Source organism: Tachysurus fulvidraco, chromosome 14 (genome assembly GCF_022655615.1).
Source record: "Tachysurus fulvidraco isolate hzauxx_2018 chromosome 14, HZAU_PFXX_2.0, whole genome shotgun sequence".
NCBI classification, from domain to species: Eukaryota; Metazoa; Chordata; class Actinopteri; order Siluriformes; family Bagridae; genus Tachysurus; species Tachysurus fulvidraco.
Window position 1 is genome coordinate 14,150,869 of NC_062531.1, and position 121,896 is coordinate 14,272,764.

The 121,896-nt window shown below is 36.3% G+C and overlaps 1 protein-coding gene and 1 long non-coding RNA gene across 4 annotated transcripts; one reads left to right on the top strand and one right to left on the bottom strand.

Moving 5' to 3' along the window:
- Positions 1-36,031: 36,031 nt before the first annotated feature.
- Positions 36,032-116,236, bottom strand: efna5b (ephrin-A5b). Of its 2 annotated transcripts, XM_027167240.2 has the most exons (5): positions 115,270-116,235; positions 51,421-51,713; positions 43,073-43,138; positions 42,753-42,833; positions 36,032-39,174 (listed from the first exon to the last, which is right to left on the bottom strand). In XM_027167240.2, the coding sequence occupies exons 1-5, from the start codon at positions 115,392-115,394 to the stop codon at positions 39,047-39,049; spliced, it is 693 nt and encodes a 230-aa protein (XP_027023041.1). In that variant the 5' UTR covers positions 115,395-116,235; the 3' UTR covers positions 36,032-39,046. The 2 variants fall into 2 exon arrangements, with proteins under 2 accessions (XP_027023041.1, XP_027023042.1); XM_027167241.2 differs by lacking the exon at positions 42,753-42,833 and having other exon boundaries at positions 115,270-116,236.
- A 143-nt stretch (positions 116,237-116,379) lies between these two features.
- On the top strand, positions 116,380-120,408 carry LOC113656162. 2 transcript variants are annotated; one of them, XR_007137714.1, is made up of 4 exons: positions 116,380-116,622; positions 116,972-117,257; positions 117,746-117,888; positions 120,178-120,408. It is a non-coding gene; the product is annotated as an uncharacterized LOC113656162 (long non-coding RNA). The 2 variants fall into 2 exon arrangements; XR_003443869.2 differs by lacking the exon at positions 120,178-120,408 and having other exon boundaries at positions 116,411-116,622; positions 117,746-119,988.
- Positions 120,409-121,896: the final 1,488 nt, after the last annotated feature.

The window sequence follows — 121,896 nt, forward strand, 5'->3', positions numbered from 1 at the left end:
AATTATCTGGAGTGGAACAGCTGTCAGCCCTAGGAAGACTTGCAATGCTTAAAGACAAGTTGTCCAAATTAATGTCCTTGATTTTCCGGAATGATATAATACGTGAAGATTTTGATTTGAAGAGTGGAAGATCAACATTAAAGGACAGTAACAGATGATCAGTACATGGAAAAAAGTCTGCATTGAGGTTGCCTGGAGAGACACCTGAACAACAGATTAAATCCAAAGTATGTCCTTTAATATGCGTGGGAAAATTCACATGTTGCTGCAGATGCAAATATTACCAATACATCTACATTATTATTATACTATGAGCACAGTAGATTTCAAAAGTGTTTTCAAGGGAATAAAGATTCTAAAGGTATACTGTGTTACATATTGCAGTAGTTTATTATGTATTAGGACTTTTTAAGTGTCTGGATTCCATAATGTTTTTTGTGTTGCTTGTTCTCAGACTCTGAGGTTGATATCATTCGGAAATAATGGTAATAATTAAATTAATGTCTGCCAAGTTCTACAGCATCTACTACAGCATCACCATTAAACTATTTGTAAAATGTAAAATTTCATTCATGGGATACAAATTTAATGGCCAAGAGGTGTAAATGAACCCCCAGAAGATAAGCGCCATGACAGAGAGGCCTACTCCATCCAGTGTCAAGAAGTTACAAAGATTCCTTAGCTTTGCAAATTTTTGTGTGGAAAACCATGCAAATTGCAGTGATCAGAAACAGCACAAAAGGCCTTCGACAACCTCAAACACAGTTTCACCTCAACCCAACCAGAATGCCCACCTACACTGAAGTATGTGCCCGTGGGTCTCCAACAACGCAAAATGGAATGGGTTCACTCGCTCCTCAAGCTCAGGACATCCAGGCCATTGGTGGCTGACATAAAAAGATTCATCGCAACCTGCCCCATTTGCGCCCAAGCAGGCGTCCCCCACCAACTGCCTGCTGGTCTTCTTAAACCACTCCCAATACCCCAATGTCCCTACAACCACATCGTGGTGGACATTGTCATTGATCTCCCCAGCTCACAAGGATTTCCCATGATCCCAGAAGGCAATGACAGCATTCATAAAATCATTGATCATATGCTAGAAATGACCCTTGAAATACATTTATGGCAGTTTGTATATTTATGTCTTAATTATAATAGCATGTTAATTAAATGGTGAATATCACATCCTATATTATGGGCATTTGCCTATAATACTATGCACATGGGCATTATCACATTGGAACATGTTTGAGAGCCTTAATTAAGGGGAATTGTAATACTACTGTAATGAGTCTGTCTGTGTTTTGCTTTGTTTTGCTCTGTCTGCTGTCATTCCCTGCTGTTGGCCCCGCCCACTCATTTGTTACCATGGACATTAATTGCACTCAATCTCTTCCCCAGGTGTTTTGTCTTAGTCTTTGATTGTCTCTGCCTTGTGATCGGTTCTTGTTCACTATATCTACTCTGTTTGTTCACGTCCCTGATGTTAGTCGTTGTTGGTGTAGTATGTTGTCTGTTTATGTCTCTGTTCCTGTTCCTGTTCCCGTTCCCTTTTCTGCTCAGTATTCTGCCCTGTTTTTGCCTGCTTATCTGTTTCTTGTTTTGGTTTATTAAAAGTTCAAACTGCATTTGGATCCTCACTCGCCTTTGTCTCATCATGACAACTACAGCACACAAATATATTGTGTGCTTCCGACATTGTAGCAACAGGAAGACTCACATATAGTGGTATTAGGTGCCCACAAACCTTTGTCCATATAGTGCACATGACCTGTTCTGAAAAATTGGAGTTTAATCACTATAATTGACAAGTTGTCATGTTTATCCATTCCAGAGACAGAACTCTGTCTCTTTATGTGAAACTAAAAATAGCTAATGTAATGAGTCGTAACATATAAACTAAGCTTAATATAAATCTTGCTGCTGATATTAAACAGTTTTTTTTCCTGTCATGAATATTTATGCTTACTCACTTGAGCTGAGTCATTGGTAACATTAAATTGAAACATGCATTTATTTTACAAACGCAAGGCTTTTTAAAATATGGGTATGCAGATTATTTTTCCTGTTGTAAATTTGACATATGATCTTGCAATAAAACATCAGATTTTGAGTTGTTGAGTGATGTTTTATTATATTTACCTTTTGAAACTTTCCCGACATTCTTGTTGCTGGGAGCATGTTAAACATAAGCAGCCACAATACAATAAGTGCTAAGCTAATTATGAAACAAAATGCTGTGACAATCCACAAATCTATGAATGTTAGCCTGGTCCGTTGAACTTAATCAGCAATTTCAAAACTTTAATTTGGATGTACTGTACTTTCGATATAGTGATATAGAAATGGTATGTTGTACTCAGTAGGTTTAACGTTGAGCAAAAGCTAGCTTGAATAAGAGTATGGGATAAAAGTGTTTCAATTCCATTTGTGGATCAAAGCCAAACTGATCAAGTGAGAATTATTATGCAGCACTGCTATAATAAACAAAAGCTGTCTGTTGTGCCATATTAACGTTTCAGTGCACTCAAATTCTGCTTTTCCCCAATTAGATGTGTGGGTGTGCATGCTAAAATATTTGTGTTCTGCCTGAATTATTTCTTGACCATTAAATGTCTCCTGTTTTTTTTTTCTTTTTGGATATTAAGCTAACAATTTAGACCTTTGTACTGTTTTGTCTCCTTTGACAATTTGCTACAATGGTGTCCTTTGAATATGCTGCTCCTTAGTTATTATTATTATTGTGATTGCTGCATTGTAAATATTTCAACCTTGAAATACCATTTTTGGAACCCAAAGAGGCATATTGTCTACTTTCAATCATTTCAGTAATTCACTAAATCATTATAGATTTCACTGATTTAAAGCAATAACCAACAACTATACATTTGTTATATCCCTACACCCAAATTGTTTGATGTCATGTGTTCAGGTATCTAGAGGAAGGGTTTTCTTTACTTATGGGGTTTTGCTTGATGTTATCATCTGTGGGGGTTTTTTTTGTTGTTGTTAAAAATGGGAAAATAGTGGCTGGCTCTTGGAATGCACTGGTCCTTTGAAAGGATGCAGGGGCTAGTCATAATGCTCAATGTTTTAGTGGTCCTGTGATATCATATATGTGATGGGTAGATGCTGATTATGCCCCTGGATTATACAGCAACCCACTAAAAGAGCCAACCCACTCCCCTGTCTCCCACATGGTCAGTGACATTGCAAGCTATATATTATAAATGACTGGGAAAAATGTAATAGATTTCCACACTTTCTCCCTCTCTTCTCTCTCAGGTGTGACCACAAAAAAAATCTGTCTGGTTTGATTTGTTGTCTCTGCTGTACATTTCATTCTTTTCAGATGAATGCACGCATATAACATTATGTACTTTTGTAGTAGGGCTAAACACTGCACATAGGCCCTGTTTACTTGTGTCAGTTTAAAGAATAAAAGTGAGAAATAAAAAAAAAGTAAAATAATATAAAGAAAATCTTTTCTATAGAGTTGTAAAAACTTGCTGGAAGGACAACCATCTCAGAAATACTCCATCAAGCAGGCTTTATAGGAAGGTAACATTTGTAATCACAGCAAAGACACCGTACACAGTTGTATACTTTGTGGCAACATATGGATTTGATGGTCAGTTATCCAAATAATTGACACAGTATAATGTATGTGAGTCATCTCTCAAAGTTCATTTATAAGAGCTGGCTCAGACAGACTTATTGTGCAGATTTATGTTCTATTTAACCTTATAATAATGTAAATTTTTGAAGTAACACCTAAAAAGTTAGATTATAGCTGATATAGTAAGTTATGCATGATTCCTTTAACAAGTAAAGCATTTCATTACTGTTGTTCAGGTTGGGGATTGCGGGTGAAGGTGAGCGACAAGTCAGGTTGCAGGGTCAGTTTTATTGTATCCAACTTAAGATGGAAACAAGATAATGAGAATATTATGGATTCTATTACATTAAACAAAATTGTGCCTGGATGGGGCATAAAAGGGAAACTCAACAGGAATCTACATATAGTGCAGTCTGAAAAGAATTGGGCACTGTTACACTTATCACTTGTTGTGTACCCTGTACTTTAGCACACTGCAGGTGAGATTTTCTCTTAGTTGAAACTGTTTGTGTAAATTAATCATAGTGGCTTTGGAAAAAAAAGTAAACGTGGCATAATGAACTATTAGTGGTTTCCTAGTTTTATGCTTCTTTGTAGAGCCTTCACTAAATGCTTGTCATGGACTGCTTGAAAGAATGATTTGTTAAACCTGTTACGGGTTGCTCTAAACATTGATCAATGCAAGGAACAGATCAGTGGAAGGCAAACTGAAACATATTAATGATGGTCATCATGTGAAATAGCCAGGCTTTTATTTAAGAGATTTTGAAACATATACAATAGTGAATCTAACAGGATCAATGACCAAAATTACATGGATGCTGTAGGGCTGTAGTTTTTGAAGAAAATGTGACCTTTTGTGGTAGTTTTGCAGTTAGCATTATCACTATAACAATTCTCTTTATATTAAAATAGGACCTTAGAAATCTACATTTTTATATATTTACATTCCTTGTTTTTAATATTAGACATTTTAAAACCTATTTATTTTGTATTAAAAATCCCTGATTTTCAATGAGGTTTCAGACTTAGACCCCACTGTATGTTAGCTTTGGATAGCTTCAGGGTGACACTCTCTCCTCTCTTTTTTTATTTTTTTTGTAAAGTGTAACGAGATTTCTATGATAAGCCAGACCAAAATAATAAGCAACAATCTGAGATAATATAGGGCTGTGTGTGTATGTGTGTGTGTGTGTGTGTGTGTGTGTGTGTGTGTGTGTGTGTGTGTGTGTGTGTGTGTGTGTGTGTGTGTGTGTGTGTTTCAACCAAACCTCATTCCACTGAGACTGGTGTTTATATCACTATAGAAACCACTGCAAAACAGAGGAACCTTTGAAGCAACCAAAACTGGTTACTTCCCCACTCTCACTTGTATTGTGACAAATATGATATTTGTCTCTCCCTTGTCCACAACTGGCTTCATAAATGTCCAATTTCTTAACAATTTTAGCAAGAAGACGTACAGAGTTAGAAAAAAAGCGACTGTAGATTTATTAGTTTCAATCTTTAGGTTTATTAATGGATTGCTAGTCTATATTTAGACTTCTACTGCCACCTAGTGTACAAATGTCCCAAAACATTTCTAACAAAAAAGATACACGTAAAAATTTGTCATTGTTTTTTTTAAAGAAGAAGATTGGAAATAGAAGGAATAAAAAATTAAGAAAAAGACAGAATACAACAAGCATATAAGAATACAAATCCTCTCAAAGTATTTTACTCAATATTACTCAATTGAATTATTATTTATTCATAATTCAATAACACATATATATACATATATATTTTAATTCAATATTTTTTGATGTGCTTAAACTGTGGTATATTTAGTTTTATTATAAAATACTAAGAAGCAATGAAAAAGCAACAGTACATTTATTTTCCTAAAATGATTTCTCAACACAGCAAAATAACTGATGTCACTAGTGAGTTCCTCTCACTAAAAATAGTCTCTGAGGCTTAGATGATCAGTGTGTAAACAGTGTAATAGCATTTCATTTGTTATCTCATAGTTAAATTTAAGATAGTGACACCAAACTACAGTACCTACAGGTGATGATTTCAGTGGGTGAGTGAGAGCTTGTTTTCCACACGTAAGGCTGTTTAATCATCTGTGATGAAATTCAATCATTCGTTTTGATGTCTTAAGAGTTTGAATGAATTCGATGCAGACTGATTCATTTGCTTTTCCGTACATTCAATTTCTTATTCATTTTCTAAGTAACAATTATTAACTAATGGCCATTATGTTCAGAAAGGATTAATCAGTAATTATGTCACATATAGAACCGTGATCAAAATATTGGATATTGGACAAATATCTTTGTGTTTATTAGGAGGACTCTTTGTCACACTCTGTCCCTCTTACCCCCAATCCCCCTCCTCTCTCACACCCTTTCAGCAGGAAGAGGACAGGCCATAAATAAGAAACAAATTAAAGGGGCAAAAATCAATGGGAAGACATTAGCCCTTTAATTTGGTGTCTTAAAGGTGCACCTTTTCTCTAAATGCAGTAAGAAATTGGCAACAGAACTGAAGCAGAGTGCTACGACCCACTTTGAGGACATAGCCATAAAAACTAACCTTAAAGCAGTTAACCCTCACAGACCTACCCATAATTCTCAAATATTCTTGCATACTACCTTATTATGTGATGTAGATTGTAGGTCATAGATATTTGGCAACTGCATAGCATAACCAAAGCAACAGGAATATATTGCATAAATACAGGCTTTAGGAAGGGTCACCAGTAAAGTAATTGCAAAAACAGCTAGTGGCATGAACCAGACTCAAAATGGTACCATCCTCTTCTAGATGACATTGGATATTATTATTATTATTATTATTATTATTATTATTATTATTATTATTATTATTATTATTATTATTATTATTATTATTATAATAAATAGTTTCTCTTCTATACATGCATCAAAATGTGCTAACTTAAAATGTGGGAATTGTTAGAGGTTTAACTTTAGGTTTATCAGAGCAAACAGAAGTTTGGCTCTGGTCAGTGATGGAGAAAAGTGTAAACTTGAATGTAACTGATTTGAGTGTAAACTCAGCAACTGCGGCAATTGTGCAGCAATCTTGGGGCTGCCCTCATTTGACATGACTATTCAATAACAACGTCCAAAAAAATCAAACTGTACTATGAACAACAATCTAAATTTAAGCAATACATTTTACTGCAATTATGAGGTGGCACTTCTGCTATTTCTGAGAATCTAAATAGTGGCATTGATAAATTCTACTTTGATTTATGGTGTACAAAGTATATATTTTCCCAATCTAGAGTATTTCTTTAGCACTATATTTAACACGTATATAGGAAACCCAGATGGCAATTTTTTTCCCCATATAACTGGAAGGTCTGGTCCCCATAGAGATAAATTAAATCTAGAGAAAATATTTTTGTGAAAGCTATGAGAATATATAAAGGATCATATGCAGGACTGAAGACAGGCTGGTGATGTACGTTTTGTTTAATATTGTTTTATTTATTACTAGATTTGCAACTTCAGTTCTTTGCTGATGTTTTTGATATATCAGCAAGATTAGAGTTGCTTTAGATTTGTAGTGGATTTGGATTTACAATGGCTGATTTAATCTGTCAGGGAAGTATGTTTTTCACATAACCAGGTTTGTGGTGACATTACCTTTAGCTCATTTCTTTTCCTTCGCTGAAATATGGCATATATGTTATTTTAAAAGCCTGAAGACTGTTTCCTAGCTGTCAACACTTGTCTCTGCTCAAACCTCAAACTACACCACTACTTTACATTCTTATGTTCTTGGCTTGCAGGGAGTTGCAAATGTTGATACAAAGAAAGTGCACTAATAGAACATACTAAAAGAAAGTGTCATAATTTTGTTATTGTAAAATCTGCATTATTGGACATGTTGTGAGACAGCACCTCCTGAGACATTTTAACGTATGACCATTCAGAGTTCTATGACCATATTGGACAGTCACAAGAGATGCTGTTTATGATTTTATCTGTAGAAAGCACTGTTGGCTCAAGTATAACTAATTTCATATTATCATAATTGTATTATTTCATGGTCCTAACTTGGTCATGGATGTTTATATAAAATGTCATTGGGGAGATTTTCCAGACAAATTTAGATCAAATTGAATTCATTTCAATAGTTTCTTCAGCTTCTCTTCTTCTTCTTCTTCTTCTTCTTCTTCTTCTTCTTCTTCTTCTTCTTCTTCTTCTTCTTCTTCTTAGTGTTATTATAATTTGGTATTATTATTATTATTATTATTATTATTATTATTATTATTATTATTATTATTATTATTATTATTATTATTATAAAGAACACCACCACCACCACCACCAACAACAACAACAACAATAATAATAATAATAATAATAATAATAATAATAATAATAATAATAATAATAATAATAATAATAATAATAATTACAGTCTTATTATATTTTTGGATTTTTGTTTTGTAGCTCACAGTGGCAGAAGAATATCCTTCTTTAGAACAAAGCCTTTGCCACGTTTCCCAACAATATTGTATCCATCTGTTTCTGTTAAGTGTAAACACAATTATTCATAGTTGCTTTAACTCTGGATGTATTGGCCCTTGTCTGTGAGATGAAACAGAGTGGCTGGATCACTCAGGTGTGGTGTTGCTGTCATATATGTAGTGACTCAGCCAGTGAAAATTTGTCACATAGATCAGTTCTGCTCGGCTGATTGTTTTCAGGGACCAAAACTGGTCTGAATTTTTAAAGCATGCAGCACATACAATATAAAGCTTTCTCAATCTTATGGAACACTTTTCACTACCCAGTAACTACACCACACATTAATTATGCAATATTAACACATATATACGGATTACTCTATATAATTGTAAAACAAATAAGGTTTTGGATGATGTTTTGGATCATATACAGTACAGGTTCTTTCTTTTGTCACACTTTTTGGCCTTTACATCACTTTGGAAAATCTAATCTGAACCTCTAATCTTGTTTTCAGATTGCATGGCTTACCACTGTATTTCTTTACACCTTGTCGTCTGGCCCCTACATATTTGTCTTCTTTGATTGGTGGATTCTGATATCTTCACCATGCGCTGTGGAGGTAGTTACTGACTGTTGGTTTTTGGGCTTTGCATCACAGCTCTTCAACACCTCCTGTTGTTTTCCTTGGATGACCTGTTTTATGTCTTTTTCAGGACATTCTAAATTGTTATAATTTTATAATTGTTATAATTGGCTAGGCCCAATGCATGTGCAAAGACTTTTCTTTCATAGACAGTTCTCTGATCTTCATGCAGCTTTATCCTTTTTAATAACAAACCCAAAACGTAAACAAAGAACATATTTTCAGAGCTATTTATTCTTTCAATCAGTTTAACAGGGCGACAAGATACAAATGTCAGTCACAATTAAATATTTATTATCCAAAAAAAAGTGTGAATTCAAATGTAAATGAAAGCTGAATTTCTGATCTAATATTTTTATTTCTAGTCTTTTCATCTATTTAAATGCATTATGCAAAGCCATGAATTTTTCATACTTAAATTCTTCATGTAGCAAGAATCTATAATACTTAAGATATTATACCAAAAACATTGGAAGTTATTATATTTATATCAAATATTAAATTGCTTGTATTATAAAAATGACCATATCCATTGTAATGCCTAATGAACTATCCACATGTGGCAGTGGCTATGAAAACTCCCTGAGACAAAATAAGAAAAATGAGGAAAAACTCTTGAGAAAAATAAATAAATGAAAAATACATCAAATAAAACATTTCTATGTATATAATGTATCTACATGAGCTTAAAAGCCAATATATTTTATTGCTACAAAATGATATACCTGAAAAGCCACGAATAATTATAGACGCATTATTATAGAAATCTAAACAGAAAGTTTAGTCCCCTATTTTCTCCAACAGATTTATTAAAATTTATGAAATATGCTCTTAACCACATTTGTATACAAATTTAAAACTGTAGAGAACAAAGAAAAATGAAATAAATATGCTTTTATTACAGTTTATTATATTAGGGAGGACACTGTACATCCCTTCAACACTTTATTAACATTAAATTTATTAGATTAATAGGATTTAATTAGTATTTTATTATTGCTTTATTTTATTATTACTTATTTTCCATTATTGTAACAATGATATTGTCATTAACGCTGGATAAAAGGGACCCAAATGCAGGATGGCAAAAATAACAGGGTTTAATAACGAAAAAACATGACACATAACACAGACTGGACCCGACAAAGACAACAGTTGAAGGCAACATGGCACAGTTAAATACAAAAGACAATGAGACACGATTAGGAACAGGTGTGGAGACAGGGAGGGGCAGACGAAGGCGGGGAAGACACGTGACAAGGAACGTAAACAAAGGCACATGGCCAACAGTCCGGGCTGAGTCCTGACAGATATCAGTACATACATGAATTCTGTTCAAAATGAAACAATACAGTTATGATGTTAGTCACCCTGAAATGCCTAGAAAAGAAAGTCAGAGCTGTACAGAATTTGGTAGACTTTGGTATATTGCTGTGAAATCCTTAATCCTTAATACATACAGTATTTATAACTAAAATTGAATCATTATGATTGCACAAGCATTGCACTTTATGTATATTAAAAACATCTTACATGAGGATAATTAACTGCTTGCCAAATAATTGGGGATGTGGTAGCTTAGTGTCTAAGGCTTTGGCCTACTGACCAGAAGGTTCCCTTGAGTCCCAGGTCCACCAAGCTGCCACTGCTGGGCCACTGAACAAGGCCCCCAACCTCAGTTGCTCATTAGTATAAATGTATGTTGCTTTGGATAAGAGCATTTGCCAAATGCTGTAAATCTAAATAATTTTTAATAAATAAATGTAAACCACATTCATTAAGCTTAAATTTAGTTTGGATTTCATAAATTACATAACAAGTGTATAAATAAATAACATAACAAGTGTATGTTATGTAATTTATGAAATCCAAACTAAATTTAAGCTTAATGTATGTTTCTTAGTAATATTTTTAATATTTCTTTTTTAAAAAAGAAACATAATTAAAAAAGTATACCCACCATTTTAATGAATGTAACATACAGTGACCTCTCATAATTTAATTTTTAATCCTGTCTTAGTAGAAAGCAACTGAAATACAGAGATAGAGGACAAAAGATTTCTGATTACACTCAAGAAGCATAAAAGTGTCAAACAGTGAGTGAGTCTTCTCCGTCTACTGAATTCACATTTGAATCACTAAATGTAACAGTTAGCACCATGGGGCAGCCCAGATGTCTCCAGATATGACCCGTGCTTTCATTACTATGTAATTTCACAATGGAACAAAGAGTACTACTCTTTAATATTTCCACTCCTCTCAGCAGAATAGAGAGCATCCAAAAATGTCTCTGCACTGCTGTCTGAGATTTCAAATTTAGGCCACAATAAATTCAGCTTCTTCATTAGGCTATTTAATTAAGAGTGATTAGATTTACAGTGTAGGATAAAGCAACAAATACGTCCTAAATTTCTGCCAAGTTAGATTAGTTTTCTATCTGCTCTGTGCCAGTAATTGAAATGAGTCATGCTTATTAATAGATGCTATGTGCAGGGATCATGTCTGCTGGGGCACAAAAAGCATGTCCTATATTCTAGAGGGGAAGAGGAGTCGTTATGTTTTGTAATAATCATATCACATTATTTCATCACAAATACCAATTTTAGTAAAGTCAGTATGGAATCATAATTTTCAAAACTGTTTTAAATCAAAATATACTGTTCAAAAGCAAGATATTTTCTTTGCTCTGTCAGAAATAACCCATAGTTCATAAATTGAATTAATTAAACCCAACAAAATGACCATTAATACATTTATTTGAGTCAAATCTGGTCTTTATTTCAAGAGCCACTTTATTTGGATTTTAGGTGAAATATTTGAAACTAGGCTTAATCCTGTCATCCATTAACTGTATTAGGCCTTTATTGTTTGGTCTCCTGTGAGCTCATATGTGGCAGGAGACCTTGTGGGAATATCATGGGTTCCTCATTAAGATTCTCAAAGCCAGAGGTGTAACCTCTCCTAAACCTCCTTCTATTAATCATACAGCACCTCCAGCTGCACACAGCTGTCCTGCCTTAGTGAGACAATGAGCTCCCCGTCATTCGTCGTGTTTGTCTACAATGGACTAGAAAGCTTGGAGATCAGCTTACATACCCCAGAGCAACGATGATGGAGAACCAACCTGACAAACCCTTTATTCACTAATGAAAGTCTGTTGCGGTTAGTTGTGAGGTGGCCAATTCTGATATGCTTCTTTTTAGAATCAAAGATACAAACACTCCAAACAGCATTCTGCAGTTTCATAGCCAGGGCAGCATCTCATCATTTAAGATTCCATCTCCATATGGATTTTATCATTTGTATTCTCTCCATATGTACATTCATATCCGTTCCTCCTTTTATAATAGATCAACAGACAGACCTTTTTTTTTTGCTCACCAGTTTTAAAGACTTCCTCAGCTACTTTCCAACCTCAAAAAAATTGAACACATATTTTGTGGCTGGAAGGCCATTCTATTCGGTAGGTGTCATTAAATATGATATATTTACCATTCCAGAGCTGCAGTGCAATAGCTTATTAACCTGAATGTGCATGCCAGCAAGCATATTATATGCAACTATTGTTTCATATGTAAAGATGTAGATAATCTATTTGCCTTTTTATGCAATAAATCTTATTTTTTATTCTTGTTCTAATTACTTGCATAGTTAGTGCCTACTTGTCCCCTTAAAGGGAGGGTAACTACAAATTAATGCTGATTTATGAAGATTAACCACAATGATTTATGATGACAGTGTGAAAGAGCATAAATTTAAGTATTAACACTTAGTAAGACAATTTTTGCTGAAGAAACTGTCCTAACAATTCTGTAGATTTGGTACCTGTCGCAGCATATGGCTATAGCATGTGGTTCTTCACGTGAAATTAGCATAATGGCATAAAATTTGCATAATTATGCCCTGTTCAGTGATGCAATACTTTCAATACAGGTTTACAAGGTGAAATACATGTCAATCAGAGAACAGATACTTTGAAAGGCAGTAATACTAACTATTCAGTACAGACTTAGTGCTAAAATATCAACAGCACAAATTGAAATTGGTCTTATCGAACATCCTGTAACTCAAATATCGTAAGTTTATTGTAAGTTTATTAAGCATACATTTTCAAGATTCCCAAAAAGATTAATATAATTGTATTTGCACAAAATAAGTTATAGGAATGCTATGAACCATGGAAACTTTATTTTACACTGTCTATTCAAGCAGGCTGACTCATGTAAAAGGAAGGCCAGGGACTTGTCTATTCCCACTGTCCACCTTGCCAGGACCTCCATCCATCAGCAGGCTGAGGAACCTGACTAGTGAAGCATGCTCCAGGGTCACGCTCCCATATGGCAGCAGATGCAAACACCTGCTCCTTGTGCCAGCTCAAACTGCTTACAGCACACGCTCTACATCCAGAGACACGGCCAACACAACACAGAACAGTTTTACTTTGCAAACCTTAAAACCAGTTAATTAAACTAATTAAACATTTTATTTGTTTTCATTCTGTTAATATGGACCTGTATTATATTCTCTCTAATATTTTCAAGACTTTGGATCAATTGTTTTCCATATGCTCAGGAGCCAAATTTTGTGTCCTTGTCTTCACTGAAGAAAAAATAACATGCTGGCAAACTTGTTTTGACTTGTCTAGTGAAGTCAAAATATATTTAATTATTAAAAGCTCTTTCTTATCACTCTTGTATTTTTAAGTATTTGACTACTAAAAGCAGAAGAGTGTTTGGATTTAGTACTTTAGTCTATCGACTTCAGCCATCTGGTCCTCTATATACACTCATCAACCACTTTATTTTTTTAAGGGACAACTGAACACCTGCCCATTTATGTAATTATTCAAGCAGTCAATCATGCCGCAACAATGCAATGCACACAATTATACCAGTACAACAGTCGAAGCTTCAGTTAATGTTTGCAACAAACATGAGCGTGGAGAATATGTGGTATGGTATTGGTGCCATAGTGCTGGTTTGAGTTTTTCAGATACAGCTGATATCCTGTTATTTTCACACACTGCAGTGTCTACAGTTAACAAAGAATGGGGCAGAAAACATCCAGTGAGCAGAATGACCAGGTGATGTTTTGCCAATTTTGAACTGTCTCACATTGGTGAGGATTAGATTCCTGTTCTTGGCTGGCAGGAGTGGATGTGGTCTTCTGCTGTTGTCACCCATCCATGTCAAGTTTCAACATGTGCATTCAGAGATGCTTTACTGCTCACTATGATTGTAGAGTGGTTATTGATTTACTTTAGCTTTCCTGTCAGCTCTAATCAACTTGGCTATGGGAGTGTATGTGTAATATGTCTTACATAGTTGCCATTCATTTCAGCAAATCTAACTGGTAAAGTATTGCGGGAACGGTAATATAAATTTCAGAATCAGCCGGGAAATTATAATAAATGAATGCAATTAGCTATTATTTGAATATTTTTTAGGTTTCTGCTTTACTCAGAGAATATGTGAACTTGTGTTTTTCTCTGTGTGTGTTTGTGTGTGTGTGTGTGTGTTTGTGTTTGTGTGTGTGTGTGTGTGTGTGTGTGTGTGTGTGTGTGTGTGTGTGTGTGTGTGTGTGTGTGTGTGTGTGTGTGTGTCTGTTCACAGATAAATAGAACATAGATTATTATTATATTGACAATGAACACTCAAACACTTTAATCAATATTTATCTGAGTGACCTTAAACCTTACATTATATGTAAATTATTTCATATTTAAATTAAATTATTAAAAAGTATTTAATATTATTTGAAAACTATATTTAATATTTATAATAATCAAAGATAAATGAATAAGCTAGAACGCATTATGCTGGTAAGGGTCATGGTGAGAATACATCCTGGTCTTGTATAGTTCTATCTCTATCCACACTCTCCTTTATTATTATCCGTAGCAGGTACAATCAATCAAATCACTTTAATCTAAGTCCTGGGCACAAGTAAGATGAGGACATAAAAAACATGATACACATAAAGACTCTGCATAGCTGCGGATTCATTATTTGAGGCCTCTTTGTGAACAAGCCATAAGTTCATTTGAAGGTTGTTGTTTGTGCTGTATTCAGGGCTGATGATAACAGGCAGGCTAGCAGGAAGATAAGTGCGTTTTAAAAAATATTTGAATAGCTCTGTAACCAGTCAGTCATATCAGTTATATCATTTACTATCAAGTTAAACTGATGAATTATTTCCTGTTAACCAATGTCTCAAAGCAACACAATGTAGCTAAGCCAAATTTTTGTTTAAATTACAGTTCCTTAACAAAGTTCCTCAACAATATTATCATTATTATTATTATTATTATTATTATTATTATTATTATTATTATTATTATTATTATTATTATTATTATTATAGTTCCTAAACAAAGTTACTAAATAATTATTCTAATACATAATGTTAAATAAGAGAAACTAACTAAAATAATTCATATTCTGTGAAACTATAGAACAAAATACACGAGATGTATCATGGGGTATTTCTCCCTGACACAAATGCAGCACAAGACTGATGCAATAAACGTGTATGACACCCTTCCACTGGTCAAAATGATGTATGAAATCCGATCACAAGCAGTCTCTTGAGACACATTCAAAATGTCAGGTGTGAAAGGCGATTCATTTCAGCTGTCCACTTGTGACCGGCTCACCAGAGATGAATGCTAATACCAGGTATGACCAGGACCACAGTTCAGAAAGGCCAAGATCATTTCTGCAATAGAAATACTGAATCTTGAAAAAATAGAATATTTAACGTGTATAAACAGTAAAAGTAAAATGTAACTGCACAGCAGACTGACTGACTACTGTAATATATTTGCAAATATTTGACTCTGTTTCATTAGTAATCGCCTTTTGTCTTTTAAAGTGGCTGCAACTGCTGTTCATAATGTTATAATATATACAGTAACTAATGTTAGCTTAATTCTTAGCTTCAGTTTTTTTTTCAGTTCAATTTATTTGTATAGCACTTTTAACAATTCCCATTGTCTCAAAGCAGCTTTACAGAAGTACGGAAACAAAAAAGAGAAAACTCACTGAGATGATATGCGGAAGAAACCTTGAGAGGAACAGAAGGGAACCCATGCTCATTTGGGTGACACTCTACAGTAAATAATGTAAATGTAAATAATGTCCTTTCTACAACAGTTTATAATAGTGCAACTGATTGCTTATTAAGAACAGACCATACAGACCATAAGTCTATCTGAATTGCTGTGAATCTGTTTACAGTGTCAGTCCTGAAAGTTGTTGTGACAGTGTCCACTGTAAAAAGCACTCTATGAATTCACTTTATGAAGACTTCAGGAAGGAATTAGTGTTAAGTCTGTAATGAACTCAGAAATGACACTGACCTACAGTATTAGTTCCTAAGGAGCTCTTGGTTCATTAAATCTACTCAATTACAAACTTACATTATTTACTGTCCAGTGTCACTCAATAAAAGGATGGGATCCTTCTGAGTCTGGTTCCTCTCAAGGTTTCTTCCTCAGATCATCTCAGGGAATTTTTCATTGCTATTGTCACCTCTGGCTTGCTCAATAGGGATAAATTTTAGAGATAAACATTAATTTATTTTGAAACTTTACAATTTTTATTCTGTTTCTATGCTTCTGTAAAGCTGCTTTGAGACAATGTGATTGACATTAAAAGTTAAAAGCGCTATAGATAACAAATTTAATTGAAGAGAATTGAATTAGAATCACACTGGTGGTGTCCAAACATCTGTTGTCATGGGTTTCTTTTGAGTCCGAAGGGTTTTCCTTTTCACAATCATCTCTGCTATACTCATTAGGAATCTATTTATTATAAATATAACATTTGTAATATTGGTATGTTAAAAATTAATAATTTTAATAAATAAATATTTTCATAATTTGTATGCTGTATATGAGGATCATTTATATATTCCTTAAAAGCTGCTTTGTGACTATTAAAAAATGAGTCTTCAGTTAAAATAAAATTAAACTGAATTGATTTGTATAGAATGGTACAAAAAAATTATATTTTTTATTTCATCGGTGGTAAATTTTTTTAAGCTCTTAGCTCTTTTGTTATCTGTATATTATTTACAGAGATCGCACTGTTAGTAGATCATATCTAATTACTTTTGAGGTCTTGCACACAATATGTACCAGTTTCCTCTTGGTGTGAGAGTCAATGCTGTACTAGACGAGGTCATCATGATACTTTGTATGATTTCTAAGATGAATTTAAACAACATCTGCTTTTTTACTCTATAACTTAATTATCCTGAGGTAGGAGCGTCTCTGTCAGGCTTTATTGATGATGTAGATGAAATTTAGGTCCCACTTCAGAAGTGAGCTGTTTTAAAATGAATTTACCTGCCTGTGTTAAATCTGGTCATCTTAAAACTTATAGTTAGAAGAAACCCTTGCAGTATGTTCATTGATGCATGCAGGCTACATGCTAATTTTATATAAGCAAATTGCATGACGTAGGTTGAGACTAAGCAGAACATTTGTCAAGCCTTCTGTTTCAGAGGATGATTTTTCCCTTCTCTGTGATCAGTCACAGGTCATCTTGTTTGTAAAATTGTAGAATTCCCTGTTAAACTCAATATAACCATCAATATAAGCAATCTGAACATCATAACAGCACATTTTGAAAAATAAACTGTTTGTTGTGTTAAGGTCCAACAACTGTGGTGCATTAAGGAAACATGGTTAAAACTGGTTCTGTAAATAAGATTAAAGGGACAAATTGTTTTGGAGAATAAATATTTGCAGCACTCAATCTCAGATTATTCTTAATATTGCGTCTTCCTAACATAATGGGTGTCTGTTGCTAAGTGTTTGTTTTGGTATCCACTGTATATGACGGTTGAGCAAATCAACATCAACATCACCTATGGCTAATATCACTTGGTATTGATATTACAAAAAACATATTTTATATCAATGAAACTTTTGATTTAAAATATAAAAGCTCATCACTCGAAGATGGAAAGTAAGAAGGGAAACAAGTTTCTGTGTCAAGGGAAGCATCTTTTTCCAACAGGCTATAAAGTGAATGTGGCTTCATTGATTCTAGCTGTGCAGAAATAAACTAAACAATTGTCAATGCTGTGTTCAAAATGACAGTTTCTTTTTATTAATTTCTTTCTTACAGAACACCTTGTGTCTATGGCTGAGTCACAGCTGTGCTGATATTCAGTATAAATTTACTCTTGTTCCTGAGATGTTGCTTAAATATAATATGAAGTGAAAAAGTAAACCACGTTTTGAAGCAGAGTGCCAAGCTCTCTATACAAACTTCTGACACTGGTATCACACTGGACACTCGAGTTGACATCATTACATTTAGCATTAATAGCATTTATCAGACAGAGTGACTTACATTTCTTTATTTCAATTTATACAATTCAGCAATTGAGGGTTAAGGGCCTTGCACAGAGGGTACAGCAGTGGCAGCTGTGTGGACTTAGGATTCAAACTCATGCCCTTCCAATCAGTAGTCCAATACCTTAACCACTGAGCTACCACATCATGTTGACATTAGGGTTTCTGTTTCCAACACAGAACTTAAATAGGGTAACTAATTATGGGAACACAAAACAGATATACACATAATGTGAGGCAGACAACAATAGAAAAAATTTATAAAATGTGAGTTAGGGTGCCCTCTTGTGGGGTCAGAATTGTCCAAGGTTGAACGAGACAATTCAATTCAATTCAAGTTTATTTGTATAGCGCTTTTTACAATTGACACTATCAGAGACAAAAAGTGAGACAAGACAAGAAGTGTTACTTTGTGCAGCCAAGTTAACTTCTCATAGGACTTTAGAGGAAGGAAATAAAAATAGATTTGTCATCTCAGGAGTCCAGATAATAAATTTGTCTCTACTGTAGGCAGTTAGATACAAAACACATGGTTATTCTTTGTGGCTAATTTTTAACATTGATCGATTATTCCAAGTGTAAGGTAAATTGCAGGATATATACGGATACATTTATTCTAATAAAGATAATGAGTCTCTGTTTTAATCAATGTCAATAAGCTTGTTATTATTATTTTCTGTTTTTCAGAATGGGAAACTCTTTCGTAGGGATCTGCATAGTCCAACATGGACAGACCAAAGAGTACAATTTTACAGTTGTAGATGGAACCTTTTCCTAAGACTTAATTGTAAATAGTTGTGTAATATTAAATATTGTAAATATTCTGACACAATATTTCATTAATCTGCATGTCAGAGTGGTGTTGAGGGCCATGTGATCTCAGACTGAGGCTGCAGGTATGAGATTTGTGTGATTTGACTTAAAGCAAACTTCACACCTGGACACCTGGACATGCAGAAATGACACTGAAGCTAATTGCTTTGACACTCAGTGGGTAAAGAAACAGGCCAAATATAGAATTAATAACAAATTACACCTGAAATTTACTGGTCCCAGTATACTTGTATAATTTAAGGGACTACAGTCCACAAAAGCTTTAGCGATATGGTAAAGGAGGAGAAGTTACAGCCAAGGTGGAAGCTGAGAAATAGCAGCTTTTATATTAAAAAAGAAATAAATAAAGCTAACTAAAGTTTATTAAATTAAATTGGTGAGATTTAAAACAATAATAAAAGTGTATAATATGTATTAATAATAATATTTAACAATATTGATTAATTTATTAATTTATAAATAAATGTGGCCTAGCCACACAAAACAAAATCTCATAACACATTAAATCTTGGTGAGAAAAACGAATAAAAAGGATGGAAGTTATGCTCTTTTGGCAGCAATAAAAACAAGTACATTTTTTAAGTAAATCATACTATCACACACACACACACACACACACACACACACACACACACACACACACACACACACACACACACACACACACACACACACACACACACACACACACACACACACACACACACACACACACACACTGTAATATCACAAAATGCAATGTTTTATCATGTCACACACACCCACAGGGAAATGTTTAGCTAACAATCTTCCTTTCCTGTTCTCTTTCATACTCCATTCCCCTGCCTTGCTTGCAGCACACAACAGAACAACATGCTGACAGCTCCCTTTAGGAAAAGCGAGTACAGACAGAGAAGATGTTAGAAAATGCCATAATGACATCCATAGCACTAGTCAAATAAATTCCTCCCTTTTCTCATTAATTTTTTTCTAGAAATAACCACAAGGCTTACACAAATGGAGATTTGTTTAATATTCTTTCTGTCATTACCTATTACCAATTCCCCAATAGACTGATCTGTAGACTGAAATTATAGGGGGCAAAATAGTGCTTAGAATATGTTGGAGAGGACTATTACTATTATTTCTAGGACATATGATCTTATTTCCAGGATGTGTTAGAACCTTGAGATATCACCAACTTTTACAACCTTGGCAATATGCTACATATTTGAAAACAAAAGAGCACTTGAGAGAAAACTGTAGCCCTGTTTGAAGCTGAGGGAAATGATGAATAATGTCTGTTATTGTTGCTAGGTAACCTTGCATTGTGACCATACTGTGAGGCCTCTTGAGACTAATCAGGTTCAGAGCTCTGAATGACTTATTTTAATGTACGTCCTGGAACAGAAATGCTGTAAATGATTTTTGTTTGCCAGACTTTTTTCTTGTGGTGAGAGAAATAGAGAGATCTGCACATATTTCATCAAAGAAACATGCACAACATGAGCTTGTGCATCTACTGTTCAAAATGATTGTACTGTAACTGCTTTAAATATACTCCACATCACAGTAAATACTGATAATTCTTTAGTTTCATGGTTATTCATATCTTATTGCGCAAGTTTACTGTGTTTATCTTTGTGTAACAAGAACAAACATTTAAGCAATTTGAAATGAATAAAAACAATGAAATGCTTTGTGTTGATGTACGCGAGGAGCACTGAGATGTAAAGACACTGTACTGTATATTCTTTAAAATGTAAATGCGTTTTTTAACAATATTCATGAAGGACATTTTCACATATGAGCCTGCAAATCATTATGGCCCTAATGCTATATTTTACTGACAGCACTAATGCAGGCTCAGGGCTAAGGAAGCATGAAGCTCCTTTCAGAGAATGATTGGAGAAATCTTATTACCGCTCTAAGTAGCCACTAGTGCCATGCTGTGTAATCTTAAGGGCAATAAAGCAATTTTAAGGGGGCAACTATTCCTGTAAATTTATATTGATGTACATAAAGTTCTTTGGTTGCATTACATTCATTCCATTAATGATTCAAGTCTCAAATAATGAATAAACCAGCAGCTGGGTTCTGGGTATCTGACTGTCAGTGCTATTCAGTTCTAATTGCTTGAACCTTATATGTGTAGTATAACATATAGTTACTAAACTAACATATTATGTTGAAGTTTTTTCTCTGTTGAATTTATTAGTAGTAGTAGTACACAGAAAATCAGTATACCATAAAGCACAAAAAATTGACTCTGTAGTCTCGACAGTCTGAGATAAAGTTTAATTGCAGTTCAAACCAATCATTTGATCAGAATAGTAAATGCAACAGTATTGGAGCTCATTGTAACTATAACAATACACAGGCTTTGCATCCTCATTTACAACCATTAGCAATAATTGCATAAGCATGGCTTGACTCTAACTAAGCAGAAATAATCAGGATTAAAGATGTCAGGTCAGACAAAGCTGCTGTTAATATGCTTATTGCTTTAATGTAAAAAGTATTAATCATTTGTTTTTAATACTGATGCCAGCAGATTTTACTGTTTGCCATTAATCTTGTGAAGTTCAATTTAATGCTTAGTCGTTCATATAAGCTAGATTTTAACATCTCATTTAACATCTCATCTTTAAAAGATCAGAAAATTAGTAATAATAATGTGATAATGTAAAATAAAAAAATATAATGTTATTAAAGCTTTACAAATCATAAACAAACAAACAAACAAACAAACAAATAAATAAACATAAAGTGCCAGAAATTGGAGCAAAACTTTCTTTTCTTTTTTCTTCTTCTTTACATTCTACAAGAAAGAGGAGAATCTTCTTCCCACTCCTTTGTAAAAACAATTACATCTTATATTCAACTTCAAGTTTCTTTTATGAGCTTTTATAAGAGAACCCTCAATGATTACCATCTCCGTTTGTCCCCCGTTTCCTCATATGTGATGGAGAGAAAATATTTCAAAATTTATTCATTGCCTGTAATGAAGATTGCCAATGATGTAACAACAAGGTGCAAATCAGCTCTTCCATGCTTGCGTTTTGGTTTATGATGCATGGTTTATTTTTCCCAGGCTGTTGCTTAGTAGCAAGCAAAACAAATTTCAGTATTAAAGCAATGTGTTAGAGTTAACAGCTTACAAAAAATGCACTAAATACTATTTATGGCTATCCAGCAAATACCTTACTTGTCTGATATTATTCATAAACTTTCAGCATTTGGCTGCTGTGAAACATTTTTACTGGGTTAGGAAAAATTTTCAACAATTCTGGAAAATCTTAATAACCATTGGATAATGTCACAGATATTTGTCTTCTGCCAATAAGCAAAGAATTCTAAAATGTCTATATGGAAAAGCATCATATGGATTATCTGCACAAAGGAAAGAATTAGCCGTCTCAGACCTGCAGCACTGTCCTCTCCACATTTTAGATAAGAAAGGGAAAAGAAGTGACTGAACTGCATTTAAAGGAACAGTTCCGACTGCAGGCTGTAGCAAAGAATGTCAGTTTGATGCAAAATATCATTCTACTGAGTAATCCTCCAATTCCACTATCTGGTATCAGGGCATTGCCTCACATATTCACCATTTGGTTATTGAGAATGAATAGTGTGCAAACTGCCAGATGAACAGAACAAGCTTTAGTAGATGGTGCCATGGATACATTCAGCTTGCCAGTTTATTTTCACAAGCTTAGTGAGATGGCCGGATCAATGGTAATGTCTACTCTAATGATTATCAAGACAGTTTTCAAAAGTTGATTATTTCCAGTTCCACTTCCATATTTCCCAAGACTCCAAAGACTTAAAAAGCAATTTGTTTTGAATGTTCAAACAAACTCCTTCTTAATCTATCAGAATTAGTATCAGTTGACATTCAAATTTGTTTATTTAAACCATTATTTATAGCAAAAAAAAATATCTTTATATCCATATTAAACATAGAAGGTAAAGTTAAAGTAAACTTATTAAACATCTATGTCTGTTTTGACATTAATCTAACAAACCTTATTAATGGCTAACATTTTTGTGGATTTTAGATTTTTCAGCCAAAAATGATTTTTAAAAAGGATTGTATTAAAAGAAATTTTAAACAATGTGTATAACCTTCTGAGCCACGTACCAAAGTATGCATGCATTAGTACATAGAAAAAATATCAATGTTGCCTGCCAAAAATACAAACCAAAATGGCAGATGTGGAGTATTGTTGACTTGACTTGACTTGTAAAGAGCACTGATTTTATAATGTATGGTGTAAAAAATAATAAAAAAAGTCATCTTTGTAACATGTAAAATACCCGTACATGTAATCCGTACTGCCTTAACATACAATATTCAAATTTATTACATAATGCATTTACATTTGATTGAGCTCTTCTCATCTGACCCATGTCATAATCCATTAGAGGCAGAGTGTCTTTGGAGCTCTGCAGTGAACATTTCTAAAAATGAATAGAAGAATAGAGGATTTAGTGTCATTAATAGAAGGTGAAAATGTAAAAACCAGTCACTTGGCCTTCTGCTACAGTGCTCGGTATACTAATGAGTGTTAAAGCATAGTTTCAGAGTCTAAGACCTTTTGTCTGGGAGCAGGATCAGAGCTGACGCCTAAGTCTCTTGTCACATTTAATTAAAGCTTTGATTCGGCAAGCTGGTGGTTCTGGCAGTGTGTAAAGGCCTGATGTTAGAAGGGTTTGAAATATAGCAGCTGAGCATGGTCTGGGGTTTGAGACCAACTGTCTTCTTTGGCCTGCACATTGTCCATAATATTCAGCACATTTTATACACAGCTAATTTCAGCTGGACCAGTTATGGCGCCAAACAAAATACATTCGTTCTCTCTTGCCTATGCCACTGGAAACATGCCATACTTCCTTTTGCTATGTATGAAAAACAGAGTGGAAGATCCAAAAGAGAGATCTCATGTCTAAGTGTGACATTCATTTAAATACAGTGGAAAGTACACCATAAAGCTTTTTAGCCCAATAAATCATAGGACGGATGAGAGAAAATAACCATGTTTAAATATGTGGTGGGCTAAAATCATAGCTCTAGGATTGGCATACTTGGTATCAGTGTGTCTAATAGCTGAGTGGAAGCAGCTCAAAAGAAATATTACTGGGCAAAAGAATTCAATTCAACTGAATGAAATAAGCAATTATTTGTTCAAACGCTTCAAAAGATACCCTTACAGTAACATTTAATCCTGTTCTTTAATTTTCCCTTTTAGATTTTAATGATGTTGATACAGCTTTGTTTCATGTCTTGGAGAGATTCAGAACTTATAAATAGTGACTGAATGCACCTTTTTGATGCTTAATGATGTCTGACATATTTTGGGAATGTATTCTGTGTCATATTACTGTTGGTTCACATACAGTAAGCATATACATATGCTACTGATTTACTGGATTACAAATGAAAAATAATTTCTTTCAAAGTAAGTGTTACTGTGATATACTTTTGCTGAAACACAACACACACAATGTTAAATAGAGAATTTGTGAGACACTTCCCTAAAATTTCCCAATATCCAAAACCACATAATCCATCAGTGTTACTTTGGGTAACCTAATATTCATACAAATTCCACATATATTGGCCTCTGTACTGTACATTCATCATAACCAAAAATTGAAGTAACAGTTCTGAAAATTTATATTTCTCTAGAGAAGAGCAATGAAGAGCAATGGTTTTTATATTGCATTTATTTTAGTAGAAAAAAAAACATACCTAAGTTATGTATATGGAAATGGATTCAAAACCATCACACAATTCCTGCATGAAAGTGTGATGTCCTTTCATGGTGCAAATCCCAATTTCTACCACATCCCAAATATATTGGATTCAGATCCATTAACTGGGAAGGCAAGTGAAGAACAATGAACTTATTGTAATGTAAACCAACTTCAGATGAGTTTTGCTTTGCGACATGGTCTGTTATCATGTTGGAATCTAACATCATTCCATAGATCATTTCTATATATATTCACACACACACACACACACACACACACATACACACACACACACACACACACACACACACACACACACACACACACACACACACACACACACACACACACACACACACACACACACACACACACACACACACACACACACACACACACACACACATTTTAGTCCTATGAAAGACTCTGTGTAAGGCTCTTATGAATTTGAACCACAGGAGCCTCTCCCAAGCTACAGTACAGTGTGTTCCCTAAGTCTCTATGCACAGGGAAACGTTACTTTAACTTAATTAACAAAACATTCTCTACATAATTGCTTTCTCATTGTAAATGCACATGGAGTCATTTCTCCTGAACTTGTGTTAATATATCTGGTGTCATGCATGTAATTGTATTGCCACAGATTCCTGATCCAGCCATGAGAATAATTTCAACATCTCCATATATTTTCCACCCAATCCCTGTGGACACCTCCAGCAGCGTTTCATATATACCTGTGAGAAATTAAATATACATTGAGCAAAAAAGGCAGAAGTTTTTGTCTGGACAAAAGACATGTACATCACATGTACATCAAGAAAGTAGAGTTACAGATGTAGAGACTTTTGGATACTAAAGATTTTATATTCACATCAATCAAGACATCACTTCGCAGCTACAGTCTTCTGTCATTTTGGTTTGAAATGTCAACTATGACATTTCAGCAGGATATATCTCTAAATCTGCTTGAACCCACTGGTGGATCTTTGATTAGTATATACAGTATATGCAGTACTGTATATGCAAACAGTGCATGAACATGGGATATTTTACTGTTTATATTTAATTTTTCAGACTGTGACTGCTGTAAAGTTCCCTGAAATAAAATGAATTTGCAGCTTTGGCACTGCGGATGTTTGCTTTTACAAATGCAATCCAGGTGAAATCCTCTCTTGATTACACTTCTGCAGGTCCTCAACTGGTTTAGGCCAGCAAACTGTGAAATAGAATTTTTTTTTTGAATAGCAAACCCTCATGGTGTCACTGAGGAAGAACAGCAGAAGTATGCACATTGTAAAATTTAAGTCACCTCAAGTTTTGTTTTTTAAAACATATTTTACATAAACTACTGTAACTATAGATGATGCAATACAATACTCCAATCTATAAGAAAAAATAGACAACAGAGACTAACAAATTATAAATGATAGTTTTTCATGAATAGCAACAAAAGGATTCAAATCTAAGTAGATCTGGTGATAAATGGTTGATTCTTGCATCATGGGGCCATTGAAAAGATCATACAATACAGTCACATTTTAAAAGAATAGTTTTTAGAAAACAACTTAAACGTTCAAATGTTAATAGTTGAACGGAGCCAAAAGGTCAATTGAAGCTGTTCACAATATAATTGTAAGTAAACAAACCCAATCCCACATGCACATGCCCGTTCCTCAGTTATCTGTTTAATTGGGTTTTCTAACAGCTTCTTCAGTAACTAGGTTATAATGGTTTTCATGCCTATCCCTGAAACAATGAGCACAAGGGAAAAAAACACCCTGCACAGTGATGCCAAGGCAAAATATTCATACAGATTTGACAGGCTGCTGATTGTGTAACACTGCAACCCCCGTTAATCTCAAATAGCTCATTATTATTTGACATACTGTACATGGCTGTATTCAGAGTTGGCATTCACAGGGAACATTACCGGTATTCAGGCTCAGATAATGCAGCTGCTTAAAATGGATTTTCTACACATACATGTGATGTCACTAGAATACCCACAGTGCAATTCTCCTCAGTTAGATGAGCAGTATAATATGTCATATGTCTATGTTGTGGTAGTTTCTTGATTCCAATTATTTTAGAAGTCAGCGTGCAAGTGACATGCAAATGACGTAACCAAAATTAATTCTCATTAGTTAGTCAATTGTTATTGATGTCATATATCTATGTTGTGGTAGCTTAATGATTCCTTTTATTTTGGGTTTTAACATGCTCATGAACATTACTAAGTACCATAATACAGTTCTCCTTATTCACCCAAAGGTTTGTCACATGTCACATGTCTACGTTGTGTTGGTTTTGGGATTTTTTTGTGTGGGATAACGTGTCTGTAATGTACATGTGACATCACTAAAATGCCAATGTACCAGTATTTTTGTGGTTATGGCCAGTTTTGTGGAAATGCTGGAATGCATGTTGATACCATGTACAGTTCTGTTTAATGAGATAATCATGGCTGCAGTAGTTGATTGCACTCAGTTTATGGCCTTATTGGCCTTTTTATTAATGTTCTTCTCCTGCCCTTTTTTCCTCCGCTTTATTGGCTGTTTTGCTTTAGTTTCCTGATTGCTCTCACCTGCTTTCAGTTATCCTCGTAATTATTTTTTGTATTAAACCCTTATGCTTTGTGTGCAGTGTTTTGCTTCCTTAGCTGAGCGTGTTTTTTTGTATGTGTTGCTATATGATATGTATTGATCTTGTTCTGGTTTCTGGCTCTCTGTATTTTGGATTATCCTTCTACTGTTGTTTGATCGCCCGACCTCTGCCTGTTTTGTGTTTTGATTGTGAATCACGTTTCGGATTTGTCTGCTTGACCTTTAAATAAACATTTTTATTGCACCTGCATCCATTTCATCTCTCATCACTTGACAGTGAGAAAATGGCAAGTATTGACATAAACATATTGTTGTCATATCATTTGAGAGACATACAGTTTTCGTTGGAAAAAGTCTTTTCTCTAATAGCTATTTTCACAAGGGCTTCTCTGTCCACTAAATACAGTTTGATGTAAATGAACAAACAGCTATGATATTGCAGTATGATATTGAATTAATTTAATTGCTAAATATTGAATTTGACCAATTGAATTTGAATAAAATCGACACCCTAGTAAACATATTTGAGTTTTGCATTCTAATGAAATTATAGGGGAAAACTGGACTTCCTATTTAGTTTTCATAAACAACTGCTTGTGTAATAGGTCTATAGTATTTGAAAAAATTTAAAAACACGATAATTGGTTAACATCATGTCCATTCAGTTATAGCTAGTTTCCCGGAGTCTACTTATTATCAACTTCACCATTGACTAATTGTCTGCATCTCTTTCTCTCTCTGTCCCACCGAGATACAAGTGATCCTGACCCCTTCTGCTCTCCAGACCTGTCTGATCCATCCTGATGCTCCAGTTGGTATTCTCACTGCTGCTGAGGATGGCCCCATGAGGACAGCCCGGAGGTACTGTATACATGTGGACAAAAATGATGGTCAATGGTCAAAGAAAAAAACTTTAATCTGACAAAAGTAAAAATAAATAAAAAATTATATGAATGTTAACCAATGAAAGTCAGACATTGCTTTTCAACCATGCTTCAACGGAATTATCTAAAAAAAATAAAATCATGGAACAGGCCTAGACAAAAATGATGGTACCCCTAACTTAATATTTTGTTGTACAACCTTTTGAGGCAATCACTGCAATCAGATGATTCCTGTAACTGTCAATGAGACTTCTGCACCTCTCAGCAGGTATTTTGGCCCAGTCCACATTAGCAAACTGCTCCAGTTGTTTCCGGTTTGAAGGGTGTCTTTTCCAGACAAAATAGGATTGCTTTGAATGGTACTACTTAGAAACCATAGAGGTGGCTTTGGACTGTAATCGACACCAACAGTTTTGTACTCCATCAGTTCACTCCAACAGTTAATAACGTCAATGAGATCAACTTTATGTTAAAACTAGAATGAATATCCTGGTTATGCAGTTTGCACATTTGAACATACACAGTAGTACAGTTAAAGAAGGGAAATGTCACCCGGATCATTTTATGGTTTTCATTAAAGTAGTGTAGACAGAGATGTAGAAAATAGAGAGACTATCCTATTATCAATACAAATTACAAACCCAGTTATTAATACTGATCCGAAATGATGATCCATTGTGTATGTGCATATGTTTAAGTAAAAGTCCTAAAATGAATCACTCGGAATCACTGCATAATGGTGTGCAGTGGTGGCTTTCGGTGCTGAAAAAAGATTTTAACTCATTTTAACTCATTTTTGTTTAAAAATAAGAAATAGCATTTTTTTTTCATTTGCTTTTAAGGCAATTTGCTGACAAATTCTGCCAACTAGTACTTACCACCCACTGCATGTTTCACGGCAATTGGCAAAAGAAAGTTTAATTGCTGAAATATGTTGTTCATTAAGTGTAATAGCCCCCTCTGTCACCACAGACACAGCTTGGAGAAATAAGATGCCCTTACCTTGTGTGCCATTTGTTATATGGGTAACGCCTGGGGTTAGGCATAATAGTAACATGGTGTTAGTTATAGGAAACATCTCAAGTGAACAGTTTAAATATTTGAAACAGGAAACAAATTCTTCAGAAGTGACCTAAGAGAGGTTTTCCTGCTGTGCGTGTGGATATTTAAGTGTGAGAAGTGAGTTAGGGTTTAATCAAAATTTGTTCAAAAGTGAATGTCAAAGAGGTTTCTTTATTGGAAATGTACCATATTACACGCTCAGAAAAAGGTGCTAAATTGTACCTTAACTTGCTGATGGTGTGAAACCCACAAGGGTTTATCTTTTGTACTATGAATACAGTGTAAGTGTAACATTAAAAATGAAGATAAATAAAATTTAGGTGACCATATGGACTACTATAACACCTTTTAATTAGTTTTTAGAATAAGGATTTAAAATTCCAATATACTGTACAGTATATGTACTTTCCCAGCGAGTACGTTTCCCAGTAAAGCAGTAAGTGTTGTGCAGTTCAGCCAACTACAATCAAGTAACAAGTGCATTGTACACGTGCTTATTGTGATTTGTTTACATTTGTTTGATATAAATTTTTGCCACAAAAGTGGCACGGATCATTTATAATTAATGTCAACTTTGTTCACCTACAGTACACTGCTTCTTTGAAACAGCCTGATTATCTCCAGAGGAGGCCTTTAAAACTGACTGTAATGACATTTAATCCCATCTGTCTGTAAAGGCTGTCTGTAGGTTTAAACAAAAGTAAATCTAAAGAAAAGCTACACCATAACATACTGTATGTTGAATTTTACTTACTGTACGTCCGTGTTTATTAAATGTTTTATTCCTTGCTCCATTTTAAATACTATATTTCATGAGAAGAAAGCCTTTATTTATCAAGTATGCATTGAAGTAAATGTTTTTTGGGGTTTTTTTGCCTATCTCTGCTTGCTTTGATGTTTTAAGGTGAGATTATGGGGTGATGTTGTGTAAAGTATAATAGCATTATTATTTTAGCATATGAGATTGAATCACAGTGATAAATCTACTTGAAATGAACTTGAATAAAAGAACCACCGTTTTCCAGTTGGCAATACTGTACACAGTTACTGCTAATAGTAAGATACGATGATCCCTAGTACTAGACATGCAGTATTCCATGCTGTAACTTTGCCTTCAGAAATGAATTATGTGAAAATTGTGAGTTTCAAACTTTATTTTCCCCCATACCCCCACACCCATTAGTCATAGTACACATGAAGAATGTTTAGCCCAGTCGTTTCCAATTAAAGAGAAGGCAAACTAGTGTTACTTCCCCAAAATCTGGGAATATGGCTTATCCCAGTGGCATAACTATTTGCAATAGGGGAAAAGGAGAAATTTCTTTCTTCTTGTACTGCATGCTCTTTAAATTCTTTTTAGTAATTTTATGCTTGTGCTACCTCAAACATTTTTACTGATTCTAATTCAATCTGTCAGTTCACTTCAGTTGGGTATAATCAGGTCTGATATACTGATCTGTTAGATTGCTAAATTTAGAATAGTGTTTCCATGGGGCAAGTTCTGTTTTGATACACTGAAGCTAAGGACTCAATATGTTAAATCTTTCAAGCAATAGTTACAGCTTTCTCAAAATTTGTTTCTATTTTGTATGTTGCCCATAGCCTCCTAACCATATTAGGATTTCTGCCAAAACTGCATGCGAATAAAAATTCAATTTAGACTATTTTCCTAAACTTATGGCATTCAAGCACAACATCTGCATTGGCAAATCTGTGGAATTCAGTTATTTGAAATATATTATCTGAAATAATTTTGGAGAACAATGTTGAAGGGAAATTTAGCCATGTCTGTCTCAACCAACACTTGTTTAATTTTGCTTCTTCTCTGGCAAAACATATTAGAATTAGATTATTAAGAAACTAGAAAATACTACTGGAAACTTGCTTTGGCTAAATACCCCATAAAAACAAAAAACAAACAAAAAAAAAGAAAAAGAAAAACCAATAGTCTTGTTTCACTTTATGCTAATGAGTTTTTTTTTGCAAAAGAATTATATTGAATTGGATGGGCATTAAATAAAATAAATAAACCGTAATTAATTGGATTTCTTCGCTTCATCCATTCAAATATAGATAAACCCCTGTAAAATATTCAAGTCAAAATACACAAGTACATATTTCCAGCAAAAAGAAATATGATTGCTGCTACAGCAATGCGCTAAAGTAAAGCAATTGGTGAATTAGTGGCATTTAAAGTTTTGATTCAGATCAATACTCAAATGTCTTCAGGTGACAGTCTTATCCACCCAGAAAAGTACAATAAAACCTTTTTATCACAACATCATACAGTATGCCTCTTTTACAGTATGAAATATTGGTGTTTAGCGTTTAGAAAGTTTTCTGATAAATCTTTAGATCGTTTGTATCACTTAAGGTTCTTTAAATCTGAGATTTCATTCTGCTTTATTTATCCTGGCTTACTCTCATGATGAAGTACGTCCTTGTTTCTTAGTAGAATAGGAGTTGTTGTTGTTGCTTTAGAAAAAATGCCTTTCACGATTAATGTTCTTAATGTCAACCGCAGGTAGTAGCTGAAATGTAAACAGTTCTGAAGTATCCTGAATTAATCAATATTTAAATATCAGTGACAACAAAAATAAAAAATAATTATTAAGCATCACACAATTAGTGAGAAAACTCGACTGCTAATTTTTGCTCTGTTTATTGCAGCGTAAATACGCAGACAAATTAATCATTTAACATACATTCATATGCATTGTTAGGGAATTGGACAGCAAGCAAACAATGATATGCATATTTGACATTTGAGGATTTTTCTTTCTATTCACTAGTGCTGATTGCCCTAACATGTAAATCTGATCATGTGTAAATAGTTGCAGTGTTTCAGACTGTATGCGCTACTACGTAACTATTTGAACGTAAATGTATGTTTCTATTTTTTTAGGTAACAGTATTTACAGCATTTGTATTTAGCTTTGAATGGGATTTGTATATTTTGAAACTGTCAAATAATTGCTGACCTGCAAATGCTCAATCTGTACCCTGTGGCCACCACTAAATGGATGTAGGAAGCTAAATGTGTTCAATGCAGGTACATGCCATGAGGCACTTCACAACTCATTAATGAAGCACTCAAGAACTCAGCAGAGACATGGTGCTTGAGTGCATCTTAAGTGCTTCACATGATGGCATAATAAAAACAAGCGAAACGCAAGATTCAAAACAACTTTAAAAAAAAGAATAAGAATGTGTCTTTTTGACCAACGTTTGAATTTGATGTAGAAGGAAGAACATTCCATTCAAGTGCACACATTACTGCCATGACAACAGAAGAAGAAAAAAATTACATGGAAAGAAAAAACCTTTTACTGGCACTCAAGCAAGCAAAACAAAGCAGGACGGTCAGTCTTAGCCTTTTCATTTATCTAATGGAGGCCTTAGCTGAAAATGGGAAAGTGGGCGAGTGTTTCTAATTTCTTTTTTCCTTGCTTTTTCCCCATATCTGGTAAACTGAGATACCCTTTTAGGGCAGTCAGAATTACACTGCACTCTTCTTGTTTTTTGAATTGTGCTTTACGAGTCATATCAGCTGCCTTAAGATAAATCAAACTAAGATGATCATTAACAGAGCATTAACAGAGTTGTCACACTATAGATCTGGACATCATTTGTCGAAAACATATTTCAGTTATCTACTACTTTAGTTTTTTATTAGAGAAGAAACTATATTTTTAAGATTTTTCCAAATTATTCCAACAAATAAAAAACAAATAATCAAACAACAAAAATCATCATAAGAGCTATTTTACCATAAAAAAAATATTGTATTTTACAATATTTTACTTTTAATATTGTATCTGATCTTTGTAACTAAACTGTGTGTATGAAATAGGACCCAGTGACTGGATTTAGACACTAAGATGTGAAATTGGAAAACTAAAGGAAGCATAAAATGCACCTACCTCAACCACAGAAAAGCTGAAGCTGTACTTACTGTATCTGAGTCATTTTTCTGTATTCCTGTTTCCTCATTTGCTTTGTGCCATATAATATAGCAGTCCACCAGTTAATCACCACAGGAAGAATTTTGCTCAGGCGAAATTCTGTCAAACATCCAAAATTTTGTATTTCTGCTTATAAAATACTTCCAGTTATGAAGGTATAAATACATTCCACCAAAACAATATGGTTTTATTTTCTTTCCGATCCTGCCGAAGCAATCTGCCTGAAGAAATACATGATGGCTGGATAAGGAGCCAGTTTAACAAACATAGTTGCCAGTAAGCCCAAAGATTATAAATAACTAATACGGATATTATTGTTAAAATGGAATAACTGTATAATTGTTATGTTTGTAAAATGTATTTTATGTAAAAAAAACAAACAAAACAAAACAACAACAACAACAACAACAACAACAACAACAAAAAACATTTGGGGTAAATGCATTAGCAATTCTATTTAATCTAAAATCGTGAGTGTGGGTATTAAATCTTTATTATGCAACAGGTCGGAACTACCAGAAGCCAAGAAAGTGCTTAAAGCCACTTTTTAGCAAAATCCAAAACGTTTCTTTCTGGTTGTTTGCATTTTGTAATGGCACTTCTAAACTGTGTGTAATCCTTTGTGGATTAGAACACCGTGCTGTTTCTTATTAGACCCCACACAGCACATTCATCCACTTCCACTTGGAAACAGATGCTGAAACACTCACTCAGCTGAAATTTCCTATCATTAACCAAATGTCCATTGTGTGGTACCTTTTAGTCCTAATGAACCACAACATAAAGTCACAGCATGCCATTTATTGCTTGACTTGAAGTTTTGAGAAAGGAATTTATTCAGCAAATTCTGGGGTTTAAATAGTATGAGTAACAGATGGATGATTAAATAACTATTCATTTAATGTGCACATGTAAATCAACAATAAACGGTGGAGAGATATTTAAAGGAGGAATGAATGTTTAACTCACCATTGGCACCATTGCCTCTAGTTGGCTCAGTAGGGTTACATTTAAATTCTAAATTTACATTTAGATACATGTATAGCTGCTTTGTGACAATGTCCACTGATCAAAGTGCTGTGGAATTAAAAATCAATTGAAATTACACATTTAACTGTAAAAAATAGGAAAGGCCAAAGGGACGTTGCTTTTAAACAATGTTTGTTCACTTCTAATTGGTTAATTAAACATTACAACAACAACAACAACAACAACAACAACAACAACAACTAAGTTGTCTCACAGATGTTGATTAGACTGATACGAGGGATATACACAGATAGTTTACATGGATTCCACACAGCAGTGTGCCCTGAATGTCAGGAAGAAGCTCATTGTGGACATCACTGAATATTGAGGCATTCACATCATATTCCATTCACATCAATGGAGAGTTGTTCTGATGTGGTTTTCAAAAACTAGATGTATCATCAAAACTGGCATTTTCATCTGTTCAGAGGAAAGTTAAGTACATCTAAATGAATCCAAATATTTTATGTGATGTTTCTGCATTTGAACAGAATTTCTGGCTTTATGGAACAACATGAATGTAACTATACAGTATATTGACACCGTACCCTATGGCGCAGCATTATTAGTAGAGTGTGCTACATAGCTTTGTGTGGCTGATGTATATATTGAAGTGTACTGTATTACTCTACGGAAGTCTATTAGCAAAGCATTTAACTTGTACCAATGTAATTCTATTTATATATTTCAGTTGATTATTCTGTTACACCATGAGGTTTTCACTTATACAATTTGCACTTGATATTTATCTAAACCATTAACACATTATCCCATTGTCTGCTGGAAGTTAATTATTTATTGGTGTGCTTGTGATCCCACCCGTGTTTTTGCCTTTTTCAACAAACACCATGCTTTTTTGTAGTGTCCTACCTTATACCCTTTGAATGAATCAGGGTAGCAGGGCTGAGCCCTTCTTGTCATTTGAAACAAAAGTGTTTCATATTTGAAATCCATATCATTAACAAATGTCTTAAGGTGCATTTTTTTGTCTTAAGGTGGACTTTGATGGAATCACAGCACCACCATTGCTAATAGAAAATAACATGAGGCTGTGGCTGATTTCTTTCTAGACCCGACTGTAGATACCTGCTTGCTATCAGTGATAGTCATGTCAGTTTTCACAAAAAGAAATTACAAAAATATTTGATTTTCATTTTGGCTGATATTCAATAATCAAAAATGTGCATGTGAAATACAGTTGCTATACACTTGGTGTATGCTTGACTTGAAGTTACAATTCATCGGGCTAGACTTATGTCAACAGAAACAACGTTATGACCAATACCCAGAAGCTAGTAATTATTATATTTAGATCTACATATTGAACGCAGATCTAAGTATATACAAAACACAATTTCAAGATATGCTGGCCCAAAGTGTCCATATGAAAGGCTTTGAAAAGCCCATTTTAATTTTATTTTAAATCTCACTGAGAATAATGGTCAATTTTCATTTTTGTATATTTAGTAGACAACAATGTCCATGTTTTATATCAATATAAAGACTGAATTATTTTTTCCATTACAAAATAGCCTGTAGTTTAGTTTCAATTAATAACAATTTACGACCATTTTTTTTGATAACATACAACATTATAATTTGAAATAGATTTTACTTGTAGGCCAAAAACACAAGCTTGCTCTGTACAGTCTTGTTCTATCATTCCTTTGTAACATGTTCAAAATGAACACTAAAATGACAAGTTTTCCCAAATGAACAAATTGCTATGTTTCTACCAACAATTTGGTATAAATTAGCTGCCATTAAAAGCATGGAACAGAACAACAAAGCAATGTGTTTTTCCTTTAATCATTATTCATAGTTGCTCAGACACATGTATATACAAATACAGACCTTTTTTTTATTATTATTTGATTCAAAATTCTGTTCCTGTTTGTACAGTGGTGAAAGCTGATCAAACACAGCACCAAGAGATGCAACGAAAAAATGAGAATCACAAACAAATAAAACAAAACAAAAAACGGGAGCACGTGGGCTTTCTGATATACAGTTTATGTACATATGAGTTCCCCAGAATATGAGAAAAAGGGTAAGGATTGAATAAACATCAAACTAAAACAATAGCTAAAAATCAGAACAAAGGTGGCAATGACTGAATGGTACAAACACTAGACTTGGTATTTTAAATGATTTAAGGACTACGGCAGGAAAGGCCACCTCATTGACAACCAAAAGAGGCTGCATCTCACAAAGAGGGAAAAAAGAGCTAGTTATCATGTAGTAACACAATTTCCATGGTTTAAAATAAATTATTTATGGAGGGCAGACTCTCCTTATTAGAAAAAAGTAAAACATAACCTTGCTGTATCCCTGTAACCTTGCTGCCAGTCCATAACAGTGCTATATACAGTCATCCTCCATCTTGCTGGGTATTGTGGGTGAAACATCTCATCTACTCTTCTGTGCAACGCTCCTAATTTGATGGACCAAGCTTTGAGAGAAACACTTATTTTATGTCACCAACATACAGACAAAAAGGAGGGGAACAAGCAAAAACAATACTTTATCTAACATGTGTTTCATTGTCAAGTTCATGCGCATGCCACATAATGAAACTGACAAGTCTGTCGAGGAAAAAAAGAGCTGACAAAGAAATGCTTTCAGACAATGACAACCTCGAAATCACTGAATCCAGTTACGTACAATCCGCCACTGCGCTCTGACTGAATCTTCCAATGGATGCTGATGGTGGGAGGAGATCTGAAAATACAGGCGTGTGAAAGATGAAACGCTCCGGATGCCGGTTGGTTTCTCTTCACAGATCTACGTTTGTTATGTACTGGCTCCATTGGCTTCTGAAGATCATGTTCATGTGTATGCTCACTTCAAGTTCTTCAATCTTTTTTTCACTTTATTAGATTTTTATAAGAAAAGTTTTTAACCAAATGAATACCTCCATATCAAACACTATATACAACAGCTTTCACATATCAATAATAATAATAATAATAATAATAATAATAATAATAATAATAATAATAATAATAATAATAATAACTGTGGTCGCTGATGTTTTCTGTAGTTGTTTAATGACATCTTGACTACTTTAGGATACACAGTATCCATGTAATTGCGCCTTATTTCCTGGCTTAAAGTGTGTATAAAGTATGATAAGCTTTATAATCAAGAGTATAAATGGTAGGTATACAAATACTATTGAATTAGAGTTTCAAAGGCTTCCATAGTTTTGGATTTGGACCATGAAATTAAGCACATATGGTGGCATTTTTCCTCATCTAAATTAGTTTAACACCCCAAGTGGTCTTTCTGCACAAACCGTTACCACTCTAACAGGAATGCACTTCCTCTCCAGCACCCCAGAAAGGAAAAGTAGAGGGAAAAAACAGGCCTACTGAGACGTACTGAATTGAAAAAGCAGAAACAATTACACAATATCAGACCATTTCAAAAGTTCCCACCATTGTTTATTGTGCCATCTACTTAATTGCCCATGCCTTTACCACACTACCTCTAAGTCTGAGCTGTTGCTTGTGTACTCACCCCACACTGTGACCGCAAGGTTAAAAAAAAAATCCCAGCGAAATCTGAGTCACCTCAGCACTGTCCATGCAATTAACCTTCTAGTTTCAATAGCACAAATTCAGGCAGCATAGGCTCTGCATGCCAGCCAAATTGAAACCTTATTAAAGTGTCACTTAAACTGGAGATGTAACTGGGCACGGTCTGGTCTTACACAAGCCTGAGCCTTCTTTTCACAGGTCTGGCGAAAGCACGTTTCATATCTAAGGCTGTCATGCAAAAGGCAAACAGCAGGCTGACAAAGAAATTTGGTGTCAAAGTTAATGGTAATGTTACATAAGAATATGTGGGCACTTTACAAGAGTTAATGGCCATTTCAGTGCAGCTGATATTACAATGCTTTTCAGTTTCTAACTACATTTTTCCCTAGTTCTCTGGAGCTTATTTGCAAAGCTGACTCCAAGAGACGCTGATATTTCCATCCAGAAAATTAGGATGAAATAATGTGCAGTCTCTTGTGGTGCCGTATATACAGAGCTGCACACTCAGTCATTATCACCAGGAGTTTTTATGATTTGTTAATGTTGCTATTTTATATCAATAGATAAAAGCCAACAGGAAAAATAGAGTTATTTATGCTGCAGTAGGTTTATCCTACAGAATACAAAAGCATTGTTTTAATGTTGTGGTTGTACTAAGTTAAGTCCCTTGTTTGCAGAGAATAAATGTTTCACCTCCTGCTTATTTCCAATTTAACATTATGTCAATTAACAAACATACACAGCCATTTCCCTTTGAGTGCAATCTCCAGACTTCCAGCCATCTGGACATACACAGTTACACAGTTTCAAATTTAGATCTGTTGATCTTCCTAATTTTTATGTGGTGGGGAAAAAAAGCCAACAGGAACAAACAGACAAATAGCCTTCCAATGTCTCATAAATCTGTACCAGGGAACACCATTTATGTAGACATTTAGACATGTTTATTTTAATTAAAACCACTTAAAACCACAGTTTTTCAAACTTGGCTACTTGGCATGGATCCCAAGCATTACAACTTGATTGAGTTCTCCGCTGATTTTCTAAAGGCCAGATTAGCTTTTCTCCCTCACACTACTAATCAATCTTTTCTTCTTTATAAAGGACCACTTAAATATTTGGAAAAGGGGCCAAATGTAGTGCTCTTGGAGAGTCTCAGAGGAATCCTGTGGCCTGGAGTCCTCGCCTGTAGATGCCTTGTGGCTTCTTGGGCAAGGAGCAGTAGGGGCTGCTGGGACATGTCTGCAGGAAGGACATTCGGGGCTATAAGATGAGAAGTGCAGAAATGCAGAACAGCAAGAAAGCCATCAGTGGACGTGCCATCAAGGGCCGATGTCCCGAATTAGCTGTATCACTCCGAGATGGTTCGGCTGATTCATGACTGGTGTCATCTGAAAAGTAAACAGATAAGTGCTTAGCTCCATGTTGGAATAAAACATAAAGGAATGCAATAAAATAGTAAAAAATGGTTTAGATTTTGCTACAATTAAGACACTTCGATTTTTCCTATTCCTTGATGTGTTTAATGTAAAATGTAAATTGCAAAATTTATTTCAAATACCCAATCTGGCTAATCGTCATCTCAGTTATTTACTGTCGGGGGGAAAAACGTTTAGACACTTGTTTATAAAAAATACTTCCAGGGTAATTATCTGCTTCATTTGGATGTGTTATTATAAATATGAAAAATAAATACAGTCTATTCATAAGCAATAAACAAAGATATGTTTAAAAAGAAGAGCTTGATGCCAGTGAGGTCAGTGTCTTTGCCATTAACAAGTCTATTCCTTCTTTTTAGTCATTTGTATCCTTCAAAAATTATTATTTGTCCATGTTTAGAGCAATGCTCAAATTTAATTGTGGCATATTTGGTAGCAAGAATAAGTCTTGGGCAGCACATACAGGTAACATAATACCTTCACCACCTAGTGCAAGCATCAAAATGTAAATGATAGGGGGGGGAATTTTAGACACCACAAATTAAGGACATTAATACGCCGTTGCAAACTTGTTAGCAATTACATCTTCAATTCATAATGAATGAAGTAATTAGGTTTTTGTGTTTTAATTTTGGTCTATTCCTCATGGCAAATGCTCTTTATATTCACCAAGGTAACATGGGAAACCTGCAATTTCAAAATCATCCATACATCTCTAATAGGTTTCATGTCAGGAGACTCTTTATTCTACCTTGTGTTTTTTTGGCCATTATCTTGTTGAACCATCCATCTCCTCCTCAGTTTCTTGAAAATGAATACTCATCTGTTGCACGCTGGTGCATTTCTCTATTAATGTTTCTGTTGATGTCATGTACTGTTTGCAGAGATATTTCCGGTTACTATATATTATATACTATTTACTATATTATTACTGTCTCATATCTAGATGCTCCCACCTCCATACTATTCCGAGTATTGTGCTCTTGGGGTTATATGTGTAACTCCTTCTTTATTCAAATAAAATATTTTAAATACAGTATTTATATTAATAAACAAATATAGATTTTATATCTAAAATCTAATTTATAATTATTTTATATTTTGATTAATATGTCATTGTTTATAATTGTGAAAACATACTTCTTTTGTTTATAAGTACAATGTCAAAGAACAAAAAAAAACAATAAGTGTGTAAACTTTGAAAGTTGGATATATGCACTGGAAGTATTTAAAATGAATCTGAAGACATTTCACCCCTCATTGTAAATACACACACTATTAAGAGACTAGTAATACTACAATCCCCTTTTTATTTTTTTATGTATGTGACACTCTGCTGGTAAAACAGCCAAAAAAATGGGTCTTTGGCCAAAATTGGGATCCCTAATTTAAAGCACATTTGAAATCTACATCTGTGTATATCACTTCTATATTTATTTTTATTTATTTTCCCATCTTGCCTAGAATATCTTTCCATCATTTGAACAGAATCAGCGAATACCTTTCTACCTAAAAACTTTCTAGCTAAGATTTGGTGCATTTTATGGTTTAATTCATTTTATGGTTAATTAGTTTATATCAATAACCTGCAACACACCTGCACTATCTTGATGATAACAGACAAAGGTTTAAATGTTTTGAATCATTTATAAAAAAAATTAAATAAAATAAAAATATGGGAAATTATTTAAGAGAATATCTCTAAGTGAATCAGTCAGTGATTAATTCCACTCTGTTGAATTAAGAGTGACGATGAAGCTGATTTAAGAGTGACTGCATCAGGTTAAGATAACTGATAAATAGAATGCTTTATATTAGTCTACAGTTGTTTGACCTTTATAAATAAAATGAAACATATTATTAATAAAGCTACAGAATTTGGGATTTTTGCTGTCGATGATAGAGAAATATGTCGGGAAATACTATTCAGTATGTTAATCTGTATTTTGGGATTTTATTACTAATTAAAAGGTTTAATTCTAATAACTAGCTCTAGACTGTCTGATTAAGCAGCAGTGCCTATGTATCAATTTATATCTTTTATTCTTTATATACCCATTTATTCTGATACCACAATTTGACTCAGTGTATTCTCTTTTTTGCCTGAAATTCCAGTTAAAATTTGATTACTATATGATATTATTATATTTATCTGTATGATGTTCAGCTCAAAAGAGTTATTATCAAAGCCTGTGATGTTTCTAAAAATCAGAAAGAACTTGGCCCACAGTTCCATAGTGTGAGAAGGCAATAGCAACAGGTGTAGAATACAAAGAGACAAATATGCTAGTGCAGATGGAGAAGTTTGCTGGCTGGTTCTATTTGTAGAGCATCAGACAGGCAGGCATGCATGTAACCAGCTCCTCTACACACTCCCTAGGTACCTAGGCTAATAAATCCATAGTTCCATGCTGACATACACATACACATATACACATACACACACACACACACACACACACACACACACACACACACACACACACACACACACACACACACACACGTGTGTATGGTTTGGGCAAATGTGCTCTCTGAAACACCTGTTCAACTTACACCACTGTCATCAATCACAGTGCCTTTAATATGCAGACTTCAAGATATGACTATTTATATTTATGCATACGTTGTGCTCAAACTGAGTCCCTTACGGTTCACTAACTGCAATGTAAAAAAAAAAAGAGAGAAAATGTAAATGAGTGTGTATTGATGTGCATGGTTAAAGGTACCACATGTCCCTGTAGTATGCACACAAGTAGAAAGCAAGAAAGCAGTGAAAATCTAACGTGGCTAAAACACTGGCATTAACAAGTCATTTTTTCTTAAATTAAACTAATGGAAATTTTTCTTTCATAATTATATGTATGTATAGTATGTATTCATTTTTTGATGTGTTTGTTGGTTTTTCAGCTTACACCACTGTTTTTACATTAAATAAATTAATGAAATTACATTTTGTAAATGTGTATCTATTGTAATCTATCTAAGTGTAATCTATTTTTTCACGTTTCATGTACAGTAATCATCATCTGGTCTACTGTTTTTTCGATTTATACCCATGTTTACAGATCCAGTAAAGCTTGACATTTTACCGAAACAGCCGTTTTGCAGTTAAACACAGCACACCTGTTGTACTATTTGTACTTTCATCAATTATCTTTTTCCAGAACAACATATACACTATATAATTACTATAACAAGTTCTTGGGAATATTTGGAGACTCACTGACACTGAATGTTTATATAGATGGGGTTGCAATAAAATGTACTTATCTCGATGCTATCAATATAATGTCAATTAAATAAAAATGACAGTCACATACACTGTAGACAATTAATCAATAGTTAACAAATAAATAGATAATCAGTTATAAACCATCAAATCAGCAACAGCACATGCAGAGCATTGGAATGTGAAAACATGCTCTATTTTTGAAAAGGGGCTGGAGCACAGATGCAAGGACAAGGACACAGAACAGAAAGAAAATCGAAGGAAAAAAAAACAGGAAGAGAAACCAAGCCATACTAACCTCTTGGCTCTAATGAATTGTCTACTTTGTCATTAACATCAAACACTCGATCATGAACACCTATGATTTTCACGCAGCTGTCTAGAAAACAGAAGAGGTAAGAAAAACATTAGAAGCCAAACAAGTTAGCGACCCCAAGATGCCTCTCCCAGCCCACCAAAGAAGAACTCAGAGAAAACAAACACTGTGATGCAAGCCACTGCCATTATTTACAAAGTAATAGTTTAACATTAAATAGGCAATTTGCTGTGAGAAGTCAGGGTAAGCATTTGCCATAAATACATTTAGTCAACACTGTATCATGTAACTGTGGCACTTACTTGCTGGTCTGACAAAAACTTTCAGCTTAAGACAACCTTTTTTTCCGCTCTCTGTAACCATGGATGCTGCAACACACACAAACACACACACACACACACACACACACACACACACACACACACACACACACACACACACACACACACACACACACACACAAATTCAGTAAAATTCTGACATTTCAATCATCTCATATCAAACAAATTTATTTCGGTTTAGTTAAATTCAGAGCAAAATTGTAACACACGTGTTTGAATACTGTATGTGCCAGAGGCTTATCAACCTCTCGGACAGTTTAACAAAAAATGAACCATGAAACATACGATGTGCCCATATAGTAAACAGTATATGTTAATCTTATAAAGAAAACCTGAATTGCCAACAATATTTTTAGTAATAGATAATGATCTGTATAGACCTCACTCTACTAATTCCTTTAACCGTTTTTATTTCTTCTTAATGCAAAGTAATACAAAGCTAGTCACCATTACCACAAGTAAACTGTAACATTAAATATGTGTATAGAAAATATTTAGCCACTTTAGTTTCTGGTAGATTCTCCACAGAGGCTAATAATGAAAATAAGTACACAGTAAGTGGTAAATTCAAGAAATAAGAATATGACATTTAAACAAGGTCATTTAACCTAGAAGAAGAGAGAGTGCAGAGTTTTAGTGGTACAGTACACACATTGGTTCAGTCCTTACACAGGTCTCTACCAGCACCTGAAAATGAAAGTGTGAATGAGATTTCCATTTCTCTTCTCTTAATAGTTAGCAACAACCACACACACCCACAGCCCATCCCTCATTCCTCTGACCATAGTTTGTGGTCTCATTCAGGAAATTGCCCCTTTCCTGTGGAATCTGAAGGGTATGAAGTTGAGGTGCCTGCTGGAAAAAAGAATAAATAAATCCTGTCATCTGTGATCTAATACTAGCCACTAGTTTTGGTTAATGTTGGTGTTACAGGGCACCTAACTAAATATCTAATCACAGAGTAATTTAATTTAATTATTACCAAACTAATCTCTCACTGCATACAGTACTGCTAAGTGTAATGCCATTTCTATAATTATCCACAGTCGCATTTAATTTGCACATTGTTAATGTTACTGCTGCTGCTATTACTCAGCTGCTACGCCTCAGTATATATTTAGTATATACAGTATAGATATTTTATGTCAACATTGTACACTTGTACATAACAGTATACATTATATATATTTACATATTATATATGCTGCATAGTTTCTTTTATTTTAAACTATGTTTGTATTAATGTGTTTGATTTGTTATTTAATTTAAATTTTTTAATGGTTTCTTTTTTGTACTTGTTGGGCATTCACTGTGGACAGCAAAGACAGAATTTCATTGTATTGCGTATTGTATTGCTTCCTTACTGTGCATATGACAATAAACACTTTAAATCTTAAAAATCAAATAATGCATAGATTCATGGGGTCAAATAAAACGAACACGATTTTTATGTTTATAATGCGTAATCAATGCAACGGCTATGCTTGACAACTTTAATATAAATTCCATAACTAGTAAAATATATATCTTCTATAATATTGATAGCAGATTGCATCTCCAATTAGAGTGAAGACAGTATTACTATTTCCTGTAACTTTAATACTTCCCAAATTTAAACAAAAACAGAGTCACTTCTAAAATGCCCTTTTCAGTGACAGAAACATTCACAGAAATATTTGACAAAATTCTGGGTCCTGTGCAAATGAGGTCCTAATTGGTCCCCTCTCAATCCATGCTCGCGTGTCAAAAAAGTATAAGAACACAAAATGATGTATTCTCCAAAAAAAAAAAGCAAGCAAAGAATCAAATTCCCAGAGCTCAACCGCATTTACATCTAGTCCACGAAGACCACAATATCAAGCATCCAGTGGAAGGTTGGGGATATGAGGACGGGAGGTAAAAGCATGCTAATTACTCTGACCTTTTATTTAGTATTATGAATAGAACAGGCACAGGCAGACACATTAAAAATGCAGCTAGCAGCTACAAGAGTCCAGCCTGATAACATCTTGAAAAATTGAGATCATTTTCTCTTCTTGTGTCCCTGTTTAACCCCTTCTGTTCTTCTAAATCATTATGTGGTTGAGAAAAAAAGCCAAAGGGTAGCGCACGTGTGAGAAACAAAGAATGGTGGACTTACAGGTTACAGGCTTGAATGAATTTTAGATCAAAGGTTAAGTTAGAAAATGCTCACACGGTATACAGCTCAGAGATTACGGTATTTAAAGTGAATAAGTGTGAGAGCAAGAGACATTAATGGCATTTGGATCTTTTTCTCTCACTGTTTTTCTTTTTCAGCTATCTAGCTCTCAGTCCTAATGATGCACTGGTGATGAAGCAGTGGCTATGGGGGTCTGAACCCATACACCTGGAGGACTGGCAATTCCAAAAAAGTGCACTTGCTGCTTAAGTTTACACCTCTATCTTTTCAAAAAGAATTTCTCTCTTTTAAAAAGAGTTTAGCCATATTGCTAGTTCATTAAAGACTTTACATTCTCTGAAACAGATCCCATGGATACCTTTTCCCCACACCACCTGTACACTGCAAACAAAGGATATAATAAAGTAAAAGGTATCAGTTAAATAAAATATATGGTGTCAGAAATAAAAAGAAAGAACTAAACATGAAATGGTGTTCAAACAGAATATTCACATAAAATACTTGTCAAGGTTTTTTAAACATGGAGAGTTCAGTATGTTTAATTACACTTTAATCACTGTTATTGTTACAGAGCACACAAGATGACACAGATCAGCAATTAAATAAACAGATCTAAATATTTGTACAACGTAATAACTGGTCTCTTTGCTATCCTAACAAAACTGAATGAATGCTTTATAAAGCCAAGGTAAACCTCTTAAGCCTTTAAATAAAGACTCATAAATGGTGCTTGTATTTAGTCATTCATCTTCAGAAACTGCTTTAATCCTGGTCAGATTCACAGAGGTTTTGGAGCCAATCCCAAGAACACTGGGCACCAAACACACCCACACACACATAATTCACAAACAATTCACACGTTCATTCACACCACACAGACGATGCTGAGAGAACAGACTGGGGAACGATGCAAAATTATCCACAGATAATATCAGGTGATTTGGCAGGCCAGGAAGACATAGTGTGCTACAAGTGCCTAGTTAGAGTTATTAACACTTTGGGCTTTTGTGAGAGATCTAGAGATCTTGTTCTAATAAAAAAAGAGTTACTCTATTCATTAAAGAATGAATAGAAAGCATTTCTAAATTCACTTATATTTTTTCCTTGTTTCTTTTCCTTCCTTTTAGACAGAAATGCTAAAAATGTTAAAAACAAGTCTAGTCTGACTAGTTTTTTGTTTATTAGACTACTTTATATTTTCTAATCATCATTATCAGAATTTTTATTAGTTACAGTTAAACAAAATCTAGTCAAACTTTTAAATGACAACCAGAGCACTCCTTAGATGACAGATGTATAAAATTATGAGTTCATTTGTAAGTCACTTTGGATAAAAGCATCGGTCAAATGACATGAATGTAAACATAAATGTAATCTGGCTGTACAATGGGGACAGGACACATCAGGACACTGGAGGTGAATAAAGATGTCTAAATGTGTCAACAACCCAGAGCCTTAACCACTTGGGCTGTATCCCAGGCTCTGGGTTGTTGATCAGAGAATCAGGGTTCAAGCCCCAGTACTGCCATGCTGCCACTGCTGGACCCCTGAGTAAGGCCCTTAACCCTCACTGCTCCTGGGCTGCTGTATCATGGCTGACTGCGCTCTGACCTCAACCACCAAAGTTGGATATGTGAAGAAAGAATTTCTGTGTGCTGTAATGTATACGTAATGTGATGAAGCAATGGCTTCTAAGACTTAACATGTTCTTTCAATATGCAGATCTGTAGATGGATGTCACTTCTGCCAAACTGCTTCTAACATTTAAACACAAGATGACTAAGAATTCCAATGCATATGTACAGCTGAGAAGATAAAGAGTTAAGATCTTTGTTCAAGTATCCAGTAGTGGTTTTCTGGCAGTGCTGGGATTTGAACTCACAGTCATCCTGTCACTTGCACTAAATGTCTTTCTTGGCTATTGGCAGTCTGACCAAAGCTCAATTTTAAATCCAGCAGTTCAGAAGTTTCTCCATGATGCTCTAATACCGCTTACCACTTTTCACAATTATTTAAAATGAAAATAAATGCAAAAGCAAAGAGAAAAACCTCAGGATTTTAGGTTATACAGCAAGGAATCTGGAAAATTTCCTAGCAAACAAGGGCCTCTTATGCCCTTTTGCTCTTATATTATCCCATGCAAAAAACGTTTTGTTTTTTTTTTAGTTTTTTTTTTAATTAAAAAATCATAACATCATAAATGTATACAATATTAAAAAGTCTACATTGGGGTCTATCTATAAATATTCCTTTTATACATGTACTCCCTGCTGCGCTCTTATCACTAATTAAAACTGAATATTTGTGCATCTAACTGAATTAAATCCATGCTTTATATTAGCTGCTGAAATAATTTTTTGTGTTTTGCATGGACAATATTGTGTGTGCAGACAGCCAGAAGATTGGTGACATTTGCAGTAAAACCTTGTCTGGCAAGAGCTGTGTCAAAGTCTTCTGTAAGTACCATGAAACTAATAGAAATGGAGTGTATTTACATGACTCAGGAATGTTATGTTTGGACCCACTGGCATGTCCTGGGAGTTTATCTATGAGGATTTTTCTAAAGGTCATCTGAAGGTCTTCTTAGGAAACTGAACAATAGGCAAAAAATTTCCCTTTTTTCTTCTTCTTCTTTTTTTTTTATATTGGATTCTTTATTATTAAATCATTTCATTTCTGTAGATCCAGTCTATATTAAATGTAATGTTCTTTGTTTCTTTTATGGTCTAGTTATTTGTACTTTACCTTCGGTTGTTAATTGCACTATTTACACAAACTGCGCTAACCCAAGAAAGCGTTTTTGTTAACCTCTACAATTTGTATAAAAATAACAAGAATAAAGTTAAACTGAACTCAATGAAACTGCCTGAGGCAAAGTGAACATTTATACTTTGTGACATACTACTGAAAACAAAGAGATCAAAGGTTGCACAGCCAAAGGTAAGAGTACAATGGGAAGAAAAACGTTGAAAAGAAAGATTCCATTCATACAAATGATTAGCCTGTCATTTGTACAGTTGGATTAGGATCAACCCTCAATCTATCCCTGTAAAAAAATACAAAACCTAAATGTCCACGGTCACATTTAACAGATGTACATGCTCTTTTTTACTGAACTTCTGTGTTACCATGCCAACTCCACCACAAATATTATCAATCATATATAAAGACCTTCACCACCACAGAGGAGACTATACACATTTCTCATTCTATTCACACCATAAAAATGTGATTAATTATTTTTCTCCTAGGAGCTCCTCTAATATTGGATTTACAGACCTTCTGAGATTAAAATCTATTTTCAGATTCACAATATAAGAAAAAGATGCTGCCTCAAGCTTTTCAAAGTGGGGGTTCACATGAACTGTCAACATGTCCCGACCTTTGACCCCAAAGGTTTACACCCAGATTTCTCATCACACACACATACACACACACACACACACACACACACACACACACACACACACACACACACACACACACACACACACACACACACACACACACACACACACACACACACACACTCAGAGAACTCAGAGATCTCAGACTGAATTCTTTTAAATTGCTTGCAGATGTGTGCAGCATTAAATAGCTTCCTGTGTTGTCCTCCAGGTTGTAAAGTTAGCATCTGTACCCTGGCTTTTCAAGTCTGTACAGAACAGAGAGGCAGGAGTTTATAAAAAAAAAAAAAAGTAAAAAGAAAAGTAAATGCTGTTTGTCCCAGATGAAAAAAAAAACACTTTGTCTATTCCAGCACAGCATCCTGATAGACAATTTACCTTCTCCAGACCCAGAGTCATGGCCAACACACACAAAAAAGGAGAATTATAGCCTCAATTTGATTCCAGCCTTGGCTCTGCTTTCCTTGATCAACCTGCTTGTGCTTCTCAAGGAGACGACAGCGGAACTCTGTCTCCTCTCCCTAAACCCTATCAAAAAGTCTACAAATCAAGCTCACTCCTGCTGAACCTGGGAAGAGTACAACAAAAAGGGCCATTTTTCCATTTGGAAAGCCAAAATGTGATGTTTTAATTTTCATTGTTGGACTGAGTTCTAATTGAGTCGCAATATCTGTGGCAGTTTGTCATCAGATTAACCCACGAGAGTGCCTAAAAAATTCACAAGAATTAAAGGGATAATTATATCTGCCTGATATAGTTGCTTTAGCTCTCCAGTCAGAAGGCCACAGAAACAATAAACAGGCATACAAACAAAGAACCTTTAAAGAACGTGCATCTTTCTGAACTTTACACTTGGTCTCACAAAAAAGCCAAATCACTTTGGTATAAAAACCACCAGTCACAGTCACTCTAGTTCGACTTTACCCTGCATTTATGCAAACCTAGGATTTGGGCCATATAAAACTAAAGGCCTGGCTGTCGTGTCTTTATGAAGAAACTACACAGTGCATTTTTGCAAGTATCTTATTAAAGTCCACTAGGATCACTTAGCATGGTTTAGCATGGTCAGGGTGGTGGATCCAGAGTGGAAACACTGAACTTAAAGGAGGAATTATACCCTGGATGGGAAAGCAATCCATCGTAGGACACCATGCATGTTTGCATCCACGCACTCATTCACAACTAGGGATAATTTAAAGGGTGCCAATACACCCTCTGGTATGTAGAATGTGGAGAAGCCTGTGGAGACTTATGTGCACATGATGAGAGAATTCAATGTGTGAAGCTTGACAGACGAAGCCGGTGGATAGATTTTAAATCTCCTTATGAGAACTATGTACAAAACAACTTCTTCCTGAAAAAAAATTATATGGGCTAATATATACAACACACACCACACTTAAAGCATTTATAAGTGTTCCAAAAAATTATGATTAGCATGTGTTAAATAATTAAAAAAATATCTTCATAAATTATTACTACTACTACTACTACTACTCCTAATAGTAATAATAATAATGAGAATGTTTAATTTGTATAATGCTTTTCCCAAACTCAAGGACACCGGGTTGACCAGCAAATTAGTAATTTATAAGCATTTCGGTTAAAGACGACTTGTTGCGTGTAGGCAACAAGAGCGAGACTATAAAGCAAAATCTCCTCAGGCAAAAGTAGCAGACACAGAAACCTACAGGTGAATCAATCAGAGAAAGCAAATATCTTTCACAGATGTTTAGTCTGTAGTGAAAAGTGGTTTGTATAAGAAGGATGAGCTTGACAGGTTTCATGCCTTCACCAGTCAAGTATGTAATATATACAGATTGTAATGACGTCTCAGGACACAGAAGCAGAAGCATGGGAAAACTAATTAGGCTTAGCCAGATTATTGCTTATCACACCAGTGAAGGACATGTGTTCTTCAGCCAACAGCTCAGATTTTCTTCTCTTTCATTATTTTAGAGTACTGATTCATGTCCATTTTGCCTCAGCAGATGTTCAATGGCCAGACGCACACAACAGCTTTTTGCTTATAATTGTGTGATAAATTGCATTCGGTTTGGGAAAGTTTGGCCGGCGTGTCTGCTGATGACTTATTATGGAAACATCACTGAAACAAGCTAAAAAATATTAGCCCAAATGGAGCTCAAATCTAGGGGGTGTGTCACTCTGCATAATCATCTGAATCTACAGTATTGCACATACAGTGTCTCTCGTACTATTCTGTGTGTTTTATCTTCACTCTGGTGGTACTGCTGTACTTGATTTATTAAAAAAAAAAGAATGCTTCTTAAAAAAAAGACAATAAAAATTGAAAAATATATCCAATGACAATGAGACTTAGACCTATTAGCCCACTACTATGAGACACTCTTATAACCTGATTTATATGTAAAAAGCTTTAAATTAAATGTAATGCATGCAAAATTACCTGATTCACAGTATATTTGGATAGCTGAGTTAAGAAGTCTTAAACATCTCATGAAAATATTCAATTATGTGACCTTTCTCAGCTTCAAATTTATTGACCACACTAGTTTTTTCCAGATTCAAATGATATGATTATGATTATATTCCACACAAGCAAAAGGGCAAGATTTTTATTACAATGTATCCTTAACATTTATAGTCTTGCTTTATAAACTATGCTCGGGTTTATTCAAACTGCATTTAAACGTTTGAAAAAATGAACCGTCAAAAAAACTTTTAGATCAAGTCACAGAGTAAAACAACAGTTTACTCACATATATAATAATATTCTCGTCCTGGCCGGAACTCAAAGCCCAGAGAGAAGGGTGTAAAGAGCTGGAACTTCTCAGAGAACTTGAGCGGCCCGTTGGGCGAGCGTGGCCTGTTGCACTCCCAGCGCTTGAAGCCTTTGGCTGTGTCATCACAGGTGCTGTAGCCATCATAGTTCACCATGTAGAGGACATAGCGCTCTGTCCTCTCCTCCGGCACTGAGTCTTCATAGTGTGGGCAGTAGACGTCCAGGTAGTCGTTTATACAGACGTCGATGTGGTAGTCTCCACGGAAAAACCTGCCAGAAAGAGAGAAATGAAAACAAGCTGTGACTTCAACTATTTCCAGATCAGTGCTTTGTGGCTGTTACTCAGCAAGAGACTGTCAAAATTCTCCAAACAAGCAACTTTATCTCTTTGAGAAGAGCTGTGAAGAAACTGAGAGACATAAATGTGCTATGGTTTTATATTCTATGGCTTTGAGATACAGAGTACAGAGTGAAAATCAAGCAGTGAGTCTACAATCATTTTATTTACATTTTTTCATTAAAATAAAAAAGTGCTGATGCAACAGGTTGACCCATTCACATTATTAAAGCCACAAGGTGATAACTCCATTTGTATGGCTTTTAAATCATTCTTCTGGACAAACACAGCTGATTTCAGGTTTTTTCAGTTCTCTTTTTTAACAACCCTGACCTCAAGAGATCTAGTATAGCTGGAAATTTTTTTAAACAGAAAACATCAGGTCAATGCATTAGCTGTGAAACAGCTTTGCTCGTTAGATTAATCAGCTAATAGAAGCTTGCTGGAACGTTTAATTGAAGACTTGTGCTCTTGTATATGACCCAGTGGTGCATGTGACTTTTTCAGTTTGTTCTGCATCACATCAAACATCGGAAAGATAAAAATAATGTCTTTGTACTGTGTTTAGAAAAGAAATCGTCAACTTTTCAAAGGGCTACTACTTTCATTGCCCTTTTGTATTTTGTGGACTGGTCAAAGAAAACATTAAGACATAATAATAATAATAATAATAATAATAATAATAATAATAATAATAATAATAATAATAATAATAATAATAATAATAATAATTGTTAGAAAGGATTTATTTGGAGACAGAGGAGAAGGACAGATTACACAGAAGCTATTTCTATGGAAAAATGCACATCTCATTTTGTATTATAAAGACAGACCTTGTGGCTGTGTGTATGCAGTACCGTGTATTGTACAACACACAGAAATATCATTATAAACCTATAAATGCACAGTGACGTCAAACATTTAAAGATGTGCCATGTCATTAAATTGATAGTGCTGCAGTCAAAGCAGGATCCTTTCACTGCAGCAACCAGGAAACACATTTAAGTGTTGAGTGAAGGTTAAGGTGGGAGAAGAATGGCTGCAAGAAACACAGTGAGTTCATCACTTAATTTGATGTGAGCACTGTTATTGACATCATGGTTTTGCCTCCTGTCACACGGAGGTGAGGAGATGAGGATGTTTCATACAATGTAAGCATAATATAAAGAGACAAACTACAGCATGGTCTTCAGTGCACTTCTAATAACCAGTAAGAGGAATTACAACATGTTGCTAATATACTCTTTATTGTGGAAAATGGATTAAATGTAATTCATGCCAAAATGCATTAAGAACTTTATACAGTGTAAACTATTATTATATATTATTATCTAATTAATCACAAAAACACCAATATCACTGCATTAGAAGAGATATCTATCTCCCATGCATCAGTAATGCAGCACACAGACAAGGTTCAAATTTTCTGTTTTAGGCAAGAAAATAAAACTCAGTGCTTGGACATTTACTTTATGCTAGTGATCATTCAAGGGTTGTATTCATTGATGTTGCAAGCTTTTATTTGAACTTTATGAGAACGATAACAGACCTGTTTACGCTAACAGCTAAATATTTATTCTGCTGTCAGAGATATGGTACAGAAAGCAGATTTCCTTTAATTGTTTTTAATGAAAAATATATGTAAGCAATAATGAAGAATTTAAACATTGAGATTCAGAGCTTGCAGCATGTTTGCCAAGCCAATGGTAACATTCACAGAAGACACATAACAGTCTGGCCTGTATCAACAATTCTAAAAATGTATGTCTTTTAGTGGATGAAGCATTATGCTTAATCAATCTTCTACATTGAGAAATATTAACAGAGGCTATAAATCAGCAAAAGCTTCTTCTTATTCCTGCTGCTGAATGCAAGTTGGATGGCGACTTTTCTAATTTTTAAAAGCAAGCTTCCACCAGCTGCAGGAAAGGCTCCTGACGATTAGCAATAAGAAGGCTGTAATTAAAAACTGAGAAAGGATAGAAGGCTAATTGTCAAATGATGCTATTAACATGTCTTTGTTATGCTACAGCTGTTGGGGCAAAGCTTTAAGTCAAAACACTGTGTACTCTGTAATCAGAGAGAGGCTTGCCCAAGTTTAGAACATTTATTACAAGCTTATTATAACCCCCGAAGAACTGAAAATACAGGGAACCTGTTATTTTCATTTCGGTCTACATCCCTTTTTTCTCTCTAGCTAGTTTTCACTCTCCGTCTGTCTCTGTCGCAGCACTGTGGGGCTGTTGGATTGGTGAGAGGGGCGGCCAACCACACTGGGACTTGATTGACCCATTTCCATTACAATTACACAGCCCAGTGAGATTGCTGCTCTCTCTAAATGAAGTCCCATCAGCCACCAAAATGACACTTGGCCCTGGCCAGCCTGTAGTAACGAGTGTGAGAAGAGCGACAAAAAGAAAAAGAGTAAAGCAGAACGAAGGAGAGAGATTCCTTATGATGAAAAATAGAGGTGTGATTGCTTATAATCCGTTACCCTGATACAGTGGACTCCCTTCTGCCGGCAAAATGGGACTGAAACACTGGTCATATTGAGACCTGTTTGTCTATTTTTAGTGGTCGAAGCATTCGCAAAAAACTTTTCTCTAAAAATTTCCTCTAACTATTTGTAATACATGTTGCAATATTATGCATTTTATACACGTTGGCTGCTACAAAATCTTGTCAGAGAAGCTTGATTGGAATTAGACTAAGTGACTGCAAGTTATTAATATTTCCTCCTCCTCTTTGTGTAAGGCATCTATTTATTGTGTGGTTTAGGACACAACCTTGTGGTATGGGAAGCAGCAAGATCAGCATTATGAAATGTTCTTCTGGAAATACAGTATTTTTTTTTACTTTTTTGCACACTTTTCAGATCTCAAACAAATTTAAATATTAGTCAAAGATATAACAAGCAAACACAACATGCAGTTTTTAAATGAAATCCAAACCCACTGTGTGAAAAAGTGTTGGCCTTCTTCCTGTTATAACAGCGGTTTTAGCCACACCCAGGGCTGATTACTGCCACACCCAGAACTGAAGAAATCACTCAAATAAGACCTGACCTGACTGACAAAGTGAAGTAGACCAAAAGATCCTCAAAAGCTACACATCATGCTGAGAGCCAAGGAAATTCAGGAAAAAATTAGAAAGAAAGTAATTGAAATCTATCAGTCTGCAAATGGTTATAAAGCCATCTCTAAAGTTTTGGGACTCCATCAAACCACAGTGAGAGCCATTATCTACAAATGTCGAAAACATGGAACAGTGGAGAATCTTCGCAGGAGTGGCCAGTCAACCAAAATTACCCCAAGATGTCTCAAACATCATCCAACAACATCCAAAGATCTGCAGGCCACACTTGACTCAGTTAAGGTTAGTGTTCATGACTCCACCATAAGAAAGTGACTGGGCAAAAAATGGCCTGCATGGCAGAGTTCAGAGATGAAAACTGAGCAAAAAGAATATAAAGGTTCCTCTCAGATTTGCCAGAAAACATCTTGATGTTCCCCAAGAGTTTTGGGGAAATACTCTGTGGACTGACGAGACAAAAGTTTGGAAGGTGTGTGTACCATTACCTCTGGCATAAAACACGGCATTTCAGAAAAAGAACATCATACCAACAGTAAAGTATGGTGGTGGTAGTATGATGGTCTGGGGCTGTTTTGCTGCTTCAGGACCTGGAAGACTTGCTGTGATAAATGAAACCATGAATTCTGTCTACCAAAAAATCCTGAAGGACAATGTGCGGCCATCTGTTTGTGACCTCAAGCTGAAGCGAACTTGGGTTCTGCAGCAGGACAATGATCCAAAACACACAAGTCCACCTCTGACTGGCTGAAGAAAAACAAAATGAAGACTTTGTAGTGCCCGAGTCAAAGTCCTGAGCTGAATCCTATTGAGATGACCTTAAAAAGGCAGTTCATGCTCGGAAACCCTCCAATGTGGCTGAATTACAACAATTCTGCAAAGATGAGTGGACCAAAATTCCTTCCCAGTGCTGTAACAGACTTATTGTAAGTTATCGCAAATGATGACTCATTCTTCTCAACGGCTGCAGCCATTGTTGTCAAACCTTTTTCCCCTCTAGGACAAGCTCAACAACAGTGCATGACCATCACACAGCCCAATACAGCATTACAGATACTGGAAGCTTTTAGAACCAAACAATATTTACACTATTCAAACCATGAATGGGAAACAGAAATGTTTCTTTGTTTGTCATCCTTGGACTAGTTTTAAAACTTATCTCATTATTCCGTAGGTTTGTTTTTCCTTTCAGCAATTTCAACGATTTTCCCAAGAAATTTAGTCATACTTCTCATCAAATGTTCTTCTTCTGAAAAGTTGGAGTCTTTTAGGAGTGAGGATTAGCGATGACCGTGGAGAAAGGACTCCATCAAACATTGATCCATTAGCCCAAAAGCTCACTGTGGAGCTGAATGTGGATTGTCCACAGCTGAGGTTCTTTTGCCTAGGATTATACTTCTCTTTCTCTGGGTACATCCTTGAGAATACACACCCATTTCATTTTTGCTCAGCCAAGATATTAGAAGATCAATACTAGAATGGAGCCCTAATACCTTAAGCTATAACGCTCTGACAAGCAAAGAAGGCCTACATCAGATTACACAAGCCTGATCCTAAGTCACATCTGAGCATTTACAGCCCAACTGGCTAACCTCTTTGAGAGGCTCTGACTCTAAATGTGTCTCTTTATCAGAGTAACTGGAGTGTTTCTTTTTCTCTCTGCCCTTTTCTACACTTTTCCATTTCCTGAAAAGAATGTCACCTCTGTCACTACTCTTTTGAGTCAAATTTAGAAAGGTAGCATTTTCGAAACAATGGCACATGGACTGATATTCTATGTTTCCTTTCTGTATCCTTTATGGTCAGAAACATGACTTTTCAAGTATTTTCCTTGACAAAACAGCTGTAACAAATATCATTTCATATTTTTCGTTTTTTTTTTTTTTTTTTGATACAACATTATTTTATATTCAATATTAAAAAGCCATACTTTGATTAGCATCCATCTTTACTGATGTTTTAATAATCTAATGATTATTCCCTGTTCCGAATAATACTAACAATTTATAGGTACTAAATGTATTTTAAATAAAAAATTACTTGTTTACAAGTTACAAGTTACAAATTACAAGTTACTTGAAATTTGTGGATGTTAACAGATCTCGTTTCTATCTAAACTGTACTAAATCACGTACACTGCCTCATTATAAAACTTAACAGGCCGATTTTAACAAGCTTAAACTTAACCAGCCTCATTACAGTATTAAACTGCAAACACATATTTTACTACCTTTCTATGAAATGTAATATGTCTATAATGGAAATTATTTCAGAATTATTTCATTGGCAGGAGAACCAGAGGCCCAGGCACTCTTACTACTGTTGTTGCTTTAGCCAATGATGGTTATATACTTTATATATTCTTTTATAAAATATAAAATATTAAATTCCACTCCAAATGTTCATAACCATTTATTCTGACTAAACTTCGCAGTCACAAGTAAAAAAGTGCATTCATTGGAAAGATTAAAGTGGAACCAACTAGAATAGAATAGAATAGAATAGAATAGAATAGAATAGAATAGAAAAAATTCAAATCCATTTTGCCAATCAATCCTGTTTTTTCCTCTTAAGACCATATGAACACCCAACAGTCCAGAAGACCAGGAAAGGTATGAAAGGAAAACATGCTGGAGCTGTGAAAGAAAATCTCAGCAGCATGCCCCTATCATCACCGATATATTACATAGCCTCTCCACCTGCTGCTATACTATGGCCCTGATTTGATATAAGGAACAGCTGCATGCAATAAAATGTAATCCTGTCTCAGTACAGGTAATATTTGTAATTCTAGAGCCTTGATCTCACACTATTTTACAGTAAACCAGGGCAGCAATTTAAACAGTTTAGCATTTGCCTGTCCTAAATCAAACACAGCATTTACAGTACAAATGATCTGACAAAAGTGCCCATTGATTGACTGACAGGCTATGCTGTTTCTGGCCAGTTATAATATAATTATGTGAAAAATAAAGTATACCCTGCTTTAGTTCTATGTATACTTATCAGGTTGTGTGGTTCTCATCTACTTCTATAAACAAAAAATAACTACAGGTGACACAACAGAAAACATTCAATAACTTCAAGTTATTGTTGCTTAAGGTTACTGTTACTGCTACATGTTACTAAATGGGTGTACTTATTTTTTCTTAAAGTAACGTTTAAGAAAAAATAAGTACACCCATTTAGTAACATGTAGCAGTAACAGTAACCTTAAGCAACAATAACTTGAAGTAAATGTTTCTGCCTGAGTTTATCAGTCGCTCACAACCTTCTAGAGAAATTTTGGCCCACTCTTCTTTACGAGGTTCCTTCAGTTCGGAGAAGTTTTACGGCATTCGTTTATGAACAGCTGCCTTAAGAGCCTGCCACAGCATATCAATAGGTTGAGATCTGGACTTTGACGCTGCCATTACAACACTTTGATTTGTCTTCTTTAGCCATACAGATGAGAATTTGCTGGTGTGCTTTGGATCATTGTCTGTTGCCTTCATTCATTTGTTCATTTTTTCCATGACTTTGTCTCCTCATTTTCTAATTGTTTTGCTATTTGGGTTATTTAAATACGTGTGAAAATATTTATAAATTATCAGTTTCACACTAATCATCAGGACTCAGCTAAAGGACTAATCAGTGTGAAAGCACAAAGACACCTACTGTAAAACTGTATAATCTATAAGAAAGTGAGATGGTTGAAAAGTCACCTGAATCTATCTTACTGAACAAAAGCAGCAGAAATTATGTGTGTGTGTGTGTGTGTGTGTGTGTGTGTGTGTGTGTGTGTGTGTGTGTGTGTGTGTGTGTGTGTGTGTGTGTGTGTGTGTGTGTGTGTTTGTGTGTGTGTGTGTGTGTGTGTGTGTGTGTGTGTGTGTGTGTGTGTGTGTGTGTGTGTTTGTGTGTTTGTGTGTGTGTATATAAATTAGGTGGGTGGCCTTGGAGAATATTTAAGAGAGGTCAGGGGCAAATGGACTTAGGCAAGACAAACAGATCAGACATCTGCCTAACTACTTATCATTATGATGGAGAAAGGTTAATGAGGTTCATTCATCAAACCTTCGCCAGGACAAATCAATGCATCAGAGAGTTTAAAGATCCTGCAGCTCAGACGGAACACTTGTTCTCACCTTTTGTCTCTTTATCACTTCTATTTCTCTCCATCTACCTTTTCTCTCTGGGATTTCTTCCTCCTACCTCTTTCTGCATCATACATTTTATTCTGCATGGGTCATTATGAGCCAGAGCAAACAACTGGTAAACAGTGGCTGGGGGGTGGGTCTGGTTTAAACAGGCCACTAGTGGTCCTTCTGATGTATAATTTTACTGAGGTCAGTGAGGAGGCAAAACCCTGCAGCGTAACACATTTGGCATGGATTAAAATCAACAAGTCATTCTTCAGTCTCCAACAGAGAAGACATACTGCTCTCTAAGCTTTTCCTTCGTTCCTTCTACCTGTCTCCCTCTTTCCTGTCTACCTCCAGCTTTCACAAGTCAATTGAGTTTATTTCTCTATGACGATAAATGGTTTGCAAAGTGTAAACTTCCTTATACTTTTATTAAACTGTTTACACCACATATTTCTCATGTCCTGATAGTTAAAACTGTCTAAACAGAGACGCGTAAGCAAAATGCAGGCCTGAGATTAAACATCAGAGAATAACTGTCACGATTACTTGTGTTTCTTCATTCAAGCAGTGCAAGAATTTCTGTGTGTAGGATAAGCTTTTAAATATTTTAACATGGATAAGTATGCAGTCCAGTTCAGCTGATCTTTCACAGCCAGTCCAAGCAAATTGTTTCTGAAGTATTTACTTAACAAGATCAATAAACCTAAATAATAACTTGTCAGTTTCCATGGAAAAGAGTGCAGCCAGCGGTTCAGAGGAATAAGACTGTGATTTGACATCTTTTCCACATGAACCTTCAAGGACATGCACTAGACTTGTGGATGAATATCACTCATAAATATCACAAAGTAGTGCATCTTGTAAATGTCAGAATTTTCAATCTTTTTGCGTGTCTCTTATTCAAAATCGTTCTCGTAGGGCTGTAAATCTACAGGCCAGACTTCTACCTTAATTTCTGTCTGTTATTTCCATGGACGGCTCCTCATAGATAGCATGAAGATGGCTTTAGACTGCAATTAATATCCCTATTACTCTCCATCAGTGAACAGATGATAATTTCAACAAAATAGACTTCATGTTAAAACTAGAATAGATTTCTTGATTATATAATTGCCCGTTTTTGATCATATAGTACATAGTTAAAGACAGAAATTCTCTGGTATCACCCAGATGAGCATGGGTTCACTTTGGGGTCTGGTTCCTCTCAAGGTTTCCTCCTCATATCATCCCAGGGAGTTTTTCCCTTTCCTCGGTTACCTCATGCTTGCTCATTATAGATAAATAATATACATTATAGATAAATAAATTGAAAATGTATATCCTGAATTGATATAGTTGTAAATATATATATAGAAAGTGATATACAAAAAAAAGAGAATTGTATTGAACTGAATATATAATTGTCATAATATGTAATTGTAATTGGAATATACACAATTGCAAAGGCCTGCTTTGTGTTTTATATTCTAAATAATAGATCTAGTATAGATAATTGTGGTAAAGATATTGACACTAGTAGTATTTTATCCAGTACACATTCATGATAGAACACATTTCGAAAGGCATTTTTCCTCAGGCACATTTCATATGACCCTCATACTGAATAACTGTCTATGTGAAGATATCAAGTGACAAGAGAGCTAGCATCTTTCATTCTGTGTCTGGCCTGTATGATAAATAGTTTGTTGGAGACTGGATGGATTGCTGAGGTTTTCCTTTTTTTTCAAAAGAGAAGTTTGAGGAATCAGTTGGACATGCCTAGCAATCAAAGCTGACGTGTGCACTGGACCACATTGATTCCATTACTTTTAGTCAAATAAAATGTATTATTATTATTATTATTATTATTATTATTATTATTATTATTATTATTATTATTAAATATTTCATGTACAAATTCCCACAGCTTAACATTTACATTACCACATGTGTGTTTTATAAGACTTTTACAAGCCACACAGTCAGTATAAGCCTTATAAATAATGTTAAACACATTCCAAGTCTGTCATCCATCTCCTGACACCTTCTCTCAATTTGCTCCATGTGTGTATATGTGTGTATTTGTGTCCTAATGAACCGAGAGTGTGTTTTCGAGCGAGGGGCTGCCCATGCCCAGAATGTTAAACAGTCCCTGTCTGCAGTCTGGCCCAAGAGTCGCTTAATGACATCATGCAAGTCTGGTGGCAGAAAAAGAGGAGAGAGAGCGAGAGAGAGAAAGATAGGAGAGAGAGAGAGAGAGAGAGAGAGAGAGAGAGAGAGAGAGAGAGAGAGAGAGAGAGAGAGAGAGAGGTGGCGTAAATGGTCCAAATGTGTACCTGCTGAGGGAAAGAAGCCAATAGAGATAAATAAACTGGATAAAAGGGTAGTCTAGCAATAAGGAAGTTAAAGGTAGAAAAAAATGTTGAAATAGAGAGACAGAAAGTGAGGAAGACAGGAAGACAGATGGAAAACAAAAGGAAATAAAGCAAGATAGATACAGAGAGAAAAACAGAAGGACAAAGGACAAAGAGAGATTAAGAGACTTTCTTAAAATTGATGTAAGCAAAGAGTGTTTGTTCCATTCCATACAACTACTACTAATGTTCAAAAGTAGTTAGATTGTCACCATTTTAATCAAGTAGGCTATTTCACAGTTCACACCCTTCATGCTGCAGTAGATAGAGGACATATGAATGTGTTAGTGTGTGTATGTGAAGGAGTTATAGCAATATGGACATCACAAAAAAAAGGTCAAAACTATTGACTATGAGTTTTCCTAAGAGCATGAAATATCTATTTTACATCTAAGGGAATTCTGCACAGTGTGTGTATGATTTAGGATAGATTTGTTCCTTCTCATTTGACAGTTCACATCAATTCAGACCTAGTTAGGCAGACCCAGGCTGTTCCCAGGGCTTGATGGAAGGCCTGTTTCTGGAAATCTTTGGAAGTAGGCCACAGTTTGGTCTAATGATGCTTCAGGGTTTGGGTCTGGGGCCAACATGCCTGGGGATGAGCTGTGTGATCTATGTAAGTGGAATGCCACAAAGAGTCTCACAGACCTCTTTTCTTTGTGGTGAGGTTAAACCTGTGCATGCAGCTGCACCCAATCTTGCACTAGCACACACAAGAAGCATAAGATGCCATCTAGTTTGCTCTGGCAAAATCTCAGCCAAAAAAGCAAACAAGATTATTAACAGCGTTTGAGAATTCTACTTTAAACATGTTGATATTTAAATGCTTATGGGAATATTTCTATAAATGGATTGATTTTGGACTACCAAATCAGAAGGTTCTGATTTCAAATCCCAGTTCCACCAAGCTATCACTGCAGGGCCCCCTAACCCTCAGTTTTCTACAATGTAAGATGCACTGGATAAGGGTGTCTGCTAAATGCCATAAATGTAATGTTTCAAATTAATTGTGAGCTGCAGTTACCCAGTTTGCAATGCATTTTTAACGATTTGTAAAGATTTGCATGGCTTTTTCAAGGACCAATTAAGATGGCTACATCCATAGTATTGTATAATTGTATATAATATTTTTCTCTAGTTTGAAACAAAGCACTAGGTACAGTGTACAATTCTTCATATCTACAAATGACATATGCCAGGGTATTGAATTCAAAGTATATAAGTACGTTTACAATATGTCTCGATAATTGATATAAAATGTACAAACTAAAAATGAGATAAATTAGTTATCAAGTCCCCAGGCAAAATATCGAAATAAAAAAAATGCCTATATTGCCTTTAGCAGAATTGGATTCATTTTTTTTTTTTTTTTTTTTTTTTTTTAAGAAAAGTATCTAGAACATTTTTTAAAAGCATACTTATTGAAAGCAGTATGTTGCAGGGTATGAAATGTATTCTCTGAACAAAAAGAAAGATTTCCATATGTGAAAAAATGGAAATATCCCTGGAACCTGGTTCTCCATACAAGTAATAATATATGCCATTATTTCATGATACACCAGTACATCTTCACACCCTTATTTGAGACCTGCTGTCTGTATTGCTGCAGGTGAGAAGACATTTAATTTTGCTATTTATTTTATTTCTTTTTTTTTTTTACATCTCTAGACCTGACTTCATACAACTCACATTTCAACGTAATTCAAGAATATTCTGGGTAAAACAGAAAGTCCCATAAAAATGAAATCCACTCATCATGCATACCAATTGTAGCTTTACCTGTGGGTTCTTTGAGCATTTATTGAATGTAGGCTTGTTGTACACACACTTCCAAAGCGTCCAAAGCAAATATCATAAGTAAATCTCAAACTCAAACATTGTGCTTCCTGTTGGAGAATACATTAGCCAGGACAAAAGGTTGAAAAACATTTACTACTTCCTCGTTTCCTTCATTATTTCTCTCAACAGTGCACTACTGAAATCAACAGCAAATGACCTTAGCTTTGCCAGATTTTTCCAAACCACATATATAGTGGATTTGGTGAAGTTGTACTACTAAAGAATGGGAGCCTTTTCCAAAAGATCTGTGTATGATGTAATTAGAGTTAAGAACAAGAGGAGCAGCTGCAGAACTGTGGTATAAATCCTGTCCTTGTCATTTAGGATCTGCCATCTGGTATAGTCTGTGACTCCTACAGCCATCCCCTTTCCTGCAAGCGCGAAGCTAAATGAGGAGTCTGCTGTGGTCAGGGGTCAGGCAGGAGCTGCCAAGGTCATGGGTAGGGGGTTAAGTAATGCCTTACAGACACACTGTTGTTAGCACAAAGGAGGCAAAACATGCTTGTGGCAAAAAATATGTTAAATGTGTTGCATGCAGCAATCTTCTTTCCTCTGATCAGAAAACACACTGAAGTGTGAGGAAAAAGTGCTAGTCATAGTGGTCATAGGCACTACAGAGATGTTCTGTTCTACAAGCTTAGTTATGCTCTCAAGTAAATATTAACAAGTTATTGTATGTGTGTGTGTGTGTGTGTGTGTGTGTGTGTGTGTGTGTGTGTGTGTGTGTGTGTGTGTGTGTGTGTGTGTGTGTGTGTGTGTGTGCGTGTGCGTGTGTGAGGAATATCCACAAAAGTCTTTTTGTTTTTTGTTTTTTTGTTTTTTAAACAAAACCTGCAGCATTTATTTAAACAACTAAAACTACGGAAAGGTTTCTTTTTGGTTACTAAGGTTAAGGTTAAGGGGCAGGTTCTGATGTCTAATAGCGTTGATTTTCTGCATTAATGATTATATCAACAATTAATGGACGTCCTCACAAGAATAGAAAGACAAGAGTACACGCTGAAAAAAAATTCAAAACAGATCTTCACAGGTTTTTCAGGATTATATGATGTTTTCTTTGTGTGTTCAAGAGAATGACAAATCCTTTAAGCCAAAAACCATGTCTTGACCTGTCCTGATCTCTGTTTTTTCATTACAACAAATATGATTCTACTAAACACGGAAGCTGTGACAACATTTTAATTGTCTGACACATTTTACTGCTACAATTCTGATTTATTATATACCTACCCACCATATTGAAAATAAGTAAGAAGAGTTCAGAGGATCTGATCAGGTCTATCGTTGGACCATTTTTGGTTATATTTAGATTAACAAATACTTTGGTTTAAGATGCATGCAGACAAGAACACAGGAGCTGGGAAATGAGTGCCTCTCCAAATAACCTGCACTGAAGGAATGTCGGCTTTCTTCTTGATCATGGATGCTATTGCTCTTAGGGCCTGGCAGGGGCTGTCAGAGCCTGGAGCACAAACTAAGCCCGCACAGCAGGAATAGAGAAACACCACACACACACTTCCTCTGATCTAAACACACACTTGCACACACGTGTAACAGCAGCATGGCGAATGACCCAGTGGGGTTCCATCATCACGCAGTTATTGGTCCAGACGTCTGTGTCAAACAGCTAGTCTCTAGGTTTGCTAAGAGTTAAATGGGGACCGTTGCTGGACTGGCGAGGCAAAAATAGCTAGCAGAAGGGCACTAGATCAACTCAGCACTGATGAGTTATGAGGTCTGAGCTTACCTGCAGTTGTTGCAGCTGCAGTTTGACACAAATCAAAGGCCTGAGCCTATAATCAGTATCTGATTTATTCGATCATGGCAGATTTAGCAGACAGCGGGCTGGAGATTCTTAGAAATTCGGTTTCTCATGAAAGTCAATTGCAAATCACTCAGGAGGAAAAAACAGTATGCTGAAAGCTCTAATTTGTTAGCTGTAATGTCTCTGTGACTGAAAAGCAGGTGAAGAAGTGATAAGGAAAGGAAGAGAGATGGATTCGGTTGATCTTTGCACGTTCATCAACGGAAGGTAATCTTCATCAAAGGAAATGATGAATGGCATAATTTGACAGGCGTCTGACAGATGGAAATATCCAAAGCCTGAATTATTGAGTGACAGTTGCCTATTGACCAATTTAAAAAATACTGACGTGAAAGCAGCTACACCATTGCTATAAAAGAATAATAAATAACTCCAAATAATCTTACTGCCACTTATACATTGCCAAGTATGAAAAGGAGAAATCCTAAAAATCTGCCCTCTATTTACATTGCTATGAAATGAATAATGAAGCAAGAGGACAAACTCATTGGTTGGAAAATGCTGTTTATCGGCCCGTGGATTCTTTTGATTTAGTGGCAGTGATTATGAGCAATATCCCCTTCATATCTTTTTGAAGTCATGGATGACCAAGTACAAATTGAACCAGGTATTCCATTTCATTTCTCTCCCTCCCCTCTCTCTCTCTCTCTCTCTCTCTCTCTCTCTCTCTCTCTCTCTCTCTCTCTCTCTCTCTCTCTCTCTCTCTCTCTCTCCTGTGTTCTTCTCACTGGCTTCACCACATGAACAGTCTTGGAAGATAAATGTGAGATAGTAAAGTCAGGAGCCTTGTGGCTATTTCATTCTACATCTGAGAGCGTCTCTTGCCCACTGACTGCCCCCTGTTGGTTCTTGACCACTGCAGAAATGGCCTCAGGAAGAAATGGTGCAAAAGCATGTGTGTTTCACTGGACCAGGTTGACATGATGGAGGCACCATAAATACTACATGTCTACAGCTTTGTATTTAAAGTTTACCGAATGTGTCAGTCAACAAAATGACATTTCTGGACGTTTTAAACTCAGTTAAATGTGGTTCTTTGGTTGTGGTGTGTATCAAGCATCAAACACAAGCCATAGCAACATTACACCGTTATTAAACCATAAATACAATACAATTTTATTGTCCACCGGGTGGCAGCAGATGACGACAGCCCATAAGTCATACTATTTCTTTTTTAATGATGAAAGCAAGACAAGAAGATAAACATTTGAAGCAAGAAGAAAACCAAATTATATATTCTGTGTTAGATATTCAGTTAGAAACAACAATTAATTTATGTAGCTGCTCCAAAAAGCGCAGGTCATTCTACTATGTAGACTTGATCATTCATGTATTCATTCAATCATGTTCAATCTTTGCAATCACTGACCATCAGTCATGGTCAGTATTAGGGTCATGGTTGATCTGGAGCCTATTCCAGAAACACCCTGGTGAGACACAAGCCCAATTTAACCTAACCAACATGTTTTTGTTGAGGTTAGAGAAAACCCAACAACCCAGAGGAAGCTAACATGGATATAATGAGACGGTATATAACAGGACACATACAGTAATGTAAGTTCAGTTTTGAACAGAAGTCCCTAGAGCTATCTGTTGTTTCTTACCCCTCAGGAGCTAATCAGCTACAATGCCAGAAGAAGCTGTATCAAAGTCATTCAGTGTCCACGTTCATAGGGAATCATGAATACTTAATGTATTTAATAGTGCATTGTAATACTTATTATAATGCAGTTGGTTTGAGAATCTCTATACACATGGGGGGTGACATGATCATCACTTACAAATTGTGTAATATAGCACCAGGATAAGGTGTGTGTGTGTGTGTGTGTGTGTGTGTGTGTGTGTGTGTGTGTGTGTGTGTGTGTGTGTGTGTGTGTGTGTGTGTGTGTGTGTGTGTGTGTGTGTGTGTTTGTGTGTGTGTGTGTGTGTGTGTGTGTGTTTGTGTGTGTGTGTGTGTGTGTGTGTGTGTGTTTGTGTGTGTGTGTGTGTGAGAGAGAGAGAGAGAGAGAGAGAGAGAGAGAGAGAGAGAGAGAGAGAGAGAGAGAGAGAGAGAGATTATCAGAGTTATCTGACGGGGCTAAAATGTCACTTTATCTTTTTCAACAAATGCAACATATTTTGACTGAGACTCCACCAGACTTTTCAACATGCAGCTGACAGTAGCAGTCATCACCGAACACTGGAGCTTAAAGCCAGACTCTCCGTTCTAAAACGCGACACCTGGTAACCATAGAATATACCGCATATGTTTTTGGATGTGCATGCCAGCAGGAAATGAATATATTCACAGGAGAGCATTTACACCGTCTATAAAAACGTGTTAATTTTGAGCTCTGTTTTATGGCATGTGTGAAAGCGAATCTCTGTTAAAGCAAAACAGCAGGGATTAAAGATGGAGGATGGTGCGATTGAAGAGAAGAATATGACAACGTGTAAAGGTGTAAGAAGAAATGCTATGAAGTACAGTAACACACACACACACACACACACACACACACACACACACACACACACACACACACACACATTATCCCTCATTTATCTCATTTATCTTATTACTGTTTCACTGTGGGGTTGTGCCAGAAAGGTGTCAGTGTGATGTTTACCACCCAGATGATCAGAATGATCTAGAGAAGTTTGTGATTAATAGGGATCGGAAATCACACATGTTCTCAAATGGGATTCATAAAAGGTCCCTCCCTTTATGTACTGCTTGGTCAAGAAGCTGGAAGATATGATCAGTATACTTCAGGAGAGATCTGTGTGTGTTTGTGTGTGTGTGTGTGTGTGTGTGTGTGTGTGTGTGTGTGTGTGTGTGTGTGTGTGTGTGTGTGTGTGTGTGTGTGTGTTATATACAGTAACTGTCATTTTCATGAAAAGGTGTGTTCCAGCTACTTTGCTACAGACAAGCTAGGAAACTGTTTGTCAGTGTTGGGACACAAACATTACCGTTCTGCTTGTCTAGATTTTTTCTCCTTCCAGGTGCTTCACCAGAATGTGGCATCTTTTAACAGATATGTTGCACAATCTTGCATATGAACGCCTGGTTTAATCAAGTAAATAACTCGTGATAAAAAGTTAAATAAATGTCAGAGAGATTCTACACCATTTCCCCCAGTGAAACCTTACAATAATCGTCTTAGACCACAGCCATACTGTAATTACCCCATAATCACAAACACATCAATTAATAATTAGCTGCACACACAGTGAAAAGCACATATGGGCTCTTATTAAAAACCTATGAATTTGGATTAGGCTGTATAAAAATCTTCCTTCACTGCTGTAAACAGTCAAATTTTCCCTGTGCTGTTTTGTATATGCATCGTGTTTCTGTTGATACAATGCTGGCCGAGCTGTTAGCCCAAAGAAATCAGGTCCTCTAAACATCAGTGTAACAAATGTTCCAATTTCCTGTGTTGTTTTTTCACTTGAGCTCAATTTAATAAAATTGTGAATCCACAAACTCTATGCTAATACCACTGACAGTATCCGTTATCTTCATTATCAGATTCAATAGCACTCTACTTTATTTAAACTGGCAGAACAGAGCATGACAAGCTTTACATGTCGACTTTATATCCGTGGCATGCTGAAAGTCAGGAATGAACGATGATGTTTGAGATTAGCAGCTGAGCGTTCACTACTACGCACTAGAGACATTATTTATTGTGCTCAGTTGACAGGCTGATGTTAATTTTCAATCCTTTTACCTTTTTTTTTAGTTTATTTTATTGTGTCCCCAACACAATACACTGTATCAATCTCTCACAGTCTAGTGCTGTGTTTGATTTAAGATGGATCCATCACACACACACACACACACACACACACACACACACACACACACACACACACACACACACACACACACACACACACACACACACACACACACACACACACGCATGCACACATGCACACAAGCACACAGTCTTGCTTAATGGGAAGGAAAAGTAGCACAATGGATTATGAGACAGGCGCTCATATCAGAATCCTTAAGAATGCCCATGGATGTGGTCTCTCTCTCTCACCCAGCACACACAAATGTTGTCCTTATTTAATTGAATTTCCTATTTTCAATGCTGAGAGAGAGAGAGAGAGAGAGAGAGAGAGAGAGAGAGAGAGAGAGAGAGAGAGAGAGAGAGAGAGAGACTAGAAAAAACATGAAGATAAGACAGAATGGAATGATTGAATGAATTCATTAAAGACTGAATAAATAAATGTAATGTTAAATGTGTACAAGCCTCTGTGTGTTTTCTAGCCTTGAGCCCACTGCGTATATGTTTTGGCCTTGTTCAGGTGCTCCACGGGATATTTGCGTAGATGATGGGTACATGCAGTGGCTCACTATACAATACATTCTCCTGCCTTTATATGAAAACAAATTGATAGTTTAAAATTGCACCACATTTGGAAGAAGCATAAATCAAGACACAAAAAATGAGTGCTGCTGAAATTGCTGGGTGGTGGGTGGTGCTGTCACACTGACTCTATCCTTTCTATGCCAATACCTTGTCCTCTCATTCCATCCTTCCAGCATTAGAGTAATCGACGAATCCCACCATTACAGAATGCCCGATTATGATCACTTCTGAGAGAGAAGCAGAAGAGAAAAACCTGATGGACAGGAGGAAGGAGTGTCACGGGTTAAGGCAGGTTCTGTATCTTGGTGTATTTTGGTCTTACTCATGTGGGTGATGTGGGATTTATATAAGCAAATAATACACAGTATTTAACAAACATGGCTCTGGCTTGACATTAGATTATTCATTCCGTAAATTTTATAATTGATTTTAATCCTTTCTGTGTATGTTTATTAAATCTAATTACACAAACATATCTGCTTATTCTGTGCTATCTGAATGTTTTCACTGAGATCAATATTTTGTTTCTAGGATGATTTGTGTGGCAAGATTGAATTCTCGCCAACACTATTTCCTGTGAGCTGGTGTGCTTAACGGCCTGTGGGGAAGAGTGGCTCAGTGTTTACAGTTCTTATGGTTTGGTGATTAGGCGATTATGAGTTTACGGAAGAAAATTTACCTTCAGCTGCTTTAATAAAAACAAATGTAAGCATTTACAGGTACCGTTTTATGTCTGTCAAATAAATAATCTTTATCTATTGCTGAGAAGCTAGTTCATGCATTAATGACCTCTAGACTGGATTATTTTAAAGCATTACTAGGTGCATCTTTAATAAATAGGCTACAGTTATTCCAAAATGCAGCTGCCAGAGTTCTTACCAGGACAGAAAATACGATCATATAACCCCAAATTTATCATCTTCACACTTATGAACAGCAGCTACGCTGATTCCTCTCCACTTCTTCTCTCTTTCTACCTGATGCATCCAAAAATTGTACCAGCTCTGATTGTCTTCAGTGCAATGAAGATTTTGGACCTTCACTGAGATGAGGCCAACCCTGTGAGGATCACGAGGCATCTAGAGATTTTACCAGCTCCTGTTAAACTGTGTTTCATGAAGTATTTGGACATACTAAGAGGAGATGCCATTTCCATGTGGTCTTTGATGACAGACTGTCAGACTCTATATTTTCACACCCTTCAGTGTCACCCAAATGAGGATGAGGTTCCTCTTTGAGTCTGGTTCCTCTCAAGGTTTCTTCCTTTACCATCCAAGGGAGATTTTCCTTGCCACAGTTGCCTGAGTCACCTCAGGATTCCTCATTGGGGATAAACAGAAATACATTTAAATATATCTAATATTAATCTTGAATTTTTGTATTATAGTAATCTTTATATTAAACTTTTGTTTTATGTTTATGTTCAAAGCTGCTTTGAGACAATGTCTATTGAATAGATAAATTTAATACATTTGAATAGAATTGATTTTGAAATAAACATCAGATGCTTAATGCATAAGACTCTAAAGATGGAAATTTTTAGATTTCATTTCATTATATCAGCGATATCAACTTAAATGAATATTTGGCACAGTCAGGTTTTGCCACGTCATATGTCGTTCCCATGCCGAAGTTGCCGTGGCTTGCTCATTAGGGATACATTTAAAATTTGTTATTTTTATTCAAAATTTTTCTATTTCTGTAAAGCTGCTTTGAGACCATGTCCATTGGTAAACATGCTATAGAAATAAACTAAAATTAATTAAAGACGTGCTATTTCCACTGTTCATAATCATTTCTGTTAGATTTTAGATTGAAAAACAAACTGATCAAACAGATATGATAACTGTGCACAGTGTTTTCTTGCTTGTTGCTTATTGAAATTATTTTTCAACACACACGTTTTTAATTAGATGAAGATCTGTATAAGTGTGATTTTTTAAACAAAGGTCCAGTATAAAATAAATACTTTTAAGAACATCAGCAATTATCTGGCAAAGTCTAATTGTGAAATCTACTGTAATAAACATGATCCTATCTGTCCTTCAAACTGCACCTGTGCTGTGGATAACGTTTCTCTGTGTTTATCATTCATACCGCGGATAAGATAAAATAATGTTAACAAAGATACACACGACAGGATGTCACAAATGCATGCACATGAGGGAGATCAGTTCACTGCAATCTGCGCTCTGTAAAAGTAATCCGGTTATGCAGGGGGAGGTTAAAGGTCGACAGTTATGATGTGATGTATAGTTGGCTTTATTAAATAAGGATGCCCCCATCGTGACCGGCATATGGGATGCAGCCCTCTTTATTACTTCTTATAACCTTCATCATTAAAGACACCACATGGCATGAGGTCTCGGCTTGGTAGGGGATGATGTCAAAGCAAAGGCCACAGCTGTCACAGCTAAAGTGCTGGCTGAACATCTTACAGTATATATATAAATATATCTGTATATTTCCCAGAATAAAAACAGGCTTGAATGTAAAGCATGAGAAAATTCTCACATTTTTACCTCTAGGTGTGAATGAGTGTGTGCATTGAGATGAACTGGCGTCCCGGATGCCTTACGCACAGGGTTCTTGGGATGGACTGGGATAAAGCAGTTACTAAAGCTGTATGAATGACATCTGGGTACATTTTCATTCAAGAATTTTACAATCAGATTATTATATTTGATAGAGAGAAAAAGAGCCACAATGTTTTGCAAGCAAACAGACGCAGGTTGTATTAAAGGTCATTTCGTAATTAAAGGAACATACGTATCATGCAGCCATGTTTCACATATGTTTTCTCATTTGGATTTGAATGATGACGTGAGTGGAAATTACTATGTGGAGCATTGTGGGTCTGAAAGGGGTGCATTCGAAATCTATTACAGCATAGCATTCTTTTTATGGAAATCCCAATAAAGCTTCTCTCAGTTGTCCAACTTCCCTCTTTACCAATAAAACATCAATTTCTGTCTCACAGAGAGGAGTGTGTGTGCGTTTGGGCTTGAGGAGAATGAGTGCCACAACAGCCACTGTTCTCAACACTAGAGGCCTGGAATTCCATGGAGGACACAAACACACATACACACACACACACACTCACACACAAACACACATACACACATACAGTAGTACATGACTACACCAAGCAGATATGCCAGTAAACCTTGTTAGAACACAGACAGTCTAGATGCCTGTACTATTAATGTCACACAGTCACTGTCAGGGGCTGTAACTGGCCATACATTATTCTAAAATGCAGTGCTTCAGGTGACTCTGTAAAATTAATATTTGGATATAATTTGAAATGTAGCCAAAAGACCTTCCAAACCTCATCAGGAAACAGAGGCATTCTGAGGAAAAGCGCTGAGCAGAAAGCCACCTATCAAAAACAAACATACTTCTGTATGTTCAACAAGACATACAGCTCGGGCAGGGAGCAGGAAGATCGGTGTGTGTTTGCTGACCTATTGTTTGAAAGCAGAGCATTCCTTTACGCATGCTACATCTTGTCAATCCACACTCGCCATATTAAAGCTCCGCCACTTGAAAACTTTGAAAGTCATTAAAAGGGCCTCTTACAAGTTCTGTTAGCACAAGGAATGTGTCAGGTGACAGTATAGACCACCCACTGTCTAAGAGGGGAGGAGGTGAAGTGGGAGATTGACGTTTGTGCTGCCAGTGCCCTGCTGTCTTGTCAACCAGCTTGACAAAAGTGGCGGAATGCAAGATGGTAAGATCCAGAGTCTTATCGCTGATTATCTCCCTCAAGGGCTCTGTGATCAGCTGAGCTAGAGGTCAGTGTATCATCACTTGGTGGCCTCTGCTAAGCATGTGATAAGCATACACTCTGCAGAGAGGAATGCTAATCACGGAGCATCCGACTGCGCCACACAGAGGGAGCCAGAATTCTTGCTTTAAGACTATCAATAAAATAGGAGAACGGCGATGCTTTGTGTATGCTGGTTTTAAAGCCGGCACCATCTCCTTCTTGGTGCACTTTTCAGCCCCCCTGCCAGGCTTGTAGTAATCTCTTTCAGTTGGACATTCAGGAAAGAAAATAACAGGCCGACTTTGTGCTTTTTAAAGTAGAACTCCTATGAGAAAGGTATTTTTTCGCCTTAATATACCTACTATAAAAGCAACACTGTAAATGAATAATAAAAATGTGAGGACAGGACAAGGCATTTTTAGGTATACAAAGAGCCAGTACGAGACCATCATTCTCTGTCCAGGGCTTTGTCTCTGCTTGGAGAAGAGGGGACAGGGAGATGTGTAAGGACTGTTAATGGAATGGGGATGGGGCTCCACCTGGCCATTTACCGAGCTGCCCCTGGTTTTGCCTGATGGCACACAAACACTAGACGTGAGCTGCATGAAACTGGAGACTATAGACCTACGAATACTAGAGCATGCTCACACTGGCACTTACAGAGCTGCGCAGGAACAACAGGAGACATGGAATAGATTGAAATGGCTCAGTGCTGCAGCTGAGACCCCTCTCGAACTTAAAAAGCCTTAATAGATCATTATTTCCTAACATGCTACATGCTGCACTGTGCATGATTCAAGTCAATGATTAGGATTAATCCATGTAAGAGGGACTCAAGTGGTGCACCTTGCATCATTACTACACATTGTAGGTTCTAAATGAGGCTATTATGTGCGGTTCTTAAAAAAAGGCAAATGAAAGTTTTTTTTTTGTTTTTTTTTGAGAGGGACGATGAAGGAGGTCCTCATTCCCAGGTCGCTAAGTGATGTACCAACCAATCAGAAGTGCCTAATGCATCCCCCTGAATGTATTGAAACCCGAAAGTGCTCGAGGGCATACCCACACACACATACACACACACACACCCTCTGCAGTTCTTTAGCCTATTTACAGAATGTACAAAAGCACTTGTGACAACTCAGAGCCCTTATTATACAGGAATTCATTTGTACTTTCAACTAATTTGGGGCCTGAACACAAATCCCACAGGTTAACCAACTTGGCAATAAAAATAGAGAGAATCTTTGCTTGCATTACAAAAGCTGTGCCATTCAGTTAGGCAGACCTTTGCAAGAAGAAGGCCCTGCAAATCTCCAAGGAGTCCCTTACAAATCTTTAGTGAATCTTTCCGAGGCAAAAACTTTGAGTGGAGGAGACTAATTTGCGAAATGAATGCTGTATGCAGCGATGGAAACTCAAAGGCCTGGCTCCTTTTCTTAATGGCACCAAATTCATAAAATTAAAGGTTTGCTATGCCAGGGGAACCATTAATATTTATAATGCCAGGCACACAGAAAAGAAAATAATTCAATCTAAACACTAGCAAAAGGGCAAAGTCACAAGAAAATAGGTGTGGGAGGTGGAGGAGAGAACAAAGTGACAAAGAAAGGGAAAAATGTTCATGAAGAAAATTGCCTGGGTCCTAATTTGTTCATCACTCCTAATAACTGGAAGACGCTTGTGTGTACTTCTATCATACTGCCTTGCGCTATTCTCCTGAGAGCCAATTACCACAGAGAGTGAGAGTAGCATTACATAGGCTGAATCTGTCTCACCCATCAGCCTCCATGGATTGTGATTCACAATAAACATTTTACAGCTTATAAACACTATCGGTTGATCTCCGACCTGCGAAAAAGCTCGGTTATTTCTCATGGCATATTCATAATAATCCTTGCTTTATTTTTATGTATTAGAAACCGGTACAGAAAAAGAATATAGCCAATATGTGTAATGGGAAGGTGGAGTGAAAAACACTAGGAGGTAATTGGTAATTGGATGCCATAAGTAAGCTTTGTCTGCCTCCTGCAGGGTCTGCTCTTTTATGTTATACTTCAATACATCGTGTCACAGATCAGTAGTAGTGTGGCACACACTGTATGCTTCCTTTATTCTCCTCATGGGTCTCAGGTGCCCCGGAGGAATACAGCTAGTGCTAAGATCAACATACACACCTATATGCACACGCTTTTTCAAAACAAAGGCAACCAGCAGGTTTCTGCATGTCATCCTATGAGTTATGATTCAGCCACAGGCGTGTGATGTGCGAAAAATAAATAGTCACACAGGGCAAACTGAGAACAACACTTGTGTAAGAAGGTCTTTTTGCTTTTGTTTGTTTCAGCTACCTTGCTAGCAAAAGTAATGTCATTTATTCAATCTGACTGAAAAATGATTTAATACATACTGTAGCTAGCAGGTGAAGTCAAAGTTTTTATAACACCAAGACACATTTAGCATGCACGCTCTCTAACAATTCAGCAGAGACATGCAGAGTTGTCAACTCAACACAGACCTGAAAGGTACAGTAATTGTCTGGAAACCATTATTAACGTAAATGAAAAGGGCAAATTAAACTGGCAGCAGAGCAAGTTATTTGAAGTTGGGATGCATGTGTGAAAAGAGTCTCCAAAAACTAAACTTGAACTGCTGTTCTAATTCATTCCTTCATACATTCTACATCAGACTCTGAAAAGGTTAAGCTAAAAAAAAACACAAGACATCACTTTACAAAATGGGAATGCACAATTATACACACAGGATGAGGAGACGTCCATGTATTCAGGCATAACAATGGAAAAGAACAATATTCTGTTTATTTCATTTCCTTTCGTCCCCCAGTTTGCTCCCAGACATTAAACTTAGAGTAGCTAGCAGCTTCTGCTTAGGGTGTGCATATGGTGCAGTGTGCTAATACTAGTGAGAACAGCTCGGTCTGTGCCTCCAGGCTTCTGAAAACATTTCAGAAAGCCGGTTAAAGTGTAATTAGCATTGGCCCTCTCTCACACTGGGGGACAGTGGGTAAGCATATGAACTGTAATGGGCTACAATAAGCGGCCCCCTTCGTCCGATCCAGGCCGCTGAATGACAGGGCCACTAATTGGACTCTGATTTGCCCATTTAATGAGAGGGGAAAAGGAGGGACAAAAAATAGATAGTGGCCAGGCAACATTCCCTTCCAGCCTGGTTTTAATTATATTTACGTATAATGTGTCTGACCTAAGGACAGTGTGGGGAAATTGAATGCCCAGTCGTGCCTTTTTTTCCTCCTCACCAGGTCCAAATGTGATTAGTGTTCATTAGTACGACACGCATCTGGCTCTGCTTAGAGACATACGTAGACATTCACATGAGGTGCAGTTAGAGTTTGTGTGTGAGCATTTACATGCTTGGATAACAGGATAAGTGCAAAATATGCATGTGGTATGTACAACAATTAGCCTGGTGGCTCATTTTAGCTGCATCTGTCCATCAAAGGTATAAACATTCCATCAATTGCACAATTCCACACATTCTACACATAAAACATTTAGCTACTATATATAAGGAGATGCTTAATTGCTTTAAGAAGATAAATAAATTAAATGATTTAATCATTTGAAGTTATTGACTTTAAATCCAGGCATTATTAGTCACCTCATTGTCATAATTCATTCACAATACATACATACTGTATATGAATATTTTATCAATAAGAGGATGACATTAAATCCTGCTCCGTGGTGGTAGGAAACTGATATAATTATGTTCACATTGCTTTACGAGGTTTCTTGAATTGCTACCTGCTTCATAGGCTCTACATGCCTATATATAATCTATGAATTGCCTCGGATTAGGTAAAGCATATTCACTTCACTCTCCTTCTTTCTTTTGTGAGTGGAATGTCACTGTATCAGAGTCACTTAGAAAAAGGTGAAAGGTAAAATCTTCTTTATTCCATTGGCAAAGAAAGCTGAGATTTAAGCAGCACATTGCCAGCATTCATTCATGCATTCATCTTCCAAAAAAAACAAAAACTAGATGAAACCTTCAGTAAAAGTTGTCCTGGCCAGGGTTGTGGTATCTCTGGGGCTTACCCTGGGAGCACTGGGTGCAAGGTAGCAATGCATTAATTCAAATATCAGGGCAACAGCCAGTAACCAGAACTAAGGTTCGAGCCCAGACCAGCACTACCTGCTGTGCCATTATGATTATTATCAGCTATGGCTTTATCATTATCTGTCTGCTTCTATTGTATATTTCAGTTTATCTAACTATACTTCACAAAACATAGCATCACCTCAGACATAAATCCAGATCCACAGGTTCTCAGTAAGGCATTAATGTATTTCTGTTAGCTTTGTAGAAGCATGCCGTCTCCCGGGGCCTGCAGCTGTAAGCCCTAAGCGGACTTGTGATCGGGGATTTTCACTGCTGTTAGACAATGCAGAAATCCTATTATTACTGCATTCACAAAGACTCTCTGTCAGTGTCTCACCCTCTCTATCAGTTTCCCTCCTTCTTGGCGACACAGCCAATTAAACAGCCATCTCGCTCTTTTTTCTGCTAAAACCTACAACCAGAGCTAAAGAAAATGCATAAAATAGCAGATTTGAATGATTTGAGATGTTTTTTTTTTTTCAGGAGGTTGCAGAAAAAGGTTTTTAAGTTACTGCTGCCCGGTTCCAGAGCAATGGCCATGGCTTTGACTGAAGGCAGCATGAAAACACATGTAAGCAGACATCAGATCAGATGCACAGACACTGGAAACTACATCTGGAAGCAGTGCTCACGACGACACATCCGAACTGAAGAGTGCACACACACCCTACATACTGTACACACACACGCACTTGCCCTTAAATGGTATCTTTGTACACAAACCTAACTTTCCCAGCAAATTTCCCAGCAACCCATTCTGTAATTAAAAAAGAAGTAGAACTTGTTTTTCCAGGAAACAATGGCAGAAAATATCTGTCAGAAACACAGTGATTGTCTTATAACCTAGCCCTCATGTTCTGCTTATGGTGTCCATAATCACAGCCTTAGTCTGAGCTACACTTTAGCCCATGCCTCGTCTCTGTCAGCTGATATATCACAAGCAAACTCTGTAATTGGTGCATGTACTGTATGTCAAAACCTTTTGCTTATTGTAAATAGCTCCAATTTCATCCTCTTGCTTCAGGACATTTGCAGCAAACCTACTGTTAGTGTGTCACTGATAAGCAGCACTCATTATGAGAAGCTGACGCTTCCTCTTTGCCCATGAGGAATGACAGGTGAATCACCTGCTCGCCCCAGGCTGAGCCACCTAGTCTTGTGCTAATGTCAGATTTAAGGGACCAGGTGCTTCATAGCCATCAAAAGACCCTTAAGAGGAGCAAAGCGGCAGCTTCGGAAACAGGTGCGAAAGGGGAAATGTGTTGAGAAACACCTGGGGATATGAAGGGGACTTCGGAGAGGCTGGCTGTGTTTTCACAGTTTGAGCTTGTGCCAGTACAAGGCCTCTGGCTATTGGAAGCAAGTTCACAAGCATGGTATGACAGCTAGTTCTTCAGCAAGTTACGGACAGCCCAGAAAACACAATCTTCTTGTTTTGCTTCTTTTTTTTGGTTATTCACTCCATGGCAGAAATTGTTTAGATGTCACTCGGCTGTGAGTAAATAACGGTTTGTAAATAGCATTTGTATGTGAGTTGACTTAAGAGGAGACTGTTTCTATGTATGGATGAGAAAGGCTGGTAAGATGAGGCATCTGTAGATATCCTCACATGTTCTAGTTCTGTTGTCGTTAATCCTAGAGCCATCTATCTGGCTTGTGTCATAATGCCCCAACAACAGGCTGCTCATGTGTGTGTGATTAAAGAATTCAAATAGGAAAATATTGGTTTAATGCCTTCTTTGCCTCTGTTTCACAAGACACAAGCTGCTAGCAGAAAAAAGGTACAAATAGGATACGGTATGTGTGACGCAAAATAATTCAAAAAGCTTACAACAACTGCGTAAAACAAAAATCAGACCATACAATAGCACTGAGAAAATAAAGGAAGCAATGTGTTGGTGAACTCAGCCACCTCATTCTCTACAACATCCTTGAAGCGGGGTAAAACGTAGATGAGCTGAAAATGTAAGAGGTCAAGGTCAATTTTCGAAGCTCTGGCAGGAGAGGGATCTAAGGGCATTTCTCAATTGGCCATTCTTTCAGTGCATTCTTAAATGTCACCATAGAGCACCTGTATGACAGACAGCTGCATGCAAAATCCTCTGATCCTAAGTGCCTCTGAAACTTAGCGCTCACGACTGCATTCATCCTCTCATCCTGATCAAACCTGCAGCATCAGCACATTTATCTCAGTTCACCCCGTGAATTACAAAGTACAGTTTTTTCAAGTTGTATAAAAAAAACAACCTGAAAGAAAAACACGTGCTTTTGCGAGCACTGCGGCAAAATGTCAGCCCCCGGCTAATGTTTGAAGAATTAAAAAATACGAGAAGTGCCTTAACAGGTTTCGATGGAACAAACAGGTAACCTCAGAGGGCTGATGTGAAAAGCCGAAGGACTATAATAACTCTCACCCCCACACAGTAGCACACAGTTACATGAATAAGCACAAAACACACACCTACATGTGTCTAGTGCAGGTGAAATTAATTCATAGCGGTAAACGGTGTATGCACGGCCAGCAGTGGACTGTAGCTTTAGTATTACTGAGACATTCAGATGACAATAATCTTATCATTATGACCTATAGATGCAGCTCGTTTGTGTTTCTGACATTGCTGTGAATCAAACAGGTCCACAATGTTTGTCACTCATTTATCATCATTCGGTTATCATTTTGTTCTTGTTTGAGTCTATCCTGGGAACATTGTATTCAAGACAGGAATATGCCCCATTTAGGATGTCAGTCTACTGCAGGGGACCATCAATAAACACTATCACACATTCATTCACACATAGGGGTTGTATATTGCAGCCATGTCATATATTGCCTTGTTTTAAGAAGGTGGGAGAAAACGGAAGAATCCAGTAGAAATCCTAGCAGAAAACACAGTAACCTCTATTTCAAACTTGGGAAGGTCTTATATGGAAATCACAAATTTATACTGTATAGAAAAATGCATAACAAGAAAATGTATCTAGTATTCTACTTATTTGAAGTTTAAATTAGATTTGGTCTACATTTTATTTCTGATTGATAGCCTTTAATTTTATAAAGAAGCAAAATTATCTCCCAATAGAATAAGAAATGAGACGTATAATGAGAAGCATTAGATACATTCGTATATACTGAAAATATTTTCACAAAACATCTTTTCAGCAGTTGCAAAAGTATTCAATATTTTCTTCTGACAGGCTGCCAGATTCACAGGAGGTGGTGTTACCTTGCTGTTAAAATAAAAATTACTTGGAGGATTTTTTTTAATTGAGAATTAAAACTCATCATGCTGTAATGTATTTATGTGGCAAATTCCATATGAATATATTCTTTATCTTTTAATACCGAAATTAGTCAACACAGAACAGATTGACATAAAGCTTATTCAAGGACAAAAGTAAATATCAATGATATTATGTGCTGACAAGTTAATTGAACTGATAGATCATTTCACCGTGATGCCACAGCTCAAAAGCTCTGTCCTGACTCTCTTTGACAGACTGTTTTAAATGTTTCATTAGCTGTGAATGGAAACCTTGACAGTCTTCTATCGAGACGGTGTCTGAGCATGCATGTTACTGCAGAGGGACAGGTTACAGTGTACAAAAAGACAATGTTAGTACAGTTTGAGAATGGAAACGCATTGCATTCTTCAGCCCTGAGGCTTGCAAACTCTTGTACAGGTTTATTTAGACTTTACAACACATTCTCTTCTGTAAGTTAGTAAGAAGCTTCCCATCCCCATTGCACTTTAACAAACATTTGCAGGTAGAAAAGGAAGGTGGAACTCAAAGAAGCTTGAAACACAGTGTCCTTGAAAAAAATCCATTATTTACATATCTGTCCTGTAATCTGACCCATTAATGGTGAAAAAGAAGGATGCATTGCGTGTTGATAAATATCATATCATGCCAAATATGTTTTCTCCTCTCACTTTTGTTTGATGAGTTTGGACTCCCACAGAGTGCTGGGCCAGGGCAGCGTCTCATTAAATCACTGCAAATGGCAATATAGTGTTAAAGTCCCATTTAATGCTAACAGGCTAAAGATAAGACACTCCCTTTTGTGCTCTTCAAAGGAAAGCTAGCTTTATTATCAAGCCAGACAAAGAGGCTTGGCTGGAGTAGCAGACACACTTAGAGCCAGTATACTGGCAAGATTCTGACTCGAGGAGGCAGTGGGCGAAAAGTTCAGTCTTAAAAGTTGATTCTGATCAGAGAACGGTTTTTGTTTTCATCGTTCTAGTTGAAGGCAGGATTACAGTGGAGGAAACTGATCTTGCACCAGTCTTCCAGGGGTATAATACAAAAAAGGCTTAGATAGAAGGGAAAAAAGAAAAACAGAAAGCTGGGTGGTTTGGTGTTATTTTCTAGATGTGATTTTAATCTGTCCATCCATACCTCTTCCTTTCATGTGCATTAGCAGGAGTCAGACTTGTTTTCACATCTTTTTTATTTCGATCTGTCAACGTTGGCATAACAGCAAAGCTGGTAGCAGCTTACTTTCTCCAAAAATAAATGAATAGAAAATCACATGTATTTTGCAGTTACTTAATGTGAATTTTTTTTGGAACTGGCAGCTTTATTCCATGACTTCTAATGGCTCCTTAATGACTCACAACTGTAGCTTCCAGGCAAGGCAGAGCAGCCAATCTGCATAGGCCACTTCTGCAGGTTCAGACACAAAGAAGGGCAACTGCACCACCAATGGGCATGCATCTTTTTGCCAAAATCGCATTGCCAACTCCAACCAGTTTCATTACTGTGGTCACAGAAACACATCCATCTACAAGCTCATCAGCAGATGCACATTGCCAGAACAGTCTCTAGAAGATGGTAATAAAACCCAGCCGGAGTCAGACCTGAAATATAATTTTCCTGAACTGCCAAATCCACTTACCATTCGCCACACACACATACACCCACCGGAAGGCAAAGAAAGAGGACAATACATCCTCATGATATACTGCACTTACTTATCAAATGTGGGCAAGCTCACCCTCTGGACCATCATCCATCATGGGTAGACCACCGGTGTTAATATTTCTCCTGCAACTCCAAAACTGTTTTTCTGTAGGTTCCATTTGGTTGGTCGTATTTTCCAGTATTATTAGAATAGTTAAAAGAAAGAAAGAAAGAAAGAAAGAAAGAAAGAAAGAAAGAAAGAAAGAAAGAAAGAAAGAAAGAAAGAAAGAAAGAAAGAAAAGAAAAGAAAAGAAAAGAAAAAAATGAAAAGGATCTGTTGCAAGTTGTATCTATGATCCTGAAGCATATTTCAGGGATACAGTATGCTCACTGAAGGCAATGTCAGTGTTGGTTAAAAACCAAATGCCAAAGTTGGCAGAATGATGTGAGGTGATCTTGAGCGTCACGCACTGCCGAGAGTCACTGATAAGCCGGGAGGCTGCAGCATCAATCTTTGATTGTTGTCTTGGGCCATGAGTGAGTGAGGCTTGTCATGGAAAGTGGATAAGAGAGGCATTGGGTTTGGGTTGCACTGTAAGCAGAGAGGGACAAGAGGGCCATGCAAGCATGGTGCAAGCACATACAGAACATGGTACAAGCACATACAGAAAAGGACACCTGTTCCTCTAACACAATGCAGCCCTGTGTGGGCCTCCTCGCTGCTAGCAGTACAAAGAACGTCTCTGTGACAATCTGCTCTCTGATAAAAGCCAAAGAGAGAAATCATTACATGGAAGCCCATACCTGTTTCATTAGAGTGCTGCTGTACATATGCTTCTATCAATTAGTTTTAAAGGCATCACGGTGCTCTTTCTCCGTCTCGCTCGCTCCCTCTGCCTCTGTAACCTTTAACTTTATGTAATGCAAGTGCACTCACACTTGAGCTGAGAAACTGAGAAAATGAATGCTGCTGCTTATATTTTCACATGTAAATACAGATTAACACCCAGCAGACATCTGACATGTGACACAGTGTGAACATGCATATATAAACTCTCTGGAAAACAATTAATGTGAGCATACATGATAATTAGCTGATAACACAGTCTGTAACTTACAGATGAGGAGGCCTGGGATTCATTACACAGTTGGAACAAAGCCTACAGGGAAACAAAACTTTAAGGACAAAAGCTATTCAGCTATTCAAAGGGGTGAAACCAGTATACATACAGATATTTATACCACAAGATTTAGTGAGGCGTTAAAAGTTCTAGAGTGTACTTTAGGCTTGTGCAATCTTAAAGTTCCCACATAATAATACACTAGCACGAGAGCAATTATTACATGGCCTGCCAACTTTTATGCATTTTATACAGCAGCTTAGTAATATTATACCAGAGAACCAATTTCCATACAAGAATATGTAAAAAAAAAAAAAAAAACTATCTTTTTCTCCTCCAATAAAATGGAAGATGCAAATTATCATAATAATCTGTAATGATCTGTGCAAGGATTTTGAACACCTGAGAAAGTTCTGCTACCACATGATTGGCTGATTAGATAATTGATGAGCCATTTGATGATGGCTGACTAGATGATTGAATGAATGTGCAAGAGGTGAACAAGTGATTAAAGTGGCCGGTGAGTGGTAACAAGGAAAAAAAAATATATAGTAAAGAAAAATCTGTAAATGAGATTTTGTAAATAAAACAGAATTATACTGGCTAATAAGTGTGCTTTGGATATAAATAAAATGAGCGATTTAGTTAGATAATTCTCCGTGTATCATATTGCATTCAATTCAGCATTTAGAGAAACTAAAGAAGTGAAAAAGAAGTGAAATTCTATTTGTACTCCACCAACAAAAAGGGATATCCACCCACACACTTCCATCACTTACACATTTTCTTGTGTTGATGGAATACGTGTTGCAGTGGTCAGAGAGAGGGAATGCATTTCTCAAGGGATGTAGCTGATAGACATGAAGAGAAAAAAGTGGACGATGAGAGGATGGAGAGAAGATGGCTGACAGGCCGTATCTCATAAGTCTCTGTATAAAGTCTTATCATAGGCTGTAACAGAGCACAAAAGCGAAACTGACATACTGCCACTTGCCTTTAACTCCATTATGCTCAACTTCATTGTGTGCCATTTCAATGATAACGACAACTGGAAAAATTCATGTCACCAACCTAGACATCAGGTTGCAGCATAGTATAAACACTCCTTCTCTCTCTCTCCCTCTCTATCTCTTTCTCTCTTTCTCTCTCTCTCTCTCTCACACACACACACACACACACACACACACACACACTCACATGGGATATTTACTGAAAACACTGTGTCTACGTTTATTATCTAAGCACCACTGGAAATGCCTATGTATTCTAGTTTAATCTAAAACTAGGAATATGTCATGTTCCCTTTAGTCAGTTGTTAAACATATCAATTACTGTCAAGTATAGCACAGTAAAGCTTTTCCCACAAAGCATGAGTCTCCTAGATCTGAACAAAATCAAACTGTATTTGACTAGTGTTTACACATAAGCAAACAGAAAGCTGCCAGGCAATAATGCAAATTCAGACACATCAAAATATGCTCTATGAAAATCAGATAAGGTTCACAAGAATGACATTTGCTTATTATATCTTTAGTATTTAGATCTAATCTAACATAATCCCTCACTAATAGTCAGTTTTATTATTTTTTTGTTCATTTCTTTTCATTAATCTAACTCTCACTGGCAGATACTGTCTTTCATGATAACACAAGCCTTGCGATTTCAAAGACACAAACTAAACGTCCTTTTCCTTTTTACCAGTATTGTAATTCATTTAACACTGGAATAAAGCCTCGAATGGATTAGATAATGAAGCTGACTTTGACCCCATCCACTTAGCTCCACAACATCGGTTATGATTCCAATGGCCATTATCCAAATGGACAGCAAGCACTCTGCCATATTGATCTTCCTCTCCTTTTTAGTCATCTCATTTTTCATCTCGTTACCCCTTGCCACTCATCCACGTCCACCACACATGGCCTGAGTGAGAGGGATCTCTATCAATCAGTTCCCCCTGAGGTGGATGTTCCTCTGGAGAGAGAAAAACAGAGGACTAGACACATGTAAGGTGAGTTTAACAAGACCACATGCACCCATGGGACATGCTGATCACTCCAACTAGACCGGCTGCCATGTGTAAGTCAGACAACTTGTGCGGTCTTGAGGCTTACAGCAACATTGCCCACAAAATGTGTGACATTCACAGAACAAGTGTAGACATGCTCAGACCTGACACACGTGCTTGCACAGCATCAGTGCTTTAGGCTTTTGTTGAATCCAATCGAATAACCGAGACACATTATGGATTAGAGTATTAAGAGCTATCTTAATACTCTAATAATACTATGTCTATTTAAGCGATTATTCAGGTTCATCATTTATCATAAGATGAGCTTTGCACTGCTAACATTTCAGATTAAAAGACTCATTGCCTACTTGCTGCTAACACCATTTGGCTGCAGCACACACTTTCTATTCATTTTAAAAGCACAAGAGTGAGCTGTAAAATACTTTTTTTTCTTTAAATCATTAAAAACTAAGCAGCACTCCATTTTTAGCTTCTTATTTGGAAGCCAACATTGTGATAGATTACCTTATGCTGTGACTGCCCTGCCTCATTTTATCATCAGCTAGCCTTGTCCCTTTAATACACAGAGAAAGAAAAAAGGCCATGCCATCTCTGAACTACTTAATCTAAAGGTTAATAATGGATAAACGGTCTGCTCTTTAGTGCTCCTGATTTGATTCTCCTAAAGACTAGTGCCTTCATTATCTAGAGTTGACTGTGACTGTGCATCTGCAAGTGAAGACAGAGGTGTGCAGGTCAAATTTAACTAAATCCTAATTAGATTCATGCGTAAGAGATGGCTTTGCTCAAATTGTTGATTGGCTTATCAGCTAATGATAGGTATAATTCAGATATTACAAAAATATCTGTAGACATTTCTATGATAAACAATATTTTGCCTTGGAATAAAGGTTTTCCATTACGAATGTTTTGTTGTATTTAAAAATAAACTTTTAAATTTAAAATTTAAAATATTTGTTGAATGAAATTTGGTAGTTATTACTTGAAAACAATTAGAAATATGTCGATTTTGTTTTTATTATTATTATTATTATATTTATTTATTTATTTTTTACATTTTTAAGGATTCAAAGCAACACAAAGCTTTAACATTAGATCAGCTGCTTCCAGGGTTTGTCATGGTTATAAAGTATTATTAAGCACTAAAAAATGTATGATAGCCACAATATCTCAGAAGAGTTTAATGTGTTGTAATTTGTCACTGAAAATACTGATATCATCTTATAACCCAGTCATAGTAAACACAATTAGATTTAAAAACATGTGCTCTCCTTAAGCAGTGACAAGTACAAATCCTCGAGATACATCCGCAAACGTATTGTCCGCCTTTTGCTGTCTTTTATCAGCTCTCTACCTCCTAAAAAATAATCACTGATTACATTTTCAAAGACCGTAATAATGGTCTATAAAGGTTAGTGTAGAACATCTGGCAATGAATGGGGTTTATATAAACGCTGCATTGACTATCACACTCTGGCAAATCATATTTAATGGCAAGGGAGTAAGAGATAGATACTGTGCATGAAATGAAAAATCAAGAAAATGCAATGAGCATGAAAACGAGAGAGAGAGAGAGAGAGAGAGAGAGAGAGAGAGAGAGAGAGAGAGAGAGAGAGAGAGAGAGAGAGAGAGAGAGAGAGAGAGAGAGAGAGAGAGAGAGAGATCCAGATGTGTTTGATTTAAGAGCAGCTGACTTTATAAGCTGCAGATCTAGAGAGGCACTAGCAGCATGCTTGGCCCACACATATGTCTGAGGTTTGACTATTGTAGATTATGAAAATATAAACACTACTTTATTGGATTTACTGTTAATAAAAACAGACCTGGGTCACTAGAGGAAAAAAGTCAGTGTTTTAATTAGATCGCATCAAAATGAAACACATTAATTATTATTTTGGAAAAAAGAAAGAAAAAGAAACACACTAAAACACAAAACAAAAGGAAACAAATTAATTATTTGGAAATCATAAACGGTTTAATTCACTCCTGCAAACGTATGGTGTGTTCTTAATGTGCGGTGCAACTGAATTTGAAAAGCTGTAATGATTATATTCAGTAAAAGGGAAGAGTCATTCCTCTCTCTCTCTTTCTCTCTCTCTCTCTCTCTCTCTCTGTGAACACAAGATCTGTGCTTCACAATGTGATCAGAGTAAGCGTAAAACCACTTACACATAGACAGAAGAGAATTCTACACAGAACTAGGCAATATCTCTATGGGAGAGAAAACTCATTATTAAACCAACAGTCACACCATAAATATGGACTCTTCTTAAACACACACCAACCCTGACTGTACACATTTACTATACATGGTTTCACCATGACAAACTCTCTTCATGATCAAATTCATAGGTGTATCCTGTAATAGGAAGAAAATAAGATCCTGATGGTAAAAATCAACAATTTCCCCCGTGGTGTGGCCCAGATCCCAGTGAATCTGAATCAGCATTATTCCCTACTGAGAACATGCACAAACAAAAAAGCTCATAAAGTAATCTGCTTCCACAATACAGCTTGGTAAAAATGTTTTATATTCCCATTCCCAATTTTAACACTTGCACCAGTTGTGCTGTCTTTCTTGCTTAGATCTTGCTTATTTACCCAACAAAAGATACCTGCATGGGGGAAAAAACAGTAATACTGGAACAGAGCTCCTGAAACAGAGAGTAAAAGTGAACCACAACGTGCTTAGGAAAAAGCAGAGGAATAAAATCATTCGATTTTCTTTTTCTTTCACCTTCTTTAACCTCCTGGGTTGAGTGTCCCCTTGGCAAGCGGTGTGAGAAAGAGTCAGAATTTCTTTATCTGAGCATTAAAACAGATTCCCATTCCTATTCTATTTCTAACAATTTCTTTTTCTTTTACTCTCTAAAGACTACATTCAAACAAGCTGTAGATCTACTCAGCTTGTTTTTGTTTAATTTTTTTTTTTTTTACACCTCAAGGCTAGCTGCAACTGGCATACTAACTAAAGTCCAGTCCTGACTGTACACTTATCAGATGACTCAAAAACAAATGGTTGCATGTTGGTCTGATGACAACGTGTACATTTGTAGTACCAACACCTGGGATTTTTGACCGATGTAAGAACCTTGGATTCCAAAGTACATACTAGCATGTGTTGAGGACAATGAAATCTTGTCACGCTCAATATCATGAATTAAATGACCAGAAGATGTGTAAGATGTCATGAATCAGTACTGTGCAGAAAAACAGGAAATATCTTCATGACAGCTCTTGGGAAAGAGAGTCAACTGAGATCTATTCATGGCTTTATTTATATCATGACATAAAAGTATGATTAGCTTTTAATGCCATACGGTGCAGGTGAGCAGGTGGAATGATCTGTAATCCAAACTAAGTGTTTTTTTTTTCTTTTTTCAAGGAGACATGCTTAGAAATATTATACTAAGCATTTTAACTACAGTTGCATTGCAAGGTTTTCTTTTTTCTCTCAGCAGTTATCTAAACCATATGTTTTTTGAAATCTGTGAGGCCAGAAGGATTTTGTGTTCTCTCACACCAGGAAAAATTGTTCTCATTTCCTATGGGCTCACAACAAATCTATTGATGTAGTTATATGTTAACGCTAGAAAGTGGTACCTATCAAACTGAAAGTATGTTGCAATCAGTGAAATCAGAGCTGTCAAGCCCCTTTTACAAAAAACAAAAAAAACTAAATCTTTAAATATATCTGTACCTGTGTGAACCTGACATTGGCGACTACTTAGGAAACTGGATACAGAGACATTGAGTCTCAGCGAACTGCTGCATGTAACAGAAGACAAACAGAATAAACGCAGCAAGAATGGGTGGAAAATTGTTTTTGGGTTTACATGAAAATATAATGCATTATGTTATGTTCAACAATCAAAGGCAGCCATAAAATATCAAGAAGACTCACGTCACAGGTGAGAGAGAGAGAGAGAGAGAGAGAGAGAGAGAGAGAGAGAGAGAGAGAGAGAGAGAGAGAGAGAGAGAGAGAGAGAGAGAGAGAGAAACAGAGAGGGAGGGAATAGCCAGAGGCAGTGAGAAAAATGACTAAAAAACAAGACAGTCTGTGGTCTGTGTGTGTGTGTGTGTGTGTGTGTGTGTGTGTGTGTGTGTGTGTGTGTGTGTGTGTGTGTGTGTGTGTGTGTGTGTGTGTGTGTGTGTTTTGGAACAGAGACTGTTTGAGAAGTCTCCGTTGCATCCTGTTGGGTGACATCAGGCTGCACAGAGGCCGCACCTTCAAGCCAACAACATCAACTGTCACAGAACATTGTTTTATTCTTTCATCAGCTGTATATTTTACACTATCGAAAAGAAGATAAAAGCAAAATCAATATGGAACAATTTATTTGTTGAAGATGGAACGTATACAGTATATCACTAACTATTTCCATATGTGGGGTTTTATGGCTAGTTTCCTGTCTGATATAATATGTGAGGCTTATCAATTCAACATGTAGGGGATAAATGTGCATGAAATGTGAGAAGTGGAGGAGCAAAGAGGGAGAGTGTGACAGTATCATTTTATTCCTGCTTCAAGTTTTTCATTTCACTGTCATTCTTATCAGTGACCTTTATATTTACTTTAATATAAAAGGCTTCCAAACACAGATATAGACACATGCATGAGCAAACACATACACAGATTGTATCCTGTAAAGTTATTGGCCATTTTATCAACTAAACCCACCTAAAAAACTAAAAAAAAATTTTTTTTAAAAGTTGCCTTTTTAATAACTGTTAGCTGAGTCTTGCCTCTTTTGGATAATCGGTGAGTTACAGTAGAAAAGGTTAAAGGTGGTAATAGACTGAACAAACACCTCAATGTACAAATATAGGAGTATACTTTTTTTTAAATAGCCAATGAGTCCAATGTACAACTTAGTTGAATCTAATAAACTGGCATCTGTGTATATACCATATATTGTGCCACAGAATAAAATAAATCAGACCTTGAAGTGTTTATTGCATTTTTACGACTATCCATTTGTCTATAAGACTATCTGAATTGCCACCCACAAAAGGAATTTTTCCTGCAATAATAGAAATAACTGTTAGTTCTGAAATGCTGCACTCTAAATGTCATTTGCAGGCAAGATGCAGCCTGATCTGTTATTATTTTAAAAGAAGAGCACTGATTGATAGTTGTCATGAAAGCAGATGAAAGACAAATGCCTATGAAATGTATTCACTAAAGCCTACATCCAAATTGGACGAGTTGGGGCTCAGGGGGATCTGCAGTGCAATAACCACAAGGCCAAATTACACAGCCTCATTTAGCTTCACCCTGTCATCTGAGGCAGTCAAATCCACAAGTTTTTTGCTTCCTCTTCTCTGGAATTTCACAGAGGCCACAGCTCAACAGCTCTTTCTGAAAACTTTTACCGCCATGCTCTTTTTTTTTTTCTTTTTTTGAACATGTGTCTTATAAAGTCAAACTCATAACACTTGAGGCATCTTAACCTTGACCCCTCTACTCTCAGACAATAAAGAATAGAGGTGCTGAAATGCAGTCAAGCTATTTGTTTAACAGGTTCGACCACCAAGATGCTAGGCTTTTACAATCCTCTTCATATCTCATGACGCCAACAGAGCTGCCATCCATCCGCATGCACACACTTAGTTTTACAACCTAACCATGTTGCTCAGTGTGAGGGATGTGACCTTGTCACATTTTGAGGCACTGAGGGCACTTTTACAGCAGGAGGGTCATGCAAAGGATTCACAGAGACAATACATTCTCTTGTCTCAGGCCTCAGTGGAGGCATGCTAGCTGCTAAACACAGCTACTAACTGTCTTTGTACAGGAAGCCAGAGGCACAATGAGCTTTTTCTACCCACAATTAGCTATGTCCAAGAGTTGAATACTAATAAGAGACAAAATGCAGTCTTGTAGGTGTAATGAAGTCATTAAAGAAGGTTCTCTCCTTCAACAGGAGACAAACGAGCAAGGACTGAACCCAACCACAGAGAGTAGCAAGAAGGGAAGATATTTTGAGGCTTGTCCTGTCTACGCATTTTTTCCTTTTGCACATGCAACGAGTAGACCATGCAGCTGGCACTACAAGCTGACCCTTGACCTCAGCCTTGGCTAGAACCTCCATTCACAATCTTGGTGACAGCTAGCCCTAAAGAGAGACTGAGAAAGAGAGAGCCTTTGATTCTTCTCTAAGAGTTATATACTACTATTTGTGAAAGAGCCCTGTCCATTTAACAAAAAAATAATCTATTTATTTTGTGAATGCATTGGATGGCTCCTCCTCTACCCAAAGAATATTTTTTGTGATGAAGTCTACAAAACCACCCTTATGCCCTGACCTCTAAAGAGAGGGAGGCGTCTGAAGGTCACAAGTATAACATCAATCTAAGAGAGCGACTGAAGGTAATTGTGAATGACGACAACCAAGCAGCTAAATAAATGGGCAAAGAAATACATAGAAAAATAGAGTGTTTAATTGCATCTCTCTTCTTTGCCAGGAAAGGAAAGCTTTAATATTTGCTACGGTTTGCTTCTGTGGTGTCAATAAACTTGCAGCCGAGTGTTGTCTGCTTTATGGTTATTTATTAGCCTTTGCCATTCTCCACACTTGGCTACACAGTTTTGCCTGACTCAATTAACTATCTGCAAATAACAAATAATAATTGAAAGCAAATGGACAATTACCAGAGAGAAAATGTTTGAGTGAGAGTGAGTGAGAAAAAGAGACAAAAAAAACTGAACGGAATAGAAAGACTGAGTTTGGGAGGGGACTTAAATTAATCAGGAAAAAACTCACAGAGTATAAAATCACTTGATGAATTCAAAATGATCCTTATAAACAACAAAACTGCATTTCATTGCCTTGTACTTGTACATGTGTAATGACAATAAAGAATCCAAGAACGTGTTCAATACTTTTTATTTACAATATCTTAGATAAAGATATACTGAGAAAAAGCATCATAGAAGCTCGTGTAAAAAAATACAATAATAGCATGAGTACAAATCCTGCATGTACTGTGAACACAAATAGTGTGTAACATTGCTAACCTGAAAACCTTATTTACTCAGAGCACTAAACACAGAGAAGACATCGTTTCTGCTAAATAACCACTGCAAAACCTTGTCACGAAGTACTTATGCCTCAGGTAGTGGGAATCTCTGGCATATGCGCATGAGGCATTTTCATTTCTCCTCAAATAATGTTAGAGCTTACTGGTCCCACGTGAGTAAGCGGTGCCCATGTCATAATTATCCTAATAGATGGAGCATATTTAATATCAAACAATTAGTGTGTATAGTCATCCTTAGTGTCAACAGAAAAAGGGATATACTTTGGGGCTGAGAATGCCAAACCCTGCACAAATATTTGGGCTGTGAATTTCTGTCTCATTTTAGCAAATGAGTGTAAAATGGCCATTTTGGCATTAGGTTATGTGTAAGCTAATCAACATGTTTTTTTTTTAAAAAGCCATTCCTTTCTAAATTAGCACAATTTAGGAGAAGATTTTTTTGCAGTACATCCTTCTAATTAATTCCATTAGTGGCTGATGGCTAAATACTTATGCCAAGAATAGTGTCAGTGGCAGCTGGTGTTTATTTAACATTTCTAATATGTGTGTGTGTGTGTGTGTGTGTGTGTGTGTGTGTGTGTGTATTTATGCTACATTTGTAACAAAAAAACATATATATATATATATATATATATATATATATATATATATATATATATATATATATATATATATATAAAACAACATGAGGTCTACCAACTACATGTGCTACAGGAACACCTAACAACACAAACTAACTGGTGCACGAGATCCAGTGGCTGTCTATCTGTGGCTCGGGTTTTACAAAACTCTATCTGTGGCTTAAAAGAGTTTGAGTTAATAATTGAAAACCGTAATATTGCAGGGTGATGTCTTGATCATTTGATTCTCTAAATATTGATTGCTTAGTAATATAGACACTTTTTGTGAAACCAGACTGGCTGTGTATTCTTTAACTAATCACCTGTGTACTGTGAGAGTCTGTGAGAAATTTCAGCTGCATGGTTTCTTTGTGAAAAGATTTTAGTATTCAGGTTTGCAGTATAAATGTTTGATTGCTAAGCATTTTTTTTAGCATCATATTGTTTGACGCTCAAAAAAATTACTGGTAGCCGGATAAAAATGAGCTAGGAGCTTCCAGCTGTCAGTCACTAAAGATACCATTCTGAGCTTGGTATCAGCCCAATGGGGGTTTAATTATCTTCCTTTTGTTATTCGCACAACGGATCTGCTTTATCCTCTTAAAACAAGATTTCACTAAGAGCTCAAATTCAGTCCCCCCCTTAAACAGACGACTGGCCACTTTGAAGCGCTCTTTGACTGCCAGCACACAGTGTCTTTTGGCAACACTTGGAGGTCCTGATGGAACCTTGGATGCTGGGGTGGGTTTCCTGGAGGCTGGAAGGCAGACTAACTCACAAGGAGGCAAAGACAATGGGAAGCCTTTGAAATGCATTGTGGGTCGAGGAAGAGAGTAGCAATGGTGAGCTGGAAACCCTGCAGGGAGCTGAACTGCTCCAACCCTTAATGCTATAGGGAGACTTCTGCCACTCTATTGCCTCTTTTTTCTTTATTTATTACTTCCCATCTTCCTATCTTTCTTTCCTTTTACAAATACAGTATATCTATTTTAAGCAAGCTCTAGAACCTTTTGCCTTCTGCTTGTATTTGTTATTAAACTGTTAGTGGAGATGTAGCCTGGTAAAGTCACGTTTTATAGTTTAAGAAAAGCATTTGTAATGTTTCTTATAACTAGAAGCCAAGAAAGGAATAATAAAATGCAAAAAAGTGAGGTGTAATCAGAACAGAATAATTTATATACCTTTTAATCGCTTCTAACTAAGGCAAACATTCACTGGCTCAGGAATGGTTTTAAAAACATGTTTGTAGTTGTGTTGATGGAGGTAGGAAGAGTTAGGGAATTAGACCAAATGAACATATTGGCCAATTAAACCTCTCTTTGGGGCTTTCTGAATGCCATTTTAGTATAAATGAGGCTCTAAAACATCAAACTGTCCCACCAGATCATAAATCATAAAGCAATATTTAAAGATATATTTGTTGAGTTCACCACATTCCTGTTCTGACAGAATCTGCAGCCCCCTTGAGCTTTGACCAATGTTATAGTCCTCAGATGATCATGGAAACACAGTGGGTTTGTAGTGGGCTGTGTTTTTTTTTTCCACCATCTTATTACTGTTTCAGCGAACCAATGAATTACCACAGTGACAGTTTCATTGGCGAGGTAGCAGGAAGCGGAGACTTTTCATCAGCGTAGGTCAAACTCTTAAAACCATGCTAGAGACCAGTAGTCCTGCACACTGTTGCAGCACACCAACCATTTTATATGCTACACCTTGACTTTCCATCCACAAACCTTCTAACATAATGAGCTCTGAAAGGGAGCTGCCATGGCCCTCTAGGCAGACAAACATTTTACAACTAGCTTCCACATGATTGAATTTATTATTATGACCTGTGGCATATGAGAGAAGCTGATGTTTCTACTGTACACTTGGCCCAGTCTTGGTAACCAAACTGTATAAGCACTAATATGATATGCCATTAGTTTAAATAAATGCCCTGTTTACATAAGGGACGCAACCTCTCTGACAGAAGGCCCTATACCCTGAATTTGTTTTCCTACAGATGGCATCAAATTAGGCCCAGACCTTTATTCCATCAACCTACCTTGAGAGTGCCTCTATTCTTAAATATGTCACGTCTGAGTTGAGGCCAAAATAATGAAACTGGAGCTGCTCCATGCTAGCCATCTTGAGGGAGTTTTACAAGTGTTGACTGGATTGTGAACCCTTGCTAAAGAATTTAGATAAGAAATAAAACAAAAATGCAGCCCAGCAAATTACTGGAGTAAAACGGAAGCTGAGCATTTTACAATCCTTTTTCTTTTTTCTTTTTTTTTTTGTTAGTGCTATTAAAGTTTCCACTGTATTAAGCTGCTTTTATTTGACAATTTCCTACAATCTATCCATACTATTGAGTTAGGACATACGATTTCCATTTGTCCCCCAATAATCACAAGGCCAGAGAAAAGAGGAGAGGCTTTATAGAGCATACAGCAGCATTAGCAGCACTCTAGCTGCTCTTTCAAGTCTATAATAGGGCCTCCATGCTTGTACTTGTAGCCAAAGTCAGTATGTCCGTTCTGTAAAGCCAGCTATTTGTGCTTCATTGTAGGTCATTGATTGCATCATTTCATTGACTACACCATGCATAGCTTTCAATGAAATATTAAAAAGCATCACAGGCATATTAACAGCCCCCCATTTAAATATGTGTTGAGATAAAATTGTTCAGTTTTCTGGAAAGCATAAAGCAATCTCTTCTGTTACATTAACAGAGGAAAATAGCACTTTTGGTAAACTACAGCCATTTTAGTGACAGCAGCAAGGAGAACTCCATTATATCTACAGCTTGTCAATAAGTGCAAAATCCATCACTCAACCCTGGTACCTATAGCCAAGCACACTAATCCTTCCCTAAATCCTGCATGATAGTCAAAATAATCTCTGGCTCAGTGCAGCAGGTGATATCTTACTTCCTAACTACAGCACCAGTTCTCCTTATAATGATAGATTGGCCTTAACTCTGCACCGTGAAAATCAGAGAGGCCAAATTCCAGTTTAGCATTTCCCATGGAAGTGCAATAAAATGCACAGGGCTGGTCAGAAGGGGATCACACAGATGGAAAAGTTTTTGGTTTTTGGCTCATGTTGTGCATATCACCACCTTGTGATTAATGATAGGATGATTTGGGTGGAAGAACTGCAAAAGGAAACAAAAAGATTCTAGATTCCTGTTGAGAAAAAACACAAATTCAGATGTATATTATGTCCATGATTTTATAGAGAATTTGAATAAAATTTTCTAGTTCAGTAAGACATTTTTTTTTTAGAACATTTCTAACACTGAACTAACACTGATATTTGTTATCAAATCATGCCAAAACATTTTCATTAAGAGCAGATTATTAGCAAAGGAACATCTCCTATATAGCTTATAAAGAAAGAAATAAACAAGAAGTAGGGTTAAACATATTTTCACTGAACTAAAGTATGAACTTGTGAAATTCTTTGTTATGGTATGTATCTAAAAACTCAAATGTTTTAGAGGCTCCCCTTAAAAGTAGTCAAAGGAGAGGTGAGATTTGGTGTCTTAGTCAGATCTTAGTATTGACTGGTTAAGAAAATCCTACTGAGAAACTCACAGGTGAAGAATTTGCTAATGCTGTAGCTCCCGGTAGCAGCTGATCTGTAGTCTTGTTTTGTGTGACAAGTGAAAATAACAGGGTTGTTTTTAAATATATGAAAATAACAGGATTGTTTTTAGTAAGTAAATTTCGGTGAGCATTGAGTATTGGCCACCAGAAGTTACTTTGTTCGTTTGAAACATTCAGCACTCCCGGAAATATAATGAAACATTTCCTTAGTGTTAGCAGTATGATTACTTTTTGTCACAATAGAAGACAGCAATCTTTAGCTCAGTGGACTCTCCTGGATTTAATACATTGATCACTGCACCCATCAGATTAGCTTGGCCAGAAGTGATATAAGCAATCTTGAAGGAAGCAGAATATGTCTTCCCCATATACAGCATTAGAGTGTTTCAGGTAGGATTAGTGCTTTGGTTGCATTTCACATGCAAATTAATATACCATTCTTTGCCAAAATCTTTACATTTTTGACCCTTTGGAGCACTTCAGCACTACAAAAGTATTCTAGCATAACACTCCATAGAACGCATCATATACAATGAGATGCAGTGACCAGTCTCTCAACAGGAGCACATGAACCCAAACTAAACTAGCAAAATCTACAGCATAACAGAACCACCCACTATTACTTTTATTTGCCATGAGTCTAGATATTTGACACATGTTAGATGTTACTGAAGGTTCAAAAAACTAAATAAAATAATGTTAATAGTGTCAGGTGCAAGTGCCTCAGGGGAAACAAAATTCCAGACACAACTGCAGGGATAGGAGGCAGACAGGGGTTTTATTAATAAAATATCTAAACCAACAGACACAGGAAAACACTAGTTAAAAATCTAAGCTACAAAAAATACAAAACAGGATGCAGGAAAACTGAAAAACATAAACTGGAGAAAAAAAAACAGATATGGAGATACAAGGACTCAGCAAAAAAAAAAAAAACTCACAAGACAGCAGGTATAAATAGGGTAGGTAATTAGCGAAACAAAAGAAACAGAGTGTGCAGAGGCAGGGCAGGGAAAAGGGATTGGGCAAAGCAAACAAGTGCAAACACAAAACATGAAAAGCACATGAGAACATAATAACATAAACAAAGTCCTACCAGATTTCCCTCTGGTGTTCTGGCAGGGAACTGTCCAGCAGTTCATGATAAACAGGCTATCAACATTTCCAATGATATGACTATCATGCAGTTATATTAAAGACTCTGCTACAAAACAACTCCATCTAAAAGCCTGACTCTTCTCTGTCCAGACCCACCCCCACCCCCCGTTCCCCCATGGCACATAGTGACTCATATCTATAGTGGCTTACCATTCATTTTATAGTGTCCAGCTTTTACAATACATTTCATGTGAGGTCATACATAAAGGGAGGGTGGGAGAGGGGGATAAAGAGACAATTTGTCAAGACAGATGACAAAAATAAAAATAAGTGCTTCATTAGGTTAAAAGCTCTGTCACGGCCATGCTACATGGCTGAGCTCCCAACGGGATCTAGAACCAGAGAGAAATGCAATACAAACCTTAGTTAGAGACAGCATGCAACTTGATTGTACTACTGGTCTCATGTACAGTGTATTAGAGACAGGTATAGTATGTATTTATGGAAGTATTGCAGAAAACTGCACCTTTTACATCACACAAAAAATTAACACCAAATTACATTATTTAATGATGTAAGGCCAAATCTAAGGCCCCATCCATGCATACACATTTTCTACACACAGAAAGGCAAAAATGTTTTGAAAATGCTCACATAAGCACATCCACCCAGTGATGGTGATATGTTATCATTACCTACTGGGCATTTTGAGAGTATATTATGCCATATGTTAATAGCTTGTGTATTATGTGATTGGATAAAGGCAAAATGTTCATCCACAACCTCTGACTGTCCCACTAGCATCGAGTTTGTACACATCTCAACCAAAATGGGAAGCAGAGGGATAAAAATGATGGTTCTTGGAAGTCTGTGAACCATTTAGAATTTTCTTTAATTAACACCTTAACTAAATGTACTAAACATTAACACATCAAATGTTGACAAAGAGTTTAAACAAATGAGACAAAATATTATATTTTACTACTTATCTATAATAGTATACTATATGTTCCTCTTTGAGGTCACAGAATATTACATATTGCTCTTGGACTGATCTTTTTGGGTCTGTTGCTGTTCTTTAAATAAAACATGGGACTTCCACACCTGATTGTCTCCCCATTGATTAAATAAACTAACTATTATTCCACTTTCTGATGAACTGTTAATCCTAGAGGTTCACATACTTTTCCCACTCACAGATATGTAATATTGTATCATTTTCATCACTAAATAATTGACTATAATAAGTACAATATTTTTGTGTATATCTAATCTGTTTAATTGTTTGCATAGTTAACTGATGTTCAATCTATAATTATCTAATGTCTAATACACACATACATTGATGGATTTCACATTATTTATTTAAACACACTATTAAAATGTTCTCGAACATGATAGTAAAAACATGTTGGAGAACATTTTAAGAATGTGATATATCAAGAGGATTCAAGAATTTATAAATATGAAAAGTGAAAATGTCTGCCATGGTTTCATTTAATACACATTTATTAATCGTTCCAGATTAACATCAAACTAGGGATTGCTCATTTGGCATAGTTTTGAGTGATGACTCCTTAAATCTAATGACAAAACCTGGATTAGTCTAGTGGAAAAAACATTGAAAATTGAGATTTTAAATTTCTACAGATTTGAGGGTTGTTTGTGACTCATGAAAAGCTATTTGAGAACTTTAACAGGCCTAAGACACTATTAGTATGTTGCATCATAACATATTTTGTTTAGCCCAACAGTAGCAATTTTCCTCCTAACACGCTCATCAGAACAGCAATTTGCAGTGAGGCAGTTAATCTTCCCGTCCACCAATAATGAGAGATTGGCAAGGCAATGGGAAAGCCCACAGTCTAATGCTAAACACCGGCTGGGTTTTAAAGTGTAATTAGGGAGTAACGAACAATCATCCTAAGTGTGTGTGCAGCCACTGCCATCTACACATTTACTCAGCTTAAAGACAGAGGAGCTGTCCAGTGGGTGTGTGCTTGTGTAGTATAATGGCTTAATTCCTATTGATTACAAAAGAAGAGTGCAGAGTAAGTTTTCTATGTGAGACACAGTCATTTCTGGCTTTTTTAAAACGTTCAGTGAAATTAAAATTGAAATTGAAATTAAGAGGAAAACAAACCTTTTTATCAGCCATTCTGTCTTAGTCTACAAAAACATGGACAGACCCAAACACATATTCGGACCTCAGGGGTTACTCTGAGGCTGTGGCAAGATGCAGCCCAGAATAGCACACACTGTCTCTCTGTCTCTTATTTCCAGGGAAGTGAGGGACAGCAGCCCTCTGACATGTAAAAGAGCAGTGACAAACATAAGTATGAGAGGCAATTTGCTCTGCTATGGCACAGGAGAAGATTTAATGAAAAGCCACAGCTTAAAGGACAAGAAAGTGAGAGGTGAAATCCCTTGAAATCCAGATACAAGGGAAGAGCCACCATATTAAAAAGAGCCTTCAGCTTGCAGTTCTGAAAAGCACCCAGAACTACTGAGTATAAAACATTTATTCAGACAAGGACAAAATCGTACATCCGAGAAAAAAAATCATATGTTAAACATATATAACCATATCAAATGTATCATGCCATACTACATTTTCTTAACATTACACTAGCAAGACGTGTAGCTGAAGGTTTATGGTGGAAGTCAAGTGATTCCAAAAAATGGCAAAATGTAAGGGACAAGATAAATGAGCACCCCAACCAGCACCCCACCCTCTGGTCTTGCCAAGAAACTAATATATCCCTCTTTCATAGATAATTACTCACAGCAGGAAAAAAGTGCATTTCCTTAATGATGAGCCTTTGGAACACACTAAAGGACATGGACAGCAGGAGATGGGCATAGCTCCATGCCTCCCACCAGATGGTGTGTAATCTGGATAGAGACTAGGGTCACAAAGCAAATGCTGCCATCAGACTGTAAACACACTCAAATAAAATAAAAAAATTAAAAAAAGTCATGGGTTGACTTGCCTTCAATTCCTCTGCTTTTAGACAATTGTTAGAAATAAGATCATCAGAATGGAATCAGAGGCAACCTTATGCTTAACAGGTGAAACATTATAAGTGTGGATGTTGGATATATTTTTAAAGCTTTTTATGTTAACCTGCATCCAAATACCTTCTACATTTCACAGATGACAGTATGTGCCTTATCCATCTGAGAAGCCTAGCTCATTAGCAGTTTCCTTCAATAAATGTTTATGGAAGACAAGAAACAAGTCATCTCTATTTGAACTGAGCTGCAGCCTCTGGCAGGATGATCGAGGATCCCTGGTTAACCAAGGAAATGGCTGGAACAACAATGAACTGATGCTAGTGCATCCTTCTGGTTTTGCTCTTGATCTCTTTATTCAAAGGCAGATTTGTAAGGTAGGAGCCTGTTTCCTAAAAACAGGTTATAAGAAAAAAAAATCCCCTTTAAATCAGCAGAGAAAAAATGAAAAAAATATGTTATTTACAAATGTGCCAAGTTTCCATTTCCTGTTGCAGGGAATGCACTGTGCTCATGTTTGCTGCCACTTGAGTTTTCTTTTCCCACTTTTTATGTTTTGTGGGGATTTCTGCATGCCTTTTGTTGTGTAGTTTTATACTTCTTTGATCATATTCATCTGCTGGTTGCGACATAGCTCTAATAAGAGAGTTTGAATTCCAGATTTTTCTGGCCAGTCGTGATCATGTTTGTTATGTCTGCTGCTCTTATTAGTGGTAGAGATGTTTGCTCTGTTCTGCTCCTTTTACTTTAATTTTGCGTTGTTTGTTGACATCGTACCTGACTCTAAGGGCTGCTTAATGCCCCATGCTTGCAATTCTTAGAAAAGTCTCTGAGGCTCTTTGGTGCAACATTCAGAGCAGTAGTGGTTGTATCAATGGTGTTTTGGCAATCAGTGGGACTGCATCTAGTTAAACTGTGGATTGATCTTGGGAGAGCTTTTAATAGATGATACTATGTTGATTTATTTTTTCCTGTTATTTAATTTGCCTGTTTTTATTTTTGACAAAGATGCTAAACAAATGAATGTGATATTGCTATTAATTTTGTTTTGTTAATAACAACAACAATATTAATGGTTTTTATTATTATTATTATTAGTAGTAGTAGTAGTAGTAGTAGTAGTAGTAGTAGTAGTAGTAGTAGTAGTAATAGTATCAGTTGTGTAACTTGTATCTGAATCCCCTCACTGACATTAATAGACTTTTGGGCACTCACTTCTTTTTTTTTTTTATATCAGCCTCTCTTCTACAATAGAAACCCTATTTCATTCATCTCTCTGGCTGTTTTTGTGATACAGTGAATGGTTAAACAATCACAAAAAACAAAGTCATTGTCAAAATATAAAACTGCATGTTTCCCAAAGGTACACCTTTTTTTTTTTTAAATTCAGGCACCTGAAGAAGCACAAGTGAAGAAGGTATAAGATTGGGGTGACTGTGAGATCAGCTCCCACTTACAGCATTACCGGCTTCACTGGGTGCAGTTCAAAGAAAGCTGAAAAGCACAAAATCACAAAGGTTATACTGGCCTGCTTCTGTAAAGTCTCTCACTCTTATACGGCCAGCATCAAACAGCATGGTAGGGCCTTTAATTAAACCCGACCAGAAGCAGCCATCTAGCTTAACTGTAAACACTCACTGTGTGATTTTGTTTCTTAAACCCTATGCAGTGTATATTTTTATAGTATTGCAAGGGCCACACAGCAAACAAACTCCCCTTTATATTCACTTTTATCACATTGTGGAAGCTATATTGATTGGTCATTCAGAGAAGCAGGTAATGGCACACGAGTATTTAAACAAGGGAGAACAAAGGAAATCAATTTGTCCTTTCTTAATGGTGCACAGTGTTTTTCATGCAAAAGAGGGGACAGGACTGTGATTCAGTGCATCTGCCGGTACATAAAACACCTTATTTGCCTCTTTTTTCACTATTCTATTTTTTTTTTTAAATAAAATGCTGATTAAGCTCACTAGTCATTAAAAATTAAAAAGTTATCAGTAAACACAGCATGATAACAACAGCTGCGGAGCTCCTATAAAAGACAGCAAGTCTCTGCTGTACAGTAGCTCTCTCCTTGTAGCTGAAACCACATAAAGCTGATCACACCACCAAAACCTAGCACACAATATAAAACTTCTAAAAGTAGGTTAAAAATATCTGCACTATGTCCTGAAAACTCAGAACTGGTATCAGGTAGACAAAGAAGGGCTTCCAAATCCCACCATGGCAACACAAAGTGCCAGAAGCAACATGATTCTCATTGGTTTCTGCTTGCTATGAGGACATTAGGCGAATCTTTTAAAAGGCGGCGCTTGGTGGTTGGTGAAGAGCTTCAGCATTGCGTGCCAAGAACCATCAGGGGAAAACTCGACAGCAAAATCTCGGCACCATGTGATCACGCTAACCCCCCTTCCCTGGACGATGAGCACTTATCAGCGAGCTGTGGCCCTCCACCATCCCCCCAAAAGTCAGCCATCATTGTACTGTAAACTCAAGCAAGCGTGAGAGAAGGCCTGGTGACGACCATGAAATGTGGCATGAAATTTGGGAAGGCAAGACGAAAAAAAAAATCCACAGCCCCAAAAAATGTTTTTGGTATACCTTCTATAACAGTATCGTAAGGCTTAGAGGACCAAGAAAAAAGTCAACTTATTCAATTGTCACATTTCTATTCATATATTGCACATTCTTGAAAAAAAAAAACTCTTCTCACAGGATCTTATAGAACAATAAGTAATAAAAAACATACATCATTATAATAGTTGATAATTATAATAATATTAAAATATAATAAGATTACATTAGATTGACCCTTAGTTTAACTAACCTCCCTTTATATAACTGCCCTTTATTTTATTATCATTTGTATTATACTTATATTTATATATATATATATTATTATATATATATTTATTATATTTACATAGATTACAATATGTTGTTTTATAATATTAAAAATTATAAAAGGTTATTAAAAATTATAAAAGGTTAAACATTGTGTAAAATAAAACATTATAAAATAAAATTGTATTCGAAGTTTATCATCTAAATATGTCAAGCTACAAAACAATTTCAATTATTTTGAAAATAAAATTTATAGTTAAAACAATTGCAATTGTAATCAAAAGTAATTTTTCCCAAAACAAATAAACCAATTATTATCCAAATATGATGAGAAGAATAATTCAAAACACTTCTGTGTCTGTACATTGTAAATAAATAAGCTTTTTGGGAGGCACTGGGAGGAAGATTTCTTCAATTACCATCACAGCAAGAGCAGGAGAAATAATCCATAACTACTCAAGGCAGTTTAATTTCCAGCGCAGTACACTGGACTGAAGATAGTCGAGTATACGGGTGTCTCGCCATGCGAGACCGGGTCTCAGGTTTAACGTCGTCTGAATTAGGTTAAGAATTTTGACTAGGGTTCATATTCTGACTTGCTAATATGTTAGATATTCTGCAGGGATGAATGATATTTAATAGTCACCAGTCACGTATATTGCTAAAATTATAATTTATATTTATATTATATGTAAAATTGCATCACAGAGTTACAATTGAACACAATTAAAATAACAGATGCAACATAAAAAATACCTAAGTAATAAAATATAAAACATTGAACAGAAGAAAATCTATTACAGTCATTATTAAGAAAAAGTAATATCAGTAACAATTAGTAAATAATACTGCTGTGACTCAAGCTTATCAGGAGTCACTTAGAGCGTTCAGTGAAGTGACTGACTCATGAAGGTGCACAGACAATAAGAGTACACTTATAAATCCTTTTTATACATGTCCTGGACAGGCTGAGGCTAATGCTTCCATCAAACGGCTTTATGACTATATAGCAGGGATTCAACATACCATAAAAGCATCATAAAAATCCTGTTTGAGCATAGTGCTTACCCTGGACAGCTTTAATTGCATAGTCAGACTCTTTGTACCTCTATGTTTCCTCCATGGAAAATATCACCTTTCCCTATTTAATCTGCAGTGCTTTCTGATTTTGGTAAAACAAAAAATTTTTGTCTTGCTCTATTCACATGAATTAATGGTAAGCTGAAACCAAGTCTATATAAAACACAGGCTATAATTACATTTCATAGGTGCGTAATTATGCTACAAATATAAAGTTACATTGAAGTTGAAAGAAACCTGGTTAAATCTATAAAAATCTGTTCAAAATCTCTGTGTTAAATAAATATATTAGGTATAAACATCATTTATTGATTGATGCATATATGTGAAATTATTTCCAACAATTTAAATAGAAAAAATGTGTTAGGGGAGAAAAAAATAGAGCACATTTAAAGATGACTTCTTGGCAGTTTGCTGAGAGAATGCTTCACTTTTATTAGTTGCTGCATTTATATGTGGCTTTTAATAATTGTTTTTTAAAAGCTTTTGACATCTCCACCTTTTTTTGGCCATGGGTTTTCTTCTATTTGTTAAGTTTGGAAATTATTAAACTGTGTTTTAAACATGGTGCTTACTGTACACACACACACACACACACACACACACACACACACACACACACACACACACACACACACACACACACACACACACAGCTAAATAAATAATGCTGGCTTTAAGGATCAGCATTATGTTCACATTTGTACTATTTTTAAAGTTTATGCCTTAACATAAGATGCTAGGATAAATTCATCCTGTAAATGTCTGGGAAAGCACAGGCTTTTATAAAATTCACAAGAGTCACAATAAGGTAAAAGAACTTAATTAAGGGATATCGAATCACAGTCTTTCAGGGTTTTCATTGCAGAACTGTAAAGAAAGAAAATAAAAGAAAGGACATTTGGTTTCAGTCTGTAAATTGTTGCTTCTTGGCTAGTTCATTACAGTATGTAGTTGTTGTTTTTTTTATAAAGAATATTAAATAGTTAACATAAAAGATAATATAATAACAGAATAATTAAAACAAAACAATATATTAAATAAGAAAATTCAATTTAACCGCATTTTGTAATGCGTTAACATTTGATAACAGGAAAACTATTTCTTTTGCCAAATTAATTGGTAAAAAAATCCCCTCACTGTGTTCATGTATGCTTAGAGAATGCTTTTAAACGAAAAAAGAACGTTCTAATTAATAACAGCTATTTGGAGGCATTGAACTCATTGTCCTCTCCAGTTGTGTCTTTCTAAATCTTCAGGGAGAGAACATTCTGGCTCAGCTCAGTGTCAGCCCTCGTTAGGGTCAGTCCTGTGTGTGATCCACTGCACGCTATCCTAACAGCGTTCGCCTCTCGCCATTGGCCCCTACTAAGCCTGCCGCATGCCTACCTGCACTTTCGCTTCCCATTACTTCTGCTATTCTAAGTTTTCCACTTCTGAGCACCATCAATTATGCGCTAAAATAACACTGGGGCCCTGGCCAGCTGATTTGACATAAAGGCCGATTATGGGCGTGAATAATTTAGACACCTTCGTGCCATGTAGCGCTCACTCACAATACTGAAGCAAGGCTTTTACTGATGTACTTCCCAGGGTATACTGTGAAAATGTCTTGCAGTACCATTAGACCCTCACCAAAACCCAACTACATCATATTTTGGTAGCCTGGAGAAAAGCGGTTCATTGTTGGATGCTTCCAAGTTTCTTTTTGCTATTGAGGAACTATGGAAAAACTGACACTGGCCAAAGAATGTAACACAACACCAAGGTTTCTTAACTCATAAAATTTAAAAAACAGGCAAATTAAAATAGTCCTTAACTTTACAAAATACTTAAAGACTTTAGAAAAATGTTCCATTCTATGGTTCAATTCTCTGTGAGAATGCAGTATTTCCAAAATGGTGGTAATATGAAAATATTAACCGTGGCACATTAACCACACAACAAATAACTTAAGCCCCAGTGTTTAACGTGTCTATGCTTTGCCAACATGGCTTCCATGACCTCCTTCCTTCTGCGTTGCGTGCAAAGGTTTGCCAGCACTTGCGTGTGAGATCACAAACAGGTTTTAATATTTTATCTGCACCACCCTTCCCTCTCCTCACTATCCAGCCCCATCCATCTCCCTAAGGTTTAGCCTAGTCTGAGCGGTCCTAAACAAGAAAATGCTCTCTCCTGTCTCATGCCTGATCTCACCATGCACTAATTATCTTACTGGGCAAATCATTTCCACTGCAGGTCTTGCTGACACTTTTAAACCCCAAAACAATGGCAACATATGTAAACATATCCATAATAGATTTAACATTAGATCTCTCTATATATAAAGTGGTGTGTGTGTGTGTGTGTGTGTGTGTGTGTGTGTGTGTGTGTGTGTGTGTGTGTGTGTGTGTGTGTGTGTGTGTGTGTGTGTGTGTGTGTGCGTGTGTGTGTGTGTGTACAATAGAGAGAGAGAAAGAGAGACAGCGAGAGAGAGCATTGCAGAAACTACAAGTTTGTTTTTCATACTGTTTAAGAAGTAATTAATTTCTTATTTTTATATCTTATTTTGTGTAAATAAATCAATAAACTGTCAAAATTCTGTCAAAATAATATATATATATTTAAATCATAAATTGTTCTTAAGACATCAGATCTCAACAAAGCCCATGCTATTTACGATAAATGACGTTCGGTTAATTATATTTTGCAAAAGCTGCAAGATCCAGGAGTGATTTATTCAGCACAGCACACATGAATATGACAAACAGCAGTTTGGGAGAAGGGTTGAATTCTGCTGGTGCTCTTCGAAAGACAGCACATGTCTCATGAAGATAAAATGCTGTCATATGTAGCAGGTGAGCAGAGAGCTGTGCTGGGGTTAGAACTCTTTCAAGAAAAATCCTATTCAGAACATTTAGCGCTCATTGCTTACATCTAAAAGATCTATTCAGCTTTGAAAAAAAAAGCTGTTTAAAATAGTAGAGCAGCTGCAATTTACAGCTGTGGCTTGCATTTTGATACCAAATAGCATATTTTTCACAGGTTTTCCAATTCTTCTTGGCAACATCCTTACAACAATAAAAAGACTGGAAAGTTACTGATGGTACACAGCAGATTATAATATTATTTTTGTGTGACTCACGATACATTTGCTTTGATTTGCTGCCAGTGTTAAGCTCAGTGAATTTTAGATTTCAATTTAAGCTTGAAAAATCACCACAACCCATCAGATGTGGAATAAACCTCGACCTGCCACGTTGCCCTTTTGCACTCACCCACTATTTTTTCCATACTGGGTCCTAAAGCTAAGGAGAATGCGAAGCTCACAGTCATCAGCTGGATCTTTCAGAATGGAGACGCTTTTCTGCTTTAAGCCACTGTCACTCAAGCAGAATAGCCACAACATTGCGCCAAAATTAAGCACCCTCACTAATGAGACACTCCTGAATCCCCCGTAAGACTATATTACTAAAATGTGAAGGGACAGCCATCACTGATTGTGACAGAGAGATGGACAGATGGTGGTCTAATTTCTCTTGACTTAGCAGGGACCAAAGGAGCTCTAAGAAAGCAAACTAGATTTTATGGTATGTTAAAAAATGTCTTTAAACAGACCTCATTCTTAAAAGAAATACAGTTAGCCAGACAATATAAAAAAAAGATTAAACATAAGAAAACATGTATTTATATTTTAAAAACAAAGTAAAACAACTATTTTAAACTTTCTCTTTTGCCAAAGCATTTAAAACTTTGTAGCACAGTGTCCAGGGCAATCTCTATATTTAACCCGGGAGCTTAAAGCACCCCAGGGCTCTTCTACACAGTTAGTCTTATTTATCTCATTAGGTATCTAAACTAATGAATTTGAATACTGAAAGTCAGCAGAGCGGCTTCTGGAGTGAGAAGGGGGTCAGACAGGAGAGAGGAGATTTTCTTACTGGACAAATAGCTGACGGGTTTTTAAGCTTGTTAGTGACTTCACAGCGTTACCTCCTGCATGTGGGGGTTAGGATTAAACACGGGGGTTAGGAGGAAACTTGAGGGTATGAATCTCAAGACTTCAGGGACCCTACTGTCAGAGATACTAAATAAACAAGCTGCAGTCAGTCCTAATTAAAAAGAAAAAAGCGAATAGTATTACTAGCATTGCCACAAGCGCCAACAAGAACATTATCATTTCAATTCAGTGGTGGTGCAACAATATCAACCGACCATCCAGTCAACCAAAAAAAAAGAAAAACAACACACTTAGTCATATCACATACTGTTGAATATTCATGTCAGAAGAAGGTGCATGCCTTTAAAAATGGTAGCCAGCAAGTAATTCAGTAAGTCGTGTATCCTCTTTCCTTTGCTGTGGGAAACAGCAAACTCAACCAGATTGACCATAGTCAATATTTTGAAAAAGATATAATCTTTACCTCTTTACAACAGTCCAACAAGTCTGTGCAGGCTTTCAGTTAGACAGGTCATTTGTGTATCTTAGTTGTAGAACCTGTTTTCTAATAATAAAAACTTTTCAATTCTAGCAGTAATAATTAAACATAATATAAAGAAGTGTCTTCATAATAAAAATCAGCAGAAATATGTGACTCCTTACTTATAAAAGGAATCCATGGAAAAACCTCACCTGAGCACCACATCTAGCTCTAAAAAACAGGCCTTTCGTCCCCAAATTACAAAATCCACCTCAGTCAAAAACCTCTACCCTTCATTGTGCCCTTTCTCCTGTGGCCCTCTAAACACTTGGAGTATTACAAGTAATGTTGCGAGTCCTTCTCTATTCAGTCCTTTCCCCATCTGCCCCCCTACACCTCCCTTCTATTTCTCTAAATACATGCATACTTTCGACCCGGGCTGCGGAGAGGCGACGGAGAGAGGGAACAATGCTGGCCTTTCAGGCTGACAGAAGTATAGAGCGAGGAAGAGAGCGACCGGGCGCTGGTGTGTGGGAGCCCGGTCAATATTTACAGCACGTTTGGAAGTGAGCCGCTTTGGAGCAAGCTACACTTTACATCCAGCAATGTGAGTTTATTTAGTGACTTCCCGCTCTGTCCATCACTTGAAAAAGAGCAAAATTTGTGAATCTAACCTGCATGATATCTGAAAAATAAACTAGTGCATTTGGTTGCTTGGATCTCTGTACAGTACATGGTTGACGTGAGGTTTTGCAGTACAGACTTCAACAGCAACATCCGGAACTAATCAGTGTGTTAGTCTAAAAAGTGAGTCTGAAAGAGAGGAATAAAAAATAGACTAAAACATGTAAACGTGTAAATGCGTACCGTCACGATTGCAGCATATCCAGATAGGTGTGAACTGAGGGGAAGAAGTGTCTATTGCTGAGAAATACTGCTAATGGCCTTACAAAATGTGTGTGAGTTACACATGTGGTGACGGTATACTTGCCTTCGTCCCTTCCAATTTTACTGAAACACTTTAAAGTTGTATCAAATTCCATTTGGTACAAATGTGAAAATATATTTCTGTGTAGTAAACATATAAAACCGTTTATTTAGCAATCTGATAATGCTAAGTAGAATGGAGATATTGTATAGATTTTTTACAGCAGCACCCACTTATGGAATACAGAGCAGTTATACAGTTTTATATATATATATATATATATATATATATATATATATATATATATATATATATATATATATATATAAATATATTCATGTAAGGTGGTCACAATATGACAATATCATCTTAACTTATTGTATTATCCACATTTCTAAGCATAACTAAATCCCGTACTGCTGGTTGTTATAATATGTATAATAAGTAAAGTATGTAGATAAATAGAAATACAGATTAGATATTGTGCTTTATCTTTATCTGTTTATATCATGTCTGCATTATTACATTTACATTTACACTACATACAATTCAGTAACCTCTTACATCAAACACATAAAGACGGTGCAGTGTTAACACACCCACACACACAACACACATACATACACACACAAACAAAAACCACAAAACAAAAAAGAAATCCATTCTCTGTTTAGTTTGAAGCGAATCAGACATGATAAAAGGGAAAGCAGCTGCAGTCCTCCACCGTTCGCCCATGTGAAACTAATCCTAGGCAAGCAAATAGTCAACTCCAGACTCAACAGCGAAGACTGCACATCCCCAGCCACCTTTACTCTGATTTATAGACAGCATCATCAAACAAATCATCTTATAAGGCTATTTTAAAATGCAGAATTGGCAAAAAATCACTTTTCATAGTTTAATATAAAATATTCAAAACTACTTTTTATCATATTTACAAACTTGTATTCGCTTTCCTAAAAAATTAATAATGTTTTCTTAAAACGCTGCTTGATCTGGTTTTTAGAAAAATGTATCATACATCTTTTGCTTTTTGTCCTTTCTTGTTAGATATTTTACTACATACAGTGATTTATCATTTCAGTTCCATAAAAAAGAATCAATGACTACTTTCTTTTTATTATAATTTAATCGAAAACTGAAAAACTATAAATGGAACATCATATATAATATATAATTTTAAGCTTAAAAGACAAAAGTGCCGTTATTATGCTTTTACAAACCAGGCAAAGAACAGAGATGGACCAAATCTCAAAATAGAAGCAGTGTAAGAACTTCTAATTAGAGACCCAGTATCAGTATCTGGCCGATACCAGCAAATAAAAATGGTGGCTCATATCACATATCAGAGAAAAACATCAGATATCTGATCCTATAATAGCAAAGTCTGAAGTTGGAAAAAAAATTGATTTGTAAGATAAATGGAACGAAATATTTTAAGGCTTAATTTTATAATATTTTTACTTTCTGCTTACATGTTTAACATATTTTACAACTCTATCATTAACTTTTATATTTATTATATTTTAGTGTTAATATCTGAAATGTTTTGTTATTTTTGTGTGAAAGCGTTTAAAGCATATTTGAAAACAAATTAAAGCTTTTGTTTAAAAAAACAAAACAAAAACAAAAACAAAAAAAACAGTATCAGAAGGCCACAGACTGATACTCAAGGCTTCATCTGTTTTAATACCAGAGAAAAAATATTCCATATCTAATACTAATTATAAATGTTAGGTTCAGACATTCCGATTAAAATATATTTCAATTCATTATGTTTTGATTATAAAAAAGAGACATTTTTTTGTGTTGTGAAACTTCATACTTTAGGTATTTACAGAACTCACAGCAAACTTAATGCATGATAACTATGTGGTTATACAAGTTCCATTAATGTGTGCTAAGCAACTGTGTCATTTAGTTTAGTTATTATTTTTGCAACAGAGCCTTTCACTCTCATATAAGCTATGAAAAATGTGGTGGGAAAACGGCAATGTTTGGGTGAGGGACAGCGCTGTGCTTGATACGAGGTCACCTTGAAAAAAAAAACAACAGCAAACTGATTTTTTTATTTCAATATAGCTGATCTTTACGCTTGCGTTTCAGTGAAAGGCCTACTGTATTTAATATTTTGACTTGTAAAGAAATGTATAAAAAAAAAAAACGTAGGATATTTTCTCAAGTGCTCGGGTTAAGTGTGCATGTTTTGTTGTGTGTCATGATTAGACTGGAAATATGATCTTTATCCAAAAAATGAGCTCATCTGTCGCTCTAAATTCACAGAACGTTCTCACAAGTAACCGCACTAACACTGCCGTGTGAACATATGACCCCTGTGTTCAGGTCTTGAGTGGTTGCAATACGCAGCCAAAAGGCTGAGATAGAGGCAAAGTAAAATCATATTCATTAATTTTCTCAGCCCAGCATGGTGTTGGGAACCAGAGAGAGTCACAGCAACTAGAGAGAAAAAGGGAGGAACAGGAGGGAGGGAGAGTGTGATTGCTGCTAGACCTCTTCACTGGGCACTCCATAAGCATGGGAAAAGTCCAAAACAAGTCCCTTCACTACAGCCCTTAAGAATAGCAGTGGGAATCAGCTGAGTAATTAAAGCAGTTAGCAGATCAGCTCTGCAACATAGGTGTGAGAATATAAAGCTGACACCTGGAGAGAAGCAACAAGGTGAAGGCCAAAAAACTCTTTGACTTATAATAGATTAGAATCCAAATTAACGATAGTTAAAAGCAGGTAAAATTAATTGAATACTTTTTTAGAATTTGTATAAACCACCACAATGGTGGGTTCAGTGTTTTTGCTTCTACATTGAAGGCACTAAGTGACTGACTGTATTTGAGATTCTCCACACAGACACCATAAAGCTCATTTACAGGCACGTTTTTTTTAGTCCGCTTCTATGATTGTACAGCCACGCTCATTAGTCATATGTGCACACAAGGCTCTATACCTCACAAACAGAAATAAAAATAAACAAGTGTTACTGTAGTGTACTTAAATATGGTAGCACAAATCACTATTTATTCATCCAGTCATTCTTTCCTGAGACTTCTTCCTTTAAACAATAACTGAGCACATGGGCAAACTTAATAAGTGAAGAGAAAGAGGACAAAAGTTGAGCTAAAAACTATCAGCAAATTTTCCAGATACATTCTTCTGTAACAAATTGCAGTTATATTATTATTATTATTATTATTATTATTATTATTATTATTATTATTATTATTATTATATTGTTATTATTTTTATTACACAGCTTTTTCAGTAAGCTACTGTACTCTACTCTGCAGCACATCTGGAGTAAATTGCTTTTTCTCGACAAGGCTGCCAGTCAACTGGGCTGAAAAATATGAACTCTAATGAAAGTGTGTCTATCAGCATAATGTATCAGATTAAACTTGACTTTGCATTTGCTGTGTTTGAACAAAGTGGTGCATAAATAAACATCGTTCAAAGCAGGGGTGAAAGGCTGACCACTAAGCTTGAGCAAGGACACACGCACAGCAACTGTACAGGGAAAATCTATGCATATACTGTAAGCCATTTGAATGTTTTTCGTAAGACATTTCCTACTTATTATAATAACATTAAAATTAACAATGTTAAATCTTAAAATAAACAAAATGGCTCAGGCAACCTTATGTCATTAAACTTCTTTCCAACTTATAAGATGATGGTTTACATGATGTCAGTAATGCTAAGTAATACAAAACATGTTTGGTGAGCTAAAGTGAAATAAACAAAATCTATTCTATAATAAAATGGGAATTAATTAGAAGTGGGCTATACCTGCTCACTGGAACAGCATTGTTTAGATCTTATTACCATGTAAAGTAGTTTATTTGATCAAATCGGTAAAATGTGTCAAATGAAGCATTGGTGGTTGATTCTTTTAAATATTAGTTTAGTGTATAGTTTATACTAGGATTAGACTATAGACTGTACTGTTCAAGGTTAAGAACAATATTGTGACGCTCAGCGGGATTCGAGTCTCTCTGTCCGAGAGTCATTTATTTTGAAACGAATCATTTCTATTAAAGTGACTCCGCGGTTAAAGCACAGTGATAAATATTAAAAATGAAAGTCATTTATTAAAATAAAAGTCATTTTACTTTTAGGGTTTTTAGGGTTATTCACTTTATTCATTTTAGTTCAAATTGTGCAGCTGTATTTTAGTTTACTTTCATTTCTTCTAGTCCAAGATAAACAGATAAAATAATAAGATCTTCAGACATGAAGGAAGAAACGGTTTAAAGTATTTAAACAACAGTTTCCTAACTAATTAGCTTTAAACGTACTTGTGTCAGATCCAGACATATAGGAAGGAACATATAGAAATGTTGTTTACAAGAAGTAATATTCAGTCAATGAAACTCAGTCACGATAAACAAAGTGCACTAAGGAGATTCCAGCTAAACCCACCTTATGCAAATATGTATTTTCTGTGATTTTATTCTTCTGTCTCACTTTATTAGAAATAAAGATCATTAACACTGGAGAAATATCTCAGCGTTTAATAAACGGGGCACAGATAAGAACAGAACTGGAGTTAAATAAATGCAGAGGGTTTGGATGTGAATGTGTCGTATTCTCCTGAAATATAGCACTCCGATGAATGAATGAATGAATGAATGAATGAATGAATGAATGAATGAATGAATGAATGAATTTATAAAGTTCTAGGCTAATGTGCCTCTTTACAATCGCTGAGAAGCCCTTCTAGTCCCAGATCAGTGAAAAACATAAAGCTAAAACATCACGCTTTTAATAACATAACCTACGTGGTGTGTGTGAAATTGCGCTACCTATCTTTGTACAAGCCGAATACAGAAAAGTGAATGCTGCATGTTGTGTGTTTAATACTGATATTAAAAGAGAAGTTGGCGAGGCGCACAGAGGCGCACAGCGAAGTGCACGGAGAGGCGCACAGCGAGGCGCACGGAGAGGTGCACAGCAGTCAGAGCGCGCAGTTTGAATGAACACCTAATCTATTAACTCTTATAGGGTTGAACTGGCAACTCCGCCATTGAATTACCACCTAGTGTTAAATAACTGTGCAAACTACATTACCACTGTGGACCTTTAATGCCTGAACACCCGCGCGTGACCTAAGATCGGTACCCTATACGCACATTTCACCTTTCCTAACACTGTGGGCGCGAAAGTAAAAGTTTGTCCAGTTTGTTCACACTGTCAGTCCAACGTGAATATTTTAGAGACAATTCCGAGAAGCTTTCTCACCTGGGGTTCGTGCGGTTCCAGTAGACAGCGTAGCGGTCGGCCATCACCTTGGAGCTCGGCTCTTGGCTCAGCACACACATCCACAGCAGCACACACACCAACACCACCATTTCCACTTGCAGCATCACTACAGCCGAGATCTGCGTTTTATTCCTTTCTCTATAAGCCAAAGAGACTGCTGCTGTTCTATCAGCTGTATTTTTTCTCAGTCACGTTTCGGTTGGATTTACATCGGTGGCCTCGAGGTCCTCAGCGCAGTCAGATTCGTACAAACAAAGACAAGCATAGAGTAGAAAAAAGGTGGAAATGTCCAGGAGCTCGTTTATTCAAAAAAAAATCAGGCACTGTCCTCAGGATAGAAGAAATAAGAAGTATAAAATACCGGACAGCTTATTAATAAAAAGCGGTCACAGTCCATGAGATGTCTGGTTTCGACTTTAAGCGCTGGCGCTGATTCCTAACTTCATCGGAGCGACCATCTCTCTCTCTCTCTCTCTCTCTCTCTCTCTCTCTCTCTCTCTCTCTCTCTCTCTCTCTCTCTCTCTCTCCCAGCAGCAGCACGGCACAGCACACCACATGCACCTCCAATGGCAGTGACAGCTCTCAAGAGCAGTAAAAAAACAGCCTTGTGTACTAGTATAAGCAACCCTCAGAGCATGTTTCAGTCCGGCCAAATCAAAGCAAACCTTTCCCTTTTCTGCCGCCTGCTACATGTATCTCACTGAGCCTCAACTCGTAGCACAAAAACCCTTCAAGGCTACGTGTCTCTCAAAGGGAAAAGAAACAGCGGCGCAATTTCTCGCTTTGGGATAACTTTTAAAACGTCATTCTCGATTAAAAAGCGAAGCTTCTATCTGTCTCTTCTGTTTCCCCAAACACGCGCTCCAAAAAAAAAAACAAAAAGAGAAAAGTAGTGTCACGGAGGAGATGGGGAGGAGTCGTCTGGTCCGCCTGGAAATCTATCAGCTACGATCACGCCCGAGGTCCGAATACCATTCCGGCGCGTCATGCTAATCATCAGCCACGTACAGCTCACTGTTCTGTTCAGCACCGTGATCTCTTCTGCTCTCTCTCTCTCTCTCTCTCTCTCTCTCTCTCTCTCTCTCTCTCTCTCTCTCTCTCTCTCTCTCTCTCTCTCTGTGTGTGTGTGTGTGTGTGTGTGTGTGTGTGTGTGTGTGTGTGTGTGTGTGTGTGTGTGTGTGTGTGTGTGTGTGTGTGTGTGTGGAGAAGGAGGAGGCAAACCGACGGTCAGATGGAAACACTGAAGAGAGACTCGGACTCGGGAGGACAAAAAGCAGCATTATTGGTCCAAATGAGGATGAGGCGTTACGGCGGGGAAAAGGAATCACTTGTGTAACCTTGAACATAATTCAATTAATGGGGGGGGGGGGGGGGGGAGAGATTGTAATGGGGGGGAGTGTAATTCTCTACACTCTAATGTCAGATAGTGTCTATTTTAGAGGAGACAATCATTATTTGCATGAGACAAACTATTACTTTAAATCCATAATAAGTGAGTGAACATGCTCCTCATTAGGGAGATCTTTTAATTAGCATTAATAAATAGATGTGGAGAAATGTTCAGTTGCTCATTTTTAAATGAGGTCTTTACACATCAGTGTATTTACTGGTTCACCATCACAACATGTCGATGCTGTTATTAACCCCAACCTCTGGACTCTGTTTGTTTCCCTCTGAACAGCAGGTCACATTAAATGCCATGCAAGTGATCCCCAAGCAATAGGGACCTGAGATGCACTGCTTTCATCTGGAACTGGACATTTAACAACACAGAGCTGCAGGATAACAGAAGACGCATAACTACATACATACACACAGTTCCACTGGAATACTGCGTGTCTTTATTAGCTAAAATTACATGCTGTTCTTGTTGCTGTTGCACTTGTTGCGTTTTAAAGCCGCTGATCTGCAATGCGCATGCGCATCTTCGCGCCCCCTGGTGGAAGCTCGACCTTGAACATAATGAGGTAGGCTCACAAACATCATGAATATTCAGTCCGGTCCAGAATTATTTGGATAGTCTCACACTTGTCACAGTAATTTCAAACTCATCATTGCCAAGTGTCAAAACACATCTCCATCATTGTAAATACAGATGATTAATATCAGGACACAAACCACTGATAACAGTCACGTTTAGACTTGATTCTGCTAGAAAATATATAAATCTTGATAATTTCTGGAACTAAAAACGATAGGAAGGAAAGAGTATGGGGAAGGAAAGAAAGGGCTTATCCAAAGCATCCAAAGCATAATGCCATTAAAAACGGTGGACGCAGTGTTATGGCATGGGCAGAAGGTTGTTATGAAGGTTATAAACAGCCACAAGTAATAATTAAAGTTATTAGATTTCATAAACTTTTGGCTCAACCAGTCTTAACTGAATATATGCCATGGTAGATTTGTACTGTTGAACAAGTAGATCTCAGGACACTGTGTGTGTTGTGTGATTTAGGCTTCAGAGTGTTGGTGGACATCAATCTTCCTTAATTACAGCATGCACCATGCCTCCTCCACTCCAGCCAGCAGAAGCAGGGGGGTGTATGAGGTCACCACACCAACAACATCATCACAGCCCTTTTCCAAACACAGAATTTGGTATTGGACTTTTTTTCAGGTTTCTTTGCCAAGAAGTAGAGCTTATGAAAATTTTTGGATGCAATATTTTCCTAAGAATCTCATGCTCAGGCCATGGAAATCTTGAGAAGACAGGCAGTGAAATTTGTAATATTAACCTAGACCAGCTGTCTACAATGAACATTGAATCCCTTTAAAGATGAAAACATTGTGACATTCATATTATATATACTTTGATATTTTATTATCAAATTTTTCAGTCGATGTACATTTGCATTTGAACACTGGTTCTCTACTTTCAGCATCATATTTATACGCAAAACCATTGATCGGCAGTCAAATCTTTTCTCACATATTTCTCATAGAACAGTTTATTTCTGTTTCCAATTAAATGATTATGGAACAGCAAAAATGATTTGATCAGGAAAGCTGTGTTCCCTTATGTTTACCTGGTTTAGGCAATTATGTTAGGCAATTATGTTTTTAAAGAGATGTTCTGTTTTTAAAAGAATGTGCTGTAGATACAGAGGAGTAAGGACATTGTATACTGTTCAACTGACATTGAAATCCCTGTCTTATCCGGTCCCTATTGCCATATTCAGGATTCCCTGTGCCAGTTATGGAACAGCACTTATCATTGCAATGCCCTAAGTCAGATCTGCTGGTGATCATTTGTATACAAATCACAGGCCATGCTGTAATGCTGCCTTGGCCAAGACAATGGAGTGATTGTGAAAGAGGATCTGGGTGGCACTTCTGCACATGGCCCTGCAGTGCACTGAGACACAGGCAAACACAAACATACGCGTGTAGCCTGTGTGCCCAAGCCAAAACCCCCTACACAACACAACACAATGCATACCTCAGAGAATGTCCAAAGCCTCGTGCTGAAATTTCTGCTGTGCTTCATCCATCAATTGTCTCACATAAATGATTAATGAACAGGAAAGCAGGGATAACAATGGAGGGCTTACAGCCCATAAACTGACCCTCTGGATATTGCAACATACAAATACAGAGGCATTGACAAATATGCTAGTCCTAACAGCCTAATGCTTTTAAAGAGGAAACAAATTATATACTGACAATCATGTTCTTCTTATATCCGTTTAAACAATGCAGCTCAGCACATTAAATTTTAAACAAGTACATAACAATTATGAGAAAGACTGCAGCTGAAAATGTAATTATTCTAAAAAGACTGCATAAATTATGATCCATGTGAGGACAACAGGCATATAAATATTATAGTATAGAATTATGTAATTTTCCAAATTATACAGGCAGCTTGAATTGTTCCATTCATGCCACAACATCGGATATTTTTCTCAGAAAGTGTTCACATTACAGCAAGTGTGCTTGTGCTCACATCACCTACAGCTCGGAGTCCACTGTATTTCACTGTCTGCTTCAGTCATTTGCCTATATTGGTTTTGATAATTTATTATGGTTTTAAATTTGACTAAACTCAACAAGCTACTCAGATCCACATCCAACACCAGAGGAGGTTATATGGTTATGCGAAGCTGTGACAGTGGCAGAAAATCAAAAAGATGCTCAGACACTGTTCTGATGAATGCTGATGAAGAGGCATGTGCAGCAGCTGTTTGTTCTCACTTTGTACTGTACTAGGAAGAAAAAATAGACTAGTTGACAGGCCTAGAAGACATAAAGTGTTTTTCCAAAACCAAGGCAACTTCGAAGTGCATATCAGTTTGTCTTGCAAGAATTTTTTCTTTTTTTATCAGTGGTCTGGGAAAATGAACCTGCTCATCTTGGCAATCTTTATAATGCTTTCTAATATTTTCTGCTTTTGTTAATTACATAATTGGATTTGTAACAGAACAAAATCTAGCACATTACTAGAACTTGAAAGACATATAAAATATAAATACATAACATGTATATGCATAGCATGCGTGAGAGCCATCATGTGTAATAATATGTGAATAAAAAGGCCTTTAACATGTCTTTGGATTTCCTACCAGGCCTGGATCTAGGACAGCTTCATTATTTGTTCTGCTGTGGCTGTAGCTATATAGAACATGGGCTCTGTATAAAGCATTTTGACATGTCACAGAAAGTTTATTAAATTTTGCTCATTAAATTCAGTCTTCCCAATTCAGTTCCCACTGTTTTTATCTGCATATTCCATTGAGACAGGTTAAAAAAGCAGTCAGTAGCCACATACATCTTAGCCAGAGACAAAAGTTGCAGTCTTTATTAGGACCTCATTGAGCATGAATGTGACTGCATGTGCTGATCTAGCTGAGCACATGTACTGATATTAACACATTTGTGTGTTTACAGCTGCTCCATGTCAGAACTACACACTGGGGAAGGAACAGATATCATTTCTCTCTATTTAATACAATCTTCCTGGACTCATCTGCCACACTCACAAGCAAGTCTTACTTTTTGCCCACCATGCAATCCCAGTGCAGGCTAAATGCTTATTTGGCCTGGAATAATGGAGTTTCATTCTATATGTCACTGTGTGATGCATGGAAAGGCATTGCTATTGTTATACAACTGAGCATCTTGAGCTGCTTATACTCCTTACTTCTAGTATGAGTAAGGAGAGAGAGAGAGAGAGAGAGAGAGAGAGAGAGAGAGAGAGAGAGAGAGAGAGAGAGAGAGAGAGATTATTTGAAGTGGAGGTAAGTGTAGTATATAAAATATTGTAATTATATAATTATATTATATAAAAAAGTTTCCTTCATGGTGTCCTGCTTTTTTCCCTGCATTTCCTATGTCATCCTTCCACTACTGGATTTTTAATCATCAAAGCCTCATTATTGTGGCTGTTTTAAAAATTCAAATATGTCAGAATCTCAAAATCATTTAATCAAGCATCATTGGATTTCTTCTGGAATCTCCAGTTTCCTACCAGCTCCCAAAAACATGCTGGTTGATGTATTGGCAGCATCTTTAGGTGTGAATGACTGTGTGAATGTGTTTGTGTGCATGCTTCATTACTGGTGTCCCATCAACAGTGTATTCCCACCTCGCCAACACTGATCCCAGGAAAATGAAAAGAGATCGCTCACATGAGAATCACAAACTCCTCTTTTTGAAGTCCACAGTAAATAATTGTACTTACAGAAGCTGCTATGTTACCATTCCTATTTCATTCCAGAAACTATCCTCTCATCAAAAAGACCATATTTATATGCGACCCCGTCAGAAGAACATTAGCTTTTATTGCAGTTCCTCTAAAAGAAGAATAATCTGTAAGTAATACAAATTTAGATTTCTCACAGTGACTCCTCCTCCATGATAAACTATCTATTGCGCCTAGTCTTAGCTCAAACATGGAATTAAAACTATACATCATTGATCAAAGCAAATAATGTGATTACAATGGTATATTGTTATCATTATTTCTATGCTCTTTCATAATACTGTCAGCAGAATACTGATGACTTTCCTTACAGTTTTCAAGGCATTTAAATTATGACCAGACACACCATTTGAAAATAGAACAATTTTAGGGCTAAGCTACAAACACATTGCTGTAAGGTCAAGTGAAGCAATGCCACCTTCTCTATAATCCCCTGATACTTCTTTTAATGTGTAACATTTCATTTATAATTTCAACATTTCATATAAAGATCACCGGGATTTATCTCCTAAAAGAATGCAGGATCACATCATTTTTGGTCTGATATGATCAGTGGTTCTTCATACATATCTCCTGTAAATCTGTAACTCCACACTGCTTTAAAGTGAGAACATTAAAATACTCCCAAGAGGCCAAGACAAACATCTTACAGATATCACATTAGACTTTGATAGCACCATTCCCTGTCATAAATTCTTATTAATTTTTATGTGTCTATACTCTCACTCTTTGTACTGCAACTCCTTGTAGTCCTATAATTATTTCACCCTTGTGCGACGTGTGCATGGATCTGTGTATATTAAAACAATACTTTTTAATATAATATTAAATGATCCAGATATATTATGTTCTTATTATTTAATAAATTCCCTTTTGTTTGATAGTTAACCTGTTAAATAAAGATA

What these genes read in the sequence shown, in the direction of transcription:
- efna5b (XM_027167240.2), bottom strand. Translation starts at nt 115,394, where the DNA reads ATGCTGCAAGTGGAAATGGTGGTGTTGGTGTGTGTGCTGCTGTGGATG. An exon ending in TGGAACCGCACGAACCCCAG is followed by an intron (nt 51,714 to 115,269) that starts GTGAGAAAGCTT and finishes TCTTTCTGGCAG; the next exon opens with GTTTTTCCGTGGAGACTACC. An exon ending in AGTTTTTGTCAGACCAGCAA is followed by an intron (nt 42,834 to 43,072) that starts GTAAGTGCCACA and finishes TCTGTTTTCTAG; the next exon opens with ACAGCTGCGTGAAAATCATA.